The sequence below is a fragment of the Humulus lupulus genome, chromosome 4 (genome assembly GCF_963169125.1).
Source record: "Humulus lupulus chromosome 4, drHumLupu1.1, whole genome shotgun sequence".
Lineage (NCBI taxonomy): Eukaryota > Viridiplantae > Streptophyta > Magnoliopsida > Rosales > Cannabaceae > Humulus > Humulus lupulus.
Window position 1 is genome coordinate 237,101,516 of NC_084796.1, and position 144,179 is coordinate 237,245,694.

Sequence of the window (144,179 nt, forward strand, 5' to 3'; positions counted from 1 at the left end):
CCTCCCTTTGGTTACCCTATACACATCCCTGTCCTGTGCTTGTGGGGAACTTCAAAGACAGATGCTAGATAGACACTGCTGCGTGTAATGCCATCAGGAGGGGTCTCAAAAGCATTACGTTGTAAGCCGATGAGAAATCTACCACCAGGAACACTGTCATCACAGTCTCGTGCCTAGGGGCATCCCCCACCGTGACCGGTAGTCTGATAGTTCCTGTTGGTGCTAGGCATTCTCTAGTGAACCCATATATCACTTGGTAGCAAGGTGTTAGGTCCTTGACCGTGAGCTTCATCTTCTTGAGGGATGATTTTTAGATGACCTCTACTGAACTTCCCGTATCCACCAAGCATCTCTTCACTCGGGCATTGGAATTTTGAATGGTAAGGACTAGAGGGTCATTGTGGGGGTATCTCACGTGCCTGGCGTCATCCTCCGTAAAAGTGAAAGCTTCACTTTATACTTCAGATTTTTTGGAGACTGCTCCTCGACAGCCATGCACTGGGAAGACTCCCCTACCTCATGTCTTAGGGTCTTTGCATATCGCTCACGAGCATTATTACTGTTGCCTGCTATGTGGGGCCCCCCACATATGGTATCCAATGTGAAGTCCATGGCCGCTGGCTCCAGTGGTGGACTTCTTTTCCTTCGGAACTCTAGATTACTACTTAGGGTTTCGGTCTTGACTCGATACCTCAAGAGTTTTCTAGATCGGAGGAGAAACTCTATCTCATCCTTCAACTGTTTGCACTCATTTGTGTCGTGCTTGTAGTCATTATGGAAATGACAAAACTTGTTCTTGTCATTCTTTCCTTCAGAGTGTAAGGGTTGTGGCTTTCGATATGGTACCTCCTAGTATGTTGCCAAGTAAATCTCGGCCCTTGAGGTAGTCAGGACAGTATAATTGGTGAACCTGGGCTGGTAGGGTTGATGCTTAGGTTGTTTGTCTGTTGGTGCTGACTTAGCCTTCTTTTCTCCACCCTGCTTAGCCCCTAAGGTACTCCTCTTTTTATCGTTGCCCCCAATGCTGCCCTGAGGGTTTGCACCGTTCTTGCTTGCCTTGATAGCGGTTGGATGGTTTATGCCTTTTTCTTCCTTCATGATAGCGTCATCTAGCTTTATGTATTTGTCTGCTCGGTCCAGGAACTCTTGCAAGGTGTTGATGGGGTTCCTGTGTATGATTTCCCATAAGGGACTATGATAAATTATTCCTACCGAGATGGCAACAAATTTCCCTTCATCTCCTACTGTGGATGCTCAGTTCTCCTCCCTCATGAATCTTTGGATGTAACCCTTCAACGATTCATCCTTCCCTTGCTTGATGTCAGCTAGTTGAGTGGCATAAACTGGTTGAATCCATCCGAAAATGAAGACCTTGCAAAATTCCTTCCTGAACTACTCCCAGGAAGTGATGGATCCAGGTTTGAATTTCCAATACCATTCTTGAGCTGAGTCAGGGAGAATGGTAGGGAATAACCTGCACCTATAATCATGCTCCACACCGAGTAACTCCATCTGATCCTCGAACTTTCCAATGTGTCGTACGGGGTCCTCCTTCCCAGTGAATGTTGGAAGTTCCAGGGTCTTGTATTCCGGTGGTGGTTGAGCAGCTTGGATCTTGGTACTGAAAGGACTCCCACTTCTATGAGCCAGCTCGATATCAAAAGGTTTCTTTGTCAGACCTTAAACAATCATGGTGAGTTCATCTATTTGAGCCTGCACTGCTGGTGGGATCGCTGCTCCAGGTGGGGCAGAAGTCCCTGGTATCCCCTCTTCAGCGTTGGTCCTCTGGTTGATGACCTCCCTTAGATCCGAAGGTTGTGCATCTTTTCCAAGCCTATCAAACACAATATTGGTGTTGTTCAAGAGTTATTTTCCCTTGCAAGACTGAGGGTGTAGGGGTGGTAAGTCTACCTTGCCCTTGCCAGTGCGATCCTACCCTCAAGCCTCTCCTCGTACATGACTTGTAGACTTGGAGCGACCGTTTCCATTACTGTCACGCCTCTAAGATGTCTGACATTCCTCTCCTGTGCCGTTTCGTCTGTCCCCCGAAATGAAGTGTTATTCTTCTTAGTCATGGAGGAGGCAGTCTTAGACTGTGCCTCTTCATCCTATCTCTGGGAAAGTGGCTCTGAGAGCGTCCTTGGGGTTTGAATACTCCCCTGGGACTCCCTGTTACTATTGTCTCGCATCCCTGCTGCTTTAGCTTGAGCCTCCCTCACCGTTTGAGCAACAGCTTCAACGTTAGCTCGGGCTAATTGGGTAGCCGCCTCCAGGGCCACAGTAGCCTCTTGGTGCCTTTGATCAGCTTCCTACTCCCTCTGGATCATCCTCTGGACCTGCTCATCTATCTCCCGTCGTTTTCGTTCCATAGTCGTTGTCTGGAGGGAAATTTCTGCAGCAAAGGCCTCTTGCGTCGCCAGAAATTGCGCCATCTTCAACCTCCACCTGAGGTTCATTAACGGGATCGATGGGATCTCGAGTGGCGGAATCCCTAGGAGCCGTCTTCTTTGTTTGAGTGGGTTTTGGAGGCATCGTAAAACTGATGAAAGTGTGTTTCTTGATTTCTTACTCTCAATGAAACCACCAAAATGTTGACCTGTGAAATTGGCCAACGGTCGTATGTACAATATACGACACATTTTGAACGAAATAAATAAAATATACAACAGAGTACAAATATCATAAACAAACACACATAAATTTATAGTGGTTCAGCCCTGTTCTGATGAACAGTAATAACCTAATACACTTAGTCTTTAGTATTGAATCACTCGATTGACAATTATACAAATGAATTGAAGAATTCACTCGTCCCCAATTTTCCCAAAGTTTCTCTGCAGGATATATCTCTCTCAAAATCGTTCCCAGCTCCCGATCCAAAGAAAAAGATCTCATTTTTGAAGCCCTGGGTTCTTTATTTATACTGGGATCATGGTTTGGTACACAATTGTTGGGTAGTGGGGATACGTGTCCACCTCCCCATGATTATGAGATCGTGGGTCTTCTCGTTGTTTCTCTGGATCATGGTTGACAATGCCTGACTGAATCCTTTGGGAAAACGCTAAGTTCTGGTTGGTCTATGAGACTTAGGTGCTAGGCCCGATGACCCTTTAGAGCGTGGGTGCTAGGCTTGATGACCTTCTGGGTGCTAGGCCTGATGACCTTCCTGTTGCTAGGTCTGTTGACCTTCTGGGTGGTAGAACTGTTGATTTTAGCTTGAACGAGCGTGAACTTTATCCAGCGAAGTGTATTAGGGAGATTAGGTCGACCACCCTATGAAGAATAGGGTGGGTCGACCACCCATGTGGCTTTTGAACATGTCAGGCCGACCACCCCTATGGATTGGTATCAGGCCGACCACTCCTAGGGGGCTAGGGCTAGGCCGACCACCCCTAGGGGGTTTAGGCCTGGTCAACTTCCCTATAGGTACTGGACCTATCTTTTTTGCTTATCGGTCTTTTTTCAATACTTCGTCATTTTCCTTGATTTGTGATGCCACATGCCACTTTCTCATTTGTCATGTCATCCCTGGATTTTTGAGGGATAACAAGTATGAAATAGAAGAAATTCATACTTAATAGTACAATAAACAAGAGCATATATAACTCAATTGACTAAATTAATCAATGACTAGCAACCTTTCTCTTAATCTCTTTCCTTGAATCAACACTTCTTGTCCACTTTCAACATTGGAATAATCAACTGTGGCAGCATCATGACATTTTATTTGTTATACATTTCCCAATGATAGAGCTCTTTGAAACCCTTCATAATAAGATTACATCAATATCATGCATAATAAAGATGAGTAAATAGTGAAATAGAAGACAACAAAAATATATAAAATCCTTGTTGTCTGACCATTGCATTACATGACAAACCAGTCTAAATTCTAGTACAATAATGCTATTGGCAGCCAATCAAAATAAGACCTAAGAACAAGAACCATTCTTAAGTTATACTCTCAAGAACGAAACAAGCATTCATAAACCCAACACATAAACTAAGGTGGTTCCACTATATCAGTCAAAGAGGACAACCATTCTATCAATTAAAGAACAAAATAATTAATCAATTTCAAAAACTTGGCATATAAATAAGATAAATATATATCTAATTTCTTAACTATTAGAAAGAAAAAAATTCAATTCCTAAAAGTTATTCTTAACTAGAATGTTATTCTTTTTCAGTTCATTCTATTTGGCATTTTTTTCAAACTTGAGTGTATAAGAATATAAAAGACAGAGCAAAATATATGAAGTGAAACCAAATGAATCTTCTCACTATTTTTATTTAGCCAAAAGATACAAGCATCTAAAGGTTATAATTATGTACAAAGAAAAAAGAAAGAATCATTATAAATGTCATAATAAATCAGATTCTATACAATTGTAACAAATAGTGGAAAACATTGTTGCAAGAGAAAGAAGCATCAATCATACATAATTGACTTGCAAGAAAAGAACATTTATATTTGTATGTCTATCCTTAAATAGCCACACCCAACCTTTAGAATTTAGCAGTAGTGAAAAAAACACCAGAACAACAAAAAACCTCTTAAGTTTCACTTTTTCATTTCCTTGAAAAACTGCTATGTCAAAAATAGATTGAATTTGACAAGCCTATCAAACATAGATTGATGTTGCATATGAATATCCTCAATTAAAGCAATTCCAAATTTCCAAATAAACTACAAGATTTATATATACATGTATATATACATATACATACTGAAATTACATATGAACTAAACACTAAGGATTTGATTTTCAATACAAAATATATATAAACACAAATATATGCAATAGTCTAAATATGCATTATAAGTATTTTTGCAAAAGAATTATGAACATAAGGAGAAATCTAATCTCTGATACTCAACCTACTTTTTTTCAATGCTACTTATTAACTAGGAAGACAACAAAAAGAAATCTCTCAACTAATTTAAACCAAACCAAATCATCACACATCAATTAGAGAAAAATATTCAAATTAGCAACATCATATATTATCAAACATCAATCGTACTGGCATAGGAAACAAATTATAAAATATCACGATAATGAAAATCAGTAAAATAAATTAGGAGAAAGGTGGGAAATAAATGTCACTACAAAAAAAAAGGTGCTATACCGAGATCACTTGACCGAGAACATGTTCTCGGTATAGACATTTCAGATGCGCAGGACCTTTTCGCGGTTCTGGAATAGGGTAAGTTCCTATACCGAGAACATGTTCTCGGTATAGGGTTTATAAATATTCCCAGCTGCGTGAACCCCCTTCTTCTTCCTCTCTTTCCCTCGGTTTTCAGACAGCGTTCCCTCCGCCGAAATCCCCCATTTTCTTCCCAAAAATTTCGTTTTTAAGTCCAAAAATCTCCAAAAGTGAAGGGGTTTCTCTCTATTTGTTAAAGGTAAGGTTTATTTCTTCATTTATATATATATATTTATGAAATGGTAATGTATTTTTGTTTGAAGGTGTGGGTGCGGTTTTTGTTGAACTACAGAGAAAGATTGCAAGGAATTGAAGGTATTGGTAAGTTGTTTTTAATTTTTCAGTTTTGTTTGATTTTTTTTTCTTTTTCAATTTTTGAATAATTTATGTTTTTTATATAAATAAAATAATATTAGTTTTAATAAAAATCTGAAATTATATTAGGGTGCATGTATTTATTTTTAGGTTTTACAAATATTTATTAGTAAAAATGAGATTAGGAATTAGAAAATTGTTAGATGATTAATTAATATTTTTTTATGAAAATAAATTCTATGTTGTTTTGGTGAAAATTATGTGTATTAAACATATTAGTAAACATATTAAATATTTGAGTGTTAATTTGGAATTTTCGGTGCTAATGTTAGTATGTTGTTGTTGTTAATTTTAATTTTTTTGGTTATGTTAGTAGTAAAAAATCATATTTTATGAATATTGATGATTTGTTGTTGTTAATTTTTAGTAGAATTTTGATATTTTGATTAGAAAATTGAATAATTAATAAAATTTAGACTAGTAATTATAAATTATATAGTCATTTACAATGTATTTGTATTGCTCTCTGCATGATCTGGGATTGAATATTTTTTATGTGTTATTTGCAGGTTTTTAAATTTTGGGATAGATGACAATACAATCGTTATGCTGCCGAATTTTACATAGAATTATAAAATTTAGAGATTTTGTGAATATTAGTAAAAGCACTGAATAACATTTTTAATAGAGTTAGTAAAAAAATCATAAAGTAATTAAATAACTTTTAATCAAATCCTAGAAATTGTGTGAAAATTAATTAAATTATTCAATAAAGTAAAAGCATAAAATTTAATTTAATAAATCATTAATTAACATTTATAATTTTCACTATTTTTTGTAATTAAAATTAATATTTTAAGTTAGAAAAAAAATGTCAAAATTAAATCATTTTAATAATATTTACACTCAAATATATATTACAGTTAGATATCTTAAAACAGCATAATTAGATATCTTAGACCCGTTCGGAGAGGGTGAGTCATTGAAGACTCTTAAAATTGCCTCTCTCTGAATTAGGACACACACAAATTGATTGTAAGTTTGATGATTAGTATTCCGTGCAATGCAACACTCATACAATGTCGATCGACAAGAGCTGGATTAATTTGACAGATCGATTATCTGATTAGTATGAGGCTGGTGTGATGGATTTTCTCCAGAGAGCTCGGCAGTGCGTTGACTCAAGGGGATTGGTGAAATGTCCGTGTAGGAGGTGTGTCAATGTTGAATTTTAGATGATTGATGTATTAGAAAATCATCTCTTTGTGAATGGTTTTCTACGGAAATATACCAATTGGCATTGGCATGGAGAGGAAGAAATAATACCAATGAGGAAAATGATAGATCAAAATGATGTAGATGAAATGATAGATGTTCTCAGTGATGTTATGCAAAATGACAATGACGAATATGAAGAGAATGAGCGCGATCAAGAGATACCTACAGTAGACTACAGGGGTGGGCAACATTATAACGATTTGTTTGCTGAGATCGAGGCTCCATTATTCCCCGGGTGTCAAAATTACACATCATTAAATTTCCTGGTGAAGTTAATGAATTTCAAAGTGTTGGGGAAAATTCCCAACAAAATATTTTATGGAATGTTGGAGTTGTTACATGATGCATTTCCAGCCCCAAATAAGCTTCCAAAATCGCATTATGCCGCGAAAAGGTTGTTGCGAAAACTTGGATTGGGCTACGAGTCAATCCATGTCTGCAAGCATGATTGCACACTGTTTTGGAAAGAATGTGCTGGAAAAAGCAAATGTCCTGTTTGTGGGGAGGATCGACGAGTGGAAAAGAACATCAAGGGCAAGAAAGTGCCTCATAAAGTGATGTGTTATTTTCCTTTAACCCCTAGGTTAATGCGAAAATATGCATCGAGGCACATTGCTCAACATATGAGATGGCATCACGAGCAACGTATAAAAGAAGATGGTGTATTGCGTCATCCTGCTGATGGGAAAGCTTGGAAGGATTTTGACCGAACTAATCCAACATTTGTAATTGAACCTAGGAATGTGCGGCTTGGATTGGCTGCAGATGGATTCAATTCCTTTGGTAATATGAGTCTTTCTTATAGTATGTGGCCGGTTGTGTTGACGACATATAACTTGCCACCATGGTTGTGCATGAGAGAAACTAATTTTATGTTGATCTTATTAATTCCGAGACCTCATTCGCCAGGAAAATATTTTGATGTTTTCTTAAGACCATTGATTGATTAGTTAAAATAATTATGGGTGATCGGTGTACAGACTAGAGATGTAGTCGATGGTAGTTTCTTCACTCTTCGAGCAGCTTTGATGTGGACTATAAACGATTACCCAGCAAGGAGTAGCCTTTGTGGATGGACTGGCAAAGGTTATCATGCTTGCTCTACTTGCAATGTGGCAACAACATCTATTCGTTTACAAAAGAAGGTTGCTTTTTATGGCCATAGATATTTTTTACCAATCGAACATGCCATTAGAAGGGACAAGAAGACATATGGTGTCGTTGAAAAAAGACTACCACCAAAGCCATTAACCATGCAAGAAATGTTCACACAAATGGGTTTTATACCCGATTCTCTTCCTGGTAAGCATGTGAGTTATGGTGGCCAAAAAGGAAAGCATACAAAAGAACAAGTAGGATGGCGGAATTTTTTTTTTTTTTTTGAGCTCCCATATTGGGCCAACATAATGTTGCGACACAATCTAGATGTTATGCATGTTGAGAAAAATGTGTGCGAAAGTTTAGTATGCACAATAGTTGGGCTGGAGAATAAGACCAAAGACACAGTTAGTGCCAGAGTAGACTTGGAGAAGATGAAGATGAGACCAGAGTTACAGCTGAGGAAGTTGAATGGTTGGATACAAAAGCCTACGCCCAAATTCACTTTCACTGTTGAAGATCGCCAAAAGTTTTGTCGATTTCTTAAATCAGTGAAGTTTCTAGATGGTTTTGGATCTAACCTAAGGAAAAATGTGATTGATAATGACAATAAGATCACTGGTTTGAAATCGCATGATTGTCACATCATTATGCAATGCCTTTTGCCAGTTGGTGTGCATGCATTCCTAGAGAAATCGATAAGTACAACTATTATTGAGTTATGCACTTTCTTCAAGCTCATTTGTTCGAGAATTTTAAAAGTCTCAGATTTAGAAAAAGTCAAAACTTCAATTGTTGAGATTGTTTGCAAGTTAGAAAATATTTTCCCACCTGCTTTTTCGATATCATGGTCCATCTACTAATACATTTACCGAAAGAAGCAATACTTGGAGGACCGGCTCACATGATGTGGATATATCCTTTTGAAAGGTATATGAAAAAATTGAAGAATTATGTCTGTAATAAAGCACGTCCAGAGGGGCCAATAGCAGAAGGATATGTGGTTGATGAGGCATTAACATTTTGCTCCATGTACTTGGAAGGAGTTGAAACAAAGTTCAATCGTCCAGACTGAAATGTAGATGTTGGTCCATCACTTAAAAAGATGTCGGTCTTTCGATCTCAGGGTCGTCCAATTGGTAAGAAATCCTTGACAATTTTGGAAGATGAAGTGAAGAAGTAGATGTTATGCAAGACACTAGTTCCTCTAATTTCCAATTTTTCAATGATCTTGGACCGTTGCCACAAATTAGCTTTGAACGTACAGGGGCTCCATTACAATTTGTTGAGATAGATAATGTTGCAATTGAGGAGGAGAGGGAGGAGGAGGAGGAGGAAGTTGAATATGAAGATGAACACATAGAAACCGATGATGATAGTGAAGATTATTATAATGATTATTAAGTGGTAATTTTATAATATTTTGAAGTAATTATTTTTAACAATAATTTATTATTATAGTTATTATGTTTAGCATAAATGTAATATTAATATCGATTAATTTGACAAATATGGCTGATGTTATTGCTCGATCTCACGAGGGTGATGGTGGAGGATCCTATCCTCCACGTGGGCCGTCATATATCCCAGCTGATTGTGAACGAGATAATACTTTACACATTGATATACTCCTTAAATTTTAACAATTAATCCATATTAATCTTAAAATATTAAATTTTCATACAATAGCCCCTCCAAACAAACATGGATGCCACAAAGGATTGAACACGCGGGAAAAAAGGGAACAGTTGGGGCGTCCTCTCCCTCTCGAGTGGGATGTCCGAGGGAGAACATATAAAGAGATCAGAGATTACAGCTCAAATTTCTCAAGAGAGCTCGGATTACTTGTTCGACAGTACACAGATCCAGACTATCCACAATGGTCAAAAGTACCAAATGTCTCGAAACAAAAAATACTTGCACATCTGGAGGTAAGTAGTTTATGTATTTTTATGTTAATTCTAATTTTAGGTTATATATCATATTTACTAATAAATGTTTGTAAATTAGGATGATTTGTTTGATATCGGGCGTACTAGATATGGACAAGGGCACATGCCTGGGATCTTGAGAGGCATTGATACATCGTGTGCTAAAAAGTATTCTGACTGAAAGTATGATATTAAAGAACATTTAACGATTAATAGGCCACAAAACCGTTATGCTGGTTGCACAAATACGCAGTGGCAAAAAGCCATTGAATTTTTCCGACGCTCATAAATTATGGTATTAATTTCTTGCTAAACTTAACTATCTTAATTAAATATATTACTAACGATAACTTTTTGCAGAAACGTTCTGGGGTCAACAAGGAAAATAGGAAGAAACTGAAAGAGCTTAGCTATGGAGGTTCTCAGTCAATCCCAGCGCTACACTATAAAAAAGTTAGTTAATTAATTATTTTTAAGTTTGTTTTTCTTATTTACGTTTAATTATTAATTTTATAAAAATATATGTATGTGACATCGCAATTTAGAGATTGGGCAACTTGAGCCTATCCCGGATAGCTGGATGGATACTCACCATAAATCAGGCACAGGGTGGGTGACAGAGACAACCAAAAAAACTTGGGTACGGTAAGTTTTTTTAAACATTTTTCAAAAATTTAATTGTTTGTTTACAATACATAATTACATTATATATTGTATCATAGGAGAAATTGCGTGCATATCGCGACACACAACATACACAGACAATTGATACTGAGAGTTCCACACCAGTTTCAAGTGCGCCTGAAGATGACGATTTATCTTTGGTACAAACTATCTTCGGAAAACGACGTGAGCACCAGAAAGGATATGGACATATCCTTAACATAAGGGAACGAACTCCATTTACTATTGATCCTCCACAAACTAGAGATGAAGAGATGTCTGAGATGAGAGAGCGTGTTTGACAATTAGAGGAGCACACCTGGACTCATTGTATCACCCCAGGATCTCAATGTGCCCCACCAGCACCTGATAATCCCGATGTTGGAGCACCGAGTCAGTAGGACTTATGTGTGAATTTTATTACTATGTACTATTACATTTTCATGTTTAGGACAACTCTTTATTTTGATTCAGCAAATGTACTCTTATGTTTTTAGTTATATGTTTTATATAAGTGTTTTAATTTTATTCTATTGTTTTATATTTAATTCAAAATAAATAAATAAATAAATAAGTGAATAAACATTACAAATATAAAAAAAAATTATTGGTTAATTCTATACCGAGGACATTGTCCACTCTCTGCCGACGACATGTCCTCGGTAAAATTTATACCAAGAACATATTGAATGTCGTCGGTAGAAGTTTGCCTCTACCGACGCGGTTGTACCGAGGACTTACTGCCGAGAACATGTTCTCGGTAGAGGCTATGTCGAGAACATTTAGGCTTATGCTGACGACATTTGTTCTCGGTATATGCCTTGTTTTTTGTAGTGTGTTATACTAAATTTACTAGATACAAAACAAAACATAGCTATACTCATTCTCTTTTTATTCAAAACATACACATAGGGGGTTTTGGTATTGTTTTTTAGCAATATTAAGGCTTGAAAGTTATGGCAACACTTTGTTCACATCACTAGTAGCAACCTGAACAATAATGTAGTGATGTTTCAAGATTCTAGGAAAAAAAATGGCACCACTCTGATGCAAATTTGACCATAATACATAATTACATAATATTTTTAAAGGCTTGAAATTGATGACTATTCAAATCACAAATGTATCATGAAACTCACTGATAAATTTCTATTCAAACCACAAATGCATCATGAAACGCACAAAAGGAAATCAAATTATACAACAAAATATAGAAAAGGAAATTAAAGCTACAATGTAAGTAAACCTTCAACTCTTTGTTTCTCTATTTACTAAGCTTATGAACTGATTGGAAAATCTAAACATACCATAGAGAGATGAGGGCTCTGAGACACCGAGAACGTGCTTGGCCTACTGTGTGTCATCGAAGGCCAACTTGGAGCCTTCAAGGACGGCAGTTGAAGAAGCGGATGACCTCGTCTAACACACTCGTGGGGGCCTCGTTCGTAGCTGTTGCACGTATTTGGAGGCAGAGATCCTTGGTTGCAGTCGCAGAGGTCAGATGGGGAGAACAACGACTACAGCCCGCAAGGGAGAAGAGGGTCGGGAGGGTAGGAGAATCTGAGAGAGCAAGAGAGAGAGGGAAACATAATTTAGGGTTAGTGTTTTAAACTTTAGTTTTAGGTCAGAAATAATTTTTTTAATACAATATTCGGGTATAACCCTAAATAAATAAAATATATATATTTTTCTTTTTAAAAAAAATAAAAATAAAAGAAATCTATTTTTTTAATTAAGTTATTAAAATAAAGCTTTAATTTACTCATTTATTTATTTTTGAATATTTTAGGGCCCACTTTGAGTGCCATTAATACTCTTTTAAGACACTAAAAGTGTGCCCTTAAAAGTTTCTTTTGACTCCAATTTCCTCAGTCTTTTAGGACTCATATCTATAATTAGGGCTCGCATTGTGTGTCTTAAAATATAATTTTTAAGGAATCTCACTAGGTGTCTTAAAAAGTCTAGTAGATGTTTTTAGGGCTCGCATCTAAGTGAGTGCCCTAAAAAAGTGTCCTAAAAGATAATTTTTGCAGTGGTGTTAGAATAACATTTATCTTCTATAAAAAATAAAGTTTTTTCTTCAATCATTAATGTGTGTTTTGAACAATATCACGAATATTTTATACATTAAATAATTTCGTTTATAACTTTATATTTCATTACTTGTTCATGTAGTGAATAGTAGTAAATAGCTACCAAACAAAGATAAATACTAATTGAAAATAAAGAAATAAAAAGAAAATAGAGGCTAAAATGAGATCCTCTTCCAACTAAAAAAAGCCCCCAACTTTGGCTTAACTATAATCAGACCAACACTACTAGAAATATAGGCTTTTACTTCGTTTTTTACACATAGAATATAAAAAAACTGAAGTAAAAGCCTTTCAATGGGTTTTAACTTCGCTTTTGGGAATGGTAGTACATAAAAAAAGGCTATTACTTTGGTTTCTTAAATAAACGAAGTTAAAATAGAAAATAGACAAGGGCCATGTTTGGTTTGCACACTATATTGGGGCTTTTCACTTCGATTTTTATGAAAAAACCGAAGTGAAAAGTGGAGCAAACCAAACGCGGCCCTGAAGGCTTTTACTTCGGTTCTTATATAAAAATAGAAGTAGAAACCCTTAATATATAGCTCCCGCCCCTCATTTGTCTCTCTGAAACAAAAATCTCAAACGCCAAACCCAGAAAACCTCCATTGTTGTCGTACTCCCACGAGGGTTTCACTAAATATATCCTTTTTTTATGTTTTTTTTATCATTTGAAACCATTTTTCTTACTTAAAAACAGAAATATTAGTTCCATTTTTATTTTTGAGGGAGACAATAAAGACTTTGGGTGTGGGTATTTTTAAGGTTCGAAAATGGGTATTGTTATTGGACTTTGACTGGTTTTCTTACATTAAAATAAGTTCTTGAGCTTCAAAAAAGGTATGAATCACTAAATCTTTGTTTGTATGATTTTTTTTTTTATTTTCTATAGTATTTTCAGATTTTTTTTCCTTATAGATATAATGTGTTTATTATATATAGGTTTTAGAGTTGCTAATATTGATTTAGAGGTTATTTTGAGCATCAAAGAAGGTTTGTTACCTTAAAACTTTGTTTGTGTTAATTTTTTTATATTATTCCAAATTTAATACTTATGTTTTAGTATATTTGTGTTATATTTTTTTATTTATTTTGTTATTTTATATAATGTTATTAATTATATATATTAGTAAAATTTAATAATTATTGTGACTTGCTATTTAAATTTCTAAACATAGCTTCAATAGGCAATGTGGTTGCCAATGTTAGAACTTGAAATGTTTGGATTATTAGTGACATTTGTTTTTTATTTTCTATAACTAGCTAGCTTGATATGTTGTTTGATGATTATGTAACTAGTTTAATTAATTATGTAATTGATTTTTATTTGTTTTTTGTTAAGCTTTTTAGTAGGGTTGTTGATTTAGTTGTCAATTTGGTATTGATTTTGGGTGACTTCAAGAGTAATATTGGAGGTGAGTAATCTTTAAATTTTATTTATTACTATTGCAACATTTATTTATAAAATTAGAGTTAAATCATGCATGTTTTACTTTAGTGAAGTATGTTATGGGAAATTTGTTGTTGGCAATGATATAAGGATGGAATTATGTATGTTGATTTTGTGTTTGTTTGTGTTGAATTTATATATAACTATAAAATTGGTATATGCTACAAAAACAAAGGAAACTCTGCCAATTTTTTTTATAGATTTTATTAATTGTTTTCCTTTTTCAATTCGCACACTATGTCGAGATATTTTGTGTGTTATTTACATGTTTTTAAATTTTTGGAGATGTTAAAATGCAGTTGTTATGCTGCCGAAATTTTGTTAGACTTAGGAAAATTTAATAATTAAACTTCAATTATGTTTGATGTCCTAGAAAAAAGAACTAGGAGTGGAAGATGTAGATGGATATGAAATTTGGATAAGAGCGCGAGAAACACAGAAGACTCTAGTCGAAGATAATTTGGTCAACAAAATTGAAGAAAGAGTTGTAAGTGTTTTAAAGCAAAGTAGGATTTTTTTTTTTTTAAATTGTTGTTACAAGTTACTAATTTAATCTATCATTGGTTTGTTTTGTAGAATGGACTAAATGACAAAGTTACTAGTAGTCAAATTATCGACAAGGCTCGGGAGGACATCTTGCCAATCCAACAAGAATTGTTAAGCCGATTGATGACTTAAATTTATTAGTAAGACTATTTTGTTTATACATACCTTTAGTTTTATGTGAATGTATATATAAATGTTTAGGCTATTTTACTTAATTACAATTATGTGAATGTATATATGAATGATTATGTCATTCTACTCAACAATTACGTGAATGTATAAATATTTAATTTTATAATAATTTTAATTCTAACTGTATAAATTTTGTGATTTTTATTTCTGTTATAAATTAAATGAAAATAAACCAATTCCAATTGTAAAAATATATATAACTATAAATTCATATAATTAGACTGTTAAAAAAAATTAGGGCAAAAAAATAAAATAAAATTGGGCCATTTAAAAAAAATTAGAAATAATTATTAAAAAAATGGGGGGAGGCTTTCTACTTCGGTTATTATGTAAAAACCGAAGTAGAAAGTGGGGATTCTACTTCGGTTTTTACATAATAAGCGAAGTAGAAAGTACCCTGCAAGGAAGCGTACCCCACTTTCTACTTCGGTTATTATGTAAAAACCGAAGTAGAATCCTCACTTTCTACTTCGGTTTTTACATAATAACCGAAGTAGAAAACCTATCTTTTACTTCGGTTTTTAACTATTTTTTATTTCGCTCCGAACTACTACGGTTGCGAATTTTTGTTAAAACCGAAGTAAATCCAACTTAAAAACCGAAGCAAAATCTAAAATACACCTGCCCAACATAGGATATAAAGTCAAACTCAGTCAGGCCAGTGACATGTTATTACATGCCAAAACTCTTCTGGTCTAGTATGTATATAAATTTTTGTTTATAAGGGCAGCATAATAAACTTCTCACTGAAATCCGCCGTCATCCATAATATTCAGCCGAAACCAAAAATAAAATAAAAAAACCAGCAACACTTTCTGAACAAACATGTTTTGGTTTGTAACATTGAAATTAATTCTTCATAATCCAAATATATTCAGACCCAAATTTTTCGGTAACATGGAGAACGGCGAGGTGATGTCAATGAAATCCTGATGGAGAATTTAATTTATTATTAATTTCTTCTTTCGCCTCCATCTATAAAGCTTCATTTTTTTTTCCTTTCAATTTTTTTTAATATTCCCAAACGTGTCTTAGTGATAAATTAACTTAGAGGTTCCTTGACTGATTAAATACAAGTGATTTGCTTCCAATAAACCTTGTCCATGAAAACTTCAAACAACATTAAAAGTACATAATAATTATTATTTTTTTGAAGATCGAGTTTTGATAGTTCAAGATAAACCATGCGCATATATATTAGAAGCACTTCATACAAATCAGATAAAAAATGTAAACGCAGAATCGATCGATCACATAACTTGAGGAAACGGGTCAAGCCTAACCACAGGATAACAAACCAACGGCCTAGCCTTTGGAAGCGACAACCCAAAGCCTTCGTCCAAATCCACAACGCCGTTCCAATCAAAGCACTGGACCAAAGCCGCCACCGTCGTCGGAATCGTCAGGAGAGCCAAATTGACACCGGGGCAACCTCTCTTCCCGCTCCCAAAGGGTATCAGCTCAAAGTGCTGTCCTCTCACATCCACATCCTTCTTCTCTTCCATCATGAACCTCTCGGGTATGAATCGGTGCGGGTCATCCCAATGGGCCGGGTCTCGGTTTATTGCCCATGTGTTGACGAAGAGACGAGTGTTCGCTGGCACATGGTATCCACCAATGGTACAATCCTTGGATGACTCCCTTGCTGTGAAGGCTCCTCCCGGGTGGAGTCTTAGGGTTTCCTTTATTATGGCTCGGATGTATGGAAGGTTTGGAAGGTCCGTTTCTTCTACTATTCTCTTGTTTCCCACCACTTCTTCTATTTCTTTTCTCGCTTTCCCCATGGCTGTTGGGTGGGTCATTAACTCAGATATTGCCCATTCCATTGTTACCGATTGAGTTTCAGTCCCACCTCCGAAAATGTTCTGCCAAAACATGACAAGCAAGACATTTTCATTTTTTTTATATATAATTTTATTCAATATTACTGAAATAATTTATGAATGAAATTATAAAATCAATACTGTATATCAACAAGAGAGTTGCTATTTTGCACCTTAAATGCCAAACAATACATGAGGTAGCACCTCATAATTAGTAATACCTTGTAATATTTATTAAATTCAAATATTTAAGACATAATATTAAATTACACTAATAAGCAATGTTACGTGTATTATACCCATTTGCAAGTCTCGACTAATAAGTGCAATAATTATGTGCACACTAAAATCTAATCGCTAAAGGACAACATCAACAAGTGCAATAATTACACGTAGATACATATTTTTATTTTGAATTGTTTTCCTGAAAATTATGTCCTAATTTTTTTTAACTATTATAATTATTTGAGTGATGCTATTTGGTACCTTAAGATGTCAAGTACTATATGAGGTGACATTTTATGGTTGATTAGAGATATATTATAATATTTATAAATTCGAATGTGTAGAACCTGATATTGAATTTCACCAATAATAATACGTCAATTTCTTGTAATATTGAGCACCAATAATGTCCCTCAGCACTTCTTTAATTATTATGAATGCCTCCAGCATACATGCATGTATGTAGTGTTAATTTATAGTTCTATGGTAATAAAAGTGTATGATTGCGTACACTACAAATATAAATATATATTATTTTAATCATAATATTTTTATATATATATATAATTTTTTTGTGACTAAATTCGTCATAATAAATTATAAATTTTGTGACGAATATATTTAACCACGAAAGGTATAGTAAAAACTTAGCTATAATGATTTTTTTAGTCATAATCATATATAGTGAAGTTTCGTCCTAACTATATAGAAGTTGAGTAGTACAAGTCATGTTGTATGTATAGTGTAACCTAACCCTGAGCCTATTGTGTGTGTGGTGTACATGGAGTACTATTTCCAAATATATGCATATAAAATAATAATAACGTGATGAAAGAATTATGTTTACCATAATATAAGCGCGGATATTTTCTTTAGTCAACTTTATCTTCGATTTCTCATCTTCATACTCATCGAGCAACATATCAAGTATATCCTTATTCACTTCCTCATCATTAGTATCCTCCTTTCTCTTCCTCTTGGCCTCCACATGTTCCTCAATTATCTTCCCCATCAGCCTATCATACCTATCTCTCACCTCCTTGAGCCTCTTCCCAAACCCTTGCAAATCGAACTTCTTACAAAACCAAATGAAATCCTGAACGTTCAACTTCCCCCCCAAATCAGACATCTCATTAATGACATGTCTCATCTCATAAGCGTCGTCGTCGTTTTTGGCACACTTTTGTTTCAACGCCATCCTTGAAACGATATTGTTCGTCAGCCCCATGAGCTGAGCTCCAACGTCGACTTTTTCACCGTCGTTCGCCATCTTCCGCATGTTTTTTATCAACAACCCTATCTCCTCCCCTCGTATCGGACGGTAGAACTCCATCATCGAAGCTCCCAAAAGCTTCGAGACCGTTAGTTTCTTCATAAACTTCCAAAAGGGTCCGTAGGGAGCTAGAACAAAGTCAGAGTTGCCATAGGTTAAATATTGTATGTTGGTCCTTTGTGGTCGGTTCAAGAAGCAAGATTCGTTGGTTTTGAGGCATTCTTTGGCAATTTCGGCTGAGGAGACGAGTAGGGAATGTTTGTTGCCAAACCGGAGGTAGACTATGGGCCCATAACGGCCCGAGACTTTGCAAAAGTCATGGTGCGGGAGCTTGCCGATGAGATGGAGGTGGCCTATTATTGGTAGGGCTGGTGGGCTTGGAGGAAGTGGTGGGTTTGTTTGGGCTTTGAAGGATTTGATGGCCCGGCCCAATGAGATTATTGAGAAGACTGATGCTAAGATGATCACAAGAAAGTTATAGTCTAGGAACTGATCATATAGATGATCAAGTTCAACCATCTTGGGTGGTTGGGGGGAGAAAGAAGAAGTTGGGGGATCAGAAATGTTTTTAAGTATATGAAATATGTGGTGGTTCCAATGAAGGGTACTTTATGTAAAAGGGTTTTAGAACTAGGATATTAGTTACTGTATGATATATAATAAAGTATTAGACACATGTTTGGAGTGCTTTAATTTAGTAATACGTTCATAGTTTTTATTATATACAAGGTCTTGGTCTTCAAATATATTAGTTATATATGCTGGAAACGAGGAAGGAAGAAACAAAAATAAAATTAAAAAATAAAATATTTTGTTTTCTTGTCCAAATTTTTTTTATTGTCATGCCATTATTAGTTACAAAAAATATTTTTTATTTTTACTAAATTAATCGGTAGTCACATCAAGGGTCATCATATTTAAAAAAAAATAATAATTAAAACTATATTTATTACAAGTTGTGTCACAATTAATATTTTAATGCCGATAAACAATAAATTTAGTAACAAATATTAGACTTGCTATGATTGCTTTCTTTCTCACTCTTTTCTCATTCTTTTATTTTCTATTATTTTAAGGAATGTAAATAAGGCCGGGTGGGAATGGGTTTTCATTTATAGCTATCATCTTATTATGATCTTTTGTACCATCGCTATTTACCCAATGTTTTTTCCAATAAATGTACTTAATATTTTTAAATTGATGTATTCTTATACTTATTTTTTATTATTATTTTAAGAAATAATAAAAAAAAGAAAAGAAAAATATATATTTTTAATTTTAAACTATTTTCATATTCTTATTAAAATTAATAAAAATAATTGAAAACTTATATTAATTTTAATAAAATATTTATTAATTTTTAATTTGAAATAATTATTTTGAGAAAGAATAAAAAAGATAAAATAATTTAAAACTTTACAAATAATTGACTACTTATATTTTTCCTTCACTTTTTTATTATTATTCAAAATAATAATAATAAAAAAGTATAAAAGTGTAAAATTTTGAAAACATTAAGTATATTTACCGCAAAAAATAAAAGATCAAATATAAAAATGTAACATTTTAAAAATATTAAGTATTTTAACCGTAGTTTACTCTATTAAATTATAAAATATTAAAATTATATTATTTATCAAATATTCCCACAAAATAAAATAATAATATTAAGATATTTTTACACAAAGTATTCAAATTATCCATATTTTTACATTTTTACTATGGGGCGATATATTTTTTTCTTTAATACAGTTTTATTATACTATTATTTTTAATTATACAGCTACTATATAGCACCGTGTGCTAACTCATCTTATTTTACATTATTCCCGTTTTTTTTCTTCAGTTTTTTTAATATTTTCAGTTTCTCACTCCACTCGTTCTCACATACCCAATACACTCTATTGTAACTATTCTTCTTATCCATCATTTTCCTTTTTTTTCCTATTTTTTATTAATTTATTTTTCTTTCATTATGAGAACACTCGTTCCCCTCTATAATCTCTCTCACAAGATCTATATCACAATTTTCAGCTTCTTCCTAATTCTTTTTTTCTTTTCTTTTTTTTTTTCAAAAGCTAGAGAGAGAATATTGTTTTATTCTTCCAAAATATTTTACTTTGAGTTTTAAAAGGTTTGTCACCTTCTACACTAGTCAATTTTTTTTTATTTCTTTCATATATGTCACACTAAAGACAAAGTACAGATAGGTTAAAATGTGTAAATATCATTTAACCAACATCTTAATATCAAAAAAATAAAAAAATATTTATGTGCAATAAATATGTGTTTTGACAAAAGTTTGTAAAAGAAATGAGAGCCACACAACTTAATACAAATAAAAAAGACAATTATTTCTTACCTAGATTGAGGAGATGAGTCATCATTATGAGTTACATATAGAGTGACATATGGTCGTGATGGATCACATGACATTTATCTCAAGGTTTGGAAAAGGGAGTCCTGTGGCTAGCTTTTTATATTTATAATAAGTGTGTAATTAAAAAGTAAAATCTTTTTCTCATATTCATAACCTATTCACTCTCATTTTCTCTATTTTTTCTTCTTCTTCTTCTTCTTTAGATTTTCACAACAACCACCATTAGAGACTGATGCATGTTGATTTTGTGGTGATCTTCCGTTGATTGTACATCTTTTTTATTATGCTATTATGCTTACAATCATTTGTTATCAACATGACATCTATGCAGTCACAACCTCAAAAAATACGACATATATTCAAAAACAACAACTATAGGTCAACAATTACTTGAAGATGAATTATTTTTTCAGCTTTTGATTTGAATTTGTAATTTTTTTCAACATTATGATTTTTTGAATATGAATTTTATGGAAAATAATTTCGAAATGTTTGATTAAGGATATCTTGTGAAATATGTTTCTTTGATTTTCAGCTACATGTAATAAATGAGGTTGCCGTCATTTACTATTTTTAGAGGTGGGTAGCCTTCTTTCACTTGATATTGTAATTGAATGTTTGTTGTTTCTGGGATGCGGTGCAGTTGATGATATAGTTTTTGAACAATGTCTTCATATTTGCAATCTTTTGGCATCAATTCTCCACTTGCTTTGAAATCAACATGATATATTTTGTCATCCCAATATCCTTGCTTTGTATCAGAATTGATATTGATTCCATTCCCTAAAAAGTAAATAGTACAAGAATTTTTTAGAGTGTTAAGAGTGGCAATTATACAATTTTTTTCCCAGGTTCAGTGACATCAACTGGAGTGCAACACAACAACAATATCAAAGACCATTGTTGATTTGTTGTTGCTTTTTCGGTGAGCTTGTTTTGACTGCACATCAACAAACAAATATAAGTGAGATCAAGTTTTGTTTATAAACACATACATAATATTTTATATTTTATGTATTTTTGGTCAGAATGTGTAAATTTACCCAAAATCTATAATAATCTGGATTAGAATTATAGGGAAAGAAAGTTAAAAGCAATCTATTATTTGTTTTCATGAATTGTGATTGCTCATTTTGTTAAAAAGAAAAATAAATTAAAAAGAGTTGAATCCCCAAGTTTGATTTTAGATAATACATTCTAACTTATTTGTTTATTGATTTTTCTATTTGCTTTCCCTTTATTCTTCAATACATTGACACAACAGTCTTCTGATGATTGTAGAATGAATTTTGTTGATCTTGTGGAGCTTGATAACTGACGGTGATGGATTTTTGTCGTTGATTGTCGCTGCCGATGGTTGATGCAGTATTTTGTGGAAGCATGAGTCTTAAAGAAGAGATGGAATAAAAGAGAAAATTCCCATGTAACTGTTAAATTGGAAAAAGCTTTGACCCACCGAAAAAATAATTTTTTTTCCCTTTATTCGTTTATCTTTTAAAAAATCCCTCATAAAAAAGAGTTTCTTAAGAACCACACAACAAATATATCAGTTTATTGTGATTAAAAATCAATGACTTTTTTTTAGGGATTTTTGGGGTATATTTAGATACATGTCATTTAATATATGATAATAGAGACAAATATATAGACTTGTTTTTCTCCTAATTAATTACGAAGTGCGTAGATTTAATCATTTATCTAAGTATAAGGAATTAAGGAAAAGCTTGATGACAGTTGAATAATTTGTATTGAGAAATTTCATACTTTATGCATGATAATATACTATATTTATAAAATATGATAAAATTATTAGGCATTTTTGTAAAAGTTTGACCAAAGTGGCTCTCTCATTAACAACTATTCTCTCTCAAACTATCTCTCACACTCTTTCACTCTACTATTACGTTACCACCACCACCTGCACCACCATTGAAACTCTGTTTTTCTCTCACAAATCGTCTCTCTCATTTCTCAGTGTGATCTCTACCCAGGACCATTAGAACCATTGAAACACCCACAATCATTAACACCACCATTGAAGCACCCATTGAAGAACTCATCAAAATTTTGTGTTCTACATCCACAATTTAAGGTTTTATACATTTAAAACTTGTAGATCTTGAAAATAATACTAAAATGTCAAAAAAGAATCACCTGAAACTCATATATGAGTGAAAATTTATGCATCACAAAAGTTTTCATCAAATTTCAGCATAGAGCATCGCATTTGCATCGTTTTTTTTGTTGTTGCCAAAAACCATGTTTTCAATGTACCATCGTAATGGCATCGCACCAACATCGCATAATGTAAAGTATTGATTTTGTATATTGTTGTATATTGTATTGATATAATCTCATGACTTTATACATGTACAATGGTGGTGAAAAAGGAAAGTAGTAATAGCAAATTACACAATCCCTACAACCATGAAATTACAATTAATGTGAATATCATATAGTTGACCCTAAGATCATGGAGGATATTGCTCAATAAGCCCACGCTAGTTGGGCGTTGCAGAGAAAACACCAAGCTTGAGACGATGTTGAAGAAAAACAGGTTTCAATAGTGACTTTGTAAGAGATTCATCCAACTAACCAAACGAGGAGACGTGGGTCACGCGTAGTTGACGCTTCAGAACCTGATCACGAACAAAGTGATAGTCAAGAGCAATGTGTTTCATGCGGGAGTGAAACACAGGATTAGCACCAAGATAGGTGGCACCAAGATTATCACAGTAGATGGTTGGGGGATCAGGAAGTTTGAGTTGAAGTTTTTGAAAAAGATGTTGAATCCAATTTAGTTCAGTAACAGTAGATGCAATCGCTCGGTATTCGGCCACAGTTGACGAACAGGAAATGGTTTGTTGTTTCTTGGAGCTCCAACTAATAGGATTGGGGCCAAGAAATGTGACATAAGCTGAGGTTGAACAACAGTTGTCAGGGTCACCAGCCTAGTCTGCATCAGAGAAGGCATGCAGTGTGAGAGGCATAAATCGATGCAAAAATAGACCATGAAAGACGGTGTTGCTAAGATAACAGAGAACTTGTTTCATATCACGCCAGTGAAGCTCAGTAGGATGGTGCATGAATTGTGATAGTTTGTTGAATATGAAGCATATGTCTGGTCAAGTGATAGACAAATATTGAAGAGTACCAACTGTTTGACGGTAGGGCTTAGCAGCTACAAGAGAACTAGTATCATTTATGGAGAGATGCTTTGTGGGAGATAGAGGAGTGGAGACATGTTTGTAATTGAGCATGTTGCTGGTGGTGAGAAGATCCCGGATGTATTTGTGTTGAGAGAGGAATAAACCAGGTGGTGTAGAGTGAGCCTCAACACAAGGAAAGTAGTGAAGATCACCAAGATCTTTAAGAGAGAAACAAGTATCCAACCATTGTATAAAATAGGTAACCAGAGATGGAGATGTGCCTTTGATAATGATATCGTCAACATACATAAGGAGATAAAGAGTGAGGCCACGATGATTTAGTATAAACAATGAAGTGTCAGTCCTGGAGTTTTTGAATCCTTGAGCAATAAGAAATGAACTTAATTCCATGTACCAGGCTCGTGGAGCTTGGCGAAGACCATATATGGCTTTCCATAATTTACAAACATGTGTGGGATAATTAGAGTGAATGAATCCCGGTGGTTGAGCCATGTAAACATCATCTTCAAGATGGCCTTGTAAAAATGCATTATTGATATCTAATTGGCGAAGTGGCCAATTATAGTGATGAGCATGTTAAGTATTATACATACCGTGGCTGGTTTAACGACTAGACTGAAGGTAGAATGAAAGTCAAGACCTTGTCATTGATGAAAGCCTTTAGCAACTAGTCGGGCTTTTTAGCGATCAATTGTCCCATTAGCCTTTCTTTTAATCCTACAAACCCATTTACAACCAATAATATTTTGTGTGTGGTTAGAAGGAACCAAATCCCATGTATGATTATGTGTGAGAGCATTAAATTCATCATACATGGCACGACGTCAATTTAGGCTATTTTGGGCCTGTTTGAAAGTGTTTGGTTCATCAGTCTCACTAGAATGTGTGGTAAAAATAAGATGATAGTCGAACAAACGAGTGTTGGGTGTGGTGATATTATCACGGAACCGAGTAATCATGAAGTGTATGTTTTGGGATAGAGTATGATTGTTAGTATGAGCTGGGTCGTGGGTGGGATTGAGAATAAAATTATTGGGTTGTGGGTCATGAGAGGTTATTGGGCCTTGAGGGAATTGTGGGCATACTGAGGGTGTTTGGGATAGAGTAATCATGAAGTGTATGTTTTGGGATAGAGTAGGATGGTTAGTATGAGCTGGGTCATGGGTGGGATTGGGAATAAAATTATTAGGTTGTGGGTCATGAGAGGTTATTGGGGCTTGAGGGAATTGTGGGCATATTGAAGGTGTTTGTAAGGTTGGGTTAGATGAAGGGGTTAAGGCATCTGGGTCATTGATGGAAAGGGCTAGTGGTCGTCCGAGAGGGTGAGGCTAGGAGGTGGCATAGCTGGGGTCGAAGATGCTTGCGTGAGGCGGTGGGGACAGTGGGACCTTGTCGGAGGGGCCGTGGGGTCGCGACAAAAACAGGGGTCGTGAAGGAGAACATGGGATGTTGGAAGGATAATGGTCATGGGATCGTGACATGTATGGTGGTGATGGTCGCGACAATATGTCATCGAGGAGATAGTGGTGGGCTCATGAAGATCGGGTGGTGGGCCAAGAATACCAGGTTGTTCATTGAATTGTGAAGAGCTAGAAGAAGTGGACCATTGATGAAGGAGGTTATCTGAAATGGAAAAAGCAGTAGAAGAGATATTGGAAAATGGGAATTGGTCTTCTACAAATACGACATGCCGAGAGAGGTAAATTTCTTTGCTCTTTGGATCATAGCATTTGTAGGCATTATGACCGGTAGAATAACCAAGAAAAATGCAGGGAGATGACTTTGGTTGCAATTTATGCTTATTGTAGGGCTTTAAGCAAGAAAAATGTAGGGCTTTGGTTGCAATTTATTGCAGGGAGAGGTAACGGTAGCGTGTCAGACGACTGCTTGTGGTCCTGGGTAGCTGTGCTTGACACCTGACAATAAGTTCTAGGTCCATAGAACACTTCTTGCAGACCTTGAGGAAGAGGATCGAGGAGGATAGCGTCATAACTGTAGTCCTCAAGATATATCTCGCCTGAGGACTACCTTCTCTAGGGACAGTGCACGATTATGGGAATCGACCTACCCCCAGAGGAGCTCTAGGCGAGCTCATCAGGGACTCCTTAGCATCCGCAGAGCTTAATTACTCTAACGACTGCCACGTGTCAATTGGTGAAAACATGGACAACATACATAATTATGAACAACTAGTGGAGGGTCATAACTAATATAATGACTAAATCAATGGATTGCTTTATAGTTATAACTTCTAATAATATAAGACTGTAGTTTTGAGTGTTCAACTATGAATTTCTAGTGGACTAATTCATAGTTAATAAATTAATTAATAAAACTCAAAGTTAGTGAAATTAATAAAATTATTGGAGCTTAGAATTACGAGTCCATACTGTCCTCATACTAGCTCAATAACATAAAGGTAGGATTTTGATATTATTAATTTTTATAATATTATTTATGAAAAAATATTTAATGGCAAATAAAATTATATTGATAATTTTGTAACATTTATTTTTATTGAAAATTAATTTGATCATATTTAATTTTGTGGTATAACTGTATACTTCATCAAATAATATGATAAATGTCCAACTTGTAGTCTCCCAAAACTCCTAATAAGAGTTAATAAGTTGATTAGTGTGCCGGAAGGGCATAAGTGGAATTATCGTGGAATTATGTGATTTTAATTAGATATATATATATATGATTATGTGGATTATATGAGTAATATCATAATATGAATGTTTATGCATGTTTAAGTGTATTAAATGTGCTTAAAGAACTGCTTTAATTTGTTAAAAATTGACATTTTCGTAATTTTGATCAATTAAGGGTATAACTGTAATTTTAATGTGTTATGTGCCTAGGACCACATTATTATGTGGGTATTCATGATATTCTACAGGAGTCGATCCTTTCGAGCAATTTAGCAGAAAGTCACAATGGGGATAAATACCCGGCTCGGGGTGAGCGAAGGGGGTATTTTGGTCATTTTTCCATATTTCGAGATTTATTGATAAACAAAAGTGTTTGATGGGAAATAAATTGTATTTGATGAATTTGTTGAATAATTTGGAGATTATGGATATAATTTGAGGTTTAGTGGGGAAATAGGAGCTAATGACGATTTTTCCCTTGTGGTATAGTTTTGAGGTTAAAATGGATTAGGGGTAAATTGCTCATTTGACTAATTAGTATAGATTTTTGGTTAATTCTGAAAGGCAGCAGCACTCACGTTTCCCTCACTTCCCCTCTCCTCTTTAGTCTTTGTTTCAAGAATCCTCTCAAGAGAACAACCTCAAGGCCTAGCTAAGGGCTTGGACTAGGGAATTCTGGAGAGAAGTTGAGCATTGGAAGAAGTAGGAGCTGCCCAAGACACAGATGCACCTAGAAATTTTGAAATTTCAGAGGTATGATTGCCTAGTTTTGAGCTTCTTTGTGCTCTTGATGGGTTTGAAGGATTAAAGTGAATTTTGAACTTTCATGTGTCTAGGGGACTTAGGTGTTGTGATGGGTGGTGGATGCACGATTCTTAACTGTTCTTAAGCTTGGGATTGAACCAAAAACTCAGAATCGGGCTCGGATTCTCATATTTGGGGTAAGTATTTTGAGTTTAAAGCTCAAATGGTGAATTTTGATAATTATGTGTTTTTGGTTGTTTAAGTGTGTTTTTATGTTGTACTCGGGTTATAGAATTTGATTGTGGTCGTTTGGTTGTAAAATTTTTGCTGGAATTGCGTTAGGATAGGATTGCAAATGCAGGGGGAAAACACAATTTCTAGGTTGTTGCGGTGTCCTTGTGACGCCTGGGATGAGCGTCGCGGTGTGTATGAGTTCCTTCGAGGGTGGGTTTGCCCTCAGACCGTTGTGGCGCTGCAACCCTTTAGAGGGGGTTTCGCGGCTCAAAATGAGAAAATTTTATTGGGGAGGCTCTCGATTAGTTGTGGCGCCGAGACCCTTTAAAGGGGGTGTCGCGGCTCAAAATGCACAAGGTTCTAAGGGGCTTATCGGTCTGTTGTGGAGCTACGGCGCTGCAAGGGGTGTTGCGGCGCTAATGCAGCTTTAAGGTGTATTTTTCTAGGGTTTTAGTGAGTTAACTTGGGAGGCTCGGGGGACGATTATGCTATCCATCTTAGTGGAATTCGAGGTCCTGAGAGCTAGGGCATAGCCTTGAAGCCCATCAGCAGAATTAGTTCCTGATAAATACATCGTTGATATTATGACTAGGGTTTTTGCAAGGTTCAAAAAAGGTATCACAATTGGGGTCGTACTACAATTTTTATGGGAGTCGAGGTAAGAAAATTGGCACATGCACCAAGTGAAGGGCATTAGCCCTGATTATCGAACACGGTTATGACTGTGTCTTGAGTTCATTTAAAGTTAAATGTTTGCTCTATATAGGCATTTGTTGCTATAATTGTTTGTACTGAATGGCTATTGTTTGTAATTGATCGGTTGGGGGCCATTATCGGCGATATACATGCGTAATGTATGTCGTTATGGCACGACCATTACATGGGTGCGGTATGCATCTATTCGACATGAGTCATTATACTTGTTAAAAAATAAATGTGAATCTAATTGTTATTTACAAGGCATGCATTAGATATAAATGTTTATCTGGATATCTGTTTTACTTGATTGAGTTTTCTTACTGAGCCTTGGAACATGAGTGCTTTATGGTGCAGGTAAGGGCAAAATAAATCTGGACCAACCATGAGTTGGAGAGATGTATGGGCGACGTGTACATACTCAGCTTGCTCGACCACCACATTCGAGATATTTTTAAGGAATGTGGATTAGCAGCTTGTTTTGCCGCTTAGGTCAGCTAACTTTTCCATTTTGTTAAACTTGTATTTTGATTTAAAAGCTTTTGGATCCCTTGTAAATGTTCACACCATTTTCATGAAAAGTTTGACATCATTCACCGAAATTTTTAATACCAAAACTAATGTTTAACTTGAACTACACTTTTAAGTCCAAATGACTCACTTAACGAGTTAAGTACTATTTTTAACACACAGTGATTAGTAGGATGTTACACAACTAATAGCATTATATTAAGATAAAATACTATAGTTCCCAAATCCCTGCAGTTGATGCTAGCCACAGTCCATTTTGGACTGTGGTCCACGTATAAGCCTAATGAAATTAGCATTTGGTCTTCTTTTTGGTAGTTCTATAAATTAGAACATAACACCAAGAGAGAAGAACAACACTTTGCGTTATTTTGTTAAGAGAGAAAAATATAGAAGTTTGGTTCTCTCTATTTTTTGAGAAGAACACTCTCTCATGTGTTGAGATTAAAAAATATGTTCTTGTGTATCCTACCAAATAGCATAGACATCCACCTGTCTCTTTCTCTTTGTGGGAGTTATAATATGGAAGATGGTTGGTTAGGAGGATGAGACATTATTTGATCTACGCATGTTCTACATCTGGAAAATGTATTTATAATTTTCTTTTTTATTTAGATTTATGTCACGTGAGAAATCACATTCTAATTATGTTTTTTAGAGTGATTTGTTCTCATGCTTTAATAATTATTATTATGACATATAAATATTATTCCATTCTTCCATTACACTATCATCACATGATCGAAAACCATCAGAAATGGAGATCCATCGTACTATTGAGTTCCACCACATTAGCTTGCCTCATCCCTATGTTGAGGTCCATTGCGCCTCTAGCCCTGCCCTTGTGCCACTAGCCCTCTCTTCATGTCTTTGACCCATCAACTTTGTGATTCAAAGAGAAAGCAAGAAAGAGAAAGATAAGGGACTATGGGGCTTGTGCATTATGTCGTGTGATTAAAAAAATATAAACCTAATATGGATAAGCATTATGTGGAGTCATGAATTGCTTAAAGAAAAAACTAATATGGAAAGTTGGGAATGGAGATTCTAATTCTTTCACTAAAGATTATTATTGGGTTCCTAACTGTCGATTTCTAGTCTTTCTTCCTAATACTAAACCTCCATGCACCAAAGTCTTTTATTTCATTTATAAATAAAAGGATGTGAAATGTAGCCAAACTAAATCCATTTCATTCTTGTGATCATGTTGATGATATTCTAACGGTCTCTCTTCCTAACACAACTCTTTAGGATAGGCATATTTGAAGTTTAAACCTCGAGCAACATATATACTATTAAAATATGTTATTATTTGGCCCACTCTACCTTTGTTGATCCTTCTTCTAATTCTACTCATATAAAACAATAGTGTAAAACTTTGTGGCATATTTGACTATTCCCCCGACAGTGAAACATTTTGTTTTGAGAGTGTGTAACAAAGTGCTTTTCCAACAGCTTACAACATCTTCTATAAAAAGATAATTTCATCTTCTTCATGCTTAAGATGTAGTAATTACTTAGAGACACTGAATTACACCAATAACGGTATGTCACCTCTTATAATGTTAGGCAACTTAAGATGCCCTTTAGCATCAAACATTTTGAATGACGCTCATGCATTGTTTTCTATTTAAAATTGCATACTCGTTTTAGGATTCTTTCGTAATTTTGTTGAATGTGGTGCCAAAGTTTCAAGTGATATTTTAAGGCATCCTAGGGAGGATTTTTCTAATTTTATGATTTTATTGTTAGCATTGACCACTTATTGTCTCTATTCCCTAGTGTATTCTTGCATTATGTTCCTAAAAAAGGCAATAAAGCAGCCCATTTTCTTACTAAGCTTTCTTCAGGGTTAGATGAAGAAAATAAAGGAATCGGTGCATCACTTTTGCTTGTAGGAGCATTTTCTGTGTTCAGTATTTGGAAAAAATATAACTTAATTTTTTTGTATGTCATTGTACATGATAGTTTTAGTAGGCATCCCGCCAATTTTAAGAAATCATTAAAAGACTTAGTCAAGGATGTTTACTCAATTCAAATTTGGCTGAAAAAGCGTAATTACGTGTATAATATTTCAAAGTATGCCGATATATCGTAGCTCTTAGGGGCGATATATCACCACTCACGGAATATGAAAACACGTGAACTTTGCACGAACACTTCGACGAGCCTCAGGAATATGAGCCTAGGCGATATATCGTCTACTAGGGGCGATATATCGGCTCAAGAGGATGGTTTTCAAATCATTTTGAAACCGAGCTCAATTCAACCCATAACCTCTTAGTAAGCCTTTGAATCTTTTTGACCAAATCTTCAGCCTCTGCTGAACGATTATTCAAATATATTTTTCAATTAAAAAGCCATTATTTTATTCAAGCTAAATAAAGATCTTTTCATTCTTGAACTCTATAAATAGGACCTAGTACCCAGCCATTTCTTCATTCATCAAGCTAAGTTCAGAGTCTACAAGCTGCTAGGTCATTTTAGAGTGGTTAAACACTTGGGTTGGGGATATAAGCTTTATCCTTATAAGCTTAATAAACACTCGGGAAGTAAGGTTCATAGTATATTTCAGTTCGAGGTGTAGTTCGGTTATAGAAGCATTCAAGATATTCCTTATTATAGTTCCTTTCTTTGTTATTCTTATAGTTTTTCTACTCAAAATCCTAACTCGTATTCTCTATTCTTGGTTAGGAATCTAAGATCTTGAACGTAAGATTGTTGTTGGTAAGTATCCTTTCGATGGTGTAGTTCATTCTTTTCATCCCTTTTTCTTTAGTATACTCACCTTTCTATGATGGTTTTTAGGAGTGTTCCAAAGTCCCGATACTGTTCTCATATCCCGGTATATTGGTAAGGAAAATAGGATAGATTTTATGTGCATATATGTTATGTTATGTTATGTTTATGTTATGATATGTGTATTTTATGATATGTATATAGAATATGTTTTCAGTCGCTTGGGCACATGAATTCCTTAGATAAGCAAGCCCCGAGAATCTATGATTAGGCATATGACTTGTTAAGATAACAAGCCCCAAGAATGGATGATTGGGCATATGACTTGTTTAGATAAGGAAGCCCCAAGAAGATATATTGGGCACATGACTTGCTTAGCTAGCAAGCCACACAAATTTATGGGCATATGACTTGCTCAGCTAACAAGCCCCAATAATTTATGATGGCCATTATTGTTATAGTCCTATATGATAAATGTTGTTATAGTCATACGTTTTATAGTTTATGTTTATGATATAGCATATGTTATGATATAATTTTACGTGTATGATTTATGTTGTAGATTTTTCCTTGCTGGGCATTAGGCTCATTCCTTTATGTTTAAATGTGCAGGAAGTTAGCTATGGCGGCGGGAAAGGTTCCTGGCAGCTTGGGGATGTGTATTGAGGCTGGATGGAATCAATAGACTGAGTGTTCGATTAGAGGATGAAGTCTTTAAGTCTTTAAATTATGATTTCTACGGATTATTTTCCGCACTTGATTTTGTAACCCATTTATTTAAGTTATGTTTTGTTTTATTTTCAAAACAATGGGATCACATATCCTAAGTAAAATCTTTATGTATTCAAACCCTTTCTTTACATAATAAAGTTATGATGTTTTCACATGTATGTTTTCTTATGATTAATATAGTAGTTATTAATGGTCCAAGGTCTAGAATAGTTGGGTTGTTACAGCAAAAGTACCCAATGTTTAACAAAACTTGTGATTTAGTACCCAATCTTTTTTTTCACAGAAAAAGTACCCAATGTCAAGTTCTATTTCCATCCCTCGGTTCCCACTCTAACAGAGTTGATTGGCTGGACAGGTGGCGTATTATGATAGGTCAACTTTATATATTTAAAAAATAATAATTTTAAAATAGAACAAATTAATAGAATACATTTACATTTTTTTTAAAACATATTTAAAAAAATTAAAACTAATATCTATCTCTATCTCCCATTTCTTCTCTCTTCTGTTTCTGTTTCTGCTTCTCTTCCTTTCTTCTTTTTATTGCTCAACAGATTGAATCTATGGAGCTTGGTCAGGGTCCTTGTAGGTGGCGTTGAAGGCGGATGGGGTTGCTGAGCATACGCGATCGAGAAATAGGCAGTCAAAACTAACCACGCTTCTCACGGCAACGACGAAGACGACTGAACTCAACAGCATGGATGCATCGGGGTTGGGATGGTCGGAGCGAGGAGCATTAACGATAGGATAAGTAAATCTGCCATTGTTGGAGCCATGAGGAAAAAAATAATGATAAAAAACAAGAGAAGAAAGAAGAGAGGCTAACCTCTTAAAACGAAAAATTACATCATTTTATTGCTCTGGATCTGACATTTTTTTTAATTGAAAAAATCGGCAGAACCTAAAATTATATATGATTGTTGATGATGAGGATCTTGTGTATATACATGGTTGAATCCCCAGTAAGGTTGGTTTGAGGGTTTAATCAGATTAGCATATTATTAATGATGTTGGAAGTGCTTCAATGGAAGTTGCAGAAAGAAAGTCATTGACGTTGATGACCACATTTCTAATTTAGGCTTGTTTAATTTAATTGTATATTAAAGACCACAAGGATTTTACGTGGTTCAGGTTATAAAAGAGCCCTATTCCACGTGATGAGGACACCAAGACTAAAGATCCAAGTCTAGTTCCAGTTGGCCTGGAGACGAGGGTGCGAGCCAAAAGCCTCAGTTTAGGAGCTTGATGAGTCTTATTGTATTTTGTCATCTTATATTTTTATTTAGTCTTTGTTTATTTTGTGAAAAGTCAAACACTTGACTTGTGTGAGTCCAAGAGTCCTTTTTGTCTTTAATTTTCGATTTTTATTAGGAAGACAAAGGGTTGTCTTTAAATTTCAGTTTTCATTAGGAAGACAAAGGGTTGTCTTTTTTTTTCGGTTTCATTAGGAAGACAAAAGGCTTGTCTTTAATATTTCGGTTTTTAGGAAGACAAAGGGGCTTGTATTGATGTAATTTTCGGCTATATAAGGCCTTGAAAACATTTGGAAAAATCAGATTATGTTGAATGAAATTGTGAGTTTATTTCTTCTTGAGTTCTTGAAGAAACTTTTGAACTTATCAAGGAGATTCCTTGTGGCGTTCATCCTGACTTATCAAACGGATTCCATCCCCGTTTGTGGCATCTTCCTCATACCAAGGTTCGTGCTTGGCTAAGCATTGGGTCGCGGTTCCATTCCAATCTCATGTGTTCTTGGTGGCTGTTCCATATTTGGTGTCGGGTTTCGTCACACTTGTTGGCGTGGTTCGTATCACCACGAGTCTCTATTATTTAGTGAGTTTGAAGCTTGTTATAGCAAGCTTCAATGGTGGTTCTCAGGAAACATGTATATTTCACTGAGTTACAAAGTTTCTCTCTCTAAAAAACTCAACCCTTTACAAGGAGATACCCCATCCCTAATTATAGGGGCTGGGGTCATTAATATTAATCATCTATCATTAATACAAAATTCCCCATTCTGGGGTGTTAATGCTGAATTAATACAAAAACGACTGCACTAAATAGAGACTACAGCCCAGGCAGATTGCACGGGTCCATTGCAGAAAGTCGCATACCAACTTTATAGGGAACATATCTCTCACTGTCAGGGTGCGGCGCACGTTTTCTCATGTCAAGCGGCGTTGTGGAAAATGTAAATTTTCGAGTGTACGAACTCGACACCACTAATCGAGGCCCACCAAAAGTTGTCAAACAATCATTTGGTGGCCCACACCCGTAGTGACTGACACTTGGCAGGTACCCCAGGTCCGAGGACCGGAATCCTAGACCTAGGCAATGAGTGAGTGAAGAGAGCTCCTTGGGACGTAGCCTCACCTGGAGACATCCTTGCCTCGAGGACAGACCTCGGGGCATGGCCTCACTCGGAGACATTCACGACTTGTTCGACTAGCTCGGGACGTAGCCTCACCTAAAGACATCCTCACCTCGAGGACAGACCTTGGGGCGTGGCCTCACTTGAAGACATCCACGACTTGTATGACTTGGGCTTCCTGGAGGGGTTACACTCCAAGAACTTCATAACTTATGTTGTCACTAATCACTCTTAATTGCCACATGTCGGAGGTGAAAATACGAACAACATTTTCCCCCTAAGTCTTCACTTGTCCTCGGGCAATGGAGACTTAGATTGAGAGGAGTAATTTGAAAGTTTGGGAGGAGACATTTGGGTTTCCCCTGATGTCACTATGGAAAGTCACACCATGTGTTGACTCCCTATGGCTGGGCCGATCAACTCATGCAATTAATGAGGGGTCAGCTCCACTATCCAAAATGTCCATTCCGTACCGAAGGTGTCCTTTTGCCCCATGCCCAAGGCGTCTGTTCCCAAGGCTAATGATCACGTTCCATGTCATTTGGATCCTGATCATTGGATCGCCCTTGATTATCCACGTGGTAGGTAATCCGACGGTCGTGGAGGGGTTGCTTCCCCTCCAAGTTCTATTGAGTATAAAAACTAGAGAACTGCCCCTCAGCTTTCTCACTCTAACCATTCAAAATTCAAAACTTATACGCCAAACACCCTCTCTTCTTTCTCACTCTCCTTAGACCTCCAATCATTTCTGAGTTCTCTACAACTCTGGACGATTGGCGTGAACCGTCTTATTTTTGGGCGAACGACAAGCAATTTTTTAGAGTCTAGACTCGCTTCAACACCTATCTGCGCTTTATCTTGAGTAAGTACCTATTGACTCTATGTTTAGTTTTGCACTTGCATCGAGCTTCATTTGAGAGCTTAGGTGCTTGTTTAGGAATGTAACTTTTGTGACATTTGAGAAGTTTTTTTGGGTGCTCATAAGTCTTTTAGGTGCATTTTGACATTAGAAATGGTCAAAATGGCCCATTATACATCTTATGCAACTTTCGCATTTCTAGGCATTCGACTAGAATATGGAAAATCCCCAGATTCCGGTGAGGTTCATCATCTCAGGTGGTGTTTTCTGGCATGATCTTTGGCTCCGAGGACACCCCATGTTCTTAGAAAAATTATTTTTCCTCTCTTCCCCAAGCAACCATCTTTTCTTTAGTCATAATACTAACTGCTTGGTTTTTGTCGCAGATGTTCGAGGAACTGGGACTATTACACGAGCAAGGTTTCTGCCACTTTGATAAGGAAATCTTAGACATGACCCGAGAAAATGGTGCATCCCAAGATGGAGCGAGGACGGAGGCCCGAGAACCAGTCAAGGAACTGGTTGTTCGTGCTGATGGCCTGATAGTTGAGAGGCCATTCTTATAGGCCCAAAAGGGGATGACCGTGGAAGAAGTCAACTGAGTCCCTACTCCACACCCCACTCAGTCGTACGAGGCTGATGGTTTTGAAGTGAAGGAGTACCACACCATGCTCCAACACCCTAAGGCCTTGGAAGCCATTATGAGCACTATGCGATCGGGGATAGATGTCTGGTGCACCTTTGTTGGGAATCCGAGAGGGCACACCACAACACGAATGGTCTTGGCATCTGGAGCCAAGCCCACTTAATGGCTAGGGCCACCCTGCCCTTGCATCAATATTTCGTGGACTTCTTGAAGTTTGTAGGAATAGCTCCATTTCAACTCTCCCCTTAAGCTTATTGGGTGCTCGCGGGAATGTATGTTCAGTATTGGAAAAAGAACTAGCCTGCACCTTCCCCGACGGAGATTATGTACTTCTACAACTTCCGCACCACTCCAAGGAAGAAGACCAACCGAGACGGATACTACACCTTGATAAATTATGCCTCTTCATCCCTCGACTACAAGGCTCCCCATCACAATGAGAACCATTCTCAGGACTATGAGGATGCCTTCTTCTTCATGAACGAGTTTTTGATCCATAATAACCCGACCTTGATCCTCAACTTCTCCATGGTTGGTGAGTGTCATCCCGATCATTTTCTTTTCCTTTGTTTCTTGGACCAATTCGTGTTCTTCACTTAGTCACTGCTAAATAGGTCCCTTCTACTGGACTCCATATGTCCAAATCTTCGAGGACCGATCATTCCCTGAGCAAGCTATAGATCTTAGCTTTTTGGTGACGAAGGACAACCTCAACGGGTCGGGACTTCTTAGCGTGGGGAAGAAAATCAGCAATATTGAGTTGACCAAGTACCGATAGTCCAAGAAGTCTTGGGAGCTGGCATCTCGACACATCAATTACATTGATGGGCGCGCCTGGGCGATGCTGAACCAGTAGCTACAGGAGGATTGGCTGGAGACTATCCCAGCTGCAGAGGCAGCTCGAGAAGCCTAAGAAGATCAGGAGCTCAAGGACGAGCTCCAGGTGGGAATGAAGGTTTCTTATCTTTCCCCAGGTAAATCACCCCTTACTCTATACCACGCCACACATGTAGGGGATAGGCTAAGTCTCGAGCATGTCTGGGCCTTTCCCGCCTTTGTTCATTGTGGCCAGATTGCACGTTTCACTGCCCGAGGATACAGTTACCTCCTCAAGGCTTTGTGCCCATAGACCATGTGACATATCTCAACTCCAACTGGTTCTGCCAATATGGCACTAATTTGAGTTGTGAGATGGGAGATAGGACTAGCCACCTCCAATGCTTGTACCAAGATATAGCTCATGGTGGGCTTCTGAGAAGCCTACAACACTGTTTTATGTCTTCGTTTTGGACTTTTCCCTAATCATTTCTTTGTTTTTGAAGATCATATGGGGCTAGCTGACATCGCTCGATCAACCCTAAGGCTAGGAGCGCCTCTAATCTCTTCAACTGCCGAAGAACCCTCGCGTCCTCGGGAGGATCCCAAACCCTCTCCACCAACTAATAGGCAGAGCGCTTCCACCCCCCTCCACTACGGTAGACCTTCCCCTAGCCTTGGAGGTTCCTTCATCGCCTCAGGCTGGTGAAGTGGTCCAAAGATCGGACCAACCAGAGTTGGCACCTCGCCCACGACTTCTTGTATACCTCGAAAGGTATGAGGGGGACCTATTGGGGAAATACCAGAAAAAGCTCCAGCATTTTGATGTGAGGATGGCAGAAGGCAACATGCTCCTCCACGAAACCGCAAAGGCCCTGCACCAACTGAATCCACGAAGAGAGAAACCCATCGTACCTATGATAGGTCGGCTGAAATGGAGACTTTGTTCTCAGCCAAGCTAGGGGAAGTTGTTGATCCTCTCGCTACTGAGCTCCTCCAGAGGGTTAGCTCCACCATGTGCGAGCTGATTGCCCATAGCTTTGGCCAACTGGGCGACAGTAATGAGGCCTCCCTCGTGGCTTCATGCCGATATGCTATTGTCCTGGTAAGTCACCAATTCTTGGGGTTTTATCTTACTTCCACAATGCTTGAGCTAATTTCTCTTTTTTTCCAGTCCGCCTTGGATTGTCAATGCTTGGGCGATATCATGATGGAGAAGTCATACAAACTTAAGCAGCCCCACGACAAGATATTCGTCCTCTAGGAGAAACTCTGAGTTCCTCAAGAAGAGCTCACTCGCATTCAGGCCACTCTGGAAGTCAAACAAAAATGTTCTCGGGAGCTTGAGAAGATTGGCCTAAAGACCGCCAAGGATCTGTGACAAGCCCAGGAGGATGTAAAGAAGGCAACAGCCGAGGTCACCCGAGGGGCCGTTGAGATTTCCCAGCTTTAGGAGCAGCTCAAGCCATGGAGATGAACATGTTGTTGGAAATAGTGCCCTTATAACAATTGTAGTTGACAAATGTTTTAAATAAAATAAATAATTGAATTGAATTATTATATATAGACTATGTTCGATATTATATGATAATATTAAGTGAATATCAGAAAATTCTAAAGTTTATCTATGTGGTCTTAATCTCATATTGGTATGGGAGGATTGAGATTAAGATAATAAACTTAAATAGTTCGCAGTAAAATAAAGTTATGGAATCTTTAGATTAATTACTACTAGTACGGTCATGGGAGGATTGAGATTAAGATAATAAACTTAAATAGTTCGCAGTAAAATAAAGTTATGGAATCTTTAGATTAATTACTACTAGTACGGTCCACTAGTATTATGAATACATGTGACCTAGATCCGAGTTACAAGTGTAGTAGGACACTTTAGTAAAGGTACTTTTCATGCTGAGAGTATGTAGAATTGGACCATATGTGATTTGTTAATACTTGTTTAAACATTGTTTAATAGTATTAATCAAATACATCAAACGATGATCATATACACGATGATCTTAATCCTGTGGTTACTATGAACTCCTATATATGTCATCTCATCCTTTGATTCATGTGTTAAGGTTTGTTAGAATGATCAAGCCAAGAATAATTGTTTTAGGGACTCAATGATGTATATGGCTGGGGACGTAGTTTAACATGTATGGAATCTATACATTCTTGTAGATTAAATAATGGTTCCTTATTGGGCTGACTTTTGGAACTGAAAAGGTTATGAGCGCTCACGTCACAAACTTGTTGTGATACAACCTTCACTAGTAAAGTCAGTGGTACTCTAGGAACAAGATATAGCTAAAAGGGTAAAACGGTAATTTTATTCCCATTTAATTATGAACCATTAATAGAGGATTAACATTGTATGTAATGGTTATATCAATGGACACTTTATTCTTAATAAAGTACTCAGTAGATATATGTCTATAATTATCAAGAGTTCAATCTCATATTTTTGGTGGAGTAATCATGAGATTAATAAATATGATTATCTAATCAAAGAGCTTTGATTAATAATGTAATATTTATTGGAACTTGATATTATAGGTCCATATGTCCCCAGGGCGGTTCTATCAACACCATATCAAGGTAAGAGTTGATACAATGATATAACTATAATTTGGGAATTTGAGAAGAATTTTATTCTTCGGGTCAAGTATGCAATTATATGATAATTGAGGTTGAATAATTAATTTAGAATTAATTATTAATTTCAAAAATATATTTATTAATTTAAATATATAAGTTTTCGAATTTCATATATAAATAAATTAATTAATTTTTTAAATTAATTATTTTATTTGAGTGGGAGAAAATAAAATTACTAAGTCAAAAATCAATTTTTAATTTATCTAATTTTAAAAGATGATGATCATCATCATCATCAATTTGAATTTTGAATTTAGAATTTAAATTTTGAAATATGGTTATCGTCTTTTCCTTAAAAAGATAAATTCTTTATTTTGTGGGAGATTGATTTAGTTAAATAATTAAATAAAAGAAAAATGCAAAATCCCTTAAAGGGAATAGCAGTACATGCCTGTCACAGTCCAATGATTGTGTCATGCATGTACCACTATACAGATATTGTACTTGTGTAGGTTTTATTTTATTTATTTATTTATTTAATAATTTGAAAATAGTTTTTCAAATTTGGTAAGTTAGATATTTATCTAAAATCTAATCCTATCATCATTATTATGATATATTTATATTACTATTATTATTAGGAAAAATAAGGTAATATTATTCTCTCTATATATATGATATAGAAGAAGAAGAAAAAAAATATACACAGATAAAAAAGAAAACACACAACAATTCATAATTCAGAATAGTTCTCAGAGTTTTTTGTTAGACAAAAACTCTCTTTCTTCCTCCTTATTCTAGCCATTCTCAAACCATAATCCAAGTTCTCATGTGTTGAGAAATACTTGTGATTTCTAAAATACAAACTCATGTTCTCTATGTGCCCACACACATTTTGAGGTGTAGATAACACTCCAGAAGATCGTGGTTTGAGTGCTCAACGCTTTGAAATGGAAGATCGTTAAAATACAAAAAAAACTCAAGGACACTTGATAGGCTTCAAGAGGTAAAAGTTTATGCTCTTGTTTTTTTGTGTTTATATATTCTATATAAATATATTGTATATTTATATACATATTTGTTGCATGATTAATAATATTGTATGATAATATTTCTAGATTGTTTTCTTGCTTGTATAAATTGTTTATAAGATTAATGAATTTTTTTTATTGTTGTTGTTCTGTTGTTCATCAACAACAATGGGCCCACCACACAAAGTTTTCGCTGCGTGCTCTAAATAGTTTTCCAACGCATGTCTTCTCAGTATCAAGTAGAAAAGCTCAAGCAGGATGTAACGCCCTGGTTACCCCAAGACCATTATGGTGAACGTTGAACCATGAATTTAACTCGCTACCCGAGTTCTTTGGTTAAAAACGTGCTTCTAGGTGTTATTAACATGTTAAGGTGGAAAACCAATCAAAAGGAAATGATATATTTTATTTAAAACATAAAACTGTTCATGGACCTATAAAAAATGTTTACAAGTTCTTTACAATGCAAAATGGTCACAACATTATAAAATTTACAACCCGCCGATCTAAGCAGCAAAAATAAGGTAAACCCCCTAATTCCCCTGAGAACTCCTTGGCCGTGGTGGTCAAGCGGCCGCATATGTACACATCACCACCTAAGCTCACCACTCAAGGTTGGGTGAGCTTTTCTTTCCCTTTACCCGCACCACATAGCACCCATGAGCCAAAGCCCAGCAAGAAAACTCAATACTGCAAGAATATAACATCAACAGATGATCATAATAATCATCCAAGACTTTTAATCCAATACAGAGGAGTGACAGTTGTTAAGTCACTAAGGTGGGTTCTGTTCCCTTTTCAGATAAGTGATCCTTTCACTAGCTTAAACAAGATAGGTATCTGATGAAATAGTCACCAACATAACCCTATCGAGTGACCATAGAGTCACAATGGTGGGATTCCGTTCCCTTAGCCATGTGACAAACAGTCACCTAGGCCTTTGGCCCTGGTTTTGAGTAACTAGTCAAGCGCTTTGGTTTTCTTCTACCGTAGGGTCGGTCCAGCATTAATACTCTATATGAGTCATTCAATACTGATGTCGATTAGATCTAATCTTTTATCGGCTCTGCGTTCATGACGCTTATGCCGTTCCTGACTCTTAGGTCAGTAACATGTGGCCAGTGCCAATTCTGAATAGTCAGTGGCATGCACAAGTAAGCAAGATTTTCCAAGCATTTAATATGCAATCAATGTCCACATTTAAACACTCAACATGCCTCAATAATAACCACACATGTCATATACGAGGTGCAGTTTTCTTACCTCTGGTTTGAGCGAGAATTAATAAAAGAACGACCCTTGAGAACAATCAGTCTTTTTGTCCCTTCGTAGTCACCTAGTCATAACCAAATTTGAGATTCCATCAATAAAATGAATAATAAAAAGTTCCCGAACCAAGATGTAGCCTCCGAGACGTCGAATCCTACTAAACCGGGTAGTAGGAACGATCCCGAGGCCTAAGGTTTGAGTTCCCATGACAAAAACACATTTTTGGCCAAAAAAGCTCTTAAGGGTCGTGACCCTACTTCCACCATGCCGCGGTTCGCCTCCCAAACAGAGGCGCCAACCTCAAGCTCCTGCACCCAATGTCGCAACATTGCCTCCCAGCAGCCAAAAACCCTTGTTTTCTCCCATCAAAACCTTGTTTTCCCCCTCTTTCAATCCTTCCAAAAACTTACTCAAACATCTCCAAATCCAAAACCAAGTATTACCACAACACAATCAACATACCAACAACAAAACCCAAGAAAATTTTCTCAAAAACTTCCATGAATTCCCAACTAACCACATCAAAATCTCTTGACTAAAAACCATAAGAAAAACAGAGTATAGCTTAAATTCATGGGTGAATTCTTACCTCAAGCTGGGTTTGTGTCCTCTTCAATGGATGAAGTAAGTTTATAAACTCCAATCCTTGATTTCCTAGCTTGTTCTTCAAATTAAGGCCAAGAATTCCAAAGGAAAATGAAAGAGAAGGGATGTACGGGAGAAGGGGAGAACTAGCTTTGTTTTGGTAAGCTTCTACAATCTACAAGGCTGATATATATCTTAGGGGTGAAATGACTATTTTGCCCCTAGGTCATTTACAGGTTTCTAAGGACTCCCAAGGGTAAAACAATCCTTTCCCACCTATTTCATTAATCATAATTAACACCATCCAATTCCCACTATTCTCGATATTCTCAAATACCAATAATTCATATCCCGTTACCCTTTAATTCCCGGTAACGCTCTAATCACCAAAACACCCCGAGACTCACCCTGAGCCCCGAGCTTAAGCCTGTTATGACCAAACCGATAGTTTATAATCAAAGATCATCTCATGCCGAATAGCTCGAACAAATCCACATTATCATGTGGCCTCAACAATTATTCACAATCATGCACCAAAATATACAAATATGCCCGCAACGGGCCAAACTAGCAAAATGCCCTTATAATCAAATGTGGACCCACATGCATGCATTTAACATCATATTATAATATAATTCACATAAACATGCATATAGTCATTTAATGGCATAAAAAAACAATTATGGCCCTCCCGGCCTACTAGTCCAGCCATTAAACCGCATTAGGGATTTCGGGGCATTACACAGGAGGTCAAGACCATCGCTGAGGATGCCTTTTACGTGGCCTGATTCCACAATCAAGAGATGAGCTTGGATTTCCCCAGAGAACCTGAGAAGTACAAACTCCTCTTCAAAGAACACCTCCAGGCGACCCAAGCTGCGGAGGTGACTCAAGCTGTAGCTCGCTAGGCTGGGAGTGCTTCGGAGATAGATGCAATCATTGACTTGGTGGAGGAGGTACCGAAGGGCAATTAAAGCTCGAGCCCCTGAGCATTTTCGTGACTTAGGCCTGCGTGCCACAAACAATTAATTTGCGTACTTTTTTTGTTTGGTACAATTAATACAATGCATTTTCTTTAAAATTGATATTTTTTTTACCCACTAAACTTAATTGTAAATAACGAGGGTCCCGAGTCGTTGACTTAGGTCTTGTGCTCGAGTCTTTATTGAATTCTCTTAGTACTTAGAAAATGTTCATGCATTTAGTGTTGCTCTGTAGGCTAGCGGTCCTCAAGAGTAACTTTATCGCTAGGTCAAGTGATTACTCGACGCGGCCCTATGTCCCTAAGTTCCAACGACTCAGGATGGGGCCAGCCTGTTGTTCTTAGAGCTTAAGGATCCTCCTACCAGTGTTTAGATGCTTGTGCATTAAGTGTTTCTTCTAAGGCTCGTGGTCTTAAGAGTAGCGTTGATGCACTGTCAAGTGAGAGCACTTGACTCTCCTATACCTTTGAGTTTCAATGACTCGAGCTTCTAGGAGGTCTTGTATTGTATGATTTTTCCTTAATGCTCAACGCTTAAGACATTTAGTATTTCCTTCCAGGTTCAAAGTCCTTGAAAGTAACTTTAATTTCATCCCGAGCTCTGATGACTCGGGAGTTTAGGAGGCCATCCGCACTAAGCTATTTGCCCCTGGGTACGTGGTCATCGGTGGGCCAGCTTGGGATTTTTGGTTTGCCCGTTGAGTATACAACTCGAGACCTAATCATGTGGAAGTCTTGAACTCATCATCCTAGGCCCAGGAGGTTGAGTTCCCCTCCCTTTGGCTAGGTATTTTGCGACACTCAAGTTTTAGCACTGGAGGTCTGGCTCCGAGTTCCAACGACTTGGACCTCCGTTCACATCTCGAGATCATAGGACTGAGTCAGTGCTCCTCAGGCACAGTTTCCTTGGAATGTAACATCAATCCGTACTCATGCTACATGGGATTTATTTACTCTTTGGGTCGATTCATGACTCTGAGTGTAATTGACTCAGGCCGCAACTTGAATCCCAAGATCGAGGGACTTGGTTCTTACTTCCCAGGCATGGAATCCATGGAAGGTAACCTTAAGTCCATTCTTGTGCTCCTTTAAGGCAACTACTGTCAAGGTTCCGTAGAGTATTCTGCTTAAGTCTTAGGCAACTTAGTCTCGTGCCCAAGTACTAACGACTTAGGCTTTCGTTCACTTCTTGAGGATTGGAATTTGTTTATTACTCCTTGGGCATGCTCCGTCCTTGGGAGAATATGCTAAATACAATCTCACGTTACTTTGATCTTTTCAGCACTGTGTTTTTATCAGGCCACTTAGCTATAGGTTCTCATGACATTAGGGACGTTTCACTCGTCGACTAGCTAAGCTTCCCATATCATGAACTTCCTGATGCTAATTTCGCTCGAGGCATACTGGGGACTTGGTTAGAGCTTCTCAGATGCAATGTCCATGGGAGGTGTCCCAAGTCCATGCCCTAGGACCAAGTATAGAGTACTTGGTCTTTCGTTCGCATCTCGAGATTAATGGACTTGGTCAGAGCTCCTCAGACGCAATGTACACGGGAGGGGAGGTGATGCATGTCCGTTTTCGCACTACTAAGATTTTTAGTTTAGTCTCTGTTGACCCAGATTTTGGTCAACCGACACGGAGTCAGAATATGCTTGATGTGAATGAATATGTTGACAAGAATCAAATGGCGAAAAGAATAAGAACACGATATTTTATAGTGGTTCGGCCCCAGGATCTGGTAATGACCTACGTCCACTTAGATTGTTATTGATATAAAAATCAAAGGAGTGATCAAAGAACAAGGGTTCAATGAGTTTCACTAACCTCTGAAGAACAATACAATATTCCAAGGAGAATTACTCTAGTCTCAAATAAATCAAAAGCCAAAAAAAAAAAGGTCCTCTCCCTTGAGCTATCTTTTACTATTTATAGGCTCAAGGGGGATTACATGATTTAGTTGCCGATATTATCTCCTAAATAATCGGATATTCAGGAGATTATGTGAGTTAAATCTGGGATCTACAAAGATCTTTACAGTAATATTACATTGCATGCGGAACCATCGACCAGACTGGTCGTAGGTAAGACTGGGCCGCATACTGCTTCTAATACGTCTTCTGGTCGATACACTAGCAGAGCCCTTCCAGGCATCAGCCACGTGTCCAGGAATTACTTGCCATGTCATCAATTCCAATTTTTGGATAACATTTGCCCCCCAAGTTTATTTATTACGAGCAATAGATAAACTTTTTGAGCGAACGACCCTTCGGTAACCCCGCCTTACGTGTCAGAACCCTTCGTGTGTTCTTGGAAAAAGTAAACTACTCCCGTCTAATCATGACTTTTCGGTTCCCCAGTAATAATTCGACGGCTATTCTGCTTCCCCATACTTCGAAAAAGGGAAACTGATGATTACGCCTTTTTTATGCCACAGACAAACTTATATAACATCTCCAAACTTCCCTTTTTCTTTTTACGCACGCCATTGCCTTCTCAAGAAACCCTAAAAACCAGAGCTTTAATCTTCTCCGGAGACCATTTTTCTGCATTTTCAAGACTCAGTCCGAGAGTTCCTTAATTTCCGAAGACTCTTTTCCAATCTCCACGACCATTTTCTTGGTAAGTTTTTGAATCCTTATGCTTCAAATTTTCATAATGCATGCTTCTGTATGTTGACTGTTTGAGTTCGTCTGCTTCTGGTTTGAGATGCTTGTGAGTAGAATGTCTTGTAGGCAAAAAAGGGTTACGAGTTAGTTTAATAGTCGGGATCATACTTTTAGGACGTAAAATCGAAGTAAAAATTCGATCTTTAGGCTAGTTGGAAAATAGGTTTTTCCCGCCCTAAGGGGAGTTGAAAAAGCTTTTTTGAAAAACTTTTTACTTTCACCCTCTGATCCGTTTCTCAAACTGTTCGTGTGGAAAAATTTAGCTTTTAGTTAGAATGCTGTTGTATAAAAGCTCGACTTTTATACTCGACTAGCGCCATTCTAAAAAGCCTTTAAAAATTCTTTATCCTCACCTTTCCATTCTTCTGTTTGCAGACCTTGATGCCAGATTTGTGGGGAGGTGAACGACCCATCGATGACGATCTTCTCGCCTAGCTGCTCGAAGGCGAAGAACAACCGGCTGACCGAATCCACGAGATTCCCTTCGCACGATCCTCTTTCACACCTTGTCCTTCTCCATCACAAATGGCTCGTTCCAAATCTCTAGGCAAGAAAAGACCTGAATCCGACAATAGTCCAAACCTTCCTGCCCAGCATGATTCGCAGGCTAGGGCTCCCTCGACCAGCGGTCGAGACAATCCTGTTCCTGACCCTAACATCCAAATTAGAGCCCTCCCTCGCCATCATAATCTGCCTGATGTCGAGTGGTATACCTCCCCGACCAGCGTAGTGACCCTTCGGATGGTTGCTAACTATTTCAGGAAGTACCCTCTCACAGGGGTTTCCATTAAAATTCCTACCGCAGACCAAAGGGCTAACCTCCCCGGAGGTATATACAGCGCCTGGTCTCGATATCACATAGAGGCGGGGGCTTTCCTCCCTCTACATCCTTTTTATCAGGGGGTGGCTAATTATTTCGATGTCGCCCCCTTCCAAATTACTCCAAACGGATATAGAATGCTGTCCGCACTCTATATCCTGTACAAACTTAAAAAATGGCCAGAACCTACCCCCCACGAGGTCAATTATCTTTTCGACCTTAAATCTAACCCGCAACAATACGGGACGGGTTTCTTCCACCTTTGTCACCAGGAGACAAACCGTACGTTCCTGAGTGACACTATGCACATATCCAACATGGGGCAGTACAATAAGGAGTACTTCCTTACTCCGGACATAACCAGCAACAACCTGGCCTTCGCTCGAGGAGGTAAGTGCTATCTCTTACTGGTCGATACTTTTAATCAAAGAGTTTCCCTTTATTCTTCTCAGACTATGCTCTGTTTTTCAGGCCCATGGTTACATCCGACCCCAACACCAGACATGGTGTTGAGGTCCCATGCATTGGCCAGGATGACAGACGCACAAAAAAGCATCAAGTCCCTGGTCACTGATTAAAACCTGAGGCTGTCTGGCCTCCTGGCTCCTCGCCATGAAACAAGAGGATCTGTGGTAGCTGATGCCATTGCCGAGGGGGTTCTCGAACAGCAACCTCCCGTGTCCCCTCCCTGAAGGAGGCCGACGGGGGTTACGATCAGGGAACCCACGGGCAATCCTTCCGCAGAAAGGCCTTTTGCTCCCCAAGGCAAAGGGAAACAAAAGGCCACAGAGCCGGTTGTGGACTTGGGGGAATCCTCTGATGAGAACGGTAAAGTTATTTTGCTTTCAAATAGCTTGCCAATTCCCTGTCATTTGTTTGACAGGGAGGGCAACTTTACAAATACTCCAAATCTAGGGCCAGACTTCTTCGTGCCAGATAGTGAGTGTGTGACTAATAAAGTCAATAGTATAGCGACCAGTAGTTGTAGCTCGGGTATTAACTTTGTGACCTTCTTTTCTATTTTGATAAAGAGTCTTCATCTGCCTTTATTTTTACCCTTTGCATGTTTTTACTTGTGTGCAGATATGGCCACTCCCAACGTCTTCGACCTATACCAGGCTGAGGAGGAAGAGGAAGTTCCTCAGCTTCAGCGAAAGTCATCAAGGAGACACAACGGCGAGACAAGCCAGGGACCTGCCAAAAAGAGTAGAACAAAAGACCCTCCCAGGGACGTGCCAACTGGGCAGACTTCTGCTCATCCTCCGGCCCCTGCTGAGAAGGAGACTCCTCATGCTCCGATGAACCCTCCTCCGGCTGCACCCAACAGGGAACAAAATAAGCGAGAAGAAACTCTTGGGGCCAAACTCTCGAGCCGTGCCGTACGAGCAGCCAAATACCGCATTGCGCACATCTGGAAGAACGACCGTGTCAAGGAAACAATGGTTGAGGCAGAGAGTATGACGGTCGACCTAATTCTAAACAGGACCCTGAACGAAATAGCCAGCATAAGTGTTTCTTTATCTTTTTGGCCTAAGTCTTTTAGTCTTTGCCGCAGGTTCTAACTTTATCTTCTGTCCTCAGGCTTTGCTGTCTGCCACTACTGCTCGTACCCGCACCCAAGCCACCATCGAACAGGCTCGGGCAAAGGCTATCGAGAGGCACCAGGTGAAAGCAGCCGAGGAACTTTCGGCTGTAGAGGCCAGGCATGCAAAGGAGTTGGAGGCGATGGCTCAGCAAAGGGATGCCGCGGTGACAAAGCTATCGGAGGATGAAGCTTCATAGGCTGCTATAAGGAAGCAGAGGGAGGAGTATCAGGAGGCCAGCCGAGTCCAGTTTCGCGAAGTCAAGAGACTGGGTGAGGTGCTTAAGTCCAAGGACGATGCCATCGCTACTCTTGAGGGCCAAGTGGAGCAGCTGAAGCTCGACAACTCCAAGAATCTGGAAAGGTATAAGAAGACGACACTCCGGTGTTTTATAACTTCTGGAAACACAATCAGGGCGCCGATTTCAGCTATCTTTCAGAAGATGTCAGGACTGCTGAGCTAGCTCACTGCACTGCTTAACTGGCTGAAGAGGAGGCAAGAGCAAGGATCCCTGCTTCCCTAAGCCTTGCTGGTGCAGAAGAAGAAGGAGTCGTTGAGGACGCGACCAATCAGAATGCTGATAAAGACCCTCCTGCTCCCAATGCCTCTTAAGCTTTTTTATTATTTTTCTCTTTCTTTTGATCACACGACCCACGGGTCGTGATGTAAAGACAATATCTTTTTTTTTTTTAAACTTTGCTGCATGGGCAGCCAACTTTTCCTTTTATTTGAACAGTTACATCCAAGCAGTGATGCTTGCGGTGTAAAAGATTGCTTCATGATGCTATAACATTTTTATTTATTATAACATTTGTCCGCATGACCGAACTTAGCATAGTACTTTGGCTTGATTTAACAAAATATAAATTTTGAAAAATACTCTAAGTACCTTAGCATGCTTTCACTCATTTTGTTCATGTGTTTACATACCTCATGGTACGCTTTGCTATCAATGTGCCTTATATGCCCCCCAAGTGATTGAGGAGCTTTAGGTCCTTGATCACTTGCCTTGACCATGACCTGTTCGAACATTTCTACTCGGGTAAAAAAGTAATACTTGTAATACAGCAAAACAACACACGTAATGAACAAATACTTGTAAATATAAATTCACAAAGGTTGGCAAGAATGACTGGCTACGAACAGTCCCTTATAATCTCGTATTAAAAATGGACTAAACATATCTTTACGAGTGATTCTAAAACAGAATCTTACATATACGAGCGATTAGCCATACAACGTGGCTAACCCTCTTTGCAAAACTTGTAAAAAGTAAAATTTAATACAAGCCAGTCCTTTAAAAAGGATTGTTCACTGATAATACTTGCACAGGTGTTCTCCATTCCAATAACGTCGAACAAGATCTTCGTTTAAGCGTGCAAGTTTGTAGGTGCCCAGATGAAGGACTTCTTCAACCTGGTAAGGTCCTTCCCAATTAGGTCCGAGTACTCCAGCAGTGGGGTCGCGGGTGTTTAAGAAAACTCGTCGTAGCACCAAGTCACCGACGTTGAATTTTCTTTCTTTAACTTTGGAGTTAAAGTACCGGGCGACTTTTTGCTGGTAAGCAGCAACTCGGAGTTGGGCCTTCTCCCTTATCTCGTCAATTGAGTCTAGGGACTCCATCATTAGTTGGCTGTTCTGGTCCTGGTCGTACATTATACGTCGATGTGATGGGGGGTCTAGCTCGACAGGTAACATAGCCTCATATCCGTAAGCTAGGGAAAATGGGGTATGACCTGTCGCTGTTCGGTGAGATGTTCTATACGATCAAAGGACTTCAGGCAGCTACTCTGGCTATGCCCCTTTAGCATCTTCGAGCCTTTTCTTCAGGGTATCTTTAAGAGTTTTATTCATGGCTTCGACCTGTCCGTTTGTTTGGGGATGCACAACTGAAGAAGAGCTTTTAATAATTCCATGCCTTTCGCAGAAGTCGGTGAATAAGTCACTGTCAAATTGGGTTCTGTTGTCTGAAACTATCTTTCTGGGCAATCCATACCGGCAAACAATGTTCTTGATGACAAAGTCGAGAACTTTCTTGGTCGTGATGGTAGCAAGCGGTTTAGCTTCGGCCCATTTGGTGAAGTAATCAACTGCCACGACTGCATATTTTACTCCTCCTTTCCCCATAGGCAGGGATCCGATCAAATCTATCCCCCACACCGCAAAAGGCCACAGACTTTGCATCTGTTTCAATTCATTTGGAGCTGCTCGGGGAATCTTTGAAAATCTTTGACATTTATCGCATCTTCGTACAAACTCCACCGAATCCTCATTCATAGTTGGCCAAAAGTAGCCTTGCCTCAGGATCTTCTTTGCCAAACTCTGCCCCCCAGCGTGATCCCCGCAGAAGCCTTCATGCACCTCTTTCATGAGTTCCTTAGCTTTTTCCGGTGTAACGCATCTGAGTAGTGGCATTGAATATCCTCTTCGGTACATAATACCATCGACCAGAATGTACCTAGCGGTTCGCCTTTGTAGAGTTCTGGCTTTGTTTCTATCGGCTGGTAGCACATCGTTCGTCAGATACTTTAAGTAAGGTGCCATCCACGTATCCTCCATTCAAATCTCCATATTGGTGTTAACCGCTTGTATGCTTGGCTCACTCAGTCTTTCTACTGGCACAATATTCAAGATGTCAGCATCTTTCGCACTCGCAAGTTTTGCTAAGGCGTCTGCGTTTGAATTTTGATCCCGCGTAATTTGCTGAAGGGTGTACTCTTTGAACTGGGCTAGCAGGTCCTTTGTTTTATTCAAGTAGGCCACCATTTTTAAGCCTCGCGCCTGATATTATCCTAGAACTTGATTCACCACCAGCTGTGAATCGTTGTAAATATAAAGCGCCTTATGCTCAAGTCTTTCGCCATTCTCAATCCATCAAGGAGTGCCTCATATTCTGCTTCATTATTTGACGCGGTGAAGTCGAACCTAATAGCGCAGTGAAATTGATGCCCCTCCGGCGTTATCAATATCACTCCCGCTCCAGCGTGGGATTCGTTGGATGACCCATCCGTGAATAACTTCCACGAAGGAGCTTTGTCCTGAGGCTCAGGCGCTTTAGGCTGTTCGCTGTCTGGGAGTTCGGTGAACTCTGCAATAAGATTAGCCAAGACTTGTCCTTTTACTGCCACTCGCGGTGAATAAGTTATATTGAACTGCCCTAGTTCGACTGCCCATTTTAATAATCGTCCAGCCACTTCTGGTTTTTGGAGGACTTGCCGAAGGGGCTGGTCAGTTAAAACTGTGATAGGATGGGCTTGAAAGTAGGGTCGTAACTTTCTAGAGGACAGGATTAAGCAATATGCTAACCTTTCAATTGGTGGATATCTCAATTCTGCCCTGATCAGTCTCTTGCTGACATAGTAGACTGCTTTTTGTACGCCTTCTTCCTCGCGCACTAATACTGCGCTAGCAGCAGCTTCAGTAATCGCCAGGTAAATAAACAAAGTTTCTCCTTCGATCGGCTTTGATAAGACGGAAGGTTGTTCCATATGGGTTTTCAAGGCCTGGAATGCTTTCTCGCAGTCTCCTGTCCATTCAAACTTCGTATTTCCCCTAAGTAGATTAAAGAAAGGGACGCACTTGTCGGTTGACTTCGAAATAAATCTACTTAGGGCTGCGATTCTCCCGGTTAAACTTTGTATATCTTTGATCCTTTCTGGCGATTTCATGTCGATCAGGGCTTTTATCTTGTCGGGGTTGGCCTCGATTCCTCTTGAATTTACAATGAACCCTAAAAACTTCCCTGATCCAACTCCGAAGGAACATTTCACGGGATTTAACTTCATTTGGTATTTGTTCAATACATCAAAGCACTCTTGTAAATCCCTTACATGTCCTTCTGCCTTTTTAGACTTTACCAGCATGTCGTCCACGTATACCTCCATGTTTACTCCGATCAGCTCCTTAAACATGTGGTTGACCAGCCGTTGGTAAGTCGCACCTGCGTTTTTCAGTCCGAAGGGCATTACTTTGTAATAGTATAAGCCCATATCGGTCCGAAAGCTGGTGTGATCCTCATCAGGGGGGTGCATGCTAATCTGGTTGTAGCCCAAATATGCATCCATGAATGAGAGGATCTCGTGCCCTGCAATTGCATCGACCAACTGGTCGATTATGGGGAGTGGGAAGCAGTCCTTTGGGCAGGCTTTATTAAGGTCTGTAAAATCCATGCAGGTTCGCCACTTGCCGTTCGGCTTGGGAACCGGCACTAGATTGGAGACCCATGATGGATAAAATGCCACCCTGATGAACCCATTCTCCTTTAATCTTTCTACTTCTTCTTTTAAGGCTCTCGATCTATCCTTATCGAGCAGCCTTCTCTTTTGTTGCACGGGTGGAAAAGTTTTGTCTTTATTCAGGACATGGCTGATAACTGCTGGATCTATCCCAGCCATGTCTTTGTGTGACCAGGCAAAAACCTCCTGGTTCTTCCGCAAAAATTCCACCAGTGCGTGCTTCGTTGTGGGCTCTAAGTTTTTCCCGACCTTTATTACTCTGGTCAGGTCTTTTTTGTCGAGTTGGACCTCCTCCAGGTCCTCGACGAGTCCAACGTTTTCTTCAAAATCCCCAAAGCGAGGATCTAGATCTCTATCCTCACTTTGGGCAACACCCTATTTGGTGACTCCATCACCGAATTAGGATTGTGTATCAACTGCCATCTGCAACTTATCTGAGGTAGTGCTCTTCGGCATTCCATTCTTCGCCTTTGTGATTGAGGCGTTGTAGCACTCCCTTGCTTCTCTCTGGTTTCCCAACACGCGTCCTACCCCTGCGTCTGTTGGGAACTTCACGGCCAAGTGACACATAGCGATGACGACCCGTAGATCAACTAGTATAGGCCTTCCAATGACGGCATTGTACGCCAAAGGACAATCGACCACTACAAAAGTGGCGAGTAATGTCCTTGTTGCAGGCGCTATACCTGTCGTCACTGGTAGTTTGATCAATCCGGCGGGGGCGAGTCCTTCTCCAAAGAAGTCGTATATCGTTTGGTTGCAGGGCTCCGAGTCCTTAACGGATAGTTTCATGCGTTCCAATGTAGACTTATACAGGATATTCACTGAACTTCCTGTATTGACCAGCACTCTCTTCACCATCATGTTGGCCATCTGGATATCCACAACCAGCGGATCGGAATGTGGGAAACGGACATGTTGGGCATCGCCATCAGAGAATGTTATTTCACCATCCTCTGACCGAGCCTTTTTTGGTGAACTGTCTTCCACAGTCATCATTTCGATGTCCTGGTCGTGGCGCAGAGTCTGAGCATATCGTTCCCTGGCCTTTCCATTATTTCCCGCGAGGTGTGGGCCTCCACAGATGGTTCAGAGTGTGCCAGTCACGGGGGCAGGCTGTAAGGGTGGCGAGCGCTGGCGCATAGGCGCCTGCTCGTTGCTACCCGAAGCTTCTCGTTGGGAATTTCCCGAGACCCGTACGTATCTTCTCAAGTGTCCTTGTCTAATAAGGAACTCAATTTTGTCTTTCAGCTGGTTGCATTCGTTGGTGTCATGTCCGTAGTCGTTATGATAACGACAGAACTTGGTAGTGTCTCTCTTCGAAATATCCTTTCGAATGGGGCCAGGTTTCTTATAAGGCACACTAGAACTTGTGGCCTGATAAACCTCTCCCCGAGACTCAACGAGGGCAGTGTAGTTAGTGAACCGAGTTTCATAACGATTACCCTTGGCTCGTTTATTGTCAGAGGTGGAAGGCTCGTTATACGAACGTTTTCCACCATTCTTGCCATTGCCGTTGTCGTTCCCGTTGCCATTAGGTTTGGACCCATTGGCGGCTTTGGCGGGCTCGACTTCTTTCTTATCCTTGCCAGAAGGCTTTCCATCGTCGGCAATGGCATCTTCAAGCTTGATGTAACGATCAGCCCGGTCCAAGAATTCCTGGGTAGTTCTTACTCCTTCCGTTCAAAGGCTTTTCCAGAGAGGGGAGCGACGCCTAACCCCTGCGGTTATGGCCATCATTTTGCCTTCGTCTCCCACCGTTTTTGCTCCAGCTGTTGCTCGCATAAAATGTTGGATGTAGTCTCTCACTGATTCTCCGTCCTGCTGGCGAATTTCAACCAGCTGGTTTGCTTCAGTCGGATGCACACGACCTGCATAGAACTGTCCGTAAAACTCCTTTACGAACATTTCCCAGGAAACTATTCTAGCGGGAGGGAACTTAAAAAACCATTCCTGTAACGACCCAAAATCGCTAATAAGGCTTAAGGGCCTTGATTAGTGTGCCAGGAGGGCATGTTGGGATTTATGTGTGATTTTATGAGTTAAATGCATGGTTATGATTTAAAGCATGCTATATGACTAATTGAACATTCGAGATGCATGACTACGTGGTTAGTATGCATGTTAGGTGAAATAAATATGCATGTGGACCCTGTTTGCATGATAGGGGTAAATTGGTCATTTTAGCCCGCTGAGGGCATATATGTGATAATTGTATCCTGTGTATTGTACCACGTGAGTGTGGTGTTTTTGTTGTGATGCACGTGCCAAGACGGTCCTAGAGAGCAAGTTAACTTAAGAGTCACAACGGGATTTCTATACCCGGCTCGGGAGGAGCCTCGGGGTACCTCGGGAATTTTATGGTTAAGTAGAGAATTGGCGGTTAATGGTTATTGGAGATTTAGTAACCTGGGTAACCATTAGTTACTGCTGAGAGTAACAAGTTTAGGTGAAAGAAATGGTAGAATTGCAATATAGGAGAAAGGACTAGAGTGCCCTTGAGGTGTAGTTAGCAAAGGGTTTGATGAAGGGGTAAAATGGTCATTTGGCTGGGCAATTGAAATTTTGCAGCTGGGTATTAAGGGGTACACGGTTTGGGGACTTAGTCATTTGATGCTTTGATATTTGAAGAGAAGAAAAAGGAGAGGGAAAAAGTTAGGGCATGAAGAAGAAGAAGGGAGCTGAAAACTTGAGGACTTAGGGGATGAACCAAGGAAGCTTAAGGTTGGATTCTTCATTCAAGGTAAGGTTCTATGCAATTTTAAGATTTATTTCTGTTGTGGTTTAGGAATTTGATGCATGGTTTAAGCTTTTCAAGCTTTGGTTTATGTTTTTTGGTTTATGGGTTTAGATTTCTTAAGTTGAGATTAAATGGGTGGATTTTGAGTATGATTGTGTTATTGAGTTGGGTTATGATGTTTATGGGTTGATGTATGGTCTATTTGAAGTTTGGAATTGGTTTTGGGGCTTAGGTAATTGTTGGGATGATTTGGAGGGGTTTAAGTTCGAGAAAAACGCAAGAGAAAACCCAGATTTTTTTGGGTTCGTGAAGGAGCGCCGCGGCCCTGTTCTTGGGCGCCGCGGCGCGAGGTTTCATCAGGAGAGGGGCATCTCACTGGGCGCCGCGGCCCTTGAGGGGAGTGCCGCGGCGCTAGGCCATTTTTAGGGCACCAAAAGTTGCATTTTCGAGTTTTTGCTCCGGGGGTTCGGGGGATGTTTCCGATGAATTGTTTTAGGGATTTGGGAGTCCCGAGAGTGTGGGATTGGTCCCGGGAAGCAGATTTTGATTTGATTAGTATTGAGGGATGTTTCTTGTGTGTTGTGACTAGGTTGTTGGTGAGGCTCGTGATAGAGGACCGTGCTCGCGGCTTTAGTGCATTAGGAGGCTCGGATGGGGCATGGGCCCATAGTGTGATTGAAGGGTACGGCCCTATATTGCATGTTGCATGATGAAATGATTGCAGGGCACGGCCCTATAGTGCATTACATGTTAGGGTGTAGATTTAAATGAATTTATATTTGTTGGAATGTTGTTGTGTTATGCTATATGTGTGATTATAGTAAATTGAACGGCAAGGGCCGAGAACGGTGTAGGCCGGGTACGGCAGCGGGGCTGGAAGTAACACCTAGCACATGGGATGCTATAGTCAGGGTGGGACCCAAGGGATACATGAGTTATCCTCGCGGTGAGAACCGATACCCCAGGGCTTTGGTAAGGTTTCTGGGGCGGCATGGCCGTGTTTGCTTAGTCTAATGATTGACTTGTTTATTTGTGGATTATCTGTTATGATAAACTGTATACATTGCATATGTTATGTTCTGTATGAGTTTTCTTGCTGGGCTTCGGCTCACAGGTGCTCTGTGTTGCAGGTAAGGGCAATGATTGAGTCAACCAACCATGAGTACGGAGAGCGTGAAGTGACGTGTACATGTTTGGCCTGCCCGACTGCTTTGGTTGGGGGTTTATTCGAAAATGGCTGTAATAATCTATGATTTTATGATTTCTCAACTATAACCTTATTTCAAGATGTAATTAGTTTTCAAACCTTAATTTGGGATCCCAAATGTTTAATAATAGAAGTTTTAATGAAACGACGCATTTTCAAAGATTACAGCCTTAACTTTTAATTAGTCACACTTTTGTTTCAAAACCTCAGTTAGCGAGTTCATTGCACACTGTTTTGTCTTAAAAACTCACTTAGTAACGGCTCTAAGGATGTAGGGCGTTACAATTCCTGCGCGGCTTCAGAAAGTGTTGCAGGGAAGATCCTGCACCGAGCGTCTTCGGACACTTTCTGAATGTCCATTTGTATTTCAAACTTATTGACATGAGACACTGGGTCTCCGTACTCGTCAAAGTTTGGAAGTGTAGGCATTTTGAACTTGCTTGGAGTTTCTGCATTAGCTATCCTCTGTACAAAAGGAGTGCCTTTCCTCCTATCGTGGTCGATATAAGATGTCATTCCCCCGACTAGCTGTTGCACTGCCTGGTTGAGGGCATCTATCTGGGCCTATACAGCGGCAGGAATCGCTGTGGCCTCTGCTGCTGGGGGGACGTTCTCGCCATGCCGCTCACGGCAATCATTGAGTACGTCTCTCAAATCCTCATCTCTTCTTCGTTGCTCGCTACCCCCGAGCCGGTTGAAGACATTATTTTGCCTGGGCTGCCCCCAGCGTCCCGTCTATTGGGTTGGTCATCTTGAGGTACTTGGCTCCCGCCTTTACCTCTTTCTTCGTTCCTCCTCCCAGCATTTCCCTTGCCTGAGTAGGCCTCATTATATCCATGGCCATCTCTGAACCTTGATTGGCTATGGTGGGATCGACTGTTCCCTCGATGTCCATCTCTGGCTGAAACGTCCCGAGCCTTAGAGGGCGGCTTGCGCTGGTCGTGGTGTCCCCGTGCATTATCATGCCGTGGGGGACCCCGGACCGTAGAGCCTAACTCTGAGTCCCTCCTGTTACCAGGGGGATACTGACCTCTGTTCGGTAGGTTTGGCTCATCGCCCCTACGACGTCTAGGACTACGAGGCTGATGCTCGGCCCTATTCTGCCTCTGTTGCGGGGGATTGCCGCGACCAGCCTGGGATGGAGGCTGTGCCTCAGGATTCATCGGGACATCGTCATGGGGCACCTGAGGCTGCTCGGGGCTTTGTGGACTCAGGGGCTGGATTGGTGGGCTAGGATTGGGACCCCTCTGGGGTGGCCCATTGCCAGGTTGGTCAGGCTACGAGACAATTGCGGCCTGATTCCTAGCCAGTTGCAAGGATGCCTCGAGGGCTACCATGGCTTCGCTCTGGCGGTGGTCCATCTCCGCCTGCCTTTCGCTTAATTCCGTGCGCTGCCGTTCAACCTCCTGCTACTGCCGCGCCAGAACTTCGGCAGCAGTCTCTTGACTAGCTTTCAGACTAGCCAGCTCTTCCTGCAACGCCCCCAGGGTACTCTTCAGCGTTGCATCATCCATCTCTTCCTCCTCAAAGTCCAGATGTGGTTCATCCTCCACCACGCTCGTAGGGGGAGGAGGAGGTGGGTTTGATGGTGCAGCGGCGGCTGCCTGTCCAGTTTTCCTTGCAGTTTTCGCCATTGATTTTCTCAATAACGATAAATCAAGCTCTCAATGAAAAGCCCCAGAATGTTGACCCAGAGTTTGGTCAACCGACACGGAGTCAGAATATGCTTGATGTGAATGAATATGTTGACAAGAATCAAAATGGCGAAAAGAATAAGAACACGATATTTTATAGTGGTTCGGCCCCAGGATCTGGTAATGACCTACGTCCACTTAGACTGTTATTGATATAAAAATCAAAGGAGTGATCAAAGAACAAGGGTTCAATGAGTTTCACTAACCTCTGAAGAACAATACAATATTCCAAGGAGAATTACTCTAGTCTCAAATAATTCAAAAGCCAAAAAAAAAAGGTCCTCTCCCTTGAGCTATCTTTTACTATTTATAGGCTCAAGGGGGATTACATGATTTAGTTGCCGATATTATCTCATAAATAATCGGATATTTAGGAGATTATGTGAGTTAAATTCGGGATCTACAAAGATCTTTATAGTAATATTACATTGCATGCGGAACCATCGACCAGACTGGTCGCAGGTAAGACTGGGCCGCTTACTGCTTCTAATACGTCTTCTGGTCGATACACTAGCAGAGCCCTTCCAGGCATCAGCCACGTGTCCAGGAATTAATTGCCACATCATCAATTCCAATTTTTTCGATAACAATCTCTAGATGCTAAGCCTACTCTGCTTTGAACAAGCTTAGTTTCTTAGGTCATGGACTCAAGAATAGTTTCCTAGGATTTTCTATTCTCGGGACAGTGACACTAGGCTTACTCTGCTTTAGACAAGCTTAGTTTCCTAGGTCGTTCCCCGCGAGGCGTGATGCTCTGCGAGGCTTCCATAACTCCATGCCCCCAAGTGATTGGAGACTAGTCTGCGTTCACTTGTCCATGATAGCGAGCAGGTGCTCTACGCATAATACATGTAGAATGAGGGAAACTAAAAAATATTAGCAGAAAAACACAAACAAATTTCTTCTTTGTCGTGTTTTGTCTACAATGTTTCCATTAAATGTGCTTGAAATCTACAAAGGAGAATACAAATTTAATAAACTTCACTGCTCATATCACTGGTAATACTGGCAAAGATGCTCGGCATTCCAGGCATGGGGTATCAATTCCCCATTCAGTCGGACAAATTTGTATGTCCCCGGACATACAACGCTCTCAACTTGGTATGGGCCTTCTCAATTAGGTCCCAACACTCCCGCACCGGGGTCTTGGGTGGCTAAGAAGACGCAGCGCAACACCAGATCTTCGACCCCAAAATTTTTATCCTTCACTTTAGAGTTGAAATACCTGGCCATTTTCTACTGGTAGGATGCTACTCAAAGTTGAGAAGCTTCACGAAGATCCTCCACGAGGTCCAGACACTCTTAGAGTAAAGCGTGGTTTGTGGTCTGGTCATGTCTTGGAGTAAAGCTCCTCCAAGAGGTCTAAGGGGTGTGCAGTTATTCCCGCAATTGGGGTAAAAACTTGGTGCGCCCCACTTCGAGCGTATTGGTGGAGGTGTCCCAACTTGATCAGATTCTCAATCTCATCTTTGAGTTGGCGACATTCATTGGTGTGATGCCCTACATCGTTATGAAAGTGACAAAACTTGTTGGGATCTCGCCTCTCCTTATCCTTCTGAATGGATTGTGGCTTCCGGTAATCGATATGTTTCTCTGTGGCCACAAATATGTTGCGAAAGTCCACTAAGTCAGTGTACTCAGAGTACTGCAATACACACTTTTCGCCAAGGGCAGTTCCCTGTTCATCCTACGTTGTACCATTTCCTTTGGGCTTTCTTGTCTTTCCCTTGCCCCCGCATCTACTGATGCTGGGGGTCCGACTGGGTGCGACGAACTGGGACGGAACAGCAACTCCTACACTCTATGCAGGCTGATAAGTAATGTATCCAATGGGCGTTGCTCCATATCTCATAGGAGCCGCACTGAAGTTAGCAGTTGGCACGACATTAAAGCTAGCTGGCAGGATGCTCGGACTGGACTGGGCTCCCCCCATACTTGGTCAGACAGTAGCGTAGGGGTGGATACTGGTTCCCCAAATTCATGGGGCCAGGCGTTGTCAAAGCAGGAATGGCAACGGGCCCCTCAAATGCTCCAATAGGGGCGTCTTCCTAGCAAATATATTCTTGTGGTCAACGGATGAAGTCATCAAGCTGTCGACACCCTCTCTACTGGAGGTCATCCCATAATAGGTGCCTCACTCGGATGCCAGCCTGTAAGGCCATTAGCTGTTGGTCGTCATCAACCCTCTTGGTCCTCACAAATTCCTCCTTGAAGTGTTTGATGTACACTTTGAGGATCTCGAAGGGTCTTTGCTTTATGTTGGCCAAATCATTGACCTCAAAGCTTACCTTCTTTGATGCTATGAATTGTCTCCAGAATGAAGACGACAGTTGGAGCCATGAATGAATGGATCTTGGCATGTGTTTCTTCAACCATTCGTCTGCTGGTCCTGTCAAAGTTATCGAGAACACATGACACTTGGCGTCTTTGGAGAAGCGAAGCATTGTCATCAACCTATTGAACTTCGAGAGATGGTCGATGGGATTTGTGCTGCCATCATAAGACGTGATGGCAAACATCTTGAAGCCCTGTGGCAAAGGGGCATCCACTATGTGAGGATCACATGGCTCCACTGTTCGGAAACTTTATACATGATATTTATTTATTTTCATGTAGATCTAATACTAAACAAATTAATATGAGATAACCTAGAACATGTTTCTAAAATTGAATTCAAAGAGAAACAATGATAAGAATACTTACAGTATATGCAGTGGAATGAATGAGTTCTTCCTTCAGTTTCTCTAACCCTTGTATCCTTTTCTGTCGCAGAGTATTATCAAGAAACTAAACTGGTCTTCTATTTTCTTTACAGTCTTACAAAGTATCCTTAGAATCACCTAGACTACTGTGGGAAATTCTCAGCACATGAGATAGATACAGAGAGAAGAAGAGAAAATAACAAAGGGGCTTTGAAAATGACTTGTGTTTAGAGAGAATCTAAAAACTATCAGAAACTCTTATTTGTGACTTATGTTTTCTACTCTCACTTAGCACTCATTTTATAGACTCAATTAAGCCATTTAATTTAATGAAAAAATCAATAAAATAATAGCAAATTAACAGCCCTAGGTCGAAATTATCATGGGCTTTAGGCCCGTGTAATTTCCCATTTGATTATATGCCAATTGGACTTAAAATCAAGGCCTGTATTATTTTCTATTGATTTAATTAATTAAAAAATTATTTAAATCATTTATCAAATTAATTATTTATAATTTTAACCTTGATTTAAACTTATTTATTAATTTAGATACTAATTTATCTTAATTAAAAAATCTGTCATAACTCTGTGAAACTATCCAAAATTGACCTGGTCAACTTTGATAATTCTAATTGATAATTAAATAAATTAATTGAGACTATCTAAATGATTTTATCCAAGGTACATTGGAGACCATGGGCCTATGAAATCAAACTCCAATAAGTTAACATAAATCTAACAAATAAATTTACTAACTCATTAATTCCTCGTGACTCTATTAAAGACTCGGAATTGCACTCTTGAATTCATAGAACGCTTTATAACAAATATAGATACGCTATTAATTATCCATTGTTACAACTATAATTGTCACTCAATCGTCTATAGACGGTCTACAACGAGATAGGACTAAAATACCGTTTTACCCCTCATTGTATTTTATCCTTAAAACACTTAGTTCCTTGTAAATGATATTTCAGTAAACTAATTTAATTATTGAAATGAGATCTCTATCATTTAACACCTTGAACCAAACTAACAGGAAACCATCATTTCACTTCTTTATCAGAAGCTATAGATGTTCATAGCTATGATTAACACTCCCACTCAATTATACTACCGAGTTCCCAAGATGTAAGTATGGGCTAGTCCGTAGGGTAAGCTAGTAACGAAAAAGTCAAAGAACTTAAATAATACAATCAGTTAGAATACTAACCACTCAGAATCAAGATTGAATTGACCTATGGTCAACTATATGATATGACTAGAATAGATAATAATAGTATGTTTACTTATCTTATCAACTGTCAATATCGGTCCAGTCCGATGTAACATATACATCCAATCTTATCTACTTTTCTAATGTTATGGAAAGAACATAACACTGTGATGTGTGGGTAGATCATATCATAGATTGGCAAGTCAGTGTAAATCCTGTGCACTGACTAATCTTAGGAATAACTTATTTTGATCATATAATTATATTTATATTCCACTGTGATTACGTCACTATAAATACGATTACCTATATGCTCAAGATTTAATAGAAGTTTATATTAAACAAATAATCATGAAAATAAAACATGCGAGCAAAGTGATTGACTAAGTTAAAAAATGATTTATGTTCTTTTATTGATAATAAAATGAGATTTCAAAGAAAATGAATTTTAATTAGGGCATAAAACCCCAACAAACTCCCACTTGCACTAACTGTAACTAATGCCTTAATTTTACTAATCCCATTTCCTTGATATGCTTATCAAATGTAGCTTCTGGTAGTGTCTTTGTAAACGAATCTGCAAGATTAAGTTCAGTTGCAATCTTCATAACCTCCACATCTCCCCTAGCCACATATTCTCGAATAATGTGAGACTTCCTTTCTATATGCTTACTCCTCTTGTGACTAAGAGGTCCTTTCGAGTTGGATATCACTCTTGTATTGTCCCAAAACAACACAAGTAGTTTATCCATTTTTGGAATAAAACCAAGATCTGAATAGAACTTCTTTAGCCAGACTATTTCCTTAGCTGCTTCTGACGTGGCTATGTACTCAGCCTCCATGGTGGAATCTGAGATTGCAAACTACTTTATGATTCTCCATATCACAGCTCCACCCCCAAGAGTAAACACCATTCTAGAAGTAGACTTCCTATCATTGACATCAATCTGAATTAGTGTAGCCTACAGGGTTCAGAACACCACCCTTATAGACTAACATATAATCCCTAGTCCGCCTTAAATACTTCAGGATATGCTGCTATCCAATGTTCCGGTCCTGGGTTTGACTGATACCTGCTCACTACTCCCACTACATAGCAGGTATTTGGTCTAGTACAGAACATGGCATACATCAGACTTCCAACTGCAGATGCGTAAGGAACTTTTCTCATTGCATCTTCCTCTTCAGGAGTCTAGGGAGACTGCTTCTTTGAAAGATGAATTCCATGGCGGGATGGTAAACATCCTTTCTTGGAATTTGTCATTGAGAAACGTTCAAGCACTTTATATGTGTAAGCTGCTTGAGATAGAGCTAAGATTTTTTTTCTTTCTATCCCTAATGATCTGGATACCTAGAACATAACTCGCTTCACCCAAATCCTTCATTTGGAATTGAGTGCTCAGCCTATTCTTCACATATGATAATTTCTTAACATTGTTTTCAATGAGTAATATATCATCTACATAAAGAACTAGGAATGCCACTATTTGATTTACCTTTAGATGGTAAACACAAGGCTCATCAATATTTTGTTCAAAGCCATAGGTTTTGATTATTTCATCAAACCTTAGATTCCAGGAACGAGAAGCCTACTTAAGTCCATAAATGGACCTATTCAACTTGCAAAATTTTCCTTCTTTTCCAGCTACTTTAAATCCTTTTAGATGATCCATATAAATGGCTTCGTCAAGCTTTCCATTAAGAAAAGCTATCTTGACGTCCATTTACCAGATCTCATAGTCGAGAGCGGTTGCTATGGATAGGAGGATGCGAATGGATTTGAGCATGGCTACCGGACTAAAAGTTTCCTCATGGTCCACGCCTTCTCTTTGGGTATAACCCTTTGCTACTAATTGAGCTTTATAAGTCTCGATATTTCCAAGAACACCTCATTTCTTCTTGTAGATCCACTTGCACCCAATGGCCCTAAAGTCACTAAGTGCTTCCACAAGATCCCAGACGGAATTTGAGTGCATAGACTCCATTTCCTGTTTCATGGCTTCGAGCCATAGTTCCTTTTCAGGGCTAGCCATTTCCTATTTGAAAGACAATGGATCATCATCACTAGTGTCACCAACAACCATATTGGTTTCACCATCAAAACCATAGAGAACTGGGTTCCTAGAAACCCTCCCACTACGATGTGGCTCCGTCTGTTTGCTCAAGAATAGTGGTACTTTCTTCATTTAAATCGACTTTCATCAATTGGACATGAAGAGTGGGAATTTCATCTTCAACCCGCATTGATGACGATGGAACATTGGTTGGAGTCAATTCTTTATCCATCTCCTCTAAAACTACTTTGCTGCGAGGTTTGAAGTTTTGGACATAGTCATTTTTCATAAAAGTAGCATTCACAGAAGTAAACACTTTCTTTTCTGAATGACTATGGAAAAGCCCACCCCGAGTACCTTTAGGATATCCAACAAACATGCAAACTTCAGTTTGCGGTTCTAGCTTTCTCTCCTTTTTCCTCAAGACATGAGCGGGACACCCCCAGATTCTATAATGGCGTAAACTAGGTTCACGACCATTCTATCATTCTAAAGGTGTTTTAGGGATTGATTTAGATGACACAACATTGAGAATGTCGTTCGCGGTTTCAATTGCATGTCCCCAAAACGAAGTTGGTAGAGTTGAGTAACTAAGCATGCATCTAACCATTTCCAACAAAGTTCTGTTCTGGCATTCCGCTACACCATTTAGTTGCGAAGTAATTGGGGCAGTAAGTTGTGATCAAATCCCAAGTTCAGTTAAATGAACTTGGAACTGCATATTCTAATATTCTTCACCCCTATAAATCATAAGATCTTTAATGTTTTACCTAATTGGTTCTGAGCCATTGCTAGGAATTCCTGAATCTTTGAAAATGTTTATGATTTCCTATGCATTAGGTAAAGATATGAGTATCTAGAGTAATTGTCAATGAAATTGACGAAATACTCAAAACCACCCCTGGCTTGTACTTTCAATGGTCCACAAACATCTAAATGAACAAGTCCAAGTGGTTCTTTGGCCCTATCACCCTTTGCATAGAATGGACGCTTGGTCAGTTTGCCTTCTAGACAAGATTCACAAATAGGTAATTCACCTAAGGTGAGTTCCCTCAAAGGTCCGTCCTTTGTAAGTCTTTGAATCCTATCATAGCCAATGTGACCTAGTCTCAAGTGCCATAAATACGTCATATTACCGTTATCAGTCATTTGATGTTTATTGGTCCTAGGTTTAGCTACTTTGAATAAATCATTGTTAAGAGCGAGGGGTTCGTTAGGTCACAGAATATAAAGCTCGTTTTCCAAACATGCAATACACAATTGTGATCCATTGAAAGAAATAGATACATTAGAACTTGTAAAAGTCATAACAAATCGTTCTAATTGCAACATGGAAACTGAAATTAAATTTATACTAAAATCCAAAATAAAAAATACATCATTTAAAATTAAAAATTTATTTTCGAAATTCAGACGAGCTATTCCATTAGCTTGGACTGCAACAAACGCTCAGTTCCTAACTCTAAGCTTTAAGTCGCCTTTGTCCACTTCCTCCCACAATTTAAGAAGTTGTAAAGAGTTACAACCATGGTTAGTAAATCCATAATTAATAATCCAAACGGATTTATAATTCTCTAAAACACATGTTTCCAAGATAAATGAACTATAATCATTACATTTGTTTTTAGCTGCTAGAAACTTGGGGCAATCCTGTTTCCAATGCCCTTTCTCTTTGCAGTGAAAACACTTACCTTTACCTTTCTTATTTTTCTTGTTCTTCCCCTTAGGCGTTTTTGCAATTGGTTGTGCACTCATCTTTGCAGCCTTTGCAGGCTTAGGGTTGTTGTTTTGTCCACATTTCTTCTTGTTTCCAGCTTTCGAAGATGAAGCTTGGTTAGCATCAGCCTTAGCTGAATCAGCAAGAGTAGTAGTAGTTTTCTTCTTTTCTCCTCCCTTACTTGGTCCACCCATGATAGACTCAAAATTTTGAATCTCGTTCATGAGCTGCGTCAGACCATAGTTGAGTTTATTCAACACATAGTTTGTGGTGAATGGCAGGAAAGCTGGAGAGAGACTGTTGAGGATTAAGCCAACTTGAGTTTCCTCATCTATTATGGCTCCATGAAGTTCAGCTTCCTGAAAGTAGTTTGTCATCTTGATCAGGTGATCACGAACATGTTGAGAAGGTGCCATCCAAGCATTGGCATATTTCTTGGTGGCCTCAAAATGAGTCTGTGCTGACTTGGCACCAAACATGTCTTGGAGTTGATCCATGATTTCATAGGTTGTCTCGACATTCTCCATCTTTGTCTTGAGAGTGTCGACCATACTAGTCAACATGTAGTACCGCGCCTTGTTGTTAGCCGTCTGCCAACGCTCATACGTGTCCCTCACAAACTTGATAGCTCCTTCAGCTGGAACTTCCGGGGATTCCTCAGTCATGATGAACTTGGAGTTGTCACCAATCAACACAATGTTGATGTTTTACTTCAATTTAAGGAAGTTTTCTCTAGTGAGTTTCTCCATCGAAAGTTGAGAAAGGATTGGAGTAGACACAACCATAATTATACTACAAATTACCAATAAAATAGAAATCAATCACATTTACTCAATAAAACTTCTATTCACACAAATTTCAAGAAATAGCACAACATATACCAAAACTATGTAAGATATGAGAAAAAAATACCAAAAATAATCATATCTCTATTTCTTTAGGTTTCTAACTAATCTATGATATCCTTGTCCCAGTTGGCGAGAGTCAAAGATACCACTAGTTAAATAGAGGTATAAACTCATTTAATAAAGGAAACCACTATTAACAACATACTATTCGATCAAAATAAGAAAATAAAATCTCTTATTTTATGAGCTAGACCCACGGTTTCGATAATCATTGATTTAGTCCTAGTAGTCACCGTAGGGGTGAGTCTAGTAGAATTTGACCTATAATTATCTATCTTTCAAAATCTAACATTGTTAAAAAAAACTAATGAACACCTTCCGTAGGGGGGTGAATCAAAGCGCCTTGAGGCCCCATTATGTTATTGACTTTGTTAAACCAACGATGGATTCGAATATAATTCTTATAATAAGCTCATTATAAAATTAAAAATAGTCTTTTTATTATTTATTTTTAGAAAATTAATGACTATGGTTTTCCAAAAAATTGTAAGATTAGAATTTTTAAAACCAAAGTCCTATAATTTCTTATTAATTCTAAAGTGTCACATTGACACAAATTCAATTAATTTAGAATTAATTTGTAGCTAATCAATATTTAGGTTTAACTAATACAATGAACCTATACAATTAAGTCCAACTCAGGTAAATGGGCCTGAACAATTGGGCTTGTATGGAGGAGGGCTGGGTCCAGTATGTCGTTCCCACTACAAAGGCTCCCAATCTTCCATACAAGGTCCAAAAGACAGGAATTTAAACCTTCGTTTTATTAATTATTATTAATTGATTAGGCCTACTATAGCCATGTAAAGCAAATGGGCCTTCACAAGTGGAATCACCCACAAGAGAGGAATTTAAACTTTACATTTTCTAATGGGCCCAAATAAAACCTATCATTTTATGAATATTTTATTTGGAAAAATCCATATATCTAACAAACATATGGGCCACTATATGCATCTAAGCTCAATTGCAAAAATACCACATATAGTGCAAACAGACATGTTATAATTGGATGGGCCTAATCATGTTACTATATGAGCGATTCTATGAATTTATGCAAAAATACAACAATTGATTTCATTTGCAAAAATACCACAATTAATTTTCTAGAATTTATCAAAAAATTAGAATTAATTAAATTTTTACAAAAATAAGCCAATTTAAATAAAATTTATCAGCAATTAACAATAATTAATTTAAATTTCATTTATCAACAATAACCTTGTTTTAGGTTAATTTGAAAAAAAATATTAATTTAATTTAATTTAATTTATTCCGATGCGTATACTGTAAGTATTCTTATCATAGTTTCTCTTTGAATTCAATTTGAGGGCATAATTGTGTATTTCATGCATGTGGGTGAATTATGAATAATACCACATTATATGTGGATTTGTTCGAGCCATTCAGCATGAGATGATCTTTGAATGCAAGTTTTCGGTCTGGTCATAACAGGGTCAATTTTGGGGCTCAGGGTAAGTCTCGAGGTGATTTGAGGATTAGAACATTGCTGGGAATTAAAGGGTAATGGGATATGATTTATTAGCATTTGAGAATATTGGAACTATCGGGAATCGGAGGATGTTAATTATGATTAACGAGATAGGTGGGAAAGGACAGTTTTTCCCTTGGTGGCCTTAAGAGGATTTGAAATGACCTAGGGTTATTTTAGTCTTTTCACCCTAAAAGATATATATTATCCATTAGATGGCTGTGGAAATTAACCAAAATAGAGCACTTCCTCCTTCTTTAACCGATTACCGTTTCTCCTCCATTTCTCTTTGGATTTTGAAACTTCTTTTGAGGAACCAAGCCTTGCTAATATAGGGTTGTGTTCCACCATTGAAGAGGTTCCTAAGCTAAGATTGAGGTGAGTTTCTGGCCATTAAAACCTTAGTTCTTGCTCTGTTTTCATTTGGTTTTCGGTTTGGTTTTTAAGTTGGAAAGTTGAGAATTTAATGGAAGTTTTGGCTAGGGTTACTTGGGTTATGATGCCTAGGATATATGTAGATGATTTTTGGGTTCAATTGGGACTTAAAATGAGGTTTGGAAGCTTTTGGTTCAAGTTGGAAATGGTGGAGTCGAAGGGGGAAAGTTTCAGGGCAAAGCTGGCTGGTGGTGCGCTACTCAGGGGGGATTCTAGTCTGTCTTGGGCGCTGGGCCGCTAGGGGGGTAGTGCTATAGCGCTACCTTGCTTCTTCAGATTTCTGTTTTGGGTGTTTTTAAGGGTTTTTGGCTCGGAGTTTCAATTTGTAAGGCTTGGTATCGAATCTACTCACCGTTTGGGTACAATTCGGGGTCCCAGGAGTGGGGTTTATGTCAAGACCCTTTTATGGTTGGTTTTCCTTAATGGAGGTTGTATTTGGTTATGACTAGGTGGCCGCTAAGGAATTAAAGGATCGATCGTTCTCAAGGGTTGTTCAATTGTTATTTCTCGCCCGAACTAGAGGTAAGAAAACTGCACCCAATATGTGATGCATAAGAAACATAAGATTAGGGCATGCTATGAATGTTAAATATGAGATTGATCAGAGCTTGAGTCTCTGTGTTTGTGCATGATCCTAATTATGCTACCAATTGTTAAGTAAGCATGTTGAATGCCCTACATTTGGATATTTGACAATTGATATATGCCTGGGAGCATTGCTTACTTATGCGTGGCACTGACTAATGTTGACGGTGAGAACTCGTCAACTAAGTTGAGTTGGAAAAAATTATCAAGTAAAGATAGTTAATGAAAAAGTTGTAGAAATTTAAGTAATAACTCAAGAACAATGACAGAACAACAATGGAGAAATCAATCTTTCATTCACTCTCAAGCACTTGTTACAGTAAATTTTCCAACCCCCCTTCAGGTGGAGTTAGAGTTCATTTTATAGTAGGCTCTAATGGCCCTGGGTACATGGTGGTCCAGCAGACCAAATGGTACATAAGTACTCTATCAGGAGAGTGGTTTCAGAAGTTTTGGTCGTGCATCCAGTACAGGGGCAGGCGTCAGGAGGATGTCTCCACTACTTGTCCGTACCCATGTCAGTGGAGTGGGGACAGACATAGTGGCGCAGGTGGTAGTGGTGTCGACTCTGACTCCTGGTCGTAGACGTACGGGCCACAACTCTTACTCCAGTACTCCCACTCCCCCACTGGTACGGGTGTTCGTACTCGACATACAGGGTCTTAGCGGCCGTACCCGGTACTAGATCGTACAAGTATGTTCCATTCAACTCATACCCTGGCCCCTAAGCATTGGGGTTCCCCGGTATAGGGAACGGGACACTTGGCGCACGCAAAGGTGGTGGCATGAGGCGAGACTCTCGGGTCCTTGACACGAGATGCCTGAAGCACCCCGAGGTCACCCACGAGCATGGGTGATAGGCATGCGGCCTCATCAGATGTCTAAGGGTGCGAGGCGAGATGCCTTCCTCGCAAGCCCTTTTGGGGCGCGGCTCCCTTGGCGTGTGGCCCCACTCGCGTGGCCACCTGGTGGCGTGGCTCCCATGCCACTCAAAATTTGAAGGCCATAGCATGTCTCTTATTCCTTCGCGAGGCCTCCTTGGAAGGCCTATTGATGGCGTGGCGCGCGCGGGGCCTCGCCTGGTGTTGGGCGCGCGCGAGGCGCGGGGCCTCACCTGGTGCTGGGCGTGCGCGAGGCGCAGGGCCTTGCCTGGCGCTGGGCGCGCGCGAGACGAGGTGCCTCGCCTGGTGATGGGCGCGCGCGAGACGAGGGGCCTCGCCTGGTGTTGGGCGCGCGCGAGACAAAGGGCCTCGCCTGGTGCTAGTGCGCGCGAGGCCATCTGGGCTGCCGCGCGAGAGGAAACAGTGGCTTGGGGTCATTCCAACCCAACCATATTTTTGGCGTTTATGGGGCCTAAGCATACACTTTGAGTCTTTTAAGGGCGTGGAATATTGAGCGTCCACACTTGCCCCCCAGTCTAGGAGAGGACCTTTAGGTGCTCTTGTAGACTATTCACCTTGATTTGTATAAATAGGCCTTCATCCATGGCCTAATATTTTCACCTTACTTCCTTGGCTTAGTGGTTTGGAGAACCCTTCCTTTTTCAAGAGGTAAGGGGTTCAATCCCTCACACCCTCACTTTTTCCATAGCTTACTTTATTTTATTTTTTTCATTTCATTTTCATCATTTTTTTTTACGTATGAGCTAATTTTTTGGGGTATCTATTTGGTGGCTAACACATCTTTCTGGTCTATTTTTGCAGACGCGTACTTTCGACCCTTTGGTGCTTTTTGGCCCTCGACCTCCTTTCGACCTCGACAACACTCCATCTTATCTGCTTGAGGTATATATATATATATATTTTACATTCATCGGGTCCAAATTAGCATTACTCGGGATGGGATACCTTAGCCTGAGCTTGTAGTGAGTTTGACCATATGCATGCCCCTCTTTTTTATACCCCGTAGTGGGCCATTTAGGACATTTGCATCTGGAGAAATTAAGCCTATTCCTTTGTGTTTTGTAGCCATCCCCTCATTTATACGTGAACCCCTTTTCGCTTTCGGGACGAGGTTTCATGGCCAGTGACAGCTCGTCCGACATACCCCCGGGGGCTGAGTTTATTGACCTGTCCTCAGACTCAGAGTCCCTTGAGGGCAACCCTCACCAGGACTATGACTCCTTAAGGCAGGCCCGCATCCGCCACCTTGAGTACATGGTTGAAATTAGGCGTAAAATTTGGGTGGTGGAGAGCGAAATTGACTCGGTGTCGAGAGGAGACGGAGCACCTCCCCCCTCAGACCTTAGTGACCATGTAGCGAGCCTTAGGATGACCCTTTTTGAATTGCAGTGGGAGTTAGAGTTTATGGAGGGACACCTTCTACCCGAACCTCCCAACTCATCCTCGCCTGATGACGGTCATGGGGCTGCTACCGCTTCTCCTCAGCCCCTAGTCTCAGTTTTTCCTAGCTCAGCGCTTCCGCCGCCGCTCCCTCGATGGAAAACTCTTGCTAGGAAGAAAAAATGGAGGGTCAAGTGTTCTGTCTCTTCCTCACATTTTTCTTTTGGTTTTGTAGATATGCCGAAGGCACGTCGCCAGGTATCTATCTAGGAACAGAACGACGCTCCTTTACTGGCGGCCGAGCTGGTGTCGCATGTGTCCGCGAATAAATTGAAGGAAATTGTGAAGCACTATCGTGTTCCCCCAGAATACGCCTTATATACTCCTCAGGAGGCATGCCGGGCCAACCGCCCTAGGAAGGGTCTTGTGGCTTTGAGCGAACACATTTTGAAGGCGGGTGGTACCATTCCCTTGCACCCGTTTTTCGTAGCGGTCCTTAACTACCCAGACCTGGCCCCCCTTCAGCTGTCGCCCAACATTTGGTTGACCCTAAGTTTCCTTTTTGTGGCGTTCAAGGAACTGGTTAACCGCGCTCCTACGGCGCAAGAGGTGCACTTCCTGTACAATCTCATGGGATCCCCCAAGTCCAAGGGCTTCTTCTATCTGCAAAAGGCCAATAACGAGCTCCCCTTGATAGAAGGCTCAGTGTCCAATACGGAGTCTTGGAAGCAAGATTTTTTCTTCGTGGAGGGCCCTCTCTCTATCCGTGAACACTTTCGCGCCACCCCCAGTAAGTACCCTGGTCCTTCTTTTCTTCTTATTAGAACTTACTATTTTGTACTCAAGCTTGCACTGACACTGGCGTGGATCATGCAGAGCCTTTTGCGGTTCCTTCGGTCATTGGGACTGAGGCGGAGGTCGTGAATGCCCTCATTAATGCTGACTCCGCCATGAAGAAGGCGGTATTCTTATTCATCGTGGCAAATCTCAACCGCCACCAGTTGTCCCCGGTCTCAGACCCCAAGCTCCTGTGGTCGATTCCTGGGTCTAAGAAGACAATGGCTGCACCAGCCGAGCCTTTCCCAGACAAAGGTGAGGCTGAGGAGGAGCCGGGGGAAGCCCCCCTTGAACGCGAGGGACCTCACCAGCGATCCTTGTCCCCCGGGGAATGCCCCCCTTATGACTCCTATGACCAGGACATGGCCTTCCAACCTCAAGACCAGCATGTCGCACCGGGGTGTTATGTATCCCCTGGCCCTGAGGGCTACGACGCCTTCCCTCAGGCTCCTCTCGACCCTGGGTCATCGGGGGCTTATTACGCTGACCTTGCGATGCCCCCCACTGATCTACCAGAGCCTCATTTTTCCACCTTCACTGCGCCCCCCTCCCGCTTCGACAAGCGGGTCATATGTCCCCATCCAGCCAGGTTCCCCTGGCACGGATGGGAAGCCCTGGGTGACTCGGATGGCAACGTCCTACGGATAGCGATACACCCAACTTGCCTCGAGCCTCCCTGTATCTGACTAGACTGGCCTTGGGAACGTGACTCAGTCGGACCTTGGGGAGAACCTAAGGCGCTCCATGACTTGGGTATGTCCTCGCACCTCGCGTCGGCCCTATTATGTATAGGTGTTTATGCATATATATATTTTTTGTCACTTATTTTTGTTGTTAACTTTCTTGTGTAGGCCTATACTGTGGCTTTGCGGTTTGCTGACTCGACTGGCCATCTCTCCGTGCCGTGCACCGAGAGGGATCGTCTTGCGGCACGGGTTCAAGAACTTGAGAAAGAGCTTAATGAAACCAAGGCTAAGTTGTCAAAGGTCCGGACCAAATTTTCCAACTTGCTACTAAAGAGGAAGGAAGTAAGGGCCAAGACCAAGGGGCTACAGGACAAGGTTACCAGCTTGGAGCGTGAACTCCAGGAGGCCACGGCCATCGTGGCCGAGTCGCAGCAGAGAGTTACCCAGTTGGAGCCCGAAGTCGAGGCCCTCAGGGCCGAGCTTCAATCTTCGCAGGAGAGAAATGCTTCCTTGGAGGCGGAAAGGGCTACCACCGAGCGCAGGATCATAGATCGTGCTCTTTACAATGTGTGGAGGCAGGATCCTAATTTCGATTTCTCTTCTTTCGGTGAGCACGTCGTTGCTCGAGCGGCCATGTGGAGTGCCCGCGGTAGGAGGCCCTGAAGTAGTTATTTCATAACATTTGCCAGCTAGCCCTCCGTGGGTGTATGCTCTCTTCCCTTTATTTTTGTACTTTAGGCCTTTGTAATATGACTGTCATTACTACTTTTCTTTGGTAACTCTTGTACTGTCTTCAAAACTTTCTCTTTCAATGTATATATATATGTGTTGTTATTTATCTTTTATTCTACTGCATTTGAGGTCCTTTTGAGCCTGTATGATGGGGTTTGGTTGGTTCCCCTATTTTATTCACCAGGCTAGTGGTCCTTTGGAACCCATGTGAGAGGATTCACTGGGACACCTTTTGGTGCCTCTTGATTACTTTTATTAGGATATTTTGACCCCTTGGGTCCTAACTATCCTTTTATATATTCTTGCGCACGCTTTTTATTTGTTGCGAGAAGCGTCCTTCTCGTCGTTATTCATAGTACTATTTTTGCAAGGGTCTCTTTTAGGGCCTTTTTTGGCTAGACGGATTGGTGGCCACACTAGACTTATTATTGTCATTACCTTCTTTTTTTTTGTAAGTCCCTATGGCCTCCTTGGTGTTCACAAGGGTAGCTAATCCTTGTGATCCCAGGGGATGCCTTGTAAGGACTTCGTTTAAGGCCCTGGTATAAGGGGTCCCTTTGGGATCCCCCATTAAAGGGTTCATTTTTTTTCTTAGGGTCACTTCCTCCTGATGGAGGGCCCTTTTTAGGATCCTCCTAGTGCGTAGGGTCTTTTTTAGGGTCCTCCTGATAGGGGGTCGTTTTTAGGGTCCTCTTGGTAGAGGGTCCCTTTTAGGGGCCTCCTTTTTAGGAGGGCAAGGGGTCCTTTTTAGGATCCTCTGTTTTAGGAGGGCAAGGGATCCTTTTTAGGATCCTCCGTTAGAGGGTCCTTTTTAGGTTCCCCTTGTCAGTTGCATGTTTTCGCCTCCTGTCCTGCCCCCCAAGTGCTTGGTGAAACTTATTTCGGCAGGCACTTTGGCTGATGCCCACGTAGCGAAGAAAAGTACATACGAAGTTGCAAACAGTTTCATTCATAAAATTCTGGCTACAACGATACATATGAGATTTATATAGAAAATAAAATAAAAAAGACTCACACCTACTCAGGAGGTTATCAAAGTAACCTCTTTGATTCTTCTCTATCATACTGAAATAGCGTGCAACACTTGCCCTTTTAGCACCGGGCATGGACGCCTTACTGGTAAAACTTCCTAAGGTGCTCCGTGTTCCATGCTCGAGGTATGATGGTGTCGTCCATGCGCGCCAACTTATAGGTGTTTGGGGGTATGCATTGAGCAACCTGGTAGGGCCCCTCCCAGTTCGCCCCCAACACTCCTGCTCCTAGGTCTCGCGTGTTAGGGAGTACCTTCCTCAGCACCAAGTCGCCAACTCTGAAAGTTCTCTCTCGCACCCTCGAATTGTAGTACCTTGCGGCGCGCTGTTGGTATACTGCCACCCTCATTTGTGATTTTTCTCTCTTCTCTTCAAGCATGTCCAAGCTCTCAGACAGAGCTATGCGGTTGGCTTCGTCTCCATACGCCTGTACCTTGAGGGACTCAACCTGCATCTCAACCGGGAGTATGGCTTCGCATCCGTAGGCCAAGGAGAATGGAGACTCCCCAGTAGTCGTGCGTGTGGTGGTTCTGTAAGCCCACAGCACATTTGGTAGCTCCTCTACCCAGGCTCCCTTCATCTTTTCTAGCAAGACCTGTCCATTGATGGAAGCTCTTGGGGTATACACAATATCAAATTGACTCAACTCTATCGACCATTTCATCAGCCTCCCTGAGGTCTCAGGCTTATGCAAGACCTGCCTCAAGGGACTATTTGTCAGGACTTCAATCACGTGCGCATGGAAGTAGGGCCTCAACTTCCTCGAGGCCACCACTAACGCATAGGCCAACTTTTCAATCTCTGGGTAACAGTTCTCCGCGTCTACCAGACGCTTACTGATATAGTACACGGGTTGTTGCTGCTTCTTCTCCCCTTTAACCAAGGCTGCGCTTATGGCATGCTCAGACACTGCCAAGTATAGGTACAACCTCTCGCCCTTCTCAGGTTTCGCCAACAGGGGTGGCTTTCCCAAGTGCTCCTTCAGCTTGACAAATGCCTCTTCGCATTTTTCATCCCAAGCGAACTTTTTGCTCCCTTTGAGGATGTCAAAGAAGGGGAGGCACTTATCGGTGGACCTCGAAATAAATCTATTAAGGGCCGCCACCCTTCCCGTTAAGCATTGCACTTCCTTCTTGTTCTTTGGTGGGCTCATATCTATTAGGGCCTTTATCTTATCACGATTGGCCTCGATGCCTCTGGAATTGACCATGAAGCCCAAGAATTTTCCTGAGGATACACCGATGGTGCACTTGATGGGATTCAACTTCATTCGGTATTTCCTAAGTGTGTCGAACATCTCACCAAGGTCCTTGTTGAGATCTGTTGCATTCTTGGTCTTCACTAACATATCATCCACATACACCTCCATGTTCCTCCCTATCTGGTTAGCGAACATCTTATTCACCAACCTCTGATAAGTGGCACCCGCGTTCTTTAACCCGAAGGGCATCACCTTGTAACAGTAGAGCCCTTTATCTATAATGAATGACGTGTGCTCTTCATTTGCTGGGTTCATTGGGATCTGGTTGTACCCTGAGTAGGCGTCCATGAAACTCAGTAATTCATGTCCTGCCGTCGCGTCTACTAGCTGATCTATCCTTGGGAGTAGGAAGCTGTCCTTAGGACAAGCTTTATTTAGGTTCGAGAAATCGACGCATATCCTCCATTTCCCATTTGGCTTCAGAATGAGTACTGGCTTCAACACCCACACAGGGTTAAAAGACTCACGGATGAACCCGTTGGCCTTCAGCTTGTCAACCTCCTCCTTTAATACTGCGTACCTTTCTGGGTCTAACGCCCACCTCTTCTGCCTAACGGGCCTCGCTTCTGGGGTGATATTCAAATGGTGGCACATCACACAGGGGTCTATACCCACCATATCCTCATGACTCCATGCAAATAAGTCTAGATTATCCTTCAAAAACCTTATCAACTCCTCCTTCACGTCATTTTTCAGGCTTCTCCCTATCTTTAATTTTCTTAACGGTTCCTCCGTCACTGTATCCTCCTTTACTTCCTCCACTGGTTCCACTCTTAACTCTTCCACGACTTGAGGGTCCAGCTCTTGCGGACTCCCCGCAGGCACACGTAGCTCCTCATGTATCACCATAGCCATTGGTTCCCACGGTTTCACAGGCGCACAGAGTGAGGTATTGTAGCACTCCCTTGCCTCTTTCTGTTCTCCCTTCATACTAACGACCCCTCCTGGGGTTAGGAACTTGAAAACCAGGTGATATATTGAAGTTATGGCTTTCAATTCTCTTAGGGATGGTCTCCCCAATACCGCATTGAAAGCTGATGCACAATCTACTACAACAAAGTTAGCCATGACTGTAGTCTGCCGGGGTTGCTCCCCCATGGTGAGTGCCAATTCGATCATCCCTAGGGGTTGCACTGAGTCCCCCATGAATCCATATAGGGATGATTGGCAGGGCTTCAGATGACGAATGCCCAATCCCATCTTTTCTAAGGCAAGGCGGTATAGGATGTCCACCGAGCTCCCGTTGTCCACTAGGACTCGATGCACGCGCATATTTGCCAACTGAACTGTCAACACCAGCGGATCATTATGGGGAAAGTGTACCCCCACGCATCCTCCTCAGTGAATGTTATCGAGTCATTTTCCCCCTTGAAACTTTTCGGGGGTCGCGGTTCCAAACTCATGACGCAGGGGGGCGGACTTCGCCGAGCCTCCCTTGCATATCTATCTCGCCCCTTCCAAGAGTCCCCCCCAAATCCTGGACCTCCGAAAATGGTTCGGACCTCCCCCTGTATTTCTGGGGCTCGCCCTTGTGCCAAGGGTGCCGCAGGCTCGTCCTCTGGCTTTGGCTTTTCTTTCCTAACATAACGGCCCAGGTGTCCCCGGTGGATGAGCTCTTCAATTTCTTCCTTCAAATGGATACACTCTGCCATGGTGTGACCGATATCCTTGTGGTACTGGCAGTGTCTACTGGGGTCCCTTTTGGACCGATCCTTTCTCATTGGTGGGGGCTTTTTGAAGGGAACTCGATCTTCGTTGGTGAGGTAAATATGCTCCCTAGTATCTGTGAGGTTCGTATAGTAAGTATAATCCGCTTGCCTATGATCATTCCCTCGTTTGGTTTTCCTCTGCTGGTCATCTCTTGACCCATCGTACGCCCTTTTCTTCTTTGTCACATTCGACCCATCGTTAGCTGGGAGATTCGTTAGCTGGGAGCTTCGCGTGGGGCTCCTCCTTTCCTGCCTTTAAGTTTGCGTGGCCATCCTCCACACGGATGTACTTCTACGCTCTCTCGTAGAAGTCATCTAAGTCGGTGACTTCCCTCTTCAACATGTTGTCCCACAACTTGCTTCCTGGGTTCTCCCATCATCTACTGGTACGGTGGTCTCCACCTCATCCTGGCATTTCTCCTTCCTCTTAGGCAAGGTCACGCTCGATTTACCCTGCAACAGGCCATTCAGGACCTCTTGTATGTTCTCCAAGGTGGTCTCCAACCTTTGGTTCTTACGGTGGAGCTCACGTATTTCCTCTTCATAGAATCGAGACTTCGAGCTCGAGCTCACGGAATGGACCCGGGGATGCTTGTAATGCCTACGGGTAGAGGGGCCCGGGTCCTGTCGGCCGGAGTTCGGTACTTGTGGTGGTTTTGGGAGAGGGAACTCATTAGCATTTCCCGGTGGTGCTCTTGGAGGACTTTCTCCAGGTGGAGCGGCCGGTGACGAGGCCACTCTATCACCTCCGTGAACCTCAGGGTCCTTCGGGGGCTCCACGTCTCTAGCCAGAGGAGCGTCCTTCATGGAGGCCTTTAGCTAGACTCTGTTCAGGTGAACCTGTACCTCTCACGGTTCCCTAAGTCGCTTCGAACGTCTTGGCATTTCTTCTCACCGGAAAAAATGGTAGAACAGTAGCTTGGAAATAACGTTCCCACAGACGGCGCCAAACTCTTGACGGCGAGAACTCGTCAACTAAGTTGAGTTGGAAAAAATTATCAAGTAAAGATAGTCAATGAAAAAGCTGTAGAAATTTAAGTAATAACTCAAGAACAATGACAGAACAACAATGGAGAAATCAATCTTTCATTCACTCTCAAGCACTTGCTACAGTAAATTTTCCAACCCCCCTTCAGGTGGAGTTAAAGTTCATTTTATAGTAGGCTCTAATGGCCCTGGGTACATGGTGGTCCAGGAGACCAAATGGTACATAAGTACTCTGTCAGGAGAGTGGTTTCAGAAGTTGTGGTCGTGCATCCAGTACAGGGGCAGGCGTCAGGAGGATGTCTCCACTACTTGTCCGTACCCATGTCAGTGGAGTGGGGACAGACATAGTGGCACAGGTGGTAGTGGTGTCGACTCTGACTCCTGGTCGTAGACGTACGGGCCACAACTCTTACTTCAGCACTCTCACTCCCCCACTGGTACGGGTGTCCGTACTCGACATACAGGGTCTTAGCGGCTGTACCCAGTACTAGATCGTACAAGTACGTTCCATTCAACTCATACCCGGGCCCCTAAGCATTGGGGTTCCCAGGTATAGGGAATGGGACACTTGGCATGCGTAAAGGTGGTGGCGTGAGGCGAGACTCTCGGGTCCTTGACACGAGATGCCTGAAGCACCCCGAGGTCACCCACGATCATGGGTGATAGGCATGTGGCCTCATCAGATGTCTAAGGGTGCGAGGTGAGACGCCTTCCTCACAATCCCTTTGGGGGAGCGGCTCCCTTGGCGTGTGGCCCCACTCGCGTGGCCACCTGGTGGCGTGGCTCCCATGCCACTCAGACTTTGAAGGCCATAGCATGGGTCCTATTCCTTCGCGAGGCCTCCTTGGAAGGCCTATTGATGGCGTGGCGCGCGCGGGACGGGGGGCCTTGCCTGGTACTGGGCACGCGCGAAACGCGAGGCCTTGCCTGATGCTGGGCGCGCGCGAGGCGCGGGGCCTTGCCTGGTGCTGGGCGCGCGCGAGACGAAGGGCTTCGCCTTGTGCTGGCACGCGCGAGGCCATCTGGGCTGCCGCACGAGAGGCAGCAGTGGCTCGGGGTCATTCCAACCCAGCCATATTTTTGGGCGTCTATGGGGCCTAAGCATACACTTTGAGTCTTTTAAGGGCGTGGAATATTGAGCGTCCACAACTAACTAGTTAGAATTAGCAATGGTGCCAGTATTAACTGTGAAGTTGTGACTTACTTGTCAAGTTCGGCAGTAGTACTGAGCACTGGTCACATGGTATTGGCTAAAAGTCAAGAACGGTTTTAGCATGTTTAACGTAAGCCGACCAAGATTAGATCTAATCGACATCTACATTGAATGACTCAAATGAGCATTAATGCTAGACTGACCTCAAGTTCGATGAAAACTAAAAGCGCTTGTCTAGCCTAAGGCTAGTCACTTAGAGCCAGGGCCAGAGAGCCCCAGTGACTGTTTAGTCACATGGCTATGGGTGCTGAGCCCCGTAGTGACTTACCCATCAGTCACTCATCTGATTAGAGCCAGTGCCAAAAGGCCCAGGTGACTTTTTCGTCACATGGCTATGGGTGTTGAGCCCGTAGTGACTACCCATCAGTCACTCACTACGCCGTCACATGGCTGTGGGTTCTGAGCCCCATATTGACTTGCTCGTCAGTCACTCATTATGGTTAAACAGAACCTCGAAGTGATATTCACTCATCTGTTAAGGGCTATAAGCTCTGTATGATTATAGTGATCATCAGTCACATGGTTGTTGGTGCTGAGCCCCGTAATGTCTTGCTCGTCAGTCACTTATTATGGTTAATGGAACCACAAAGTGTTAAATAACTCATCCGATTAGGATTGACTTGATAGTCATCCATTCAGGAGGGCAGGATTCCTCATCATGAATCCCCCGTTATTGTCTGAACTTGTTTGCATGTATCATTAAGGCTATAATTGTTAGGCATGCACATTATGATTTGATAACATGTTATTATTGTTCATGAGCATATTGATTTTTTTTGCTGGGCTTCGGCTCACGGGTGTTATGTGGTGCAGGTGAAGGCAAAAGAAAGCTGGACCATTCTTGAGTTAGAGAGCTTAGATGACAATGTGTACATATGCGGCTGCTCGACCTCCACGGCCGAGGGTTGAAAGAGGAACTAGGTTCAAACCCTATTTTGCTGCTTAGATCAGCTGGTTGTAAATATTTTCTTGTAATTAACCTTTAAATTATATTTTTGGGGTCCCAATGTATACAGTAAACATTTTAGTGAAACGTTATATCTTAACCAAAATTTTTAACCCTAAATCGTTAATCATACTTAGTTACACGATTATGGTAAAATGACTCGATTAGCATGTTTAGCACTATTTAAAAGGCACATCGTAACGGTCCCTGGAGTTTAGGGTGTTACAGATATAGTGAGATTTCGGTATCAAGGTTTATATCAATTCATAAGATCATTCAAGGTATTCTTATCCTTAAGTTCAATTCATTATGGTTCTTTAATTTTCTTTTATTTTCTTTCAGATCCTAACTCTTGTTTATGATTCTTGATTAGGTGTTTAAGTTTATTGAAACTTAAGGTTATTTTCGGTAAGTTTCTTCTTGAAGGTTTAGTTCTCTTTTCATCTTCATTCTTTAGAAATACTCATGGTGTTGTTGTTGGTTTTTAGGAGTGCTCTAATCCTGTTCTTCTTCTCAATATCCTGATTTGTGGAAAGGAAAATAGGATAGATATGTGTGTTTATATGTTCTGCTATGTTATGATATATATATATATATAATTATGTCTTGTAGTCATTTGGGGCTTATAGTTGCTTAGATAGAAAACCCTAATATTTTTTATGTCTCTTGGGGCTTATAGTTGCTTTGATAACAAACCCCAAGAATTTTTATCATTTTCATGGTTTAGAGTTATGATTTACCCTACCTCGATTAGTACACAGAGGACCTAGATGGGTTATCATACACTACCATGTGATCTAACCTACCTCTATTAGTAGACATAGGACCTAGATGGTTTATCACATGCCATGTTAATGAGTTAATGGCCATTAATATTGTAGTCCTATATGATATATGTTTTTGTAGTCATATGTTTTATAGTATAAGTTTATGATTTATGTTATATGTTGTTAGTAGATTTTCCTTGCTGGGCATTAGGCTCATTCCTTTATTTTTAGCTTGACGCAGGAAAATGAATATGGAAGGTGGAAAGATTCATGGCAACTTGGCTTGTGTGTTGAGGATGAATGGATTGAATAGACTTTGTGACGATCAAAATCGAGGATGGCGTTCTTTTTAAGTCTTTTTAAATTATGTTTTGATGTATTTCCGCAATTAGTATTTAAGCAATTAAAGTTTATGTTTTATGTTTTATAAATAAAGGGATCCCATACCATATCACATTTTATTTTATATTTTTACATTATTTTGTATTGGTAAAATATTTTGGGTTTTAAATAAAGTTATGTTATTTCCTATGTATGTTTCCCAAAATAGTAGCTATGTCTAATAGTTTTGATGGTCCAAGGTCTTAGAAATAGTTGGGTCATTACAGTTTGTATCAGAGCAATGGTTCATATGAACGAAGTTCTCCTTGATACATACGCACAAGCTCTGAATCTGTCCTCCAATGTAAGTGTTCATGTTTATTATGTTTGTGTTAATAGCCAAAGTTTTAGCGGTTATGTTTTCAGTTAAGAATGGATGGAGCCTTGACCTATGAGGATATCTGAGCCATTAAGGTATTGAAAAGGATTAGAGAAACAAGGAATACAATTGGAGTGTTAGAAAGAATCACTCAGAGATTAATCTTATTCCACAAGAAGATAGTTCATCTTCAGACTACTAAGCAAATTATGATGAGAGCTACGGAGCAATATGCCTTAGTAATTAGGCTTTTTATTGATTTTCCTTCTGTAATTTCAATTTTAGAAGAAATATGGGAGACTATAGATGATGAAGATGATTTATCGATAGCCATGAGATATTGTTTTCTCATACTCAGGTTCACCTCTAAGTTGGAATTTCAATTTACAAATGAGCAAAAACATAGAATCTTTATGAATCTTCCCCGAGGAAATTTTGAGGCTCAAGATAATGATGATTATGAGGAGATAGATGATGATATGTTAGATGAAGGGTCAAATGTAGAAGATCCCGATTTTTAAATTCACCCAAGCTATGTTAGTTTAGTTTATTTATTTAATTATTTTTGCATTTATGATTGTACTTAGTGAAAACCTTTTTCCAAATGAATATTATTGTTATTTTTTAATGACATGTATGAGTTTGATTTTTTTTTACAATCATAATAAATTTAAATAAATAAATAATGACCAAGTTCGGTGAGGGTGGATACAAATCAATAGACCAAGTTCTATATTGAGAGTTTAGGAGGCCATAGTAGTGGGAACGATTTTATTGATCCCAGCCCTCCCTCAATATGGTTAACTTTGGAACAGCGACGAGTTTCGAGCCTGAGAATTAAGTCATATGGGATGATTAGAAACAGACTTAGAAAGTAATAAAGATGGCTTATTATTCTACGTATAGAAACACACCCTAATTATAAAGAAGGCTTACATAATTCTTCATAAGAAATCATAACTAATAGGTCCGAGTTATGTTTGCTTAGATTAAATTTTTCCTTAGAGCCTATTAGGGTAAGTTCTAACATGTTTTTCTCGACTGTTAGAACTTCGTTAAAGATATTGGTTAGAAGTTCTGCACACACAAATGCCAATGCCTTCAGCGCTTCTCATGAGACTAATGAAGCCCCTCCAGTTCGCAGAAGGGGAATATATGCTACCAATATTGCTACTAACAGAATACACCACCGCCTCCGGTTGACAACACCGCTAAAATTGTCCGGCTGTGGCAACAAGCGGAAGAACTGCTGCAGTAACAAAGACAACAGGCTCAGCCGTAGCCACAGACTCAGACTCAGCCTCAACCTCAGTCGCAATCGCAGCTTCAGCAAATGGCTCAAGCACCCCAACAAGTAAGTCCTTATGGGGGATGGCCAATGGCAAACTATGCGCCTTACCCAGCTTAGTAAATGGAGCCAATTACGAACGGTTTTGTAAGCAACACACTCCAAACTTTGAAGGGACAACGGATTCCTTTGAGGCAGAAGAATGGCTCAGAAATGTAGATCCAATCCTCGCACACATGAACCTCGGCAATGCAGATCGTATATCTTGCGTTTCTTATATTCTGAAGAATGATGCTAGAATATGGTGGGACTTAGTACAACAGACTAATGACGTCGCCACCATGACATGGACTAGATTTGTGTAACTCTTTCACCAGAAGTATTACAACTCAGTAGTCATCACTACAAGGGTAGAAGAGTTCACCAGTCTGAAGCAAGGCAACTTATCAGTAGCAGGGTATGCTCGATAGTTCGACCGACTAGCTAAGCTTGCACCAGAGTTGGTCCCAACCGATTTCCTGAGGGTCACCAAGTTTGTTAGAGGACTCAGACCAAATATTGAGCTAGGAGTCTAGCTATCAAATCCTGGAACCACTACTTATGTCAATGCTCTAGAAATGGCTATAGAAGTAGAAAGGCTTTAGGGGAATGTTAGTAAAGAGGAGGCCAGTAAGCCTGAACCTAAACAGCAAAATCAACCTTAGAACGGTTGGAACAACAACAACAACAACAAAAACCATCAGCATAGCAACAATAATGGTTAGAAGAGAAGGAATCCTGACAACAAGCAATCCGACAATGATAAAAGAGCACGGAAAAATAATGGAAGCGATAGGTCGGGTTATGTAGAATACCCGCAGTGCTCCAAATGCCAAAAGAAACATCCTAGGGAGTGTGGTGCAAACACTAAAGGATGTTACAATTGTGGTCAGGAAGGTCATCAGAAGAAAGAATGTCCACATCTCAAGCAAGAAGAGAAAAGGGCAGCAAGATGGTTCCTGCCAGAGTCTTTGCCTTTACCTAGGGAGAAGCTGAAGCTAGTAATAAAGTGGTCACAAGTCAGATTCCTATCCTCGATAATATATGTTCGGTATTATTTGATTCGAGAGCAACACACTCATACATCTCGTTTGGAATGATAGAGAAATTAGACAAACCTTGTGAAAGATTTAGAACTAGGTTTAGGATAGAATTGTCTTTGGGCAAAGTAGTCATATCATCACCGATAGTACGAGGCGTACCGATCAAAATTGAGGACGTAGAACTAAAAGGAGAGTTGATAGAGCTAGAGATTAAAGACTTCGGTGTAATACTAGGCATGGATTGGCTAGCAAGGCATGGCGTAACCATCGACTGCAGACACAAGCAAGTGACGTTCGAGACTCTTGACGGTCAGAGACTATGTTTAATGGGAAAGATTTTAGGACTACGAACACCGCTTATTTCATCTCTCAAAGCTCAAAGGATGATAGAAAAAGGATGTCACACATTCTTAGCTAGCGTCACAAAAGTGGTAAAGGAAACACCACTAAAGGTGGGAGATGTATGCATCATAAAAGAATTCCCAGAAATATTTCCTGACAACTTACCAGGGTTGCCGCTGACTCGGGAAATTGACTTTACAATCGAACTAGTACCGGGAACTGAGCCTATCTCAAAGGCACCATACCGGATGCCCCTACCGAACTCAAGGAGTTAAAGATGCAGTTAGAAGAACTCTTAGACTTGAGTTTCATTAGACCAAGCCATTCGCCATGGGGAGCACCGGTTCTATTTGTGAAGAAGAAGGACAGAAGCATTCGAATGTGTATAGATTACCGTGAGCTTAATAAGGTGACAATTAATAATAAGTACCCGCTACCCCGGATCAATGACTTGTTTGATCAACTCCATGGAGCGACCATGTTTTCTAAGATTGATCTACGGTCCGGGTATCACCTGCTCAAGGTACGGGAAAAAGATATTCCTAAGACAGTTTTGAGAACTCGATATCGACATTATGAGTTTTTAGTTATGTCTTTTGGTCTTACCAACGCTCCAGCCGCATTTATGGATTTAATGAATCATGTCTTCAAGGATTACTTGGAAAAATTCGTCGTAGTGTTCATCGACGATATTTTGGTGTACTCCAAGGAAGAATTCGAGCACAAGGAACATTTAAGAATGACCATGTTGCGATTGAAGGAGCATTAACTTTATGCCAAGTTCAAGAAGTGCGAATTTTGGCTTTCGCAAGTAACGTTCCTTGGCCACCACTACAACAATTTTTCTCAAATAGTACATTAAAATATAACATAATTTTAGAAGTGATATTGATAGGGAGACTTGGAGAAAAAAAGACCTGGGGAAAAAAAAATTAGGCGGCAAATGAAACACTTTTTGCCGCCTGAAATTGACAAAAGAGAACAGAAAAAAAAACGTATCCCTAATCTTTCAGTGCCTCTCTCTCTCGCTCAAATCCCTAATCTCTACCAGTCTTTCTCTCGTTGCATTCAGTCACAAATCCCTAATCCATAATCCCTAATCTCTCAGTGCATTCAGTCTTTCTCTCATTCGCTCTCCCTTGCTCTTTCTCTCATTCGCTCTCTCACATTCTCTCGGCTTTCTAACCCTCGCGTCGTTGAACCACACCACAACCACACCCTGTTGAAGCCTCCCTCACGCCGGTACTCACGCAACTGAAGCATTTGTGAGAAATGGGCTTCTTTCTTTCTATCTCTAATTATTATTAACTCTAACTGTTTTTTTTTTCTTCTTGGCAGTTTCCAAAAATAGGAGGCAAATTTTGGTTGGCATGACCATGAGTTTTGCTGGGTTTTCGTGTAATCCAATTTTTTCCAATGCATTTGCAGAGACCGGTATCATTGCCTTCCCTTCTTTAAAGTTACCATTTTTAGTTCTTATTCTAAAGTGGGTATTGGGTTATTCTTACAGAAGTGGCAGAGGGTTTTCGTATCTTCACTGAGGATGTAAACAAGTTTAAGATATCTGTACCAAAAGGTGAGCTGAAAATGGCTGCTTTTTCAGTTCAGCTTGTGTTGTGTATAATTTCAATTATTTGCTTTTTGTAGGGTGGTCATTGGCTGCAAGTGAGCCTGATGGGTTCAAATCCGTCACTGCTTTCTACCCAGAAGGGAACACTAGCTCCAATGGTATGAATTGTAGTTTTCTTCCTTCATCAACTGATTGATCTCTATGTGTTTGATAAAATGCCTTAATGGGGTTTGGTTTGGTTTCATTTTTCACCACTACCAGTGAGCGTTGTGATTACGGGGCTTGGTCCGGATTTCACCAAGATAGAATCATTCGGCAAAGTTGATGAGTTTGCTGAGACTCTGGTGGGCATCCTCAAATTCTGCCAAGTAGTTACATTTTATTATTATTATTATTTATTTTCCTTTCTTAAACTCAATTCGTAATCTTTACAAACAGGTGAGTGGATTGGACAGGAGCTGGCAAAGACCACCAGGTGTGGAAGCCAAACTTATCAACAGTAAATCTTCTAATGGTAAGACTATATATAATCCAGCATTCTAGTCCTGGTTTTAGCAAACTCTGGTATGGACTATGTGGTATAATTTGAACTGAATCATGTCAGGTTTCTACTACATCGAGTACACCCTGCAAAGACCAGGGGAGACTCACAGATACTTGTTCTCAGCGCTTGGAATGGCATCCAATGGTTGGATCAACAGGCTATACACCATCACTGGACAGGTATTTATAAATGCTCAAGATTTTGTGTTAATTAGGTGGGGTTCGGGTGGGGAAAGGGTGCGTGTATGTACGTGTGTGATTTAGATAACTGCTTGGTGCATATGTGTTTTTCTGTTTAACTAAGCGTTCAGCTGTAAATTTTGTATAGTCAACTTTCAAATGTGAAGAGCGTAGAAAGAAGTTCTAGGCCATTTGTAATGCGTGTTCTCGATGATGAGGTGGATGACATTGACAATGCATATGAGGAAGCTCAAGATAGAAGATCCCTTTCCGCTAATAGGTTTAATTTTAACGACCTTTATGTTAGGTATGTATTTAACTGGCCTTGATTGTTTTCCTTTACTTATATTCCATTTATCAATTCAAGTTTTGCATCCCTATTCTGTCATCAAAAGCTTTATTCAGCTGTTGTGTATTAATGTATAAAAATGTGGGACATGCCCCTCAAGTGGTTGTTCTTTTGGTTCACCAATCTTGAATTAGATCTTTAGTTCTTTTTTTCGAATAGAAAAGGAAATAGCACTGCAGAAGTATGCCTTATTATTTTTTGAGCAAAGTATATCCCAAGAGAACAGTATTTCAACTCTTTCCTATTTTGTTTATAACATTAGCTTTTTGTATGTTAACTGTTCATGCCTACTTGTCACTTAAAAAAAAAATACTTTGCTGCCAACAAATAAGTTCTCTTCAGTTGTAACTATCCTAATTTATAAGATATTTCTACTTTTGTTTTGCTCAAGCAATATTCATCTTCAATATATAAACCGTGTGTTATTCCTGTGATTGGAGGGAGGCAGATTTTTTTTTTTTGTTTTCCTGTTCTACATTTACTTGGCTGAGACTGTTCCTATTGTTACTTATCTAAGTTTTACAATTTATTCAATTTTTAGCTTGAGAAGCTGAGTGACATACAGTGCCAACCTGAGTCACAGCTAAAGTTCATAACAGAGGCCTGGCTTCAGGTAAGATAATTTAACTTTTATTGCAAGGTTAATAGTATTATTGAGCTTGATTCTAAACTTATCTTTGTTTTGCCCTCTTTTAAGTTTTAACTTTGGCTTTTTGTGCAGGTGAGGCAGAGTCTAGGTTGGAAAGACTTCATCAATGTGCAGAAAAGGAGCTACATGTTTACCTTAATGCAGAGGGCCAATCAAAAGACTTCAATGAGTTTCGCACAAAACTTGCTGGACTGACCAGGTAGTTGCCAAACCAAAAATTTACTTGGCTTTTTTCTTTGAATCAGAAGGTCCTGTGCAACATGCATATTAATATTAATTTGTCTATGTGTGTGAATAAATATCTATCTATATATATAGGGAGCTAGTTCGGTAGGGGTGTTTTCCCTATTGGCAGGGGTCAATTTTTTGTATGAAAAATGGTATTTGTTATTTATTTGACATTGATGCTTTATCGATAAAGTGATTTATTATGACTGTTAGATTTAAATAAAATGGTCAAAATTGGTTTTCCTATTAATAGTGATAAAATAAAATTTCAATATGTAATGATTCCATATGTTTGTCTTTATTCATTGAAGAAGGCTTCTTTTGAGAAACTTGGTTGGAAGTGAATAATTACTGTACATTTTAGTTCAAGTAAAAATGTAATTTGGAGTTCTTCTTTACAAGTATATATTCTGAATTGAATACTTGTTCAATCATCTTCGACAGTACATAGCAGAGATTTGTTCATCAAAATGACTGGTTTATGGTTTTCGGTTTTCATTTCTTGTTGTTCCTCTAGTGCCTTTACTCATTCTTCCAGATGTTTTACATAATTGATGGCATCTCCCAGAACAGAAGTCCTGTCCATTTGTTAAGAGTTTACCATCATTTACAAATTTGAGAAATATTAATGGCTTTACATATATACAATGTAGTATTGAGATCCCATTAAAAGAAACTTATAGGATTATATAGTCATATCATGCTGAATTAATTGGCATAAAACTAGCAGTAAGTACCTTCTTTAGACTTGGAACCACAGCGGAAAGAGCCACTACAAGAATTTTATCATTTAGTTACATTAAATAATAACATGTTTTAAAAAACGTAACTAACTCATATTAATATACATTTATTATTTAGTAATAACCTTGATATATTTGTCAAAAAAATATAATACTAACATTCCATTTTGTCTCTCTCTCCATCTCTGTCTCTCTCATCCATTTCTCCTGTCATTCTCTTCGATTTCTGGCGATCACTCTCTCAATCTCAAGCTCTCATCGGCATGGGTATGTACTTCGAATCTTCACTTTTGCGATCTCCACTCATATTTTTTCCCAATTATAACCCTAATTCTCACTCTACTTATCATCTTTCCTTCAATTTCTCTTTCTGTTTTGTTTATCATTGAATCATTGATTTCGTTTCATTAGTTTTATCATTGCAAATATGATAATAATAATATGTGATATGGTGTGTTTCAGAATAAAAATGAGTAGGCTATTGATATTGTGGTTTGAGTATTTATTTTTTTATTTGAGCAGTAATCTAATTTGATTTGAATCAATAATTTTTGTGCTCTGTCTTGTTACATTGCCTTGTTTAAGCTCTGTTTTCTTATAATCATAATTCGGTTTCATCAGCTTTTTTATGTGATATGGTGTGCTTAACCTATGCATAATAACTGTTTTGATTTCTTATTATTTTTCTTGACCCTGTTTTTATTTTTGTTACCTTTGGGGGAACTGAGGCATTTATAAAGGGATCTTATATTTTCATCACAGCTAGGTTTGGTTCATTTGGCTATTTTTTCACTTTCAAGGTATTCATTATTGTAGAGAAAATGCTCAAGATAGAACAAACTTTCATGGATTCTTTCTATGTGTGTTGTGTCTGCTTTTCTTTTTATTGTTGGTTTTATTTCAAACTGTTGCATTATTGTTGGCCTTTGCTATTAGTTTTTCTGCTGCTTTTGCTGCCTCTTGTCATTGTATTTAAGATTTTTGTTGTTCTTTTTATATTGTGAGCTCTAGTTTCCAAGGACTCTATAGTGGGTTTGGATAGTTTCTTGGTTGTAAGAGTTGTAATTTTTTTTAATGATGACTCCTAATTAAAGGTCGAATGATGTTGATAGTTTATTAATTGGTATGTAATTTTGCTTTCATTTTAGTGGCTTTCATTGGATTTCAAATTGGAGGGAACTTTATTTGCAGCAGTTTGCAAGAGGTATGTTATCTTTTATTTTTGTTAAAATACTTTGCAAATGTTAGAGGAGTTTGAATATCTTAGATATTCATCCATAGTGAAGTAGGTTCTGAGATTATTATTATTGTGTGTTGCGGTGATAACAGAAGGTTGAGAACTTGTGTGTATTAGTGAAGTAGGTTCTGAGAAATTTGTGTGCTGCGGCGAGATAAGGAAGAAAACTTGTGTGTTGTTTGAATATTTTGAATTGATAATGATTGATGGTTGATTAATAAATATGGTTGGAATTTTTTCTGATTTTCTGTTAGTTATTTGATGTATATCTAATAAACTTCAAAAGATTAGTATCCCTTTTGTATACACCTATAAAAGATTAGAGGATCAATATTATTACCCTATATTAATTATCCATTTTCTTAAACCTCTGTAAACATGAAAGATTTAATGTAATATGCTTCATAAGATGTAATGTAATAACCAATATTCACGAGTTCATGAGTAGGTGACAAGCCAAAAACATCAAACAGTGCAAATAAATCTTCTAAAGTACCTGTATACGTAGTTTATCAACTTCAATCATTAACAGAGATCCTAAATTCCCAGTGAGAATTTCTAAAGCATCCACATACTTTGCTTGTTGCTCCAATATAGAAATGTATACCATCGTAAAAGCAATGTATGATCTCCCTCATTCTACAACTATTTCGTTGATCAATAAATGCTGTGTTTGTGTCCTAGGTAGGCATGTTCATTCCTCAAATACATATTGCTGGATACATGCATATATGGACTTTGTGTTGAAAACATATACCCACAAATACAAATACTTTACATTTATAGCACATTCCTAAAGGTGTTTGATATACAAATGTATGCCTTTTTGGGCAAAAGATAGTCCTCCTCAGTGGCCGCTTGAACCTCTGGTCCTTCATATTGCTCATCAAAGTCTTCATAATCAACAACATCTTCAGCCTTCTCATCATAATCTATGTGTGAGAGAAACACAATGAACATAATCAGAAAGTTTGACAAAATGAAATGAGCTAAACCATAGACTTTAGAAAACATATTATTTATACATTATTTTATTTTGTTTAATAAGAACTAGACCCTACTATTGTCAAAGACAAAATATAAAGGAGATGAAAAGTCCACTGAAATCCAAATAACAAAAAATGCTCAATCTCTTGAAAAACCAAAAATACAATTCCTAAATTCTTTTTAAACAAATCACTGAAATGCCTACTTTAGCCCAAATAATATCAATCTCTTTTTCAATATTAAAAAATTTATCTTGTCCCTTTCTAAGCACAATGACCAACAAATAGCCATCACAGCAGAATCCCACAGTTACTTTCTATTTTCGTTACCCACTCCTAAAAATTGAAACTTAACAAATTTACAGAGTACTGTAAAGTAATCCAAAAAGCCTCCAACTATAAATAGTTTTACATTTATCCATAATCTTTCAGAAAAAGGCAATGAATAAATAAATGATTGACTGCGTCATTGCTGGTTTTGTGCAAAACACCAGCTCTGAGACAGAGCAGAATGATCCTTTCCAATCGACATAGTGAGTTCCATTCATGTAGAAAGTAAACAGCTAAAATCTTAGAATTTAAAGTTTTCCTTTAAAAGTACTTCCTCAATTTCACAATCGTCCCAAAATCCAAGTCTTTCTTCTATTTCTATCTTAACCCTCACCTGAATATGCAAATATTGTACAGTGAAGAATCATGTTGCTTCTAGGTTCTCCAGGAAAGAGTTTTCTATGACAGCTATTGTGATGTAATACTAGTGATCTACTTATGGGTTCAAATCAAACCATTACACTAAAGAAACTGAGAAATGTCAGGGTCCTCCAAAAGTATAAAGAAACTCTTCAAGAGGAGTATAGCAATTTGGCATTCTATACTTGTCGGATATACACTTATAGGAACCAAAAATTCTACAAAGAAGTACATAGGATATGTAAAGCTACCTCACATATATATATTCTCTTAGTCACTAAGTAGACTAAGTGCTGGTACTAAGAATATTCTCTTAGTCAACATATGTCTTTTATTTATTTATTTTTTGCTGGTAGTGGCTACTAAAACAATCGTATGTAATGTAAAAATTCTACATTTTTATGGAGTGGAAAAAGTAAATATAAAATAATATGAGGATAAAAGTGGCAAAAATGGACCAAGAGATGCTTATCCGCTCTTTTACTATTAGTATGACACTTTGAATTTTTATTTCTTTGATGCCAAGAATGACTGTTTATTTCTGACTTTTATTATAAGTTTTTTTTGTGATAATTGATAATATGTTGTTATATATGATTTTTGTAACTCATCAAAATTCGTACTAATTATAGAAACGGTTAATCAGAAACTAGTCAAAGAGTTTTCCAAGTACAAGATATGTCACCTCCATCTACAAAAGGGAAGAGGCCAAAACACATACCTACAGGAAAATTAGTTAAACTCCTCAATGAAAGGAGGAAGAGCTTTAGACTAAATTTGGAAATGGATAAGGTTGTTGAAGAGAGATATGGAGCAAGTGCACAAAGGATGATGAATTGAAGGATGGAGCAAGTTTCACGCATGGTTTACTTTTGTGTATCTTGTAATGTTTCTATTTTTCATTTTTGAAGTAAAAATTGTTCAAGATTATAAAACTTTATTATGTTATGCTTTCAAACTTAAGTTAGAACTAAGATCTCATGAAGTAGACACATTCATGGTTTGAATTAGTTATTGTTTAATGTAATACTTATGGTTTATCAATCTATTGAGAATTACATTTTATGATTAATTTTGAATTTTTTTTTTATCAAAATACAATAATGAAAATCTTTTAATTAAAAAAAACCATATAAGTATACTTATCAAAATAAAATTTAAAATTTTATTACTATATGTTATGATTTAAAAACATATTATAAGCGTAAAAAATCGCTATGATTTATATAATATAACAAATTAAAAATGTTATCAAAACAATCAAATGTAACAGTTGAAAAGTGTTATGAAAAAAGTACAAGATTAAACTTCAAATTTATAACCAAAAACTCTATCTAAATGTTATTATTTGAATATTATAGCACCTAAAAATGTGTTATTGAATAGTTTAATATAACACCGAACATAACATTCAAAAACTGTTATAGAAAAGACTGGACTTTTAATAACAGGGGCTATGTTAGCATTTTCAGAAGTGCTATCAATAGTCCCGGTTAGCATTTTTTAAGTGTTATGAATACTATTTTTTCTTGTAGTGCACATAGTATCCAGGGACGGAGTTGCTGTAGACCCAACTAAGGTAGAGGCTGTGAAGGATTGACCAAGACCTAAGAATGCGTCAGAGGTTAGAAGTTTTCTTGGGCTAGCAGGCTATTATCGGAGGATTGTAGAAGGATTTTCTAAGATAGCCACTCCGCTTACCAACCTGACCCAGAAACAGCAAAGGTTTAACTGGACGGATAAGTGTGAAGAGAGCTTCCAGTTGCTTAAGGATAAGTTATGCTCAGCACTAGAACTTTGTGTACCAACACCCAATGATAAGTTTGTAGTCTACTGTGATCCGTCGAAGCAAGGTTTGGGTTGTGTGATGATGCAGAATGACAAAGTAATAGCCTATGCCTCAAGGAAACTGAAGGAATACGAGCAACGCTATCCAATGCATGATATGGAGTTGGCAGCGGTGGTCTTCGCATTGAAAATCTGGTGCCACTATCTTTATGGAGAACGATGTGAGATTTATACGGACCATAAGAGCTTAAAAGATTTCTTCAAGCAGAAGGAGCTCAACATGAGGTAGCGCAGGTGGTTAGAACTAGTAAAGGATAATGACTGCGAAATCCTATACCACCAGAGAAAAGCAAACGTAGTTGTTGATGCGCTAAGTAGAAAGAGTTACGGGAATCTAGCAGCAATATCTGGAATAGAAAAGTCGCTTCAGCAAAAGCTGATCAATGCCGGAATAGAAGTAGTCATTGGTAAACTAGTAAACTTGTCCATCCAGTGAAGTTTGTTAGAAGATATACGGATTGGGCAAGGGCATGAAGACACATTAGTATCTCACATGGCTGCAGTTAAAGAAGGCAAGGCCAAAAAAATTTCTATATCAGGGCAGGGCTTCTTGAGATATAAGTGTTGGTTTTTATAGATCAAATCAGAGATTATACACAGCGGAAAAACATTCAAAATTGTTAATTTAGCCCCACAAGATTTCAAGATCTACTTCTTCACATACATATATATTGAATCAAAGATATGAATAGAAAATTACCTCAAGTCCTTCCTTGCTGCTATCTTTTTGTATGGCAAAAATCCTTGAGATCTTGCACCAGGATCTTCACAAATGTTATCACCACACAAAGAACGAGTGTGAGCTCGCTATATAAAATAATAGGCAAAATATATTTATCAGATGTTCTCAACACATGAGATTTGATAAATTATGGACCTAAGTTTGTCAAGAACAATGACCTATGCTTGTAGCACTGTTCTGTTTCTCTTAGGGAGATTTCACGATATGTTTTCTATCACTTAAAAAGTATCGCTCTGAAAAATTGATCTCCTATATTTAATATATCCAATATATTAAAAATAAAATATTAGTTATTTTAAACAATTTGAAAAATAACTAATCAGTTATCAGATTTTGTTTAAATAATAACATTTTAATTATATTACAATATCTCATTATTTATTTAATATTTAAATAACTAAAATTGTGCAACAAAAAAACTACTATAAGCTTATTGTGCGTGTAGCCCAGTGACTGTGCACTGTGCTACATATGTACCACATGCCAAGGAAGGCATGTGATTTTTCCCAATTTTTATTATTATTTAAATACCAAAAATCCCAAAAATAAATTAATTCAAAATTAATTATATTTTGTTAAATCAAATAATTAATTAATTACACATAATTGTACAATAATTATGTTTAGTGCATAGAAAGATATTTTACTTATCAAATAAGTCGTTTTGCCCATTTTTGCATTTATCTTTGTCAGTGTTTGTTTGAGTCATTTCGAGAACCATGGACCTATAACATTAAGCTCCAATAAATTGAAACTAAATAATTAAACTCTTTAATCATAATAGTTAATTTATTAATTTTTATATTTCTCCACTATAAATTCATAATTGAACTCTTTATGTTATAGATATACTTTTACATAAATCTTATTTTAAGTTGTACATTGATATAACTATCTTACAATAGTTCAACCCTCTAATTAATTAGTTCATAAATTAGAATAGAAGAATTACTATTTTACCTTTCTAATTTACTTCTTATTCCTCAAGTACCATTAATTCACTAGTGAATAATTAATCTATAATCTAATTATAGATTTGAGCTCAAAATCATTCAGTTCCATAATTAACCCTTAAGGGAACCAATATATGATCCGTTAGGAAAGATTAGATTCTGTATTGTTGATACATGTTCCCAGCCATCCATGATATTAAATCTCCAAAACAAAAGTCATTAGCTTCATTCTACGAAGAGACCTTAACGAATGAATCAAAAGATTTAATAAACATGAACAGGAGTTCATGAACACTCAGGATTTAGGTTGATCTATAAATGATCATCAATTATGATATGAATTACAAGTCTTTATTATTAAATGGTTTTTGGATAAAGACTTTTATTCATATCTGTCCATGTCATATATAATCATATTATATAAAGCACCTTTACCGAGATGTCTTACCACATCTATAATCTGAATCTTGATTATTTGTATCAACATGATACTCAGTAAACTGTACTTACAACCCCAATTAAATAATTCCATAACTTCAATTTGTTGTTGGTGACTATTTTTATTCATTCATGTGATCTTAATTCTCTCATACTAATACAAGATCACATCCTCAATAAAGAATATGGAATTTTTCTGATATTTACAAAATTATACGAAAAATAATTTAATAATCTAAATATAACAATATTGGACCATTGTATTTATTTATTCATTGAAATAATAAATGTCTTTTACATGCTTTTAGGACATACTCCTAACAATCTCCCACTTGTACTTAAAGCAAGTAAGGCATTTCTCTCAATCCCATATTACGTACATGACCCTCGAATTGCTTTGTAGGAAGCGTCTTCGTAAACGGGTCAGCCAGATTGTGTTCTGATGCGATTTTCAGAATGGACACATCTCCTCTATGTACGATTTCTCTGACTAAGTGATATTTGCGCTCTATATGATTTCCCTTCTTGTGGCTTCTTGGTTCTTTAGAATTAGCCACTGCTCCACTATTGTCACAGTAAAGAACAAGTGGTTTCTCCACTTCTGGAACCACTTCCAGATCTGTGTAGAACTTTTTCAGCCAAATTGCTTCTTTAGTTGCTTCACAAGCTGCTATGTATTCAGCTTCCATGGTTGAATCAGCTATACTGGATTGCTTAATGCTTCTCCAGACAACTGCTCCACCACCAAGAGTGAACACTGATCCAGAAGTCGACTTCTGGCTATCTCTGTCTAATTGAAAATCAGAATCAATGAAACCAGTGGGGTTCAGGTCTCCACCTAAATATACAAGCATATAATCTCTAGTATTTCTAAGATACTTGAGAATATTCTTTACTGCAGTCCAATGACTCAATCCAGGAATGGATTGATAATGGCTGACTATCCCTATTGCATGACTAATGTCAGGTCTTGTACACAACATGGGGTACATTAGACTGCCCAATGCTAAGGCATAGGGATATTGTCTCATGTCTTCCTCTTCCTGAGATGTTTTGGGACACTGCTCCTTGGAAAGGAATACTCCAGAATGGGTTGGCATATCACCATTTTTGGAGTTTTTCATATTAAAGCGTTCAAGCACCTTATCAGTATAAGTTGCTTGAGACAATGCCAAAGTTTTGTTCTGTCTATCTCTAAGAATCTTAATGCCCAGAACATACTTGGCTTCTCCCAAATCTTACATTTGGAATTGTTCAGCTAACCATTTCTTTACATTTGATAATGTCTCTACATCATTCCCTATGAGTAGGATATCATCAACGTAAAGGGCTAAGAAAACCACAACTTTCCCTTTGATGTATTTATAAACACATGCTTCGTCAACATTTTTTTTTGAAACCATATGTTTAATAGTTTCATCAAATGTTAAGTTCCAAGATTTTGATGCTTGTGTTCAATCCATAAATTGATTTCAACAACTTGCATACCTTTTGATCTTGATCCTTCTTAATAAACCTTCTAGTTGTTCCATATATATGGTTTCATCAAGTTGGCCTTTCAAAAAGACTGTGTTGACGTCCATTTGCCAGATCTCGTAATCATAGATGGCAGCTGTGGATAAAAGTAAGCGAATGGACTTAAGCATGACCACATGAGAAAATGTTTCTTCATAATCTACACCTTCTCTTTGTGTATAGCCTTTGGCCACAAGCCTATCTTTATAAGTCTCTACCTTTCCATCTGCACCCCTTTTCTTCTTGTAGATTGTTAAGTTCATTTTAGGTTTGTTTTAGAGATTTTTTTATGTTATGGTTTTAGTTATTTAGGATTGTTTAGCGCAAATTTATGCTTGTTTTCTTCTTGTTTCAGGTTTTAATGGTCAATTACATAATATGGAGTGAAATGAGAAAAAACATGTTAAATATGATAAATAATATGGATTTCGTGTTGATTGTGGAGTTTCAAGACATTATGCGTAGAAAATACTACATTGAAGATGCTCAACACACATCGTTTATGCTCTATAGCGCAATTCTCAGACTTCAAGCCGCATTTTGACCATAATTTATTCACTTTCTGGAAACACTTCTAGAAATAGAAGTTGTAGACATTTCTCTTAGCTTTCCATAGCTTGTTGAATCATTCAATTAGAAGTTATATAGGAGGAGTTATAATCAAAATACGATGAGCTGACACTGTAGGCTATTCGAAATGAGTTTCCGTTCTATTCTGGAAATAGCGCTACAGTGCTAGTGCACCAAATTTTGAGGCATTTTGCCACAAACAATAGCACTACAGTGCTACAAATACAGCACTATATTGCTGGTGACGCGATTTTTAGATCTTAGACCACTTTTTGAAGGGCAATCTGGTTTTTTCACTTGGGAACCTTGGAGGGCTATTTAAGGGACATTATTCTGCGATTATAGGAGGACTGGAAGTTTTTATAAACCCTAGATAAAAAGAGGCTGCTATAATTATTTTCATCTGAATTCTTAGGATAATTTTATGAACAATTATTTGCAGTTTATTTTCATTATGGCATTTATGAACTAATTTCTTTTATCTAGGAATTAATGTAGTCACTGAAATTCTATTTAATTTTATTATGATATTCTATTGATACTTCTTTTCTATTCTAATCTATATGATGTGTGTTTAATGCTAGTAAATACTTGATCACTATTTGCTTAATTTAATGGTTTTGATTCAAAATTCGAAAGATGAGAATTGAATATGCTATCATTGTATAGACATAAGGTGCATATTGGACAAAAGTGCCTATATGACTTGTGTAGTAATTAGGTTTCCATGTTTAATGCCTTCTATATGTTCAATTTTATCACAAAAATGTAGAAAACTTGCATATAGATTGAGATCTTATATCTTGAAAAAGAATAGGAATCGATTATATTAACTTGCTATTAGAATAGAAAGAAGAGATTTAGAATTGATTATTAAAATTAATAGAATGAACAGTTGATGAAATTAATTCCTAGGTTGTTTTTATTATTGATTCGTAAGTAGTGATTCATTGTTTTGTTTCCAGTTCTTTAATTTTGTTCATAGTTTTTAGGATTTCTTTTATTTTTAATTGTACACTTAAATTTTAATTAACCCAATAGAATTCGAAAATCAATTAGTGGTACTTGGGAGATAGTCTTTGTGGGACGATATCCGTTCTTACGGAATTTACTACTTGACACGACTACGTATACTTGCGTACAGAAATTATAGATCAAGTTTTTGGCGCCGTTGCCGGGGACTTATATTCCAATATCACAGTTATTGTTATTTGTTCTAATTTGGTTATTTATTTTATTTCTGTTAAAATTTATTTGGATCAAGGTTCTATTGTGTTTCAGGACTTGTTGGTATATGTGAAGCAATAGACAAAAGGAGATTATACCAATAGATCGAGAAATTGAAAGAACGTGCAGACAGAAATGGAAAATAAAAAGGATATTGGAATTTACCATGGCTGATAATTTGGGAAATGGTGCTAATAATGATCAAGGGACTGCACAAATTCCAAGGGAGCAAGGACCAAGAACTTTGAGAGATTATGTACTTCCTACAGTTATAGGAGTGCATTCATGCATCAGACCTCTAACCATTGCTGCAAACAATTTTGAGATTAAGCCAGGCATCCTTCAAATGGTCCAAACAACTGTTCAGTTTGGAGGTATGCCACGGAGGACCCCAATTTACACATAGCTAATTTTCTGGGGTTATGTGCTATGTTCAAGATGAATGGGGTGAGTGATGATGCTATAAGATTGAGGCTATTCCCATTTTCACTGAGGGATAGGGCGAAGAGGTTGCTGATATCCTTACAAGCGAATTCTATCACTACATGGGAGGAGTTAGCTCAGAAGTTCCTTGCCAAGTTCTTTCCTCCAGCAAAGGTTGCCAAGTTAAGGGGAGAGATTAATAAATTTTATCAGATGGAAGGAGAGTCACTGTATGATTCTTGGGAGTGCTTTAAGGAGTTGTTAAGGAAGTGTCGACACCATGGAATAGAAAATTGGATGTTGGTGCATAATTTTTATAATGGGTTGAATGGAACCATGAGGACAATTATAGATGTCGCAGCGGGAGGTGCCTTTATGAGTAAGAGTGCTAATGAGGCATATGAGCTATTAGAGGAGATGGCGATGAATAATTATCAATGGCCAACTAAAAGGGGACAACCAAAGAAGGTGGCTGGAATGATAGAATTGGATGCCATATCAATGCTTACAGCTCAAGTAGCAGCTTTGACAAAGCAACTATAAAAGACTACACTCTCATCTCAAGCTATGCAAGTTCAAAACCTATGTAAATTGTGTGGAACAACCCATCCACCCAACCAATGCCCTGCTATAGATATGAATAACATGCCCATGGAAGAAGTACAAGCTATAGGGAATTACCCAAGACAACCCAATAATCCAAACTCCATGACCTATACCCCAGCTTGGAAGAATCATCCTAATTTTTCCTGGTCTAATAATCAAAATACTTTACAACCTTATCCTCCACCTCAGCCACAATATCAACCTGCCCAAAATAGACAACCATATCCACAGCAACATTCACAACAATACCCTCCACCTGGATATTATCAACCACAAAATAGACCACAACAAATGCCAATGAAACCAGTTGAACCTCAATCTGATGTACTCAACCAATTCATGACTGAAACTAGGGCATCCATAAGGAATTTGGAGACTCAAATAAGGCAATTGGCTACTTTAATGTCGAATAGAGCTCAAGGAAATATTCCTAGCACTATAGAAGTTAATCCTAAAGAACAATGTCAAGCTATTACTTTGAGGAGTGGAACGAGGTATGAAGGGCCAAATAAGAATCAGTCAGAAGAAGAAGAAGGTAAAAAGGGAAATACACAAGGCAAAGAAGTAAAGAAGTTTAATGATGAAAAGGTTACTGAAGACCTTAAGAAAGAAGAGGAAACCCCACCTGTGAGTATTGAGCACCATGTTAGAATTCTATATCCACATAGGCTTCGCAAGCATAATTTGGATAAGCAGTTTGCAAAGTTTTTAGAGGTGTTCAAGAAGCTACATATTAATATACCATTCGCAGAAGCATTAGAGCAGATGCCCAGCTATGTGAAGTTCATGAAGGAAATTTTGTCAAAGAAAAAGAAACTAGAGGATTATGAGACAGTTGCATTAACTGAAGAGTGCAACACAATACTACAGAAGAAACTACCTCCAAAGCTTAAAGATCCTAGCAGTTTCAATATCCCATGTTCTATAGGGAGTTTAGTAGAAACAAAGGCATTATGTGATTTAGGAGCTAGTGTGAATTTGATGCCTCTATCAATCTTTCAGAAGCTGAATTTGGGAGAAGTTCGGCCAACTACAGTGTCTTTGCAGATGGCAGATAGGACAGTTAACCATCCTCATGGAGTTATTGAGGATATATTGGTAAAAGTGGGTAAATTCATCTTTCCTGCGGACTTTATTATTCTAGATATGGAGGAAGATGAAAATATTCCAATAATACTTGGAAGGCCATTCTTAGCGACTGGTAGGGCGTTAATTGATGTACAAAAAGGTGAATTAAAGTTGTGAGTGCAAAAATAGGAAGTTATATTTAAAGTTTTTGCAGCAATAGAAATTCCAACGTGTTGTAGAGTTGAAGTGGTGAACCAAGGAGAGAACAAGTTGGATGGCTCTAAGACAAGCTCCATAGTGAAAACCAGAATGAGGAAGGGGCGGAACCGATTAAAAAAGTACTTTAATGAAAGAGTTCGAATGTTATATGAGTGGGAGAAAGTACCACCAAATTCTAATCACAAGAAACGAGGGCCAACTCATGACACTATGGCTCTCAAGGACATGAGGGGAGGACTTGATCCAAGATTGAATATGAATGAAAACAAGAGTCCGGCTAAAAGATGTTAAAGACAGCGCTCTTAGGAGGCATTCCTATGTTTATTTTTAATTATTAATTTTATGATATTTGTTTTTGTTTTTGTTTTTTTATTGGAACAATGTTTTTAGAGATTTTGTTTTAGTTTTTTTTAGTTTTATTCTGGAACAATTGTGTTGTAACTCATAACCCATGAAAAACGTGAAAAAAATTGAAGTTTAGGTGGTTATAGCGTCACAGCAATGGCAGTCTCAACCTTTCAAAGGACCTTCGTCTCAACCACCACCACCGCCATACTGACGTGGCTGGTCAGGTAAGTATCTATTCTCATTCTTTATGTACTTAACATTTGGGACAATGTCCGGTTTTAAGTTTGGGGGAGAGATTTATTTTTGGTGTTCTTTGATGTGTTTTTTTTGGTTTGTTTGTTTTTTTATTTTAATTAGTTGTTCGTTTTGAGTCATGTTTTAGAGTATAAATTAAGTTGATAATAATTGCCATTTAAATATGATTGACTTTTTTGTAGTATAATCCAAAGGAAAAATTGATGTGCTTCTAAAAATAATCTGTGTGCTTGGTTAGATTATTTTGTTTTTCACTGTGATTTGTGGACATTAGAGATATATTGCTCATAAATTGCAAATGTTATACTTGAGTTATTTTATGCATGTCAAATTTGGATTGTGGATTGAAAAGTTTGAAAAAATTCTAGAACTTGCTTGCTTACTATTTGAGATGAAATTTGAAACAGTGCACATTTAGGTAATGATATAGGCAATTTTTGGACTGGTTGTGCCTTTCAAGCTAACCCTATTAAATTTTATCATTAGTCAACCCTTTTGAGCCTTACAACTGTTTTCTTGTTAACACATTCTTTTGAGTCTAACTGTAAAATGAAATACCATTTACTCTTTTTGACCCATACCATGAGCATGAAAATTATTATATGAGGGGAGTGAATGTGTAATGGGATGTTTGTATTATGTGTTATTCAGAAAATTACTTTTGATTGAGAAAGAAAAAAATTAAAGAAAGAAAAGGAAAAGAAAGTGAAAAATGATTATGCTCCCAAACAATTATTTATTGAAAATCAAAGTTTGGGGGAGTTTATTGAAAAAAATATATATATTCTCAATCATTGCACAAAAAAAGGGGTAACAAGGGATGAATGGTGTGAAATTGTTGGGAAAGCTTGTTTAGTGGAATGCTTGTGGTATGATTAAGCCTAAAATTGTCTCTTTATCTACCTATATCTAAGCCTTCTATTACAACCCTTATAAAGTCCTATTGATTCTTATTTGTGCATTTGTTTATATTAATGGAGAATAGTAAGTAATGCAGGCATATGGACTATTTGAGTTTGTGGTTAGTTGGTGAGAATTTGATGGGCATAAAGTGGTTCAATTATTTTATTTGCGAGTTATGAGTAAATGAGCTTTGGTGTTGATAGATTGCGGTGAAAGGGTGAATAATTGAGACTGAAAATCTAGATTAATGTTTTAAATAGCATGATTGTTTTTCCTAAGAATTATATGTGCATAACAGTCTTGAGTGTTTGAATTGGTTAGTTATGTCAACTTGGTTTGTTAGGTTTGAGTCTAGTTAGATTATTTACTCGAGGGCGAGTAAAGGTTAAGTTTGGGGGAATTTGTTAGGTTCATTTTAGGTTTGTTTTAGAGATTGTTTTATGTTATGGTTTTAGTTATTTAGGATTGTTTAGCGCGGATTTATGCTTGTTTTCTTCTTGTTTCAGGTTTTAATGGTCAATTACATAATATGGAGTGAAATGAGAAGAAACATGTTAAATATGATAAATAAGATGGATTTCGTGTTGATTATGGAGTTTCAAAACATTATGCGTGGAAAATAATACATTGAAGATGCTCAACACACGTCGTTTATGCTCTATAACGCAAGTCTCAGACTTCAAGCCGCCTTTTGACCATACTTTATTCACTTTCTGGAAACACTTCTAGAAATAGAAATTGTAGATATTTCTCTTAGCTTTCCATAGCTTTTTGAATCATTCAATAAGGAGTTGTATCGAAGGAGTTATAATCAAAATACGATGAGATGACGATGTAGGCTGTTCGAAATGAGTTTCCGTTCTATTATGGAAATAGCGCTACAGTGTTAGTGTAACGCCCTGGCTACCCCAGAACAGTTACGGAGAACGGTGAACCGGAAATTTGACCCGCTACCCGAGTCCTTTGGCTAAAAACGTGATCTAAGTGTCGTTAACAGGTTAAGGTGTAAAACCAGTAAAAAGGAAAGGGCACTTTTCATTAAGTAAATAAACTGCTCATGAGCCTTTTTAAAATGTTTACAAGTAGTTCAAGTTACAAAAGAGTTGCTACATTTCCAAATATACAATCTCCGCCGGCCTAAGCGGCAAAAATAGGGTAAACCCCTAGTCCCTCTGAGAACTCCTTGACCGTGGCGGTCAAGCGGCCCTGTATGTACATTACATCGCCCAAGCTCTCCACTCAAGGCTGGCCAAGTTTTTCCTTTCCTTTACCTGCACCACATAGCACCCATGAGCCAAGGCCCAGCAAGAAAACATAGCAAGACATGATATAATATCAACAACGTTCATAATAACCATTCAGGACTACCAGTCCAACAAGTAGGTGACAATAGCCAAAAGTCACAATAATGAGCATCGCTCCCTCTAGCCATGTGACGATAGGGTCACCAGGGCTTAACTGATAGGTGATTCTTTCATAAGTTCGTTCAGGACAGGTGCATGGTGATTGGTCACCAACATAACCTTCCTCACGACTCTAGAGTCGAAACTATGGACAACGTCCCTTAGCCACGTGACAAACGGTCACCGGGGTCATATACCTTGGCTATAGTCATCTGGTCGTAGACCAGGCAAGCGCTTGTAAGTTTCTCGACCCTAGGGTCGGTCTGGCATTAATGCTATAGAGCCATTCAATGCATGATTCTCGACTTTAGAGTCGGTCCCTGACTAGTCAGTGTCTCAAGCAGGTAATCAGCATTCACTAGCACTTAATATGCAATCCATGTCCACATATATCAACCAGCATGCCTCAAATATCAAATCATACATGCCATATACCTGTACAGGGTGCAACTATATTCATACACTGTTTTCTTACCTCTGGTTCGAGTGAGGATTATAATATGAACGACCCCTGAGAACGATCAACCTTTAAAATCCTTGACGGTCACCTGGTCATAACCAAATTATAGAATTTATCAATAAAAATGATAACCGAGGGTTCCCAAACCAAATCCCAGCCCCCGAGACCTCAAATACTACCCAACCGGGTACTAGGTCCAACCCCGAGGCCTATGGTTTGAATCCCTAAGCTAAAAACCTCTTTCTAGCAAATTTGGCCTTATGGGTCGCGGCCCCCCTCTGCCGCTGCGCCGCGGCGCGCCTCCAGACAGAGAGGCTCCCTGCCTGCCAAACGCCAAGGGCCGCGGCGCTCCCCTGCTGCGTCGCGGCGCTCAGCCCAGAATGGCTAAGTCAGCCACACGAACCAGTTTTTCTCCCTGCACAATTCCCTCTCAAACCAGACCTTTAAACCATCATAAAACCTCCTCCAAACATGTAATTAAACCCCCTTACAACATCCTTATCTCACTCACACCAAACCCCAATCAACTAACACCAAAAACCTCCTTTGATTCATACTTCCCACATCATGAACATGAATTGAAAACTATAAACAAAAACAGAGTACCAGCTGTGTTAATGGCCAAAACTCACCTTGAAACTTGTCTTGAACCTTCCACACAAGCTAACACAAGTCTCCAATCCAGCCCTTAAGTTTTTCCCTAGCTTGAATCTCCTCCAAGAACTCAAAACCCAAGGAAAGCAATGGAGGAAGTGGTGTGTACGGGAAGAGAAGATAGAGCCTCTGTTTTGTTCTGTTTTGTTCTACAACCTTCAGCTATCAAACATTACATATATCCACCCCTAAAAAGACCAAAATACCCCTTATGTCATCTTAAGCCTCCAAAGCCACCCCAAGGGAAAAATTGGTACATTCCGCTAAACCCGTTAATTATAATTAACGCTTCCCATTTCCCGCTAATCTCAATATCCTCAAACTCCAATACTTCATAACCCGTTACCCTAAAATCCCCGGTAACGCTATAACCTTTAATATCACCCCGAGACTCACCCCGAGCCCCGAGCTCAAACCTGTTATGACCAAACCGATAAATCACGTTTAAAGATCGTCTCATGTCGAAATACTCGAACCAATCCACATTATAATGTGGTCTCACAATATATCATTATCGCACATACAAATATACAATTATACCTTCAACGGGCCAAATTACCATAATACCCCTGTAAACAAATGTGGACTCACATGCATGCATTTAACATTATATTATAATATAATTCTCGTAAACATGCATAAACACATTTAATGGCATAATTAAACAGTTATGGCCCTCCCGGCCTACTAAACCAGCCATTAACCATAATAGGGAATCCGGGGCATTACAGTTAGTGCACCAAATTTTGAGGCATTTTCCCACAAACAATAGCGCTATAGCGCTGGTGACGCGATTTTCAGATTTTAGACCACTTTTTGAAGGGCAATCTGGTCTTTTCACTTGGGAACCTTGGAGGGCTATTTAAGGGACATTATTCTGCGATTATAGGAGGACTGGAAGTTTTTATAAACCCTAGATAAAAAGAGGCTGCTGTAATTATTTTCTCTGTTTTGTTTTCATCTGAATTCTTAGGACAATTTTATGAACAATTATTTGCAGTTTATTTTCATCATGGCATTTATGAACTAATTTCTTTTATCTAGGAATTAATGTAGTCACTGAAATTCTATTTAATTTTATTATGATATTCTATTGATACTTCTTTTCTATTCTAATCTATATGATGTTTCTTTAATGATAGTAGATACTTGATCACTATTTGCTTGATTTAATGGTTTTGATTCAAAATTCGAAAGATGAGAATTGAATATGCTATCATTGTATAGACATATGGTGCATATTGGACGAAAATACCTATATGAATTGTGTAGTAATTAGGTTTCCATATTTAATGCCTTTTATATGTTCAAGTTTATCACAGAAATGTAGAAAACCTGCATATAGATTGAGATCTTATATCTTGAAAAAGAATAGGAATCGATTATATTAACCTGCTATTAGAATAAAAAGAAGAGATTTAGAATTGATTATTAAAATTAATAGAATGAATAGGTGATGAAATTAATTCCTAGGTTTTTTTATTATTGATTCGTAAGTAGTGATTCATTGTTTTGTTTCCAGTTCTTTAATTTTGTTCATAGTTTTTAGGATTTCTTTTATTTTTAATTGTTCACTTAAATTCTAATTAACCAAATAGAATTCGAAAATCAATTAGTGGTACTTGGGAGATAGTCTCTGTGGGACGATATCCGTTCTTACGGAATTTACTACTTGACACGACTACGTATACTTGCGTACAGAAATTATAGATTATAGATCCATTTACATCCAATGGCTTTGACATTGTCAGGCAGATCTACAAGTTCCCAGAATACATTGATTTCATTTCTTGATTCATGGCAACTTGCCACTTATCAACATCAGGGTCTTTCATTGCTTCTTTAAAAGTCAATGGATCAACCTTTTCAATATCTGATACAAGAACGTGTGCCTCATGTTCGTAGCAAATTGGTTGTCTCACAATCATCCCACTACGATGTTGCACTGATTTTTCCTTTTCAGGAATTGTGGTATCTTTGGTTGTTTTATCATTAGTTGTTGCTGGTGACTTTGCAACTTCATTTGAGGCCATCTCCTCCAGAACAACTTTACTACGAGGTTTGTGGTTATTAACATAGTCATATTTAAGAAAAGTTGCATTTGTCAATACAAATGTTTTATCTTCTTTTGGACTATAGAAAAAATCCCCCTCTAGTCTCTTTAGAATATCCCACAAACATGCACACTTCAGAGCGTGATTCCAACTTCCTGGTCTTTCCTTTGAGCACCTGTGTTGGACACCCCCAAATTCGAAAATGGTGCAAACTAGGTTTACAACCATTCCATAATTCTATGGGTGTCTTTTGGATAGATTTAGATGGAACAACATTCAATATGTCTAGAGCACATTGAATCGCGTAGCCCCAGAATGACAGTGGTAATGATGAGAAACTCATCATTGATCTAACCATATCTAATAACGTTCTATTCCATCTTTCGGAAACACCATTTTGTTGTGGTGTTCCAGGTGCTGTGAGTTGGGATTGAATGCCATGCTCACGCATATGGTCCTTGAATTCAAAATCCAAGTATTCTCCTCCTCTATTAGATCGAAGTGCTTTTAGTGATTTACCTAATTGCTTTTGAGCTTCTGCTTAAAATCCTTTGAACTTACCAAAAGTTCCAGATTTTCTTTGCATCAAGTATAGGTAACCGTATCTTGAATAATCGTCAATGAAAGTGACGAAATATTCATAACCTTCTCTTGCTTGTATATTAATTGGACCGCAAATATCCGTATGTACTAGCTGAAGTGGTTCTGTGGCTCTTGAACCTTTAGTAGAGAAATGTCTCTTGGTCATTTTTCCTTCTAGACAGGATTCACAAACAGGGAGAGATCCAATAAATAGTTCTCTTAAAGGACCATCATTTACAAGCCTATTTATTCTGTCTAGACCAATATGACCCAATCTCAAGTGCTATAGATATGTTTCACTATTAGAATCAGTTTAATAGATCTAGGATTAGCTGTTTTAAATAATTCAGAAATAAAAAATTTGTCATTCATTATAAGTATGTAAAATTTGTTTATCCCAAAGCATTTGCATAACAAGTAAATAGATAATTTCTTTAAATAATAACTACTTTGTTAATAATAGAAATAAATGTTATGCAAAAAATAGAAATTATTTTCCAAACATTAATAATCACAATTACTATCAATAAACTAAATTTCTAGAATGTAGTTTTCTTTGTTTAAAGAAATCTAAAATTTCTAAAAACAAAATAAAGAAATTTAAATTGTTCAACTAACAATAAAATTACTCTCCAACTCCTCCAGCTCTTTACTCGCTATCAAAATCCTCATCAGTCTCTTCCTCCTTTTCAGGGATCTGATTCTGTAAAGGAAAAATAGATTAGTGGCATATATTTTTGAATCTACTACCCAAAAATTTGAATCTGATATTCGTAGTATTTGAATCTATTATTCAAAGTTGAAAAATATATGTAAATCTTATTTACCTTTTTCGTTTGATATAAACGATGACACTCAACAAAGACTTCCTTTGTCATTGCTCGCCACATCTCATGTGCTGAGTCATAGTGCATACATTTTTCCTTTGTTTCGTCAGGCATGGTTGAAAGCATGCAATAACATGCCAAGCGATCGGATTTCATCCAATTTGCATATTTTTCTTTTGCTTCATAGCTAGTAGCCAAAGGTGGTTATGTTGGAGGTTTTTCACAGACGATTGACATCATCTTTTTATAAGAAAAAATGGTCAACATGCCTCGAAATTAGTGTTGCATATTTTCAGGTTCAAAAACCAAGGATTTGAGAAAAGTATCAGCGTGTAATTCACCAATAGACATTTTTTCTGGGAATAAATAAATAAATACAAATATTATTATATTTAGAAAAAATATCAAAGTTTTGGAAATTAAACGTGATGCATGAGCACAATTAAAACACATAAAATAAAATTTGATTTCCACGATAAAACTTTCTAACAATTAAAGTGTCGCCTAAGGGTTGGTCAAATTAATCTTAGAGAATTTATAAGACATTCTTATCTTTATTGTTTAAAACTTAAAATAACTCATTATTTTCTCTTTTAAACCTTTAAGTACCGCTTAGTTTGGTCAAGTTATGATTATCCACTGCAAAAGTTTAATCATAACTTTGTGAGTGTAACCCATTATTTCGGAGTTCATGACTTAACTTTGGACATGCCGCCTTAGGGTCGGTCAAACCTAAAATACATCATTAGTTCCTATCTTTGTAAGAAATATAACCTTGCTATTGACATGTCTAGACATCTTCCTTAGGGGGACGAAAACAAAGTCGTCGCGAGGCGCTATTCATATCTCACGGTGTTATATTATTAATGGAGACCACAGGTTATGTTGAGTTATCAACCCTCTCCCACTCATTATTTTGAAATAAGTGTTTTTAACCTTATTAATTCCAAATTAATTATAGATTCTTTAAACTTTATGAACATAATTAAAATTGGAAAGAAAGCAAGTTTCTAGGTCCATATCTAATTTTAAATTACCAATTATGTTCATCTAAACTTTACTAAAAAAAATAATTTTAAAATAAAGTTGGTTTAAAGAAATTAAGTCATGAAGACTTAAAAATCGGTGTGATATTTTACCAAGTTTTCAAAGAATAAAACTAAGTAATTTATATGCAATTGGTTTCGCAAAACAAATCATATAAACATATAGGATAATCCTAATAATCATGTTACTACCAATGAGATGCATGATAATGACTGTGTGGGATTTTATGCATGACACAAAATGCATGAACATATTATCAATCACATGAAAATAATTATTTAATTAAATAAACAATAAATGTTGAACTGGGTGCTTTTGGGTATTTCTAATCTTACAACGTCTTAATAAAATTAAAACAAAATAAAATTGCATTGATCTCCATCAGGCTTCTTTACTTTACTTTCGGTAGGATATGTGTCGTTGGTCCAGAATAATAATAAGAAAACAATTTTCTAATTATCTTGATTATTAAAAAAAAACTATTAAATAATCATTATTTTATTTTCCTTTTAATTAAAATAACTTTTAATTAAAAAACTGAAATAAATTTTAATTAAAATCTGTTATTTTGAAAAATAAAATTTTAAATAAGGTATTCAAAAAAATTTGTTAGGATAACAAAATTATCTCATTATTTAAATATCAAATTTGTAACAAATACGATATTTAACATTTTCAAAATTTTCAAAAAATAATAGATTAATTTCAGAAAAAATAATAAAAAATTCTGGACCAGTAAGACGGGGACACGTGGCACTAAAAAGTGTTGTCGGGGCCCACTTGTACGGAACCGTACGGAACAATCCGTACGGTCTGTACAGACGTCCGTACGACGTCCTCGGCAGTGGCTCAGAGTGTAACGTCCTACGTTTTCAGGTACCTTTAAACGACTCGGATCGGGATTTTTTCCCCCGGGTTAAGAATATTATTTTAAATAATATTATATTTTGTTTGTAAGTATTCCATGAGTTATTGCTAGCCAAAATATGAATTTTGTGATTTTAAAAGTCAAGATAAGACTTTCGGTCCTGGACCGACACAAAAACCCTGATCGGGTAAAAATCTCGGAAAATAAAATGAAAAATCATGGCAATTATATTTTGGGCATAAAATACATTCATAAAAGTTAAAGTTTGGTAAAAAATAATAAACCTAAAAGAAAATGGAAATTTTAAGGCATTTTGTGTTAAATGCCTAATTTTGCCGAAATGGGGAATTTTATTCCATGAATGGACCTTAGGTTAAATTTTATTATGTGATTAATTAAATTAAATGTGAGAGACATTTAATTTAATTAATTAATGTTAAGTTTGGTGATTAAAACTTAATAAGAGTGAAAGAGGTGTCAAAAGCCAATTTGGACTTTTCTTCTTATGAAACATTTATTAACCTTTATAAAAAAAAAATGAAATGATCATATATATAGCAAGGGTTGGCTGGCCAAGTGATGTTTTGAAATCCCATTTATTAACTAATTGAGTTTAAATCCCAATTATTTAAAGGTTTGGGATATTGTCAAGTGGGTAAGTGGGAGTAAAACACTTGAGTGTTTTAGGATAAATTAGATAGTATAAACTCTTCCAACCCTCCCCAACCGACCACACCACTCTCTCTCATTCACTCATCTAATTTTTGAAGACCTCTCAAAGTGTTATCTCAATATTCAACCTCAAGAACACCAAGGAAACTTGGAGGCTAAGTCTTGGGCTAGGAAGTATTTTTCCCTAAGGTAAAGTTTCACTAATCTAGGCTTTTGTAAAGTTTTAAGCATAGAGTTTCAAATAGCTAATTAACTATGTTGTTGGGAGAACTTGGTTAGGGTTTTTGAAAGGTTTTGAAGGAGTCAAAGCTTATAGGAATGTTCAAACCTTAAGCAAGAACACCAAAGAGGTAAAAAGTTTACTTTTGATGATTTTGTTGTAGGGTTTTTAGTTTTAAGCATTATTTTGTATATATAATGCTTAAAGTTTCTTGTTGGTGATGTAATAAGGTTATGGTAGTTGTTTAATAATTTTTATGATGCATGTGTATTGATTTTTGAAAATGGGAACCAAAACCCCCAAGGGTTTTGTAGGATACCCTAAAACAAAACATGTTTTGAGCTGTGACTTCCAAGGGGTCAAGCAACCACTGTATATTGTTTTTGTAAAATTAAACTATACTGTGAAGTTGTTGAGATTGAGTACATATAATTGAGCTTTTGAAACACTAAAAAATGTTTAGAAATGAGTAAGTTATGCTATTTCAAAGTTTAGGTAAAAACTGTTTTTTCGTATTCTTATTTTTGGAACCAAGTTTGGACAGCCACTGTATAGGGCAAATGAACCCAGTTTTTTCTAAGATTTTGTGTACATATTACTGGCATAACCTAGTATTCCACTGTAAAATTTGGTAAGAAAATATTGAACGGTTTGAAAGTTATTAACTGTCAAAGTTTGGAAAAAATAAGAACTTGAAAATAAGGTCATTTTTACCTCATTGTTGGAAAATGATTTCACCAATCAAAAATACTCATTTTGACCTAAGATTTTACAAAGACTTAAATGGAATAACAAAAATAGAATTGGGAAATTTTGGTAACAATTGGGTAAGTAAATTTCAAGTTATGAACTAACGAAGTATGTAGTTAAAAATCTGAAAAATAGGCTTTTCACACTTAGTGTAAAAATGAGATTTTGGAACATAAGGTAAAAAGTAAAATTTTGCTTATTTCAAGAAATAAATTGGTAAGTCTTGAAATCATATTTTCACTAAAATTACCCCTTTGAGTTTAAATGAATTATTTTTATTAAAGAGCTTTAATTCTTTCTAAAAATAAGATATTTAATTTATTAATAGTTAATAAATTAAAAGAGGGTTTAAAACCCTATAATTTGAGAAAATAATTAAATGAATTATTTTTCTAGTAAGTAAAATTGATTAATTGATTTTGGAAAATTAATTAGTCAAGATGGGAAATTTTTAACGGTTTTCCTAATTAAGAAAAATTAGGCAATTTTCTTAAAAAATTGCCGGCTAAAATAATTATTTTCTTTAAAAATAATTAAGGAATTTATTAGTATTTTCTGGATATAATACCGGCTAAAAGCTTACATATTTTAACCAACTAGTCGAAAGTGCGGGTTAATAGCGATATCTTGAAAGAACAAGATTTTTAGCGGATTGTGGGGAAATACCGTTGTGATACCCGAGCCTAGGTATCGAGACCTTAGGATAGGCCTCCCCGAGACTTAGGGTTTAGTCTCGAATATTTTGTATGACTTTCCTTAATAGGTTTAAAACCAAATAAGGATTATAAATCCTTACAAATGACTTTTATTAAAACGACCAAACTGCCCAAAATAATAATAATGAATTATGAGTGCCATAATTAATCCGAGTATACTGTATGGATAACTACAGTATTGGCTAAGCGTAACTAGACTGAGCGTTGGAGGGTGAAAACCTACTGAGCGCTAAGGACTCCAAGTAAGTCAACTTATATTGTATGGCTGCAACATGAAATGATTATTGTCTTGTATGTTAGTATAGGGATAGCAGCCGTGAATATTGGCCATTCAGTGAGAGTGCCTAGAGATACTAGGGGTTGCCAAGATTGAGTGAGGCTAAACACCCTAGGGGCAACTGCTCACCAGCACCACTGATTAACATAGAAGTCTCCGTAAAACTGTGTAAATTGAATTACACTCTTGAATAAGTAGCGATGCCTTAGGTAACACGATAGTTACCCTTGATGAGAATATTTATTGGCTAGATCTTAGTGTGGGGACTTGGTTCTCTTTTACAGATTAGCAATTATGTTGGAGGGCGCGTTACACATGAATTGTTGGAAATTGTCGAGTGTTGGTCTCGAATTATGTTGTGATATAATATATCTGCTTACTCTGGGATTTTCTGAGTGCAAGGATATATTTGTTGATGAGATATAGTTGTGATATAATATATCTGCTTGCTCTGGGATTTTCTGAGTGCAGGATTTTTATCTAGTTATGAATTAATTTATCCTTGGTTATCAGGCATGACCATAAGTTTGCCAGGACGCTTTAGTGTTCTTGAAATTGATTGTGTAGGGTCCGGATGGGTCCGGAACCCTAATTCTCTACATGCTTTGTTTGAAAGTTGATCTTACTAAGCATTTTCGCTTACCTAGTTGTTTCATGTTGTAGGTAAGGGCAAGGCAGAGCAGTGAGCGCTGGAGTCTTCCTTGCAAATGTACATGTGGACCGACCTTTTGGGAAGCCGTTTTATTTTTGGAAATGTTGTGTAATTTTTCTAAACTAGGCTCACTCTACTCTTTATAAAACATGTTTGTAACTAAATGTTAAGTATGGCCATACGACTTTTTAAAAGTTTTTTTTTCTATGGGTTTTTGAGACATTTTGTTAAATGAAAACATTTATATTTCCGCATTATCGAGTCTTGAAAATCTGGGTCGTTACACAGAGGGTGGCCTTGGAGGAACAATGGCTGAATTTTAAATCCCAGGCTCCATTTTGACTTTGTGTGATCGAAATTGCAATTTTATGGTGTCAAAAACCAAATAAAATTACATAAATCCCATTCCCCTTAATGACTTACACAATGATCTAATCATAAACAAATCCTAACCCAAAAACACCATACAATTAACTATTCAACATTCCCATGCATTCAATCATATTAAGCCATCCATTCATCCATCAAAGATAAATAAATGCATAAAACTAAACCCACACAGATTCAATATATATATATATGTGAAGATGGCTCTGGTACCATTTGTTGGTTTTTATAGGTCAAATCAGATATTATACGCAGCAGAACAATAATCAAAATTGTTAATTTAACCCCACAAGATTTCTAGATCTACTTCTTCACATACATATATATATATTGAATCAAAGATATGAATAGAAAATTACCTCAAGTCCTTCCTTGATGCTATCTTTTTGTATAGCAAAAATCCTTGAGATCTCACACCAGGATCTTCCAAAATGTTCTCACCACACAAAGAATGAGTGTGGGCTCGTTATACAAAATAATAGACAAAATAGATTTATCAGATGTTCTCAACACATAAGATCTGATAAAGTTTGGACCTAAGTTTGTGAAGAACAGTGACCTATGCTTGTAGCACTGTTCTGTTTCTCTCAGGGAGATTTCACGATATGTTTTCTATCACTTAAAAAGTATCGCTCTGAAAAACTGATCTTCTATATTTAATATATCCAATATATTAAAAATAAAATATTAGTTATTTTAAACAATTTGAAAAATAACTAAGCAGTTATCAGATTTTGTTTAAATAATAATATTTTAATCATATTACAATATCTCATTATTTATTTAATATTTAAATAACTAAAATTGTGCAACAAAAAAACTACTATAAGCTTCTTGTGCGCATAGCACAATGACTGTGCATTGTGCTACACGTGTACCATATGCCAAGGAGGGCATGTGATTTTTCCCAATTTTTATTATTATTTAAATACTAAAATTCTCAAAAATAAATTAATTCAAAATTTATTATATTTTTGTTAAATCAAATAATTAATTAATTACACATAATTATACAATAATTATGTTTAGTGCATAGAAAAATATTTTACTTATCAAACAAGTCATTTTGCTCATTTTTGCATTTATCTTTGTCAGTGTTTGTTTGAGCCATTTCGGGGACCATGGACCAATAACATTAAGCTCCAATAAATTGAAACTAAATAATTAAACTCTTTAATCATAATAGTTAATTTATTAATTTTGATATTTCTCCACTATAAATTCAGAATTGAACTCTTTATGTTATAGATATACTTTTACAAAAATCTTATTTTAAGTTGTCCATTGATATAACCATCATACAATAGTTCAACCCTCTAATTAATTAGTTCATAAATTAGAATGGAAGAATTACCAATTTACCTTTCTAATTTACTTCTTATTCCTCAAGTACCATTAATTCACTAGTGAATAATTAATCCATAATCTATAATCTAATTATATATTTGAGCTCAAAATCATTCAGTTCTAGAATTAACTCTTTAGGGAACCAATATACGATCCGTTAGGAAATATTAGATTCCGTATTGTTGGTACATGTTCCCAGCCATCCATGATATTAAATCTCCAAAACAAAAGTCATTAGCCTCATTCTACGAAGAGACCTTAACGAATGAATCAAAAGATTTAATAAATATGAACAGGAGTTCATGAACACTCAGGATTTAGGTTGATCAATAAATGATCATCAATTATGATATGAATTACAAGTCTTTATTATTAAATGGTTTTTGGATAAAGACTTTTATTCATATCTGTCCATGTCATATATAATCATATTATATAAAGCACATTTACCAAGATGTCTTACCACATTAATAATCTGAATCTAGATTATTTGTATCAACATGATACTCAGTAAACCGTACTTACAACCCCAATTAAAGAATTCCATAACTTCAATTTGTTGTTGTTGACTATATTTATTCATTTATGTGAACTTAAACCTTTCGTACTAATACAAGATCACATCCTCAATAATGAATATGGAATTTTTCTGATATTTACAAAATTATTCGAACAATAATTTAATAATCTAACAGACCATTGTATTTATTTATTCATTGAAATAATAAATGTCTTTTACATGCTTTTAGGACATACTCCTAACAATAAGGACCGGGTATGCGTGCCAAATGATCATGGAATTAAGATGCATATTTTAGAAGAAGTGCACAATACCCCATACTCAGTTCACCCAGGGTCGACCAAGATGACTCACGACCTTAAGGCATTGTATTGGTGGCCAGGAATGAAGAAAGACGTAGCAGATGACTCACGACCAAGATGTCTAAATGCTTAGTATGCCAGCAAGTGAAAGCAGAACATCAGCGGCATGTAGGCTTATTGCAACCACATAATATCCCAGAATGGAAGTGGGAAGACATAGCCATGGACTTCGTGACAGGACTACCCCGAACAAATAAGCAGCACGACTCGGCTTGGGTAGTAGTAGATAGACTAACCAAGTCAGCTCACTTCCTACCTGTCAAGACTACGTACACAGCAGATCAGTACACATATATTTATGTTCAAGAAATAGTACAACTGCATGGAATTCCTAAGACCATAGTGTCCGATAGAGGTTCGGTGTTTACAACGAGATTTTGGAGAAGCTTGCAGCAAGCCATGGGTACCAAGTTAAGTCTTAGTATGACATTTCATCCTCAGACAGATGGTCAGTCAGAGCGTACCATAGGAATTTTAGAGGATATGTTGCGCACTTGTGTACTTGATTTCGGAGGATCACGGAGTAAGTATTTGCCACTTATAGAATTCTCCTACAACAATAGCTACCAGTCAACAATCGGGATGGCACCATATGAGTTACTTTATGGAAGGAGGTGTCGATCGTCATTACATTATGACGAGGTAGGAGAAAGGCAACTTCTTGGACCCGAAGCTGTTAGAGAGGCTCTGAATACAGTAGTGCTGATTAGAAAGCGTATGCTCGCTGCTCATAGCCAATAGAAAAAGTTATGCGGATGCCAAGCGGCGTGATGTGGAATTCAAAGTCGGAGATCAAGTCTTCTTAAAGATATCTCCTATGAAAGGTTTGAAGCGGTTTGGGAAGAAAGGAAGGCTTAGTCCCAGGATTATAGGTCCTTTTGAGATATTGGACAAAGTGAGAACAGTTGCATATAGATTAGCCCTACCGCCAGCTTTAGCAGATAGCCACAATGTATTTCACATCTCGATGGTGCGTAAATTCGTGTCAGACCCATCTGACGTCCTCAAATACGAAACGATAGCACTCCAGAAAGACTTGAGTTACGAGGAACGACCAGTTAGTATCCTAGATAGAGGGATGAAGGAATTACGGTCTAAGAGTATTCCGATAATCAAGGTCCTATGGAGTAATAGTTCTGAACGGGAGGCAACGTGGGAGTTGGAGGAAGACATGTTAGCACGATATCCAGAATTGTTTAGTAAGTAAATTTCGGGGACGAAATTCTTTTAAGTAAGGGAGAATTGTAGTGTCCCAGATTTTACATAGCTAGATAGTAATAGTAGTTATTCTTAGTGTTAGAGAATATATTTTTATACTCAATGGAAATGGAAAAACCAAAATACAACTCTATGCAAAAATACAATAGACAGGGTAATTGATTAAAGAAATATTACAACTCAATTGCTCAAAATACAACTAAATAGAAAGATGTAGAATAAGAAGATTACAAACTCAAAACAATATTAATACAAATAAATAAGATCAACAAGATCAAAAGAATGAAAATAAAACCAATAAAAAGAACAAACTCTCACACAACCAAAGTGTAGAGTAGTGGGGGTCACCAACTTGAACAAGGTTCAAGACCTTTGTCCAAAAGCTTATTTCCCCCTATTCTATAAGCACTAAGGGATCTCTCAAGGAAATAGCTCTCTGGAATTATCAAGCCTCTATGGTATATTTTTCAGCCAAGTACTTTGTGGATGAAAAATGGTGTGTCATACAAGTGAGCATTAGGCTCCTATTTATAGAGTTTGATATACTTTTTGGATTTCAAATTCCACCAACCCCCATGGCTGTTACCAATGTTTAATTGGATTAATATGGAATTAAAATTGAGATTTGGGAGTTATTTGGGTTTTTAGAACCGTTCAACACATTTGGAAAAAACTGAAAATTTGGCCTGAAATGCACCTGTGGCCGCTGCCACTGCTTTCTGTCCCCCAGGCCGCGGCCACAACCCATTTTCAGCACTTGAAAATGTGTTGTTTTTCCAAACGGTTCCAAACCCTCCCAAATGATTTTGTAACTCCCAAAACACATTATTGGGGTTAAAATCATATCTCCAACAGCCATATTTCATAATGGCTTTATGAAATCCAATCTCTAGAACCTTCCAAAAACTGTTAGGATCATGTTTAGACTTAGTCAAAGTTGTTTTATCAATTCAAATATGCTAAAAAAGTGCAAATACGTGTTTGATATATCAACATATGCCAATATATCGCAGCTATAGGGACCGATATATCGCCTACGAAAGATACGGAAAACACGTAGACTTCGCACGAACGATCAAACGAGGCTTGGAATAATGCTCTAGGCGATATATCACCCCTGGTGCTTTATTTTTTAATATTGAGGATTTTTAAATTTAAAAACAGTCTTAACCACTTAGACCTGCCTTTGAACTATTTTGATCGAATTCTGGGCGTCTATTGAACGAAAGTTCAAATATTTTTCATTTTATATTCATTTATTTATTCAAATTAAAAGGGGTTAGTTTCACTCCTTGAAATCTATAAATAGGACCTAGTACTCAGCCATTTTCTTCATTCTTTAAGTAGTCTTCTGAGCCTCCAAGTTGCTAGTGTTACTATAGAGGTTTTGAGTTAAAAGCTTTATCATTCTAAGCTTTTCTAAACACTTGGGAAGTGAGATATAGTGAGATTTCGGTATCGAGGTTTAGATCAATTCATAAGATCATTCAAGGTATTCTTATCCTTAAGTTCAGTTCTTTATGGTTCTTTAGTTTTCTTTTATTTTCTTTCAGATCATAACTCTTGTTTATGATTCTTGATTAGGTTTTTAAGTTTCTTGAAACTTAAGATTCTTTTCGGTAAGTTTCCTCTTGATGGTTTTGTTCTCTTTTCATCTTCATTCTTTAGAAATACTCATGGTGTTGGTGTTGGTTTTTAGGAGTGTTCCAATCCCGTTCTTGTTCTCCATATCCTAGTTTGTGGTAAGGAAAATATGATAGATATATGTATTTATATGTTTTACTATGTTATGATATATATATATAATTATGTCTTGTAGTCATTTGGGGATTATAGCTGCTTAGATAGCAAACCCCAATATTTTTTATGTCGCTTGGGGCTTATAGTTTCTTAGATAACAAACTCCAAGAATTTTTATCATTTTCATGGTTTAGAGTTATTATTTACCCTACCTCGATTAGTAGACAGAGGACCTAGATGGATTATCATATACTACCATGTGATCTAACCTATCTCGATTAGCAGACAGATAACCTAGATGGTTTATCACATGCCATGTTAATGAGTTAATGGCCATTAATATTGTAGTCCTATATGATATATGTTTTTGTAGTCATATGTTTTATAGTATACGTTTATGATAAAGTTTTATGTTTATGATTTATGTTATATGTTGTTAGTAGATTTTCCTTGCTGGGCATTGAGTTCATTCCTTTATTTTTAGCTTGATGCAGGAAAATGAATATGGAAGGCAGAAAAATTCATGGCAGCTTGGTTTGTGTGTTGAGAATGAATGGATTGAATGGACATTGTGACGATCAAAATTGAGGATGACGTTGTTTGTAAGTCTTTGTAAATTATGTTTTGATGTATTTCCTCGGGGAGTTGCCTCACTCAGAGACATCCACGACTTGTTCGACTGGCTCGGGACGTAGCCTTACCTAGAGACATCCTCGCCCTCGAGAACAGACCTCGGGGCGTAGCCTCACTCGGAGACATCCATGACTTGTCCGACTTGGGCTTCCTGGAGTGGTTACACTCCGAGAACCTCATGACTTATCTTGTCACTAATCACTCTTAATTGTCACATGTGAGATATGAAAATACAGACAATAAATTTAAATATTATAAAATATCATTATTATAATAATAATATATAATACATATTCTTAATTTTTATCAAAGACATTATTATTTATGTTTCAAAAAGTTATCATATTATATATATTTTTTGGGTTTATAACATTTTGAACATTGTATATTGTTCCATTACCTATTTGAATCATGTGTTTTAACAAAATAACTTTTTGGACCCAGTATTTTGTAAAATGGTTTAAATAGAACCCTAAAACCAATTTTGATTAACAAAAAATTGAATATAACAATACAGTTGTTAGACAGAATAGTAGAACTTTTGTTATGAGTTATTTGGTGAATTATTTGTAGTTTTAGTTTAAAAAACTCTAATCAAAATTGGATTTATGGGTTTATTTGAACAATTTTACAAAACACATATGTCAAAAGTAATTTATCAAAACACATGGTCAAAAATGGTATAATCCTTTTTTTTTTTTTAAATCATAAACAATGTTTTGGTATAATTTTTCATTTAATATGTTTATGTTATTCTTTTAAATATTATTTATTTATTTGAAATTTATATGACAACGACATAAATTTATAATAAAAATGATTAATAAATTCTATAAATAAAACTAAGCAAATGTGCATTACACGTTGCTTGTATCTAGTATATATAAAAAAAATATATAGATAATGAAAATTTTTAGTTTTAACAGTTTGTTTTGTTAACTTTAACATAATATTTTAAATATTTAACGAAATATACACTAACTAAAAATTGATATTTATTAATTATATTAATATAAATTTAAATATTATAAAATATAATTATTATAATAATATTTAATATAATACTACATATATAAAAATTATGTCAATATAAATTCAAATTGAAATTGAAATGTTATAAAATATCATTATTATAATTATATATAATACAAGAATAGATATATAATAATTATATTAATATAAATTTAAATGTTATAAAATATTATTATGATAATATTATATAATCTAATTTTTTTTATATTAATATAAATTTAAATATTATAAAATATCATTATGATAATAATATATAATACACATTCTTAATTTTTTTTTTTTTAAATTCATTTATCTTTAAAAGGATTATCATATTATATATATTTAAAAAATATATAAACAATGTTTTGGTTTAATTTTTTATTTAATATATTTATGTAATTCTTTTATATATAATTTTATTTATTTATTTAAAATTTTTATGAAAATAATACAAATTTAATAAAAATAATTAATATATTCTATAAATAAAACTAAATTGCTTTGTGTCTAGGATATATATGTTCTTATATTTTTTAGACAAGGAATAATACTCACAACCTAGTCCATCTTGTGCATGAACTTCAAACTACATAAATTTATTTAGTTCTGGCACATTGCCGAGAATTCAAGGTTGCCAAGTTCAAATCCAAACCATGCATAAATATATTTTAAATAAACACGTACGTAGTGTCGATCATATAAGTTGAGGAAATGGGTCAAGCCTAACCACAGGATAACAAACCAAAGGCCTAGCCCTCGGAAGCGACAATCCAAAGCCTTCATCCAAATCCACAACACCATTCCAATCAAAGCACTGAACCAAAGCCGCCACCGTCGTCGGAACCGTCAGGAGAGCCAAATTGACACCGGGGCAACCTCTCTTCCCACTCCCAAAGGGCAACAGCTCAAAGTGGTTTCCTCTCACATCCACGTCCTTCTTCTCTTCCATCATGAACCTCTCGGGTATGAATCGGTGCGGGTCATCCCAATGGGCCGGGTCTCGGTTGATTGCCCACGTGTTGATGAAGAGACGAGTGTTCGCTGGGACATGGTATCCGGCCACGGTGCAGTCCTTGGATGATTCCCTTGCTATGAAGGGTCCTCCCGGGTGGAGTCTTAGGGTTTCTTTTATAATGGCTCGGATGTACGGAAGCTTTGGAAGGTCCGACTCTTCTACAATTCTCTTGTTTCCCACCACTTGGTCTATTTCTTTTCTTGCTTTCGCCATGGCTGTTGGGTGGGTCATTAACTCCGATATTGCCCATTCCATTGTTACCGATTGGGTTTCTGTCCCAGCTCCAAAGATATTCTGCCAAAATATGACAAGTAATAATACATTAATTTCCAGCTTTTTTTATTTATACATGCAAATAATTTTATTTATCACTGAAATAATTTATGAATAAAATTATAAAAGCAATACTACTTTAGGTGTTACTATAACGACAGGACCAATATCGCTAAGGGACTATATATATACATCTAAAATTATGTATATTAATTTATATACACAGCCAAAAAAAAATGTTATAATATTTTTTTATCGAGCAACTTCATATATGCAGTGCAATAACATGTAGATACATGTCTTTATTCGGAATTGTCTTCATGAAAATTATTTCCCCAATTTTATTAAATTACTAGTATATATAATTATTATGAGTGCCTATCATAACTTTTGTATGTGCCTCGTCATGCAATCTATTAAATATATTATTGAGAAATTATGATAAATAGCTATATGTTTCAAAGTTAGTTAATGGCAGCTAAAAAAGCAGCAACATTAACAAAAATATACCGTACTCTTAAACTACTTTTTTTTTTTTTAAAAAAAAAACTGAAGTCAGAAATAAATAAAAAAAAGTGTTAATATTTGGCAGTGTAAGGTGTTCAACATCATATGAGGTGGCACTTCATGATTAGTTAATGATATCCAATAATACTTATTAAATTCAAATAAGTAGGACTCAATATTAAGTTACATAAATAGCAGTATATCATTTTCTTGTGGTGTTTGACACAATTAGTACTACTTAGCAATTCTCATACAAAAAAAAGTGACCATTTTAAATTAATATCTAAAAAAAATTCACATTAATTAGTGATATACTATAGCAAGCATATATCAATATAAAAAATTGGGACACAGTTTACTACAATATTATAATATATATTAGACATATTTAATCAATTCCAATCTTGGGATCATTTTGCTGAAAGCACTAGATGTATCGGATAATACAGTAGTGATGTTTTGTCCTAACTATAGTTAGAAGTTGAGTACTTTTTGTGTCCATCCATCTATCTATCTATCTATATATAAATATATATATATATTTATAAAAGAAATTGATGAAAATAGTTTTTTTTTTTTTTTTTTAGTGGTTTTGCATTCTAGTCTATTTTTGATAATTTTTTACAAAATGACTTCTGTCTAAAATTCGATCAGTTGTCTAAATTTTTCGACTAACTGTCTAAAATTTTCGACCACCTGTCTAAATTTTTGACTAGCTGTCTAAATTATGAGAGGTCATTTTGCAAAGAATTATTAAAACTAGGCTAGAATGCAAAATGACTTTAAAAATAGGTCGTTTTGCCAAAAAGCCCATATATATATATGATAATTCTCATATAGGGGCTTCACTTTAAGCCCTATCGGTGGGACACTTCAGCGATCTCGATCCGTAAATAGTTTTTGGCGCAATTTTTTTTATGATTGTGTATATTGTAGTTGTTTAGAGCATCCTGCAAATTTTCAAAAAATTCTGAATAGTTTACAGTACCGAAAACTAGGCTCAAATATGTTGTTTTCCATGTGCATAAAAAAAATTAGTCATGCGTGCAACAACATATTTGAACCTAGTTTTCGGTATCGTAAACTATTCGAAATTTTCTAAAAATTTGCAGGATGCTCTAAATAGTTATACTATACATGGTCATAAAAAAAATCGCGCCGAAAACTATTCATGGATCGAAAATACTGAGAGCCCAACCGGCAGGGCTGTAGGTGAATTGTCATATATATACTAGGTAGAAGCAACGTGCAATGCACGTTTGCTTAGTTTTGTAAATATTATTTATAATTTTAATTAAAAACCGGTTTACTCTTTTTTTTTTAAATATATATATAATATAATTAATTATAATTATATAGTATATATCAATAATCTTTACATATATGACATCTAAACACAATGTTGATATAGATATATATTTATATGACTACATGACATATATATAAAATACAATAATATTTAAAAAGAAATTACTAATAGAAATAAAATAATAATAGAAAAAGTCATAGTGTATGTAGACAGTAATATACATGCGTCAACTATTTTTAGTTTCTAATGTATCTGACAATGTCTTTTGGTGAATTTGATAAAGAAAAAGAGCTCCAATCACTTGATAAAAAACAAACTATCACACAAATTTATAAGATAAAAAAATTGATGTATGACTTTATTATTTTTAAATAAATATGATTTAATTATTTAAATTATCATAAAATATCTTAAAAATATTATTTTTCAATTATTTAATTAATTTATTTATTTTTATTTAAGTTTATATTTGTTCTAATTTTTTAATTTGGCAGTGAAAACAAAAGATTATATATTATATGTTTAATATAATATTAAGTTTAAGTTTAATTAAATTTTATTTTAAGTTATAAAATATATGATTTTATTATTTTTAAATAATTCTTATTGTAAAATATCTCAAAAATATACTATTTTAATTTACTTAATTATTTATTTATTTAATTTTAAATCAGATTTACAATCTACGGTTAAATATAAAAATATTATGTTAAATAATATAAAAATATCCTATTAAAGTTAATAAAAAAAATAAAAAATTGTTAAAACAAAAAAAAAATTTGTTACAGAAGAGTTAGAAGATATATATATATTTATATATATATATCCTAACAATATACTATTGACAAACATGTATACATATAATTAAGTGAAAGAATGTTTACCATAACATAAGCTAGGATATTTTCTTTAGTCAACTTTATCTTTGATTTCTCATCTTCAAACTCATCGAGCAACATATCAAGTATATCCTTATACGACTCATCCTCATCACTATTATCCTCCTTTCTCTTCCTCTTGGCCTCAACATGTTCCTCAATAATCTTCCCCATCAACCTATCATACCTATCTCTCACCTCCTTAAGCCTCTTCCCAAACCTTTGCAAATCAAACTTTTTACAAAACCAAATGAAATCCTGAACGTTCAACTTCCCCCCCAAATCACACATCTCATCAATGACATGTCTCATCTCATAAGCGTCGTCGTCGTTTTTCGCACACTTTTGTTTCAACGCCATCCTCGAAACGACATTGTTCGTCAACCCCATGAGCTGAGCTCCAACGTCAACTTTTTCACCGTCGTTCGCCAACCTCTGCATGTTCTTTATCAACGACCCAATCTCCTCCCTCCGTATTGGACGGTAGAAATCCATGATCGAAGCTCCAAGAAGCTTCGACACCGTTAGTTTCCTCATGAACTTCCAAAAGGGTCCGTAGGGAGCTACGGAAAAGTCAGAGTTTCCATAGGTTAAGTAGTCAAAGTTGGCTCTTTGTGGTCGGTTTAAGAAGCAAGACTCGTTCGTTTTGAGGCATTCTTCGGCGATTTCGGCTGAGGAGACGAGTAGGGAAGGTTTGTAGCCAAACCGGAGGTAGACAATGGGCCCATAACGGGCCGAGACTTTGCAAAGGTCCTGGTGGGGAAGCTTGCCGAGGAGATGGAGGTGACCTATTATAGGTAGGGCTGGTGGGCTTGGAGGAAGAGGTGGGCTTTTTTGGGCTTTGACAGATTTGATGGCCCGGCCCAATAAGATAATTGAGGAGACTACTGCTAAGATGATCAGAAGAAAGTTATAATCTAGGAACTGATGAAGATCGAACTCAACCATTTTGGTGGAGAAAGAAGTTGGAGGATCACTAATGTTTGTTGTACATGAAATATTTGGTGGTTCATAGAAAAGTATTTATATAGAAGGATTTTAGAACTAGCTTATTCGTATCTCATATGATATAATTAAAAAAAAAACTATATTTTTGGAATTTTTTCATGTGACGTACTCTCATACGTACATGATTTTTATGTAAATTAAAGTGTGTGGTGATCGATTGCATTAGTGTTGTTGGAATAAGGAAGAAAATAAATAAATGAGTATTATTAGTTTGCACTATATTATATATATATATATATAAAGCATATCTTAAGTTTTATCTACTATATTATAATCTTAAAATTTGAAAAGGGTGAAAATTTATTTCATAACACTTGCTAAGATTGCAATATAAAACAAAGATAATATTTATCTTAATGCTTATCAAACTTAATAATAAAATTTGAATGAAACCCTAAAATACTCTTCATTAAATTATAACTAAATGAAAATATATATATGTATATATATTAGAACAATTTATTTTTTATGTTTATTTAAATAATTTATTAATGAAATATAACTAAAGGCATTTTGGAGTTTTCATTAAAATCTTTGATCTATTTCGTCAATCACAAGATTTGATGTGGAATTTTTAAAAATATACAATTATATATGATACCCAACTAAATGTTAAAGGAATGATGATAATATATGGAAGATTTCTCAATACTTATTACTCATAAATTGATACTAACAATTATGATGATGTGACAACATAGTGACTTGATATAGCAAGTTACCAATAAATAAAGAAAAATTTCTACATTAATTTCGAATTTTCGTATATAATACTTAAATAATATTTTTTTAATTATTTAATTTAATAAATGTGACAACTATGTAATCAAATAGCCTTTAAAAAAAATTAAAAAATTAAAATTTATTTTTAGAAATATTAATTAACAACTATAAATATTGATCATTGATCTTAATGATTAATATTAAAATAATCATCCATGGATAGTAACCAATTTTTTAAGTTAATATTTACTCACAAGAAGCTTCTTATTATTCTCTATTTGAAACTTTAGGAGGAAAAATGAATTCTAATTCTTTTTATTTTTTTTATTAAAATAAAAAATGATGAAATCCTTTTTTTTTTTTAAATACAAATTTGAGGATTAAATTATTTATTGTAACTCTTAAAATATTAATTTATAAATGTATTAAAATGGTAAAATATTTTTTGGAAAAAAAATATATTGTAAAATTGAAATATTTATATTTCTATATCTTTTCTCTAATATATTTTCTCACAAAAAAATTATTTAGTGAAATTTAATTTCCAAACAAAACCTTAATATCATTATACATCAAAAGTTGTGACAGTATATTTTCAGTTTAGGTCTAACAGTACATTTAGTTCAACAAAAACTTATTTAGTGTTAAAGCCAAAATACCATTTGTATTTAACAAATCAATATATAAAATTATTTAAATACATCATCAGACATTGGTATTATTTATAATACGTGATTACAACTAGTACCTCAACAAAGTATATAGGAGTAAAAGAGCGATAATAATGTGGTGTATTCTTTTCCCAAGGGATTTTTGGGATACAAAGATACATGTAGTAAAATATATTATAGGGATTTTCTGTGGTGCACACACATTGGTGTACTTGTTCTCCCTCCCGAATAGTTTTCAATGTAATTTATTGTATAAATTGTAATTATTTAGAATATTTATTCATTTTTAAAAAAATTTAAATAATTTACACTGTTGAAAAATAAGGTTCAAACATATTTATTTTTACGCGTATAGAAAAAATAGTATTGTATACAACAAATTTTTTTAATTTTATTTACGGCAATGAAAAATATTTAAAATTTTCTAAAAATTTATAAAATATTTTAAATAATTACAATGCAGTCATAAAAAAAATATATTGTACCAAAAATTATTTATAAGCCGAAAACACTAAAATGTGCTCTAGTGTACGGTTTTTTGGGGTGCAGTATAAAATTCCCTATATTATATTGTAGACAAATCCTTCTTAGAAGTATAACTAGATAAATTGACATGATTATTTGTTTTCTCCCAATCATGGAGTACGTTAAATGATTTCTTTAATTAAAACAAATTATTATACGCAATGATTTTATTTTATTTTTATGTGTAACTTTCCATTATTGTCAATATTTGGTACATGAATAGACCTTATTACAAAAGTTTGATATGTATAAATATATTAGACGGATATAGATATCCTGTACCTTGTTTCATTCTTTTCTTTTTATTCTTTTTCCTTAGGAGAAATTTATAGTTTGTACCGTTCTTTAAAAAATAAATAAAATGATTTTCTACGTACATATTCGCAATAAAATATTAAGTAAGAAATAAAAAATATATAAAATGGTACATAAACTTATATGTGATTAAAAGTATATGGTGATCAATATACAGAGTATATTTTTGTTTATCGTTTGATAAATATTATCCATATACGTACGATAATATTAGAATTACTATTCGTACGATGGTCCATGAAGTTGATGAGCAACCCGGGTTGGGACCAACAAATATATATTAACCATTAAGTTTTTTTAATCATATTTTTGTTTATCTTGTGACTATGGTCCCCTAAGTAGAAAACACCTTACGATGCGTCAAAGTACATCATATATATATATATATATATATATATATAGTGACATTTTAGATCTTATCTTAATTTTCAATTTCGTCTTAATGTCTATATAATTCTACTTAATATCATATTTATATATTTTGGATTTTGTGTTGTCTCATACTCACCAATCCATAAAGGCATATTAGTACACCACCGGAAAAAGAAAAAAAAAACTTTTAATGTCGATTTAAATTCTATGTAAAGTGGTTATCGCGATGGCTAAACATCTGATGAGGTAGCTAGTGACGTACTAGAGAGTGAAATCTATAAATACTTGGAAAATTGTTCATAGAAAAATTGTTATTATGGTAAATATCATTTTGCACCCTCTGTTTTGCAAAAATTACTGATTAGACCTTGTATTTTGTTAAATAACATCTGCGTTTTGTAAAATGGAACAAAAGAGTGTTGGACGCCACAACACGTGAAAACGCAATTACTTTATTGATACAGAAGTAATTACACCAAGACTTGATTACAATTCTTGACCACACACACTAAACACTCTAGCTTACACTCTATAGAACATTTTTAGATGCACTTTGTGTACTCACTCTTTGACACCCTTCCAAGGGACCTAATCCCTATTTATACTACTCAACTTTAATATGCTAGAGAACTCTAGAAACTACTTGATAGTGGGCTTGGCTCAAAGGCTAGAAAAATCTAGCAAATCACTTTTCTTCTAAACACTACAAACTTCTAGAATGTTCTATGACTTTTATGAAACTTAATTATATAATTCTATATAATTCTAGATAATTCTATAGTATTAGTAATGATAGAAATTTCTAGAACAGTCTAGAAGCTTAGAGGTGATGGTGACTTTTCAAAGAGTACCCTGAACTAGATTTTTGTTAATTTTTTTTAAATATAACCAAAATGCCCTCATATATTTTAATTAATGAATTAATAAAATAATTTAAATAAATTTTTAAACAAAAAAATAAAATAAAAACTAATTAAATAAAATAAACAAACTAAATTATAACAAAACTTAGATTTAGAAACCCTAAATCTAATTACATTGAAAGTTTGAAACCCTAAATCTAAAATGTATCTTTAAAAAGAATTAAACTTTTTTTTCATCATCATCACTAATCTATTCATCTTCTTCTCAAGAAATTTTCATCATCATCACAACCAAATCAGCGCCCAGATCATTGGTTGACGAAGCCCCCACAAGTCGACCTCATTCCTAAGGCCTTTCATCTTCTTCAAACGTACATCCCATTCTTAGATTTCAGTTCTAAAATTATCCAAATCAATATAAACATTCAAACCCCATATCTATAATATTTAAGTGTTCATAATCTTGTAAAAAAATGAATTCAAAAATCAATGAGCTTTACTCAATCATTTCAGAAGAAAAAAAATAGAGAGATAAAAAGAGTTTCTTCAAATCCACTAAAGAGCTTTACTCAAGAGTCCTTGTTCCCAAAGCCCAGACCCAAAAGCCAACCCCGCCGTTCTAGAAGTCACGAATCGAGCCAACCCTGTCATTCCAGAAGACACGAATCGAGCCAACCACACCGTTCCAAAAGACACTAACCAGCTCCAGCGTCAACCTTCCTCATATCTGCAGTCTAGGTTTCTACCGAAGAGAAGAATAAGGTGAAGGAGAGTGAGAGAGAGAGGAGAAATGATATGAAGATTTTTCTCCTTGGCAGGGGTTGGCTTCGATCTCCTTTCTTAGGGTCGACTGGGTTTATCGAAGAGAAGAACAAGATGAAGAACGAGAGGAAGGAGAGAGAGAGAGGGGGGGAAGATAATTTTAAAACTTTAAACTAATTAAAATTATTTTTTATTTAGTTTTTATTTTAAAATTTATTTAAATTATTTTATTAATTCATTAATTAAACTATATGAGGGCATTTTGGTCATATTTAAAAAAAGTTTTACCAAAGTCTGGTTCAGGGTACTCTTTTGTTCCATTTTTCAAAACGTATGGTCCAAATTGTCATTTAACAAAATACAGGGTCTGATTGGTAACTTTTACAAAACATAGGGTCCAAAATGGTATTTACCCTTGTTATTAAATATGATGAATATATATTTATATAAGTTAAGTTAAGTAATAAAAAAAGTAACATGTTTTCTTATTAAATATAAATAATAAAAGTTTTAATATAAATTAATAGTATGTATTATATATTAATATAATAATATTTTATAACATTTAAATTTATATTAATATAAGGGAAAATATCACTTTGGCCCATGTGTTTTGTCCGAATACTCGATCGACCCCTATGTTTTATTAAAGGACAATTCAGACCATGTGTTTAGCAAAACATATCAAAATGGTACCCTTAGCCCAATTTTGGTCAAATAATTTTTCAATTTGACCAAATTACCCTCAAATTTTTATTAACAAATTAATTAAATAATTAAAAATATATTTTAAAATAGAAAATTAAATTAATATATTTTAAAAAAGAAAATGATTAAAAAAATTCTATTTTAAATAATAAAAAAATTAACATAAATATTTTAAAGATAAATAATCAAATTTTAAAAAAACAATAAAAAAAACTAAAAACATAATCAATTTATTCATTAAAATGAAAACCCTAAACATGTTCTTATTGTTCTTCTTCTTCCCTCTATTTTCTTTTTGAAGGTACCTTATGTAACGCCCTCCTAATCCACGGCTGTTACACTATGTACTTAAAATTGTACCAAACCTGCTAATCAGGTCATTTGGCTTAAAACGTGTAACTAAGGTTAGTGACAAGGGTTAGGGTTAAAAATTTTGGTCAAAGAGCCATTGACTTTTATTCCAAAAGCTTTATATAACATGGGATCCCAAAATATTACAACACAACAGTTAAAAAGGGTAAATACATAACAAAAGTTACATCAGCCGGCCTAAGCGGCAAAACAGGGCTATAACCCTAGTTCCTCTAAGATAAACCGCAGTCGTGATGGTTGAGCAGCCGCATATGTACACGCCACCATCGAAGCTCTCCAACTCATGGCTGGTCAAGCTTTCCCTTTCCTTTACCTGCACCACAAACCACCTGCAAGCCGAGACTCAGCAAGAAAACGAAACGTGCAACGATAGAGAATATAACTTTAAAATAACCATTAAGCAAAATCAGCAATATCCATTCATAACCAACATCATATAAATTCAATCGAATGATCATTGGATTAATATGGGGTCGTGGCCCTATTCAGTTGGCCTTTAAGCCAACTCTCATGCCTATGCCCTAGCTATGTGACCATAGAGTCACCTGGGGCCTCGCCCTTAGCTTTGTCTCACTAGCCATAGAGCTAGCCAAACCCCTATGATTCACCTTTGACCTTAGAGTTGATCAACGTAATAGTATGTTGTAGGTTTAGGCCAATGCCTTTCGACCAGCGCACAACGCGCTATTGCCGTCCTTGACTCATAAGTCAAGCCCTGATCCAAGATTACATACCTTGGTTACAAGGAACAGATGTGGATAGGCACATCTCGACAATTAAGCACACATTCATGCTAATCATTTAATCCCATTGGATAATCATTTCCATAATACTAATCATATTCACATAACGGGGCCATATTCCCTAATCATATAATTCATACAATGAATATAAGCACTTAAGCATTCATCGGCAAGCATTTAAAACAATAGCCCAACATAACCAATCCAGGGGCCCAAGCCCTAACCATATTCAAATACAATAGACGAGCCAAGCCCTAATCATAATAACATATAATGAGCGGGTCGAGCCCTAATCACACACAACAAGTTCTAGGTGTAGTTTTCTTACCTTAGGTCCAAGCAAGAGTAATTAAGAACGACCATCGAGCACGATCCCAGTTCTAAGCCCTTAGCGATACCCTAAGCCACAACCATAAAATATGAATCTATTAATATCGAGCGATCAAAGGTTTCTAGACCAAGTCCTAGCCTTCGGGGCCTCGAGCTCCACCAAACGGGGTAGTGAAAACAATCCTGTGCCCTAAGGAAAAAGTTCTATTTTGTAAACAAACTCCCAAGGAAAAACTGCCCAGGCGGGCCACGACTTGCCCCCTTGCGGGTCGCGTGCATGCCCCCCTGTCCAGCCTCATCTTCCTCTCTGTCCAGAGGCACGGGTTGCGACTTGGTCTATCAAGTCGCAGCGCCCCCCCCCCCCCAAGCAGAGGCCTCTCAAGGCGCCTAGTTCAAGCTGAGTCGCGACTTATCAAGAACAAAGTCGCGACTTGGCCCCTCGAACCCAGAAAATCCTCCATTTTCAGTAGCCAAATCCAATTCTAACCATACCAGAATCACCCTAATATCATAATTCAATCATCCCAACAGTACTAACATGTTCCCAGCAACAAAACTCAACAAAACTTAGTCTTAAAACTCATCAAAACCACACCTTCAATCTTTGAACTTCATAGGCTCAAGAACACTTAAAAACCAGCCAAGAAACACAGAATTTAACTGCCCAAAATAATAATTCAAGGCTTACCTCTACTGAAGATTAAATCCCCAGGTTGCTACTAAGTTAATCCCAAGATTTAGACTACAATTCTGAGATTTTTAGCCAAAATCTCCCTTAACTCATCAATGGTTTGTCTTTGAAAAGTCTAGAGTGCTCCAAAAGTGAAAGAGAAGGAAAAGAGTCAGTTTTGAGAAAGCTCTATGTGTTTCCTACCTCTTGTCTTATCTAACTTAAGTTAAGTCCAAAGCTCAAGGTACCAAAAACATCCCCGAAGGAAAAATGGTAAATTTCTCAAATATTCCCTCCTAAACACTCTAACTCCAAATATATATCCAAATATTTATTTTCATAACCCAATAACCAATTAATTATCTAATACCCAAAATACTCCTTGACTCGCCCCGAGTCGGGTATCGGGTCCCGTTGTGACTTTCCTGCTAACTTGCTCCCTAGGATCGCCTCGTGCCGAGTAACCCAAATAAACCCACATAATAATGTGGTCTCTCACATATATTACATATATGCACACAAAAACACATTTATGTCCGCAATGGGCCAAATTACCAAATTGCCCTTCTAATAAGAAGCGGGACCACATGCGTATTTAATATCCCTAAATATGCGCATTTAATCATATTATCACATAATCCACATAAATACAATTAATATAACAATTAAACACGTAATTCCATATATTGCCATCTCGGCCCCCTAATCAAGGCCCTAAGCCTTATTAGGTAATTTTGGGACGTTACAACTATCCCCTCCTTACAGAAATTTCGTCCTCGAAATTTTACCTGAACATCTTGGGAAACTGAGCTCGCATATCTGCCTCCAGCTCCCAGGTCGCTTCCTCGACCATGTTGTTCCTCCATAAAACCTTAACCAAAGGTATGGTCTTATTCCTCAGGAACTTGTCCTTCCTGTCAATAATTTGAAATGGTTGTTCTTCATAAGACAAGTCTGCCTCCAATTCCGAATCCTCATACTCAATACATGAGTTCCATCTGATACATACTTCCTCAACATGGAAATATGGAATACCTTATGCATGCTAGACAATGCAGGTAAGGCCAACCTGTAGGCCACCTGCCTGATCCTCTCTAGGATCTTAAATGGTCCCACAAACCTAGGGCTCAGCTTACCCTTCTTCCCGAACCTCTTCACCCCTCTCAGAGGTGAAACCCTAAGGAAGACATAGTCTCCCACCTCGAACTCTACATTCCTCCGTCTCAGGTCAAAATAACTCTTCTACCTACTCTGAGAAGCGAGCTTCCGAGCTCTAATCCTCTCAATAGCCTCAGTGGTCCTCTGGACTGCATCCGGACCTAGATATTTCCTCTCACCCATCTCATCCCAATGAATGAGAGATCTGCACTTCCTACCATATATCATCTCATAAGGTGCCACTACGATGGTAGACTGATAACTGTTGTTATAAGAAAATTCTATCAGAGGCAAATACTTGTTCCAGGACCCTTCAAAGTCCAACACACATGCTCTCAGCATGTCCTCAAGTATCTGGATAGTCCTCTCAGACTGACCATCGGCCTGAGGATGATAAGTTGTGCTAAACTTCAGTTGTGTACCCATCGCTCTCTGCAAACTCCCCCAAAACTTGGAAGTAAAGATAGAGTCCCTATTAGACACGATAGACATCGAAGTCCCATGAAGGTGAACTATCTCTCTTACATAGAGATCTACATACCGGTCAACTATGTAATTCGTTCTCACTGGTAGAAAATGAGCTGACTTCGTGTACTGATCCACAATGACCCAAATAGAATCGTGCTGGCCCACTGTCCTGGGCAAGCCTACCACAAAATCCATCGTGATATCTTCCCACTTCCACTCTGGGATATCCAGAGGCTGTAACAGTCTTGTCGGCCTCTGATGCTCAGCCTTGACCTGCTGACAGGTCAAGCACCTCACTACATACTCTGTCACATCCCTCTTCATCCTAGGCCACCAATATAATACTTAGGTCCTGGTACATCTTAGTGGTGTCTGGATGAAGAGAATAAGGGGTGGTGTGAGATTCATCCAGAATCTCTCTTCTGATCTCGATGTCCATCGAAACACAAATCCGACCCTTATACCTCAGTAAACCCATACTCAACACTGAATAATCCTTAGCTACTCTAGCTAAGACGTCCTCTCTAACATGCCCCAACTATGGATCATCTATCTGTCTTTGCTTGATTCTCTCCAAGAGAGTAGACTATAATGTGATATTGGCCAATCAGCCCACCACTAATTATATCCCTACTTTAGTCATCTCATTAGCCAACCTCCTCGATATCTGTCTGGCACTATATAACTGTCCCGGTCCCTTCCGGCTCAAGGCATCTGCTACCACGTTGGCCTTCCCTGGGTGATATAGGATCTCACAAACATAATCCTTTACCAGCTCCAACCAACATCTCTGTCTCATGTTCAGATCCTTCTGAATGAAAAAGTACTTCAGGTTCTTGTGATTAGTGTATATCTCACACTTCTCACCATACAAGTAATGCCGCCACACCTTTAGTGCAAAAACAACCGCTGCCAGCTCTAAATCATGTGTGGGGTATCTGTGCTCGTAATTCTTCAACTAACGTGATGCATTGGCAATCACCTTCCGAGTCTGCATAAGTACACAACCCAGACCATGTCTCGAAGCGTCATAATAAACCAAAATTTTACCCTGATCTATAGGAAGGCTCAAAACTGGTAGGGTGATCAAACTCCCCTTGAGTTTCTGGAAACTGTCTTCACACTTGTCCGACAAAACAAATTTCTGATTCTTGCGTGTCAACTCTGTCAATGATGATGCAACCTTGGAGAACCCTTCCATAAAGCGCCTGTAATAACCCACCAAACCTAAGAAACTTCTGATCTTTGAAGCGTTCTTCGGTCTTGGCCAATCTTTGTTCGCTTTAATCTTCCCCGGATCCACCTTAATACCATCTTTACTGACTATGTGACCTAAGAAAGTCACATGTGGTAACCAAAACTCACACTTCTTGAACTTCGCATACAACATGTGCTCTCTTAACCTCTGTAATACCAATCTGAGGTGATGTTTGTGCTCTGTCTCCATCCGAGAGTATATCAATATATCATCGATGAAGACAATCACAAATTGATTCAGGTAGTCCTTGAACACTCTGTTCATCAGATCCATAAATGTTGCCGGGACATTAGTCAATCCAAATGACATCACCAAAAACTCATAATGCTCATACCTGGTGCGGATAGCTGTCTTCGGTATCTCTTCCTCCTTGATCCTCAGCTAGTGACAACCAGATCGAATATCTATCTTAGAGAATACCGTTCTACCCTGCAACTGGTTAAATAGATCATCAATACTTGGCAGCGGATATCTATTCTTGATAGTCAACTTATTCAGTTCTCTGTAATCGATGCACATCCTCATAGAACCGTCCTTTTTCTTCACAAAGAGAACCGGTGTGCCCCATGGTGAGAAACTGGGCCTGATAAAACCCAAGTCCAGTAACTTCTATAGTTGAACCTTCAGTTCGTTCAGCTCTGCTGGAGCCATCCTATACGGTGCCCTAGACACTGGCTCTGTCCATGGCGCCAGTTCAATCACAAACTCAATCTCCTTGTGTGGAGGTAACCCTGGCAAGTCCTCTGGAAACACATCCATAAACTCACAGACTAACCGAGTCTGTTCTGGTCCCACTGGCATGACCTGAGTGGTATCCACCACACTAGCTAAGAATCCTATGCATCTCCCCTGCAGTAGGTCTCTAGCTCTAAGTACTGATATCATAGGTATACGGGGCCATGCATAGTGCCAACAAAGACAAAAGGGTCCTCACCCTCTGGCTCAAAAGTTATCATCTTCTTCTTACAGTCTATCAATGCCCCATACTTCTCTAGCCAATCCATACCAAGAATTATGTCAAAATCAGTCATCTCTAACTCCACCAAGTCAACTTACAACTCCCTACCATCCATTGTAACTGGTAGTCACCTAATCCATCTCCTGGATACCACTAATTATCCACTAGGCAATACCGTACCAAACCCCACAGAAAAGAAGTCACAAGGTCTACACAACCCATCTATAATCTTACTAGCAACAAAGGAGTGTGTAGCACCTGAATCAATAAGAACAGTGTAAAGGTTCCAACACTAGAAGCTGACCTGTAACCACTGAGGGACTAGCCTCGGCCTCTGTCTGAGTCAAAGTGAACACCCGAGCTGACGTCAGGCTGTCCACTTTCTTCGGCTCTTCCTTTCTGGCTCTCGGCCAGTCTTTCTTCAGGTGCCCCATACTACCACAAACAAAACAGGCCTTCGCCTGGCACTCCCCAACATGGTGTCTTCTGCACCTAGGACACTCTGGGAATGCCCTCCATGTCTCACCGCCACCTTGGCAGCCCATCTGTATACCCCGTGGCCTCCCATCTGGCCCTGGAATTGAAACTGTGTCTGGGGTCTTCCTCTTCTGATCACTGGGGCCTCCGCCCCTACCAAAACCTGGAAATGGAGGTCTCGGTCTCCTAGAATCCCTTCTGGCTGCATTATCACGCCAGATCTTGTTCTCAGTGCTCTCAGCTGTAAGCGCCTTATCCACAGCCTATGCATAGGTAGTCACCCCCAGCACAGTAGTAATACGAACGTCCCTGGCCATCATAAGATGTAGCCCCTGTAGAAATCTCTCTCTTCTGGCCCCATCAGTGGGCACCAGATCCCCGGAAAACTTTGCTAATCTGTCAACTTTCAGAGCATCATCGGTCACTGACATGTTACCCTAAAGTAACCTGCTGAACTCCTCTGCCTTCGCAGCCTTAACTGCGTCGTTGTAGTATTTCTCGTTAAACAAAGTTCTGAATTCTTCCCACTCCATTGTGGTAACTGCTCTAGTCTGAGATACCACCTCTCACCATATTTGGGCATCCTCCCAAAACATATAAGTGGCGCAGGCCACTCTCTCATTACCACCTACCCTCATAAATTCTAGGATAGTGGGTATCATGGTCATCCACTACTCAGCCTTCAATGGATCAGAACCGCCCTAAAAAACTAGAGGGTGTTGCTTTCTGAACCTCTCATATAAAGGTTCCTACCTATCTCCCCCTGTCTGGGGCTGTACAACTACCAGTACCTCAGGTTGTACCACTACTGGAACTGTGGCATGTTGGTTCCTTGCTGGAACCTATTGCTGTCTCAAGAGGCATATCTCTTCTTCCTGCCTCTCTAACCTAGCTTACATGTCAGCAAGCACTTGCTGCCAGTTCTCTGGAGTTGGTGGTGGGGCCTAGCCCTGAATATTCCCTTCATTGGCCTGCAACCCTTGGTCAACCAATCTCTCTTACCTTCGAGGATTCATTCTGACACTCTATCCACCCTTATAGAGATCAAATTAGCCATTAGGTAAGTCATAACTATACCACTTGCGTCTGACGGTCCAAGATCATCCAATAACATACATATGCAATGCTAATAAGTTTGCCATCCCACAATAAATATATTCATTCATAGTGCTAATAAGAACCTCCTGATATCCATCAACAATTAACAATACACATAGGCATATCCAAATATTTTCCACAAACTCAACATAGCTAATAAGCATGCCCCTTTGATTCCTGCCAGTTATAACAATGCTAATAAACATTTTCCCCTGGCCTATATACAAATAATAGCGCTAATAAGTTGTTCCCATGCATCCACAAGTAGTAACGATGCGAATAAGCACGTTCTTTAACATACAAGCAACAGTCAAGGGTCAGGCCCTATCAGATAATCTCATGTTTCCTAAACAGGCATGCAAATAAGGCATTCATATCATATTTAAGCATTTAAACATATAAACACATAATAGTTACCGAACCCTGAGTCGAGCTTGTCTTTAGTGGCAAGTGTACATGCCCGACCAGTCTTCAAGAACCCTTAAACCTTGGCAGCTCTGATACCAAGTTGTAACACCCTCCTAATCCAGGACCGTTACACTATGTACTTAAAATTGTGTCAGACCTTCAAATCAGGTCATTTGGCTTAAAACGTGTAACTAAGGTTAGTGACAAGGGTTAGGGTTAAAAATTTTGGTCAAAGAACCATTGACTTTTATTCCAAAAGCTTTATATAACATGGGATCCCAAAATATTACAACACAACAGTTAAAAAGGGTAAATACATAACAAAAGTTACATCATCCGGCCTAAGCGGCAAAACAAGGCTATAACCCTAGTTCCTCTAAGATAAACCCCGGCCGTGATGGTCGAACAGCCGCATATGTACACGTCTCCATCGTGCTCTCCAACTTATGGCTGGTCAAGCTTTCCCTTTCCCTTACCTGCACCACAAAGCACCTGTGAACCGAGGCTCAACAAGAAAACAGAATGTGCAACAATAGAGAATATAACTTTAAAATAACCATTCAACAAAATCATAATTATCCATTCATTACCAACATCATATAAATTCAATCGCATCATCATTCGATCAATGTGGGGTCGTCGCCCTATTCAGTTGGCGTTTAAGCCAACTCTTGGGCCTATGCCCTTGCTACGTGACCATAGAGTCACCTGGGGCTTGGCCTTTAGCTTTGTCTCACTAGCCATAGAGCAAGCCAAACCCCTATGGTTCACCTTTGACCTTAGAGTAGATCAACGTAATAGTACGTTGCAGGTTTAGGCCAATGCCTTTCGACTAGCGCACAACGCGCTATTGCCGTCCTTGACTCATAAGTCAAGCCTTGATCCAGGATTACATACCTTGCTTATAAGGAACAGATGTGGATAGGCATATCCCAACAATTAGGCACACATTCATGCTAATCATTTAATCCCATTGGATAATCATTTCCATAATACTAAACATATTCACATAACGGGGCCATATTCCCTAATCATAGAATTCGTACAATGAATATAAGCACTTAAGCATTCATCGGTAAGCATTTAAAACAATAGCCCAACATAACCAATCCACGGCCCAAGCCTTAACCATATTCAAATACAATAGACGGGCCAAGCCCTAATCATAATAACATATAATGAGCGGGCCGAGCCCTAATCACACACAACATGTTATGGGTGCAGTTTTCTTACCTTAGGTCCAAGCAAGCATAATTAAGCACGATCCCAGTTCCGAGCCCTTAGCGATACCCTAAGCCACAACCATAAAATATGATTCTATTAATATCGAGCGATCAAAGACTTCTGAACCAAGGCCTAGCCTCCGGGGCCTCGGATTCCTCCCGAGCCCTAAGGAAAAAGTTCTATTTTGGAAACAAACTCCCAAGACAAAACTTCCCAGGCGGGACGCGACTTGCCCCCCTGAGGGTCGCGGCGTGCCCCCCTGTCCAGCCTCATCTTCCTCTCTATCCAGAGGCACGGGCTGCGACTTGGCCTATCAAGTCGCGGCGCGCCCCCCAGGCAGAGGCCTCTCAAGGCGCCTGGTTCAAGATGAGTTACGACTTATCAAGAACAAAGTCGCGACTTGGCCCCTCGAACCCAGAAAATGCTCCATTTTCAGCAGCCAAATCCAATTCTTACCATACCAAAATCACCCTAATATCATAATTCAATCATCCCAACAGCACTAACATGTTCCCAGCAACAAAACTCAACAAAACCACACCTTCAATCTTTGAACTTCTAAGGCTCAAGAACACTTAAAAACCAGCCAAGAAACACAGAATTTAACATCCCAAAACAATAATTCAAGGCTTCCCTCTACTGAAGAATAAATCCCTAGGTTGCTACTGAGTTAATCCCAAGATTTAGACTTCAATTATGAGATCTCTAGCCAAAATCTCCCTTAGCTCATGAATGGGTTGTCTTTGAAAAGTCTAGAGTGCTCCAAAAGTGAAAGAGATGGAAAATAGTCGTTTTTGAGAAAGCTCTATGTGTTTCCTACCTCTTGTCTTATCTAACTTAAGTTACTTAAGTTAATTCCAAAGCTCGGGGTACCAAAAACGTCCCCGAGGGCAAAATGGTAAATTTCCCAAATATTCCCTCCTAAACACTCTAACTCCAAATATATCTCCAAATATTTATTTTCATAACCCAATAACCAATTAAATATCTATTACCCAAAATACCCCTTAACTCGCCCCGAGTCGGGTATCGGGTCCCGTTGTGACTTTCCCGCTAACTTGCTCCCTAGGATCGCCTCGTGCCGAGTAACCCAAATAAACCCACATAATAATGTGGTCTCTCACATATATTACATATATGCACAAATACACATTTATGCCCGCAACGAGCCAAATTACCAAATTGCCCTTCTAATAAGAAGCGAGCCCACATGCATATTTAATATCCCTAAATATGCGCATTTAATCATATTATCACATAATCCACATAATTACAGTTAAAATAACAATTAATCATGTAATTCCATATATTGCCATCTTGGCCCCCTAATCAAGGCCCTAAGCCTTATTATGTAATTTTGGGGCATTACACCTTAGGCGCCGGAGATGGAGGTCGTGGTCTGCAGAGAGCTCTCACGCACATGGTGTCAAACATCTTAAATCTGGGGCATGGCAATCTGAGATGGCTATTTTTCAGATCTGAGGTGTCGGACTTCGATCACGTTAGGAGATCTATGGATGACTTTGATCCATTCTTCTCATCGTCGCTGAAACAACGAGAGAATGTGTTAACATGGTTGGGCTCTTTGACGAAGTTTCTGGGTAGAGCATCGCTGTGACAGTGAGAGGGCAAAAAAGGTTTTTTGCAAGAAGGAGGGGCTGCATCTCATCGGTGTGCTAGGTAGGGCGAGATCTCCGATAGTAGATCTAAGCTTGCATGCGATGATAGATATGGGTTTTGTTTATTGGTTTTATGATTGGGTTTAATGATGATGATGATGATATTTGTTTAATGATTTTACTTATTGGTTTTATATTTATAATGATGATGTTGTTTTTGTTGTAGTTATCTTCGAATAATTTTTCGACAATCATGAGCTTTCACGGTTGCAAAGTGGGGCGGAGGTGACTAGGGGCTGGAGATGGTTAGGCGACTCACGGGAGGTTGAAGAAGAAGAAGATGAAGGGGAAAAAGTTTGGATTTATTTTTATGTTTAGTTTATGATTGATTTATATTTGGCTAATTTTATTTTGATTAATGTTTTTTTTATGAGGATATATGGTGAATTTAATTAAGGTCTTAAGTTTAATTTTATTTTAATTTTTGTCTATTGATATTACCTTAATTATTTTTTATTAATTTAAAAATATTTTAGTAATTAAAAATATATTTTTAACTTTTTATTAGAGTTTTAATTTGTTTTTTATTTTTGTTTTATTAATGAATTTATAAAAGTAGGGGTATTTTAGTCATTCTAAAAAAATGTTTGACCAAAATTAGGTCTAGGGTACCATTTTGATCCGTTTTGCTAAACATATAGTCTGAATTGTCATTTAACAAAATATAAGGGTCGATCGAGTATTTGAGCAAAACACATGGGTCAAACTGATATTTTTCCATAATATAATTGTTGAATATGTAATCTTGTATTAAATACTATTATAATAATAATATTTTATAATATTAAAATTTATATTTATATAATTAGTAATATTTATTCTACCAAAAGTTTATAAAATCTAGCATTATAAATTATATATTATTATAATAATGATATTTTATAGTATTTAAATTTATATTAATATAATTGCTAAATATTTAATCTATCATATTTTTTAATTAATTTTAAAAGTATATTTCATTCAATATTTATAATATTTCGTTAAAGTTAATAAAAAACCATTAAAATAAAAATAACCGTTAAATACATAATTCTTATACAAAAGAGATATATAATATCTATAATCATATGAACTGAACTACACTTAGTCAAATAGTTTGACAATTTGCCTAAACAAATCAAAATAATTAATATGTAATTTATATCTTTCTTTATATTATATATAAATATATAAAAATCAATAAAATTCATTTTTTTTACTTGACTTTCTCGATATAATTTCCACTCTATTATTTGAACCTAGACTCCCCATTTCATATAAATATATATTTATACATAAAAGTTTGATTTTTTTTTTATTTTCAATGTATCGATAAATTGTAATTTTATTTATTTTATTTCATATTGTATATTATAGTCATATAATATATTTCACAAATTTTTAAAAAATTATGAATAATTTATAATATGAAAATTAGAGTTCAAATCATTTTTTTACGCATGCATAAAAAAATAAAACAAACACATGTACAATAAGTTATTTGAATCCTAATTTTCAGCTTTTTAAATTATTTAAAAAATTTTGAAAATGTGTGAAAAATATTTTTAAAATCCCCCTTTACATATATAAAAATACCACTTGTAAATATATACACCAAATTTGAAAGTACTTTTTTTTTCTTTAAAAAAACATAAAATATAAAGTATATTAG

General features: G+C 37.5%; 3 protein-coding genes across 3 annotated transcripts; 1 reads left to right on the forward strand and 2 right to left on the reverse strand.

The window, feature by feature from the left end:
* Window positions 1–15,896: 15,896 nt before the first annotated feature.
* On the reverse strand, window positions 15,897–18,669 carry LOC133831364 (3,9-dihydroxypterocarpan 6A-monooxygenase-like). Its single transcript, XM_062261627.1, has 2 exons — window positions 17,673–18,669; window positions 15,897–16,642 (listed from the first exon to the last, which is right to left on the reverse strand). Exons 1-2 carry the CDS (start codon window positions 18,615–18,617, stop codon window positions 16,028–16,030), a joined length of 1,560 nt encoding a protein of 519 aa, XP_062117611.1. The 5' UTR covers window positions 18,618–18,669; the 3' UTR covers window positions 15,897–16,027.
* Window positions 18,670–25,276: 6,607 nt separating this feature from the next.
* Window positions 25,277–87,598, forward strand: LOC133833028 (psbP domain-containing protein 3, chloroplastic-like). Its single transcript, XM_062263292.1, has 7 exons — window positions 25,277–25,347; window positions 25,457–25,509; window positions 86,399–86,494; window positions 86,642–86,788; window positions 86,892–86,974; window positions 87,069–87,144; window positions 87,235–87,598. Exons 1-7 carry the CDS (start codon window positions 25,277–25,279, stop codon window positions 87,435–87,437), a joined length of 729 nt encoding a protein of 242 aa, XP_062119276.1. The 3' UTR covers window positions 87,438–87,598.
* A 34,661-nt stretch (window positions 87,599–122,259) lies between these two features.
* LOC133833029 (3,9-dihydroxypterocarpan 6A-monooxygenase-like) lies at window positions 122,260–126,683 on the reverse strand. The gene is made up of 2 exons (XM_062263293.1): window positions 125,697–126,683; window positions 122,260–123,062 (listed from the first exon to the last, which is right to left on the reverse strand). The coding sequence occupies exons 1-2, from the start codon at window positions 126,681–126,683 to the stop codon at window positions 122,448–122,450; spliced, it is 1,602 nt and encodes a 533-aa protein (XP_062119277.1). The 3' UTR covers window positions 122,260–122,447.
* Between the last annotated feature and the right edge of the window lie 17,496 nt (window positions 126,684–144,179).

Excerpts from the sequence above, each read along its gene's own strand:
- LOC133831364 (XM_062261627.1), bottom strand. The coding sequence starts at position 18,617 with ATGGTTGAACTTGATCATCTATATGATCAGTTCCTAGACTATAACTTT. Across the intron at positions 16,643-17,672 it reads ATATCCGCGCTTATATTATG|AACATTTTCGGAGGTGGGAC; the intron begins GTAAACATAATT and ends ATGTTTTGGCAG.
- LOC133833028 (XM_062263292.1), top strand. The coding sequence starts at position 25,277 with ATGGAAAAAGCAGTAGAAGAGATATTGGAAAATGGGAATTGGTCTTCT. Across the intron at positions 86,495-86,641 it reads CAATGCATTTGCAGAGACCG|CTGAAAATGGCTGCTTTTTC; the intron begins GTATCATTGCCT and ends CCAAAAGGTGAG. Across the intron at positions 86,789-86,891 it reads AGGGAACACTAGCTCCAATG|TGAGCGTTGTGATTACGGGG; the intron begins GTATGAATTGTA and ends CACCACTACCAG.
- LOC133833029 (XM_062263293.1), bottom strand. The coding sequence starts at position 126,683 with ATGGTTGAGTTCGATCTTCATCAGTTCCTAGATTATAACTTTCTTCTG. Across the intron at positions 123,063-125,696 it reads TGTATACATGTTTGTCAATA|AATATCTTTGGAGCTGGGAC; the intron begins GTATATTGTTAG and ends ATATTTTGGCAG.